The sequence below is a fragment of the Bufo bufo genome, chromosome 1 (assembly GCF_905171765.1).
Source record: "Bufo bufo chromosome 1, aBufBuf1.1, whole genome shotgun sequence".
NCBI lineage: Eukaryota > Metazoa > Chordata > Amphibia > Anura > Bufonidae > Bufo > Bufo bufo.
Window position 1 is genome coordinate 652205781 of NC_053389.1, and position 133992 is coordinate 652339772.

Here is a 133992-nt window from a genome sequence, read left to right on the forward strand (position 1 = left end):
TCTAGAGTGTCCTCATTAGTAACACTGCCCCAACCGTGATAATGCTCCTCAACAATGCCCTCATTATTAGAAGAGCCCTCCCATATTAATAATACCCTCACAGAGTCCCCAGTAGAAATAAGTCCCCCTATTGTTCCCCCAGTGGTAATAAAGCTCCCTACAGACCCCTCAGTAGTAATAAGGCCCCCATAGTGCGCTTAGTAGAAATAAGGCGGATCTATAAGACCCTTCTATAGAGCCCCCAGTAGTAATAAGACCACCTATAATGTCCCCTGGATCTGTAGGGCCCCCTGCAGTTATAATCCTCCCTCCACCATACAGTCCCATGTAAATAACATCACCTCCTCCCCAGCCGCCTCCAACGCACAATCCCATGTAAACATCACCCCCTAAGGCTACTTTCACACTTGCGTTCGTGCGGATCTGTCCTGTACTTGTACAGGACGGATCCGCACCGATAATACAAACTAATGCATCCGTTCAGGACCGATTCGTTTGTATTAGATTTGAATTTCTAAGTCCCAATACGGATCCGTCCTGACTTACAATTAAAGTCAATGGGGGACGGATCCGTTTACAATTGCACCATTTTGTGTCAATGCAAAGGGATCCGTCCCCATTTACTTACATTGTAAGTCAGGACGGATCCGTTTGGCTCCGCAAGGCCATGCGGACACAAAAACGCTGCTTGCAGCATTTTGGGGTCCGCCTCCAAAACGGAACGGGGGGCTGTACGGAGCCGAACGAATGCATTCAGAATGGATCCGCATCCATTCAGAATGCATTGGGGTTAAACTGATGCATTTGGGGCTGCTTGTGAGAGCCTTGAAACGTATCTCACAACCGGATCCCAAAAAAGTGTGAACGTAGTCTAAACATTAAGTCCCATGTACATAAACATCATTCCCCCCCACCATCCACTTTCAACATACAGTCCCATGTAAATAACATCACTCCCTCCCCCAGCCACCTCAAGCACACAGTTCCATGTCAATAACATCCCTCCCTTCAGCCCATACACATACATAACATACATCCTAGTTAAATAACTACAACTCCCAGCATTGCTCTGCCTCTCCCTTTACTTAGCTCTCCAGACATCAGCATTAGGCTCCTTCTCCTCTTCACTCCGGTCCAATCCTGCAGTGGTCACATGATGGTGACATCATCCAGGTCATCCTATCACAGCCTGTTTTGCTGATCACATGACCTGTGATGTCACCACAGGTCCTTCACCTCTTCCCAGTCAGATTCAATTGTATTGCCGTTCTGTGTACGGCAATACAGTTGTATCTGGCAGGCAGGCAGGACATTCGGGGCCTGGGACAAAAGATCAGGGGCCCAGGCCCCGAATGTTTTAACCTAGCGTCGCCCCTGGACTAGTGAATTGGAGTCGGGAAACTGAGCTCCCTTGGGCCCCCAGGAGCAACTGGGCCCGGGGCAGCTGCCCCTTTTGCCCTGCGGCAAAGACGGCCCTGAGAACAGGCGCAGGCAGTCGGCGATACTGCGGCTGCGCAAGATTTCTGGGGAAAGAAAGGAGGACGCAAGGATCGTGGGGTGAATAAATTACATGACGTAGCTGAGGGGGCTGCGCCGTTCGGGAGTAAATTAATTTATGAGGAGGCGTACTGGGCTTGTAATAAAGGCTGGCTGAGCGCTGCAGGGGGGCGTTACTGGGCACTAGAGGAGAGGAATAACGCCCCTCTGGGCACCTTGAAGCTTAATTAGCATATTGGAAAAATCGCTTTTTGATCAAAATGAAAACTTGAATAAAAGAAAGAAGACACTTGCTGGAATGAAGGTACTTTATTGAACATTGCTATGTTAACAGTTTAATATGCTCAAACTAGGTGACAGATGCCCTTTAACCCCTTAAGGACTCAGCCCTATTTCACCTTAAGGACTTGGCCATTTTTTGCAAATCTGACCAGTGTCACTTTAAGTGCTGATAACTTTAAAACGCTTTGACTTATCCAGGCCGTTCTGAGTTTTTTCGTCACATATTGTACTTCATGACACTGCTAAAATTGGGTCAAAAAAGTTAATTTTTTTACATAAAAAAAATACCATATTTACCAAAAATTTTGAAAAATTAGCAAATTCCAAAGTTTCAGTTTCTCTACTTCTGTAATACATCATAATACCCCCAAAAATTGTGATGACTTTACATTCCCCATATGTCTACTTCATGTTTGTAGCATTTTGGGAATGATATTTTATTTTTTGGGGATGTTACAAGGCTTAGAAGTTTAGAAGCAAATCTTTAAATTTTTCAGAAATTTACAAAAACCAAATCTTTAGGGACCACTACAGGTCTGAAGTCACTTTGCGAGGCTTACATAATAGAAACCGGCCAAAAATGACCCCATTCTATAAACTACACCCCTCAAGGTATTCAAAACTGATTTTACAAACTTCGTTAACCCTTTAGGTGTTGCACAAGAGTTATTGGCAAATGGGGATGAAATTTGAGAATTTCATTTTTTTGCCTAATTTTCCATTTTAACCCATTTTTTCCACTAACAAAGCAAGGGTTAACAGCCAAACAAGACTGTATCTTTATTGCCCTGACCCTGCCGTTTACAGAAACACCACATATGTGGCCGTAAACTACTGTACGGGCACACAGTAGGGCGCAGGAGGAAAGGAATGCCATACGGTTTTTGGAAGGCAGATTTTGCTGGACTGTTTTTTTTGACACCATGTCCCATTTGAAGCCCCCCTGATGCACCCCTAGAGTAGAAACTCCAGAAAAGTGACCCCATTTTAGAAACTACGGGATAGGGTGGCAGTTTTGTTGGTACTAGTTTAGGGTACATATGATTTTTGGTTGCTCTATATTACACTTTTTTGTGCGGCAAGGTAACAAGAAATAGATTTTTTGGCACGTTTTTTTTTTTTCTTATTTACAACATTCATCTGACAGGTTAGATCATGTGGTAATTTTATAGAGCAGGTTGTCACGGATGCGGCGATATCTAATATGTATACAGTTTTTTTTATTTATGTAAGTTTTACACAATGATTTCATTTTTAAAACAAAAAAATGTTTTAGTGTCTCCATAGTCTAAGAGCCATAGTTTTTTCAGTTTTTGGGCGATTATCTTAAGTAGGGTCTCATTTTTTGCGGGATGAGATGACGGCTTGATTGGCACTATTTTGGGGTGCATATGACTTTTTGATCGCTTGCTATTACACTTTTTGTGACGTAAGATGACAAAAAATTGCTTTTTTTACACCATTTTTATTTTTATTTTTTTACGGTGTTCACCTGAGGGGTTAGGTCATGTGATATTTTTATAGAGCCGGTTGATACGGACGCGGCAATACCTAATATGTATACTTTTTTTTATTTATTTAAGTTTTACACAATGATTTCATTTTTGAAACAAAAAAAATCATGTTTTAGTGTTTCCATAGTCTAAGAGCCATAGTTTTTTCAGTTTTTGGGCGATTATCTTGGGTAGGGTATGATTTTTGCGGGATGAGATGACGGTTTGATTGGTACTATTTTGGCGTACATGCGACTTTTTTGATCACTTTTATTACCTTTTTTGAGAAGTAAGGTGGGCAAAATTTATATTTCCTAATAGTTTTTATTTTTTTATTTTTATGGCGTTCACCGTGCGGGGAAAGTAACATGACCGTTTTATAGATCAGATTGTTACGGACGCGGCAATACCAAACATGTGTAGGGAATTTAATTTTTTTCATTTTTAATCAGTGATAAATGTGTTTCTTGATTTTTACTTTTTTTTCACTTTTTTCACTTTTTTTTTGACCCAGACCCACTTGGTTCTTGAAGATCCAGTGGGTCTGATGTCTGTATAATACAGTACAGTACAATATATAGTGTACTGTACTGTATTTTACTTACACTTTGTCTGAACAGATCTATGCCTTTAGCACAGATCTGTTCAGCACCATGGACAGCAGGATGCCTGAGACGGCGTCCTGTTGCCATGGGAACCTTCCCCGTCTGCTCAGTAGTGGTCAGAACTTCGCAGACGGGGAAGGGTAAGGACGGGGCTCTCTGGGGGCTCTCTCCCTCTCCATCGGGGGGCTGCAAAGGCACAGCAGCCCCCCGATGGGAGAGGGAGGGAGCTCCCTCTTACTGTTAACTTTTTCCATACCGCGGTCCGTACGGACCGCGGTATGGAAAGGGTTGAACGGCTGACATCTGCACAGATGTCAGCCGTTTATACCAGGGTGTCAGCAATGTGCTGACACCCTGGTATACCCACTGTACACCAACAAATTTTCAAGAGGAGGCGGGTGGGGGATCGCGATCCCGCCTGCCACACCGCCCGCCTCCCGCACCGCCCCCACCGCCCACAACTCCCCCCCCCCCTGCACCACCCACCGGCAAAAAAACATGCAGGGGTGCAGGGGGGGGTGAAAAATCTTTATTTTAGGGACACTAAAGTTTCTGATCCCTGCGATCGGATCAGAAACTACAGAAAGCGCAGCAAACCGCAGGTCTGAATTGACCTGCGGTTTGCGGCGATCGCCGATACGGGGGGGGTCACATGACCCCCCTGGCGTTGTGACAGGATGCCGGCTGAATGATTTCAGCCGTCATCCCGTTCCGATTAGCCCCCGCGGCGCTGGAATAACAATTTAAAGTTAGGACGTACCGGTACGCCCTGTGTCCTTAAGGGGTTAATGTAGTTACATAAGACGGTTGATAACAGACCTCCCAAGTGTCCCTCTTTTGGACCCAAGTCCCTCGGTGCACCTTAAATGTCCCTCTTTTCGATCTGAGGAATATTTTAGTATAGTTACATTTATAATATTCATCCAGAAAGTGTTTGTCTGGTTCCTCTCTGTATATTAGACCCCACCATGTACAGTACAGACCAAAAGTTTGGACACACCTTCTCATTCAAAGAGTTTTCTTTATTTTCATGACTATGAAAATTTGTAGATTCACACTGAAGGCATCAAAACTATGAATTAACACATGTGGAATTATATACATAACAAACAAGTGTGATACAACAGAAAATATGTCATATTCTAGGTTCTTCAAAGTAGCCACCTTTTGCTTTGATTACTACTTTGCACACTCTTGGCATTCTCTTCATGAGCTTCAAGAGGTAGTCCCCTGAAATGGTTTTCACTTCACAGGTGTGCCCTGTCAGGTTTAATAAGTGGGATTTCTTGCCTTATAAATGGGGTTGGGACCATCAGTTGCGTTGAGGAGAAGTCAGGTGGATACACAGCTGATAGTCCTACTGAATAGACTGTTAGAATTGGTATTATGGCAAGAAAAAAGCAGCTAAGTAAAGAAAAACGAGTGGCCATCATTACTTTAAGAAATGAAGGTCAGTCAGTCAGCCGAAAAATTGGGAAAACTTTGAAAGTAAGGGCTATTTGACCATGAAGGAGAGTGATGGGTGCTGCGCCAGATGACCTGGCCTCCACAGTCACCAGACCTGAACCCAATCGAGATGGTTTGGGGTGAGCTGGACCGCAGAGTGAAGGCAAAAGGGCCAACAAGTGCTAAGCATCTCTGGGAACTCCTTCAAGACTGTTGGAAGACCATTTCAGGAGACTACCTATTGAAGCTCATCAAGAGAATGCCAAGAGTGTGCAAAGCAGTAATCAAAGCAAAAGGTGGCTACTTTGAAGAACCTAGAATATGACATATTTTCAGTTGTTTCACACTTGTTTGTTATGTATATAATTCCACATGTGTTAATTCATAGTTTTGATGCCTTCATAGTCATGAAAATAAAGAAAACTCTTTGAATGAGAAGGTGTGTCCAAACTTTTGGTCTGTACTGTATATTAATTTATTATTTGGTGCAATTTTGATTTTGGAAATTTCTATATTCAGATATGTTTTGCGATATTGTGCGCCAAGAAAACTATTAAGGTGTATAAATATGCAGGAAAAATTTACTTTTACACAATGAACCACAAGTGTCCCTCTTTGACCGTCCTAAAATTTGGGAGGTATGTGATAAGATTTATGGTAAGTGTCACGGTCCCTCCTGTGAGAGAGGTGAGAAGATCGGATAGACTTGCTGCACGTGAGGCTATCTGACAGGTCTCTGTTTTCCTCTATGTATTGTGGGGGATTAGCTCTCTTTCAGGGTCATTCTCACAATTAGATTTGCCACAGCCGGATTGCAGGTCCAAAACGTGAGATTTATTTTACAGCAACAACAAAACAGTACAAAATAAAAGCCTGCACGTCTGGGCTCTACCTAAACATAACATAACCCTACCTCACTTATAGCACCGTTTACACACGGTACTAACATGCGGCTTTCTTAGCCAATACTCCAGACCTTCCAGGCTTTAACAAAGTCAAGTACCTTTGGGGGATTGTGGCCCAGAAGTCCGCCCGACTCTGGCCTAGCGACCGTCGATTCCCAGACCTCACGGAGTCCCCGAAAGCTCAGGCTAACACCTAGCCCCGTGGCCCCTGAGCCAGCCCGGCTGCGACCACCCTTCCAGAGCCTCCAGCAGGCCTCTGTTGCACCAAGACTCTCTCTCCTTGACTGACAGACTGGGCTGGGATCTTATCCCAGACTGATTGTGTCATCTGGTGCTGCCTCAGACCTGATGACTGATGGGGAAGACACAGAAACTCCTGCCATGAATTTCCCCTAGCAGCTATGAGGCCTGTCACTGCATCACACACCCCCCCCCCCCCCCTTTGTTCAAGCCCGTAGGGGTGAACACTACATCAAATCCAGATGCTCGTGAACGGGCATCGACCTGTCCTATAGTCTTCCCCTTTGGCCCCTTTCACACGGGCGAGAATTCCATGCCGATGCAATGCGTGAGGTGAACGCATTGCACCCACACTGAATCCGGACTAATTCACTTCAATGGGGCTGTTCAGATGAGCGGTGATTTTCACGCATCACTTGTGCGTTGCGTGAAAATCGCAGCATGTTCCATATTCTGCGTTTTCCACGCAACGCAGGCCCCATAGAAATGAATGGGTTTGCGTAAAAATCGCTAGCATCCGCAAGCAAGTGTGGATGCGGTGCGATTTTCACGCATGGTTGCTAAGGAGATGATGTAAGTAAATTGATAAAAGTCAATTTACTGTATTATTTTCCCTTATAGCATGGTTATAAGGGAAAATAGTAGCATTCTTAATACAGAATGCTTACTAAGATGTGGCCTTAGGGCTTAAAAATTAACTTACCTCATCCTGTTGTTCGCGCAGCCGGTTTCATCTTCTTTCAGGACCTGAAAAAAGACCTTTGACCTTTCTATCTTCATTCAGCAGGACCTGTGCTGATGTCACCGCGCTCACCACGTGGTGAGCGCGATTACGTCAAAGGTCCTTTTGGCAGGTCCTAAAAGAAGAAGAAAGAAGAAGATGCCTGCTGCGCAAACAACAGGATGAGGCGAGTTAATTTTTATTTTATTTTTTTAACCCCTAAAGCAACATTTTAGTAAGCATTCTGTATTAAGAATGCTATTATTTTCCCTTATAACCATATAACCTTATAAGGGAAAATAATAAAATATACAGAACACCTAACTAAAACCCGAACTTCAGTAAAAAAGTTTGGGTCTGGGTACCACAGTCAGTTTTTCATCACGCGCGTGCAAAACGCATTGCACCCGCGCGATAAAAACTGAAAATTTTAACGCAATCGCAGTCAAAACTGACTGCAATTGCGGACCTACTCGCGCGATTTTCCCTGATCGCAGACGCAACGCATCTGGACCTAATCCGGACAGGCTCGTCTGCAAGGGGCCTTATTCTGCCAGACCCAGGACAACAGCGCTTGGTTTGTCACTCTCATGAGTTTATTACAGAGCCGATAAGACCTATGGGATTTTCTTGCCCACCTCATGAGCAGGTACTCTCTTTCCCGAGCAAGGGTGATGCGCTTTTGCACCCGTGGTCTCTCACTTTTCTTTTTTCTGTTCCTCTCCACATTTGGCATTCGGTTTCTGGAACTTCTCTCACAAGATATTTTTATACGACCGGCAGGCTCTCTTTTTCAATTTTCTGGCTTTTGCACACGTTCCTCATGTCCTTTCTTGGACTGCTGCTGTTCCCAATCATGGTCGTGTCCCGACCCTTTCTCCTTTGCCTTGAGGGGCTCCTTCAGCAGAGCAGGCTTATCCCCGCTCGTTTCTTTTACGTGCCTCCGGTTCACTTCTTCCTTCGTTCCAGCAGTGGTCCCTCCCACTTTGGCAGCAGTTTCAGAGAACTCTGCTTCTTTAGTGGGTATATCCGCTTCGGTAGACGCTCCTTCGGTCATTGCGGCACTTGAGGACTTTTATGTCCTTCAACACCTCAGCCTTAACGTCTTCAGCCTTGTTTTTTTTGGACCCGGCATCATATACTTGCCCTCTTAAATCCTTTTCCTCTTTCTCATAGAGGTAGGAGGTACCGGGGACAACAGGGACTACACCAGACTTGTAGACTTCTGGCATTTTCTCCAAAGGCTCACTTAGGACACGGTTCTCCTTTCGGGAAGAATTCAGGAGAGCCAACCTACAGTAGTAGACAGGATCCGTATACTGGTCGTCCAACTCCTCGTATTCCTTCCCCAGCAGGCTGCTAGCTACTTGGACGCCTTTGCAGGCGGAGGGGACGTCTTTCGGGACCAGGTCCTGGCTACCCACTGCCGTAAGTCTCAGCCCCATCCATGGGTCCAGCAGAAAGATCTTCCGTCTTCTTTGCCTCGGTCGTCACCGCAGCGCCACCATCTCCAGATCCCTTCTTAACAGGCTCTGGCTTAGACTTCTCCAACTCATAGACGTTCTTCCCGACGTCATCCTTTGAGCTCATAAGATTCTCCATCTCCGCTCTGAGTTGCTTGTTCAGCCTTTTAAACTCATTTCGCTCCTCTTGCGCTTCTTCAAGGGCTCTAGCCAAGGAGAGGGCCTTGGTCTCTTTTTCCCGAGCACCCGCCTTCGCTTGGTCATGTTTTTCGACATATCGGCCAACATGTATTTCTCTTCAGCCCGGGGGCGTTCAAACTTTTTCTGTTTTTTCTGTTTGTCGCACCAGTTTGTTGGAAGCGCCGTGCTCTTGGGCCTTCTGGTCCAACTGCTTCTCGCTGGGTTCTGCGGCAGCAGATATAGGAGTATCACAATTCTTTTTTGGAGACCCTGTGGGGGTTCTACCCAGAGTCCTTTCAAGCACTTTATCGGTGTCTACCACAGTTTTCTGTATTTCTTTGGTGCTCTTCACCTGGATATCAGGCTGTAGACCCTTCAGCTCATTCATTTCTTTCGGGGTCTCCTCCCTTGACCCCTCCTCAGCCTTCTTCGGTGACTCTGTGAAGACAGCTAGTCTTTTCTTTATCAGATCTAGGGACTGTATAGAGAGGAAGGAATCATCTTCCTGCTTGCAGCTGTACCAACATGTCAGGTCATTTACCATGGCCTGGTTATGGGTCTCAGACATTAGACTGAAGTCTCCCCACTTAACTCTCGTCATGTCAGATACAACTGTCATCTGGTCGCTACTAGTAACCACCTCAACTTCGCAAGACTTCAACCTGGTAGCTTCCCTCTCTGAGTTGCTAATGGTCACAGCGCATACGTCACCTATGTCGCTCGTGTCATTGTTAACGCTGACCTCTAGGGGCACTGACAAGTTAATCCCTACCTAGGACATTACTTTATTGATCATAGAACACTGTGGAGACTGCATATCCACCTCTGGTACGTGTGGTACACCCTCTAGGACTTTGCCACACAGTGAGGGCGCTGTGTGGCTGCTGGATCCCATTGCCTGCTGGAGCGGTGTGGAGGCGCGATGGTCGCCGCACAGTGCCGCGCCAAAGTTAGAGTAGGTCCCCACTTAAAAGAGGCAACCTTGTCGCGGTAAGTGGGCCTATGCTCTTTGATCAAACTGAATACTAATGCCTCCTAATAGTGCACAGCAAATGATTGATAATAGTGCTGTATAGCCATGTTTTATCATGCTGAAATTTGAAAACAGTTGTCACATCAGAAGTATAGGAATGAGGATGTGCGATCTGGATTTTCTCTAATACATGAACACCCTCTAGGACTGCCACCCTTTCTTGCACGTTCACCAGAGTAGGATTGGTCCACTCTGTGCTCCCTATTTATCAACCCTTCTGCCTTTTTAAAAAAATTTCCTCCAGGGGGCGCCATTTTCCCCGACCACATCCTGCAAGGGAAAAGGCATGTCATCATCATCACCTATTTCACAAGACGTCACATTTTCATTTTGCATTTTATCAGCACCATTGTTTCTAATAGTCACTTATTTGAAGGGCCAGCAACCACTTCTGCAGGAGTTTTACCACTAGCTGCAGGAGTGTTTTCCCATAGTCCCCATACCAAAAGGAAACCACGGCCCAACTTCACCTCATGTACGAGCACCCTGACATCAAGTTCACATCTTTTGCAAAAATCCACATTGTCATTATGCCGTTCAAGTAACTTGACACTTTCACTTTGCATATTATCTGCACCCTTGTTCTCAATGTGCAGCTCCTTCACATTATCATTTAAAGGGACAGGTACAGGTTCTGCAGGAGTTTTGTCATTCTGTGCAGAAGTTTCTCCATTACTCAAAACCTCCAAGCATAAGGGAAAATTACGGCCCACCATTCCCTCATGTATGAGCGTATTTGTAACATCAGGTTCACAAGTCCCAGTTCTCACTGGATACTCCCCCTCAGTGAGAACCACCTGATAGTCCGTATTATCCACATAATTGTCCCGAACATTTAATATTCTATCAGTCTCTCGGGCGGCTATCACGCTACCTCTTACCCGGGTTAGCATGGGATCTCTGACTTTCACCACCCCAAATCTAGCTTTGATCGCAGGCTCTTTGGGCGACCCAGAAACCTTCTCCCCTGCAGGTTCCTGCGGGGGAGTAACCGCAACAGGCTTACCCGCCTGTTTAGACACTGCGTTTTTCCCAATGTCATACACTTCTGAGACGGTTTCTAGCCTCAGTGATTTTTTTAGTCACTGACTCAGCCGGTTTCCACTTCGGCCGGCTCACGGTCACTGGAACTGCCACAAAACTATTAACAGGAACAGTCTTACCGCCTGACGTCATGGATTCGGGAGACGACGATATTCCCAGGACATCTCTACCAAGATCACCAGCCTTCTCTTGGTTCCTGGTATCCCGAACACCGGCAGACTCCTTACTGCAACCGTTGCCCCTGGAAACAGCATGGCCCGGAGTCCTGACTTTCTCTGGACGGTCACTCCAGCCGCACCCTTTTGTGCACAGTCGCAGGTAATATAGGAACTCCGGAAAACTGCACTGTTCTCCATCTTGTCTTCCTGACGGTTGCTCTTGGCAACGACATACATCTGTCTCTGGAACGCCAACCTCAGAACTTAAAGCATTCTCTCCGCTCCATAGCTGCCAAAATAACGGAAAGTCTTTGCCCAGTATGAATTCCTCCCTCAGGGTCTCGCATATCAAGAGCTCCCATTGTACAGAACCACAGTCCGTTACAAAGGCCAGGGCCACCTTGGTATCTGTTTTTGGCCCCCTCTCCAGAAATTCCAAAACTTCGGGCCTGACCCGAGACACTTGTTGGTGGGAGTCTAGCGTAATCCACGCAGGGAGTCCCCCAATCACCATCTCGCAGGATCTCTCCCATGAGCTCCCCCAATCCGCAGCCATTTCCACCGGTCAGTCTCTCTCACTGGCTTCTGGCACTTTAAATCCTGCACAATTTGCACCACAGAAAAAAAAAGTCCAGATTAAAGCCTCATCCACACGTCTGTGTCCGGGAACAGGTGGTCAGTGATGCATCCATGAAGCTGTCCATGTTGGGTCTGCGTGTCAGTTTTTTGCTGTCCGTGTTGCATCCGTGTTTCACTGACACTGAACAGCTGAAAAATACTTTTCAAAGCATCTCTTCCTAATGATGCGTGAAACAATGTATGCAACACGGATGGCTTTCACGGACCCATAGACTATAATGGACGTGATGGATCCGTGAACACGGACAAACTAGAGCATGCATCCGTGCTAAAAACACTGGCCCACGGACCGTGCTAAAACACTGATGTCTGAATACACACATTAAAATGAAGGGGAACGTGTGCTGTCCGTGGAAAACACGTACAGCACATGTCCGTGAAACACTGACGTGTGAATGAGGCTTAAGGGTCCATTCACACGTCCGCAAAATGGGTCCGCATCCGTTCCCGCAATTTTGCGGAACGGGTGCAGACCCATTCACTTTCAATGGGGACGGAATGTGCTGTCCGGATCCGCACTTCCGCATCCATGCTTCTGTTTCCCCAAAAAAATAGAACATGTCCTATTCTTGTACACAATTGCGGACAAGATTAGGCATTTTCTATTATAGGGTCAGTGTCCGTGTTTTGCGGATCCACAGAACACTTACGGACCTGTGAATGGACCCTAACGCGAGCAGCACCTGCTTCAAGAACAAACAGGCTTCTGAGTTGTCGTTGCCCCTAGCAACCGCTTTGCTTTTTACTTTTCAGCACGGACACCTGCCTGCATCCGACACCAATTGTGGGGGATTAGCTCTCTTTCGGGGGTCATTCTCACAATTAGCTTCGCCACAGCCGGATTGCAGGTCTAAACGTGATATTTATTTTACAGCAACAACAAAACAGTACAAAATAAAAGCCTGCCCGTCTGGGCTCTACCTAAACATAACATAACCCTACCTCACTTATAGCACCGTTCACACACGGTACCAACATGCGGCTTTCTTAGCCAATACTCCAGCACTTCCAGGCTGTACCTTTGGGGGATTGTGGCCCAGAAGTCCGCCTGACTCTGGCCTAGCGACCGTCGATTCCCAGACCTCGCGGAGTCCCCCAAAGCTCAGGCTAACACCTAGCCCCGTGGCCCCTGAGCCAGCCCGGCTGAGACCACCCTTCCAGAGCCTCCAGCAGGCCTCTGTTGCACCAAGACTCTCTCTCCTTGACTGACAGTCTGGGCTGGGCTCTTATCCCAGACTGATTGAGTCACCTGGTGCTGCCTCAGACCTGATGACTGATGTGGAAGACACAGAAACTCCTGCCATGAATCTCCCCTAGCAGCTATGAGGCCTGTCACTGCCTCACAGTATGTTGTTGTTTGGCAGGATCTCACCTCTCCTCGTTATCAGTGATAAAGCTCTATTTAAATCCGCCTCACACTGCTGACCATGCGTTTGATAGTTTCTGCTTGGAGTTGCTAGTGCTGGTTTGTCTTGAATCTATTGCTTCTCCATACATCTCTAAGCGAAGTACTTGTTGCCTTCACTGTTTCTTTATCTGGTGTGTGTTGTTTCTAGGCCTCAGGGAGACGCAGGTTCCTTCATTCTGAAAGGAACCAGCTGTCTCATCCCCTGCTACCTATCCTAGTGCTCGTCAGTTTTAGCAGGGCTTTAGGTATCTGGTGTATGAGTATTTCCACCATCAGGATCTGCTCATACTGGCAGCAGTTAGGGAAAGGCCTAAGGATTACTAGGAGGTCACCATCCCTCTTCCTTAGCTTTTGAGACCTAGATTGTTGTCTATTCATTGTGGTGCATATTTTGTGTTTTCCCTTCCCCTTAACCTGTGATGTTATCAACCGCCTAAACCGTTATGCTTTGTTTTATCAGTGCAGCTATGGATACTGTTTCTGTACTGGTCGATCGTATGCAGGGGCTGTCTTTGGAGGTGGCTGACCTCCGCAAGGCCATTGCACAGTTTCAGAGACCACAGGGGGTGGGTTCTGGCAGCGGGAACCAGGCCTGCCCTGAACCGAAGGTTGCTCTCCTGGATAGGTTTCCGGGGGAAGTGACAACTTTGTTCGGTTTAGGGAAGCGTGCAAATTATATTTCAGACTGCTTCCTAGCTCTTCTGGGGACAAGAGTCAGAGAGTGGGAATTATTATTTTGTTGCTGAAAGGTGACGCTCAGTCTTGGGCTTTCTGTTTGCCGACTGGTTCACAATCCCTCCGGTCGGTAGATTAATTTTTCAGAGCTCTGGGACTTATCTACGATGACCCAGATCAGGTTTCCCTGGCCGAATCTAAGTTGCATTGCTTGCGGCAGGGAGAGCGTTCAGCTGAGTCCTATGGCTCTGAATTTAGGAGGTGGGCAACTGATACGGAGTGGAATGACCCAGCCCTCTGTAGTCAATTTTGTCAAGGACTGTCTGAGAACCTGAAGGACGCCTTGGCATTTCACGCAAATCCAGAGTCATTGGAGGCAGCCGTGTCTCCATGTCTCTTGCTTGCATATTAAAAGACGCCTGAGGGAGAGATCTAAAGTTCCTCTCGCTCGGGACATATTATCATACAGGGAAGCAGTCTCTTCTGACACTCTGGGTAAAGAGACACTCGAGCTCATGTCTGGTGATGAGCCAATGCAATTGGGTCAGGTCACACCTGGATCAGGTGATAAAAACTTTAGGGTTCGTTCACACGAACGTTTTTTGCGTTCCGTATACGGGCCGTTTATTGCGTTCCGTATACGGGCCGTATATGGAACTATTCATTTCAATGGGTCGGTCCGCAAAAAAAACGGAATGTACTCCGTGAGCATTCCGTTTCCGTATGTCCGCAATTCTGTTCCGCTAGATTTTGAGTCTTGTGCTATTCTTGTTCGCAAATCACGGTCCGTGACTCCTTTCAAGTCAATGGGTCCGCAAAAAAACGGAACACATACGGAAATGCATCCGTATGTCTTCCGTATTTTGCGGAACCATCTATTGAAAATGTTATGCCCAGCCCAATTTTTTCTATGTAATTACTGTATACTGTATAGGCCATATGGAAAAACGGAACCGAAACGGAAACACAATGGAAACAAAAAAACTGAAAAACGGATCCGGAAAAAATGGCCCGCAAAACACTGAAAAAGCCATACGGTCGTGTGAAAGAGGCCTTAAGAAAAGACTTAGCTTTTTCTGTGGTCAAGGAGGACATTTTTGTTAACGTATGTCCTTATGTTAAAGGGAGTCTGTCACCTCAATATGGCCATATACAGTGCTCACATTGCCCTATAGCACACCTATACATGAATGTAATGGTACCTTTTGTCTTTTTCATTACACTTGCAGAAGCTGGAAAAACTAGCTTTGATTCCTATGCAAATGAGAACTCGCAAGTGCCCAGGGGCGGCGTTCACCGTGTAGGAGCCCAGGCTGCTCTGCCTTTTTTTCATTGTTTCCCCGCCCCAGCCTCTGCATATGCCCGCCCTCCTATTCCCTTGCATCATCCTTTGGTCCGGCTGAGATCCCGCGCCTGCGCACTGCCTCGCCGGGCCGGGGCATGCACACTGTGATGCCCATTGCCCATTGTTGGCACGGCTTTAACTACTGCTCATGCGCCAGCAAACGGCACGAAACCAGCGTCAATGTGGCGATTGCCGGCCCGGCGAGGCAGTGCACAGGTGCGGGATCTCGGCCGGACCGAAGGATGACGCAATGGAATAGGAGGGCGGGCATATGCAGAGGCTGGGGCGGGGAAACAATAAAAAAAAGGCAGAGCAGCCTGGGCTCCTACACAGTGAACGCCGCTTCTGGGCACTTGTATAGGTCTGCTATAGGACAATGTAAGCACTGTATATGTCCATATGGTGGCGACAGACTCCCTTTAAACATCAAGGTGAAAAGGGAAAAAAAAGTCCTAATGTGTCTAGTCCTCTTCTCACTCTTGGTAGTGTGGATGGGAAAGTTGAGAATGTACTTTTGTCTTTTACCGGTAGTACCCGATTTCTCCTGCCTGCTAAGGTGGCGCTAGATTCCAAAGCTGTGGAATATTTATTGACAGTGGGGCAGGGGTTAACTTAGTGGATGGCCAGTTTGTCCGTATGCATGGTTTGACAATAAGCGCATTAGACAAAAATATTTCTGTGTGCGATTATTCCGTCCCTCTCTCTCAATAGTGTCTGTCTCAAATGGTGCAGGACATTCGCCTAAAGGTGGAATATTCTCATATTGAATCCATTTCATGTTTTATGCTGGAGGGGTTGCCTGCTCCTCTGTTGTTAGGTTTGCCATGTTTAACCAAACATTACCCTACTATTGATTGGCAAGCGAGACAGATTCTCGATTGGAGTGATTTCTGCCTTGACAACTGTCTTAGCATGTCGCTTTCTGTTGTAACTGCTAAAATGTTACCTCCTTTCCTTTCAGATTTTTCTGATGTATTCTCTAAGGGTGGAGACCAAGAGTTGCCTCCTCATCGGGAGTATGATTGCCCCATCAACCTTATTCCTGGAGCTAGATTGCCAAAGTCTCGGTTGTATAATCTTTCTGAACCCGAAAGAGTATATCACCAAGAGTTCCGTGAGCTTAATCGCATCACTATCCGTGATCCCTATCCCCTTCCTTTAATCCCAGATTTATTCAATCAGATTGTCGGCGCCAAGGTGTTCTCTAAATTGGATTTGTGGGGGCATATAATCTGATAAGAGTCAAGGAAGGGGACGAATGGAAAACAGCCTTTAATACTCCTCAGGGTCATTTTGAGAATCTAGTCATGCCTTTTGGTTTGTCCAATGCTGCTGCAGTTTTTCAACACTTCATCATTGACATCTTTCATCATCTGTTGGGCAGGTTTGTGGTGGTTTATCTGGATGATATTTTAATTTATTTCCCTGATATGAAGACGCATAAGGATCACGTGAGACAGGTCTTACAGATCCTAAGAGAGAATAAATTGTATGCCAAAATGGAGAAGTGTTTATTTGTGGTCCCTGAAGTGCAATTCCTGGGGTACCCACTCTCATCTTCGGGTTTTCGTATGGATCCGGAAAAAGTCCTTGCTGTGTTGGACTGGGATCGACCCAAAGCGATTTTTGGGGTTCACCAACTACTACCGTAAATTTATCTTAAAGGGTTTCTGTCACCCCAATTTTCGCTATTAAACAGGCTGACATTATACATGTGAAAATGTCACCTGAATTTAATTCTGCATTTCATTCATTTAAGTATGCCCCCGTTTTCATGTAATTTTAACTTTTATTATATGCAAATGAGCCTCTAGGAGTTGCACCTGCTCCTAGAGGCTTTGTTCGCCCACATCATTTCCACGCCCTTCTTTCTTGATTGACAGGGTCAGGCCAGTGTTGGTTCTCCTGCTGGCCCCGTCTGCCGCGTATATCTCGCGCCTGCGCCGTCCCATTCAGTATTCGGCGCAGTGAGAAAGCCGCATTTTCGAATATATCTGTGCCATTTTAATCTTTTTCCCTAAGTGAAGAAAGCAGTAATCAAAAAATGAGTGTTGTTGAATCATCATATATGTTTTATTAAGTGTAGCTTCGTATGCGTGTTTTAAGCGTGTATACATAAATTGATCTAAGAACGAGATGTTTGTGAAGTCCTCTAAGACTTTAAAACGGTCTACGACAAACAAATGTGCCACTCTAGTGATTCCCCTATGACTGTCATGGTGGAGAGTGGGGGAAAACCCCCGCGGTGCAATGTTAGAAGATGTTTGGTCGCTGCTTGACCAGGACGACAGAATTAGGGAGCAGGTCACCTCCTATCGCGTCCCTAATCTGACCCTGACTCCTAGCTGTATGAGCCGACCCTGATAGTAGGAGGGCTCATACTCCGGAACCTTGGGGTCCCTATTAGCCCTCAGGGTGGCCCTGAACTAGGAGCAGGGTAAGGCGACCTGTTCCTCCTACCCTGTTTCCCCGAAAATAAGACAGTGTCTTATATTAATTTTTGCTCCAAAAGATGCGCTAGGTCTTATTTTCAGGAGATGTCTTATTTTTCCATGAAGAAAAATACGGTACACATTTATTGTTGAACAAAAAAAAAGGGAATCAGGGTGGGGAGGGGGATCACTTTAAAATGGCACAGGGTGATCAGAGAAGGGAATCAAAATGACACAGGGGTATCAGGGTAGGGAGGGGGATCACTTAAAATGACACAGGGAGATCAGAAGGGGGAATCAAAATGGTACAGGAGAATCAAAGGGGGGGGGGGGATTACTATAGAATTTTAGCACCCCCTTCTGATCCTCCTGTGTCATTTTGATTCCCCCCTCTGATCGCCCCTGTGTCATTTTAAATGATCCCCCCTCCCCACCCTGATCACCCTGTGTCATTTTCATTCCCCCCTATGATCACCCTGTGTCATTTTAATTACCGTTTTTAGTCTCCCCCCCCCTCATCTTCACCAGACATCCCCCACCTTCCATCAGATATTCCCCCCCCTACCTGTCACCCCGTCCCCTGTGTGTCCGTGCCAGCCAAGTTGTGAGACTCCATCAGGGCAGAGCGAGCAGCGGGCGGAAGAAGGCAGCAGCTTGTCCTGGCGGCGGCTGCGGCCAATCAGTGAGCTCCTTACATTCTGGAGTGGCTTGCTTTATAATCGGGGAGGCATTATGTTCGGCGGATGCTTTATAATCGGGGAGTCATTATGTTCGGCGGATGCTTTATAATCGGGGAGGCATTACGGTATGTTCGGCTGATGCTTTATAATCGGGGAGGCCTTATTTTCAGGGGATGCTTTATTATCGGGGAGGCATTACGGTATGTTCGGCCGATGCTTTATAATCGGGGAGGCCTTATTTTCAGGGGATGCTTTATTATCGGGGAGGCATTACGGTATTTTCGGCCGATGCTTTATAATCGGGGAGGCCTTATTTTCGGGGGGATGCCTTATATTACAGCGATAGGCAAAACTAGAGGTAGGTCTTATTTTCGGGGGATGTCTTATTTTCGGGGAAACGCGGTAGATACGGGGGAACAGGAGTCTCACAGGCCGAGCTGCAAGGAATGGGGAACAGATACAGCATATAGATATGGCAGGTGAGTGAAACTACTTCCACACCTACCTGCCACAGACACACTGACTGGATCCCGTGCACACAAGCTGATGTCCAGACCAAACATAAATGGACACAGCACACACACCTAAACACACAGGAACCCAGATCCATAGCTGCAGAAAGAATAACACAAACATAAATCATAACATCACCACAACATTCTTTATGACCACAAGGGTGGCCCTCACTGGAGAGATGGCATAAGGCTACCAGGAGGATGACTCCAGCAACATGCCTGGAGTAACCCTCAGACCTCTGGCTTCCAGCAGGAACTAAATAGGCCAAGCAGCCACACTCACCCACACACACACACCCTAGGAAAGGAGTTAACCCTTCCATCACCAAACAGAGTAGTGAAGCCACTTAAAGGGGAAGTGCAGACACACATAAACCCTGTCCACACCTAACAGGAAAAGTGCACACATATAAACACAAATTGCCATAGGCAACCGCATGCATAGACAGTGAGCAGCCCAGCAACAAGCTCAGGCTGCTACACTGCCAAAAACACCATGTTGCCAGCGGCAACCGCACGTGAGGCAAAACACTCACAGCTGCGGTGAACAACCAAACGACCGCTGACAACTGCATGCGGACTCTAAGAGTCACGACCACAGCATAGTCGTGACAACGACTCCAGTAAGTGTGATCAGTTATTTTCAGAAATTCTGGTAAAATTCGGATACAAAACCAGATGTAGTATAGTCATTTTAACCAATGCCAGTCGATCGGATTGCGATATTAACAATTTTTGCCAGGCTCTGATTTTCCCCTTTACTTTATCCATTACCGGGGAAAGATTTAACTCGTGGAATCTACCTATAGGGAGACCTATCTTTATCCCCAGATAGTCCAGAGAGTCGTCAACAGACAACATCCGGACCCGGGAACCCCTTTCGGGGGCATCTCGATTCAGCGGGAGGAGTGAGGACTTAGCCCAGTTGATCAGATAACCAGAGAGCAGACTAAACTCCTCTATTACCTGCATAACATAGGGGACGGCTTTCCAGCCTTGATCCAAAAAGAGGATAACGTCGTTTGCATAAAGCCTAATTTTATCACTCTCTCCCGCTACCCCGAAGCCCCGAATCTGATCATTCAAACGAATCCTACAAGCCAACGGCTCCATAAATAGCGCAAATAAAAGGGGGGCAAATAAAAGGGGCGAGAGCGGGCAACCCTGTCTCATGCCACGTTGGAGCTCAATAATAGAGGAATTAACCCCATCAATGTTAACTCGGGCTATTGATTGAGTATATAACAGTTGAGCCATTGCAATAAATGTAGTCCCTAATCGAAAATGGGCCATAGTTCGCAACAGGAAGGACCACTCCACCCTGTCGAACGCTTTAGCAGCATCCAAGGACAGGATGGAGTGGTCTGGACCCCCCCCACCGACAGGTTCAAATATACCCCATAAAGGTTCGCCTGAATCTGTCTCCCGGGAATAAATCCTGTTTGATTGGAATGGGCTGCAATTACTCGTTTAAGACGATTTGCTAAGGTTTTTGCAAAGATCTTATAGTCTGTATTGAGGAGTGATATGGGCCTATAAGACCCAACCTCACTACCATCCTTATCTTTTTTTTTTATTAAAGTAATAATTGCCTCCCTGAAAGATGGAGGGAGAGATACATATCTGTATGATTCATTTAAAAACTGCAGCAAAATAGGGAGAAGTACCTTAGCGTGATACCTATAAAGTTCAAATGGCAAACCGTCCGCCCCAGGAGAGAAGTTATACTTAACCGAGTAAAGGGCATCCTCCAGCTCTACCTGTCGTAAAGGATAATCGAGCATTCTAGTTTCCTGAGGCGAAAGAGCGGGCATTTCTAATTGATCCAAGTAATCATCAATTTCTGAGGGACTACATAACATTTCAGATCTATATAGATCAGAATAGTAGTCGGCAAATTCCTGTCTGATCTGCTCTGGATCCTTGATTATCTGACCCCGGGTATTTTTAATGTACCTAATTCTAGTCCCACCCCTTTGATTTGCAACCAGTGCAGCTAACAATTTCCCTCTTTTCCCCTCTTCACTAAAGCGTCTCTGTCCCTGAAAAAAGAGTTTAGCTGGGCCTTGTTTACCATAAAAGTCCTATATTGTTGGTTGGCATCTTTCAATTCTGTACGTAGTGAGTCCGTACTATGTTTCATCAAGGCCCCTTGCAACTTCCTAACTGTCTCCCTCAATATATTTTCCTGCCTATGAAACTCCGCTCGTTGTCTTTTTATTTTTCCATAGTAAAGGCCTCTAACATAGGCCTTCAAAGCGTCCCATACAAAATGAATATGAGTGGATCCCTCATTCCCATGCCAAAATTCAAGAATCTCTGCATTAATTAAATCCCGCTCACCAATGACCTCCAACCAATAGGGGTACAGTCTAAAAGTTCTATAGATTCTATTGGGGCCCGTATTTCTCCCCACTCCCCCGAGCAGACGCAATACCGGAGAGTGGTCTGAAATTCCATGCAGTTCATATTTCATCTTCACCACTTGATCAGACATAGCCTCATTTGCGAACGCTAAGTCAATTCTTGACATTGACCCATACGTCCGGCCAAAGCATGAGTACGCTATTTTTTCTCCATATAAATGACACCAGACATCAACCCATGCAAGCTCCTGGTTAATACTACACAGGAGAGACCGAGTATGCCTCTGCTCAGGGGAGAGAGACATCCTATCCAATCTCGGATCCAATACCGAGTTAAAGTCACCTACCAGCAGCAGCGGGCACGAGGGCTGGCTGCTAATAAATGTAACCAGCAAAGATAGGGCAGTAGAGGCAAAAGGGGGAGGTATATAACCAAAGGCTAGAATAGTCTCCTGTCCACTCCATTGACCATAAAGAAACACAAATCGACCCTCCCTATCCACCTTAACATCCAACGGCTGAAAATCGACCCTATGATGAATATACACACTCACACCCCTCGAATATGATGACAGGTATGAGTTGTATTCCAATTTCGCCCAACGCCTCTTTAGTTGGTGGAGCTTATCAGCCGTTGCATGCGTCTCCAATTGCCGTAAGGTGACGCGCCATGACATCTTTCTTTCTTTCTTTCAAATCTTTATTTATTAAGGCAAGGCTATACAGGGTCAACGTTCAAGTTGGTGTACATTGCAGCACATCTGTATACATTATGCGGTAGGTGTGGTGCCAGCGAGAATTTGGATAGAGGGTAATCTCTAGTTGGTAGGTTCAGGAGTACTATCTTGGGGGTTAAGGGAGCGCCTATAGAGCAGATAGATAGTATGTCCTTTGACACTGTTCCCCAGAACTCTGTGATTTCTGAGCAAGTCCACCACACGTGGTAATTCGTGCCCAAATCTCTGTGGCATCTCCAGCAACATGGGGAGGCGGTGGGGTCCATTTTATGCAAGATAGTGGGAGCCCGGTCCCATTGGGTTACTAGTTTATAAGAGTTCTCCTGAATTCGGACACATCTAGAATAGCTGTGGGAATGTCGGAGAATCTCCTCCATGTCTGTTGCCACAAGGGGAACTCCCATATCCTTTTCCCATTGTGAAATAAAAGAGGGTGTGTTCTCGGAGTTAGCCTCAAGGGTTTAGTTGTATATTAAGGAAAGTACTTTCTTCGCTGGGGAGCCAGATGTCAAAAGGACATCATACCAGGAGGGGAGGTAGTTAAGGTATGTCAGGTCCAAATATTGTCTGCCATATCATCTAATTGTTTTTTAACCTCTTTCAGGATAGGGGTATAGTTGAGGTCACAAAGTTGCGAAGGTTTTGAGGAGATATTTATTCCCAAGTATCGAATATGCGTTGTAGCCCATTGAAACGGGTAGTTAGCGGCTAAGTTTGAAACAGTAGTTTGGGGGATATTAATGGCCAGTGCATTACATTTTGCGAAGTTTATTTTAAAATTGGACATGTCCCCGAATGTCTCTAGCAGGTTAAGTAGTGCTGGGAAAGTTCGGTAGGTTTCGACAGTAGCAGGAGCATGTCATCTGCAAATGCTGCCACTTTATGCGGCACCGGGCCTACTTGTAGGCCTGCCACTGTCTCTTCCTCTCGTATTGCCTGGATCAGTGTCTCCAGGCATAGGATGAAAAGCGAGGGGGACAGTGGACAGCCCTGTCGAGTCCCATTAGTTATAGGGAACGAGGGGGATAGTAGCCCATTTACACGTACTCTTGCATGGGGGGAGGAGTACAGGGAGAGCACAGCAGAAATGAAGGTCTGGGGAAAGCCGTACCTATTCAGGGCGGCCTGCATAAAACCCCAATCCACTCTGTCAAATGCTTTTTCAGCATCCGTACTGAGCAGAGCAAGAGGGGTTCCAAATTTTAGAGCAAAGTCGATGGCCTGCAAAACACGGAATGTACTGTCCCTGCACTCCCTACCCCCCACAAAGCCTGTTTGCTCCGGCGACACCAATCCAGGCAACAGCGAGGCCACCCTATGAGCTAGGATTTTTGTCCATAACTTCAGATCTGCGTTGAGCAGCGAAATCGGTCTATAGCTTGCTGGAGATTCAGGGTTCTTATCAGGTTTAGGTATGACGACTATATAAGCTTCCAAATTTTGTTTCGCTGGGAGGGCTCCTGAAAGCAGTGAGTTAAAATATTTAACTAGGTAGGGGCCTATGGTTGGGAAGAATTTCTTATAGTAATTCACAGGTAACCCGTCAGGGCCCGGGCTTTTGCCTTTGGGGACAGTGGATAAAACTTTGCTAACTTCTTCCAAGGTGAATGGTGCAACTAGAGAGGCTTTGGCTTCCTCAGGTATAACCGGTAAATCGAGGCCATCCAGAAAGGTTTTAATTGATTGGGATCTGAGAGTAAACTCCACTTCTCGGTCTCCCGATCTAATGTTATAGAGCAGGGGTGCACAACCTTTTTTGGTCTCGGGGCCGCATTGTCACATTGCTCTATTTCAAGGGGCCACAAAAAAAAAAGTTAATCAGCACTTGTTTGCATCAGCCTATTACACAGGCTGATGCAAAGTAAATGGGGAGGAATAATCACTACCACAGTCACTGCTCCCTCATTCAGTTCTGTTGATTATTGGCAGCAAATTCCTGATTACACGGTGAGATATGCTGACAATAATTGTACGTCTTTCATCCTGATAAAACATGCAAATCAGCCGACAAACGAGCTGATCAGTGGCAGTGGCGTGCCTCGAAGACGCAGGCTGGTGTGTGTACGCAGGCGCGATCTAACGGCACGGCGGGGCGCAGGCGCAGAAGATTGGGCATGAACGATGCCCGGAGGATTGAATTGCGCAGGCGCAGGATCGGGACTGGGGAGAGTTCTAGCCGCCGCCCAGCGAAGTGAATAATGATGAGCTGGGCGGGGCTTAAGAACGGCAGTTGGGAAGGCTGGCTGGGCGCATTTTCACATGAAACGCCGCCCCTTGGGCAGATTGCTGACCAGAGAAGCAGGTTATAAAACTTTATATTTCGCTCTTTATAAGGTGGACAGGGGGTATACTTATATGCTTTTAAAAGACTGTATAAGACCTGTAATGTGATATATCTAACTATATATGCTGTTTTGGCCTGTCAGTGTCCCTTTAAGAAAATCATAACCCCTCACAGGAGTATTGCCCTCATTGTTTTGTACAGATGTTATGCAAACATTGTGCCCCTCTCACAGTAGTTATGCCCTCTCTGTCCCCCTTTCACAGTAGTAATACCCTATCTGTGCCTCATTCACAGTAATAATGCCCCTTAATAGTAGTAATGCCCATTGTCCCCTTTCACAGTAATAATGCCCAAAGTGCCCCCTTTACGGTAATGATGCCCTCTGTGTCCCCTCCATAGTAGAAATACCCATTGTGCCCCCTTAATAGTAGTAATGCCCTCTGTGTTAGTAATGCCCATTGTGCCCCTTCACAGTAATAATGCCCTCTGTGCCCCCTTCATAGTAGTAATGCCCTCTGTGCACTGTGCCCCCTCCATAGTAGAAATGCCCATTTTGCCCCTCCATAGTAGAAATGCCCATTGTGCCACCTTCACATTAGCAATGACCATTGTGCCCCCTCCAGAGAAGAAATGCCCATTGTGCCCCCTCCAGAGAAGAAATGCCCATTGTGTCCCCTTCACATTAGCAATGCCCTCTGTTCCCCCTCCAGAGTAGAAATGCCCATCGTGCCCCTCCATAATATAAATGCCCATTGTGCCCCCTTCACATTAGCAATGCCCATTGTGCCCCCTCCAGAGTAGAAATGATCATTGTGCCCCCTTCACATTAGCAAAGCCCATTGTGCCCCTCCATACAATAAATGTCCATTGTGCCCCCTCCAGAGTGGAAATGCCCATTGTGCCCCCTCCAGAGTAGAAATGCCCATTGTGCCCCCTTCATATTAGCAATGACCATTGTGCCCCCTTCACATTAGCAATGCCCATTGTCCACCCTCCAGAGTAGAAATGCCCATTGTGCCGCCTTCACATTAGCAATGACCATTGTGCCCCCTTCACATTAGCAATGACCATTGTGCCCCCTATACAAAAAAAGAACAAAAAAAAAAAAAACACAGTACCTACTCACCTTGTCCCGTTCCGGAAGCTCACATACCTCTCTACTCTGCCGGCACAGATCGCCCTGCAGCACTGTGTGGGTGGAGCTTATGCAGATTCCCGGGCTGCAGGCTCCGCTCACACATGCTGGCAGCGCGATCCGTGTCTGCAGGCTGAATGATGGAGCGGGGAGAAGTCTTCCTACTCTACCATTCAGAGCGCCGCTGGAATGAAGGAGGGGAGGAGCGCGGGGAGCTGAGTGACAGAACAGCAGCTCCCTGCGCTCCAACAATGAGCGCTTCCATCTGTATTGATGGAAGCGCTCATTGCTTCTGGCACCCACCTGAGAGCGGCACCCGGGGTGGACTGCCCTCTCCCTTAGTACGCCACTGCTGCAGAGCGCTCCTTGAGAAGAAGGCAGGAGCGCTGATAAACTGCGCCTGCCTTCTCCTCGGCTCCCCCACTCTCACCAATAGCCAGGTACCCGTCCTGCTCCAGACTCCTGCTATAGTACAGGGGCAGGAGCTGTCATCCTTCCCTGTGTGGTGCTCCAGGAAGAAACACAGCAGATCGCATGATCAGCTGTTTTTCTGTCCAGCAGGACGGGGGCCGCAAACCTTGGCTCCGGGGGCCGCATGCGGCCCGCGGGCCGCAGGTTGTGCACCCCTGTTATAGAGGGACTGGTAATATCTAGCAAAGATACTTGCAATGCCTGAGCCTGAGGTATGTTTTTTGCCCTCTGCATCTACCATCTGACTGATGAAGGAGCGTTGGATCTGTTTTTTTACCAGAACTGACATGAGCTTGTTGCCCTTATCGCCATGGGCGTATTGTCTGTGCCTGAGGCGCAAATAGGCTTGAGCTGCTTTCACGTTCAAGACAGATTTAAACTCCTTCCTCAGTGCAGACAGCTTGTTGAGTATTTCAGAGGTCAAAGAACTTTTGTGGGTTACTTCTAATTCAGAAATTTTAGTAAGTAGTGAGGTGACTTGCTCCTGTCGCTTCTTTTTAAAGGTATGAGCCTAGGGAGATCATTTCGCCTCGCATTACAGATTTATGAACCTCCCAAACTGAAGCTGGGGAGACGTCGGGTGTTTCGTTTGTCCGAAAGTAATTTGACAATTTCTCGCTTAAAGGGTTTCTATCACTTCGTATGCCATAATTAGCTCTCAGACACTAGCGATCCGCTAGTGTCTGCTCTGGCCAACCATCCTAATATAAGAGCTTTTTGGGCAGCCGTTTTGCTAAAAAAATAACTTTTATAAATATGCTAATGAGCCTCTAGGTGCTATGTGGGCGTCATTAGCACCTAGAGGCTCCGTCTACCTTCATACACAGCGTCCCTCCAGCCCGCCCATCTCCTGATGAATGCGATCCTCCGTGTGACGCAACGGACGAATTCCCGCGCATGCGCCGTGCGCGGCTGTATTCGGCGCATGCGCAGAGAATGTCTGACCGCTTCCCTGCTCAGACATCTCCACTGCGCCTGTTCCTTGGAGCACTATGACGTCATCGGCGCAGGCGCAGTGGAGATGTCTGAGCAGGGAAGCGGTCAGACATTCTCTGCGCATGCGCCGAATACAGCCGCGCATGGCGCATGCGCGAGAATTCGTCCGTTGCGTTACACGGAGGATCGCATTCATCAGGAGATGGGCGGGCTGGAGGGACGCGCTGGGCGGTGGCTGTGTATGAAGGTAGACGGAGCCTCTAGGTGCTAATGACGCCCACATAGCACCTAGAGGCTCATTAGCATATTTATAAAAGTTATTTTTTTAGCGAAACGGCTGCCCAAAAAGCTCTTATATTAGGATGGTTGGCCAGAGCAGACACTAGCGGATCGCTAGTGTCTGAGAGCTAATTATGGCATACGAAGTGATAGAAACCCTTTAAAGCTGTGACATGTGAAGTGGATTCTAAAATCGTGGGGTTCAACCGCCAGGTCCATTCACACCCCTCCATTTCTGGAATGGCGACTACACAAACTACAGGGGCATGGTCAGAAACCGTGATCCCAAGTATGTCCGTCCTACGTACATTGATAAGTGATCTGTCAGGTATAAATATGTAGTCCAATCTATGATAGGACTTGTGAGGGACCGAATAGAAAGTGTAGTCTTTAGTCTCACCATGAGTAGATCTCCACACACCACACATCCCCATATCAAGTAATTGCTTACTTAATTTTCTCAGCGACGAAGATGAGATAGCTGATCTTCCCGCCGAGGAATCTAGTGCTGGGTTCAGGGTGAGATTAATGTCACCTCCCATTAGTAAAAGACCTGATGAAAACTGCGAAATGGTGGTGAGCATTTTGCACAACCACTGCACTGTACCATTATTTGGTGCATACAAATTGCAGACTGTAATCTCTCTGGAGCCCAATTTACCCCTTAATAAAATATATCTCCCCTCCGGATCCGATATAATAGATGTCATAACAAATGTTAGGTTTTTATGTATACCTATGCTGACTCCTCTGGAGGCTTTGTCAAAACAGGCATGATACCAAGTGGAGTAGCCTGATTTGTTCATATTGGGGGTGCGCCCTTTCTTGTAATGAGTCTCCTGTAGTAGTAGGATGTCTGCCGACTTCCTCCTCAGCAACTGCATAATTCGGCTCCTTTTGACAGGGTGATTGCAGCCCTTAACATTAAGAGAGGCTTTTGTTAAATTCACTGGGGGCATATTGGTCTCCCAGGAGGGAGTCCGCTTGCCAGTGATATGCTCACCCTACTAGCTGACTAGACATGGAAAAGTAGTGAGATGCTAAAGGTTAAGTAACTCATATTTTCTTGTTCTATATGGGCCGTGTCGCGGCTGATTAAGATAAATAGTCAAACAGTATGTAATAACAGCAAGCATAAGAAGTGACCGATGATGGACAGTATTTCAAATACTTCCGTCTATGATATCTTATACGGTGAGGCTGGGAACATTATGGCTAACAGTACCACCACAATTAGTTGTCGCATACATACAGTTAGAAAATAAGAGTCCAACCAGGTAGAACAGACCCCTGGATCTCCTCGATCTTCAGAGAGGAAGATGGATGTAGGACACCTCCGTCCACCTCTCAGTCATTGGAGTCTGGTTGGGAAGAGCGCTGGGTTTTGTGGGGCCTTTGTCTCCGGACCGTGGACCAGCAGGTCGGAATCTTGATAGTAGGTGAGTCGGTTACAAGGGAGACCGGTAGCCACGAAGGGAGCTTCATCGGAGTTAGTCCCAGGGGTTCCCATAGTTGTTCTAGATCGCTTGGGGTTCGGATGGTGTATCTCTTATTCCTTGTGGTGATCAGGAGGCCGAATGGGAACAACCAGCGGTAGTTGATCCCAGCTTCTCTTAGTGCCATCGTCAAGGGTTTCATCATCCTTCTCTTTTGTAGCGTGGCGGGCGAGATGTCTTGAAACACTTGGACTTCTACGCTTCCAATAAAGATGTCAGGTAGGTCCCGCGCTTTTTTCAATAAGACCTCCGTGTCTCTATAACTTAATAGTCCACATATGATATCTCTCGGGTTTTCCGAGGGTAAAGGCTTGGGCCTGAGGGCTCGGTGGATGCGTTCCACTACTATGGAAGTGGCCCGATCAGCTCCCACCAAGAAAGTAAAGAGTTCTTTCATAGTTCTGACCAAGTTTTCTTTATCAGGAGCCTCCGGGTAGCCGCTTATCCGTAAGTTTTTTCTGCAGCTCCTATTTTCTTGGTCCTCTATCATTGTGATGGAGTCGTTAAGGGCCGTCTGATATGAGGTCAGGGATTGTCTGACCGCAGCGTTGAAGGCTTGTTGGTCCTCACAGTGCTGTTCCAGGGTTTCTACCCTGTCGCCAATATGGCGGATGTCAGCTTTTATGTGGGAAAGATCCGCAGCCAACGGGGCTAAGGCCTTGCTCAGGGCTCTGTCTAGGTAAGCTGTGGTTAGGGGGGATTCAACACTTACCCCTAAAGAGACGATAGTAGAGTCATCCTCTACATCTGAGCGATCTAATCGGCCTCCCGCCTCCGTATCTTGTGGCTTCGCGCCGGCCTGCGCCATCTTAGGTTTTCCTATGTCTGTGCGAGGTCTCGGTTTATTCAGGAATTTCTCCATGGATTTGTCCTGTTTAGCGTTTTTGCTCACGCTGGACATCGTCACTGCTAGTTCTTTTGGCTGTATCTTCACCATAGTAGGCAGAACGTGCTGATCACAGGCTTATGGAGAGCTTGGTGGCGGGAGCTCTACTCAGATGCAGCCGCCATGAAGTGAGGTCAGGCTCCGCCCCCCACGCGCCATGACATCAAAGACCACTGTCCTTTTAACTCTATCCCCCAACCCTCACGCATTCCAACACAAAACCCTGCAAGTCATACTAAACTATCCGAAGCCAAAGCGCCCTGCAGACCGGCAGGAGGGGGAAAAGGTGCCCCCAAGGCCCAGCGACAGCAGCCAACCTCCCCATCCGCCCCCCACCCATAACCACTACCCCATCCCACCGTTTGACTCACAGAGAAAATTATCCCCATCAGCCTCTTCCACTTCGCCAACCCCACTCCCGATCAAGCCCCACTCCACACTCCGCACCGCCATATAACCAACATATAAAAATATAAACACAGTCAAAAGATGAAAGATCCCAACGGAGGGCTAGAAACCGGCCGTGTCAAGCCACCGTGCAGCCTCCATAGGTGTGGGGAAAAATTGCACAATGTCATTATGAACCACCCTGAGTTTAGCCGGATACAACATGACATATTTTATGTGGGCAGAAATTAATCTTTTTTTTTAACATCAGAAAAGGACCGCCTTTTGTTTTGTGTCTCACGGCAAAAATCAGGGTATATTTGAATGTCATTCCCATCAAACCCAATTTTGTCGAGTTCTCTTTTACGTCTGAGTACCCAGTCCCGATCCTTGGAGCAAACCAATCCGGCTATAAGAGCTCTGGGAGTTGCACCTGGGGGGGCTTCCTCGGAGGGATTCTATGAGCTCGCTCTACACAAAACGTAGAGAGGTCATAATCCGCTCCCAATGTTTATACCAGCCACTTTTGCACAAAGTCCGCTGGGTTCTCTTGTGCCATCCCCTCAGGGAACCCTACAAATCTTATATGGTTCCTCCCAGATCTATCCTCCAAATCTATCAATTTGTTTTTCAACCCAAGACATTCCTGCTCCACGCCCTCCAGGCGTTTTGTTGTTAAACCCAACTCCTTTTTCACAGCCCCCATCTCCAACTCTTTTACTTTTACTCTTAGCTTTGTAATTTCATCCCTAATTATGGTAATGTCCCCCTGTAACGCTGCCATTGTGGTTGTTAATTGAGATACAGAGCTATTGGTCAAATTCACTGCCCCAAAAATTTCAGCTAACTTATTATTAACACTATCCAGACCTTCCCTGTCCACCTCCCCAGCCTCCGTGGAGACCAACATTGCAGCGGTAGGCTTATTTCATCCCGTTTCCGGGTGAACTGTGGATTTTTGGGATCCACCCCTAGTTTTAGGCGATGGGGACCTCAAAAATTGATCTAAGCGTGCTTGGGGGCTACTTCTGGGGCCTCCTTTCACGGGACTTCCCCCCCCTCCCCCCCCCCCCCCCCCCCCCCCCCCCCCCGATTTCTGAAACTTGGGGCCATTGTACCTGTAGTACCTCAAAAGACAAGGCAAAAAAAATAATATATATAAAAAACACAAAAAAGCCTGTCTCCAAACCTGGGGAAAAAAGAAGTGGAGTTCAACTCATACAAGATGGATCAACCACAAACGACTATTGCCATAATTTCAAGTCATAATAACACACCACCTGTTACAGACATCATGGAGAATGGACTGGATTAGGGATTTAGATGTTATTGTGACAAATATAACCACACCAGTCAGTCTAGGTAAATTGAGGTTAATCTTTGTTAAATAGATATAATGTGTTCAAGGTTAGAGAGCAAAGACAGTGGGGGTCATACATCCGACACTGGAGCAGGGAGACCCCTGCAGATCTCACCAGTCTTCAGCCCTTCTCCGGTTTTCCGCACGGGGACAGCGTAGAAACTGCCAAGCAGGCCTCAAAGAATTCGAACAGTACATTCAATAGAGTTCAGTACAGTTCAGGGAAACACAATCAGGGGCGAATATGCGTGCGGCTCTCTCCCTCTCACAGGGATCTAATTCTTCAACCCCATCTGGGGTGATACCGAGCGCAAGTTGGTATGTTAATTGCCGAGCCAATCCAGTGTCGGGTAGATGCAGAATCGATATATGGCTGAGGTACTCTCACTATGACCAGTACACGCTTCAGCCCTTCAGCCCAGCACACCAGCCACTGTCAGGGCCAATAAAAGCCCTTACACCTGCACCGCACACCGTCGATGATAGCGACAGGTCGAATTGGCCCAATATCTGCGCCCTTAGATCACTGAGAGTTATTGCCACTCGAGAGAGAGAGAGGTGGAACCAAATCCATCTATGTGCCCGCGCCTGTATCCGGCACTCCACAGACACTATTCAGGCACTTCAGAGTTCACCGGTGTTACAACCTCCTAAAGCTGCTTACTAAAACGGAGGGTAAAAGAGCAGGAGAAAACAGGGAAGAGTGTCGGACAATGGGACCTCGCATCTTCAGACCAAGCTTCCCCCATTCATCAGCCGATCATCTCTGAGAGGGGACTCATGAGCGGCAGGGCTTTGTATAGCAGATAGCGGAAAATCAGCTAGGCGCCGACAAGTTGCGACGGCACTCAGGACAATCGAGGCGGTCGAACAAACCTGCCTAGAGGGGCGGGGAACGGAGCAGCGGCCTCTTCATTTTGTGTCCGGCATCCAGCGTGCGACGTTTCTCAGCAGAGATGCGATGGTGGAGCGGAGGTGCGGGGACGGGGCGCAGCACATCCTACGTCATGCCGCTACGCTCATCCTACTATTATCAGGTTTACCTAATGCCAAAACTCTCGCTCAAGTGTTTGTCAATAACATCATGAAACTACACGGCATTCCCTCTGATGTGGTGTCTGATAGAGGGACTCAATTTGTTTCCAGATTCTGGAAGGCGTTCTGTACTCATCTGGGGGTCCAATTGTCCTTCTCTTCGGCCTTTCATCCTCAGTCGAACGGGCAGACTGAGCGCACTAACCAGAATATGGAGACTTATTTGAGATGTTTCGTGTCTGAGAATCAAGAGGAGTGGTGTTCATTTTTGTCGTTGGTCGAGTTTGCCATAAATAACCGTAGACAGGAGTCCACTGATAAGTCGCCGTGTTTTGAACCTGCTGAACCGTCCTCCCTGCCACCACCTCCTGTCATGGTGGATGGTAATCTTTAGTTTCGGATTGCCAGGATAGTGAACTCGCATATTCTTCGTGGATTTCTTCAGTACCTCGTGCACTGGAAGGGTTACGGTCCACAGGAAAGAATGTGGTTTCCTGAGATAGACGCGAATGCCAGTCGACTTGTGAGGGCCTTTCACAGGGAGCATCCTGAAAAAGTCAGTCCTAGGTGTCTGGAAGCCACCAGTACAAGGGGAGGGGGGTACTGTCACGGTCGCTCCTGTGAGAGGAGTGAGAAGATTGGATAGACTTGCTGCACGTGAGACTATCTCACAGGTCTGTTTTCCTCTATGTGTGTTGTTGTTTGGCAGGATCTCACCTCTCCTCAGGTGCCGCTCATTATCAGTGATTAGGCTCTATTTAGATCCGCCTCACACTGCTGACCATGCGGTTGATAGTTTCTGCTTGGAGTTGCTAGTGCTGGTTTGTCTTGGATTTCCTGCTTCTCCATACATCTCTAAGCTAAGTACTTGTTGCCTTTGCTGTTTCTTTATCTGGTGTGTGTGTTGTTTCTAGGCCTCAGGGAGAAGCAGGTTCCTTCATTCTGTCTCACCCCCTGCTACCTATCCTAGGGCTCTTCAGTTTTAGCAGGGCTCAGCTACACAGGGGGGTGCTGCCATGCCATGCCTGCCTGCCAGCACTCCAGGCAGCGAACTGTGAGAGCTGTGATTCTCTTAGGAGAAAGGACCTTAGATGACATCATCACCATGTGACCAGTAACCTAGCAATATTACTGGTCACATGGCTATGAGGTAATCAAAGGTCCTTTCTTTCTATCAGGAGTGTTGCTGCAGGAGAATTTTGCCTTAACTGTGGAGCTTTTTTTGTGAAGATTACATCAGGAAAAGGTGACAGGAGCTGTTATGCTAATATACTGTAAGCTACTGTATACTGTGGGGTGCTATACTGCTCTGTTGTATACTGTGGGGTACTATATACTGTGGGGTGCTATACTGCTCTACTGTATACTGTGGAGTGCTGTATTCTGTGAGGTGCTGTATTCTGTGGGGTGCTGTATACTGTGGGGTGCTATATTGCTCTACTGTATAGTGTGGGGTGCTGTATAGTGTGGTATGCTCTACTATATACTGCGGGGTACTGTATACTGTGAGGTGCTTTATACTGTGAGGTGCTGTATATTGTGGGGTGCTATACTGCTCTACTGTAAGGTGCTGTATACTGTGAGGTGCTGTATACTGCGGGGTGCTATACTGCTTTACTGTATACTGTGGGGTGCTATACTGCTCTACTATATACTGTGGGTGCTGTATAGTGTGTGGTGCTGTACTATATACTGCATGCTGTGGGTTTCTTTATACTACAGGGTGCTATACTGCATACTGTGGGGTGCTGTATACTATAGGGTGCTATACTGCATACTGTGGGGTGCTGTATACTATAGGGTGCTATACTGTATACTATAGGGTGCTATACTGCATACTGTGGGGTACTGTATACTATAGGGTGCTATACTGCATACTGTGGGGTGCTGGGGTGCACTGTAACACTAGGGTGAGACGAGCCCCGGTCTTCTTCCTGCAGAGCGGTGCCCATTTCCAGCCTGAGCCCAGCTGCCCAGAGCACTGATACTAGGGTGGCCAGACCGTCCGGTTTTCAGGCTCCCTGTCCTCTGTCCGGCGCAGTGCCTGGACGGACACAGGGATGTCCTCCTTTTCAGTAGCTCACGCTCAGACAGCAGCATTGTGCTGTCTGAGCGTAAGCTGCAGCAACTGACCGAGGCTTCTCTCACCCCCAGTCAGTCACTAGAGCCGCAGATATGGCTCCCTGTGGCTGACTGAGGGGAAGAGAAGCACCCCGGTTGCCCCCGCTCACCTTCCATTATTCCCTCTCCCCCCCCCGTGTGTGTGGATTTTTTTTGTGTGTGTTGTGGTGGAGGGTGTGATTGCATGCTAGGGTGTGGGAAGGCGGGATCCAGGGGGCCCAAGTAAATTTTTGCCCAGGGTCCAATCAATATTAAAGACGGCCCTGATCCGGTGTATGAGTATTTCCCCCATCAGGATCTGCTCATACTGGCAGGAGTTAGGGAAAGGCCTAGGGATTACTAGGAGGTCACCATCCCTCTTCCTTAGCTTTTGAGGCCTAGATTGTTGTCTATTTGTTGTGGTGTGTATTTGGTGTTTTCCCTTCCCCTTAACCTGTGACAGTAAGTCCATGAAGTTAAACCAAAGTATGCCTTATCATGTTCCACTGGTCTTGTAATATGTCAGGCTGCAGTGCAGCTACTTACCTTCATGTCGAGGCATGCCTGCAGTTGATCCTAACATGTCTTTCTCCCTCAGTAAACAATCAGACTTTGTTCACCCTCTGCTTGGGGCATGTTTAGCATACACCCTGCAGCCATATGTCCCAGACATCCTGTCCGTTCACCGTCGGCTCCACAAGCCAAGCAGAGCTGAAGGAGTACAGGGTTTGGCTGTGCCAGTCTACCCTTTGTTTAAGAGACTAGTGGGGATCTCAACACCCAGATGCCATCAATCAAAACTACTAACATCTCAGTATGACTTGTCAGAAGTCATATGAGACCATAGGTGCACTACAAACAGGTTTACAGGAAATCATTACGTGATCCAATAAGGGAGAACTGTATAAATCTCCAAAGTCAGGGTCTTCCCCTCCATCCTATACTACTTTTAGTAACAACTGAAGGCTGGGTTTCCACAAGGTGCCATGATGCCATAGCCGCAGAACCTGTTCACCCATATTTGTAAGTTAACAGAGGTATTATTATATGTGCAGAACATGGCAGCTGCATTATGGCTACCTTGTGGAAACCCAGCCTTAAAAGGGATGTCCAGGATTTTTTTTAAAGAGAACCTTTCATCTGGCTGTGAACTAAATATCATGATACAGTGGGATGCGAAAGTTTGGGCAACCTTGTTAATCGTCATGATTTTCCTGTATAAATCGTTGGTTGTTACGATAAAAAATTTCAGGTAAATATATCATATAGGAGACACACACAGTGATATTTGAGAAGTGAGATGAAGTTTATTGGATTTACAGAAAGTGTGCTATAATTGTTTAAACAAAATTAGGCAGGTGCATAAATTTGGGCACCACAAAAAAGAAATGAAATCAATATTTATTAGATCCTCCTTCTGCAGAAATTACAGCCTCTAAACGCTTCCTGTAGGCTCCAATGAGAGTCTGGATTCTGGTTGAAGGTATTTTGGACCATTCCTCTTTACAAAACATCTTTAGTTCATTCAGGTTTGATGGCTTCCGAGCATGGACAGCTCTCTTTAAGTCACACCACAGATTTTCAATTATATTCAGGTCTGGGGACTGAGATGGCCATTCCAGAACGTTGTACTTGTTCCTCTGCATAAATTCCTTAGTGGATTTTGAGCAGTGTTTAGGGTCGTTGTCTTGTTGAAAGATCCAGCCCCGGCGCAGCTTCAGCTTTGTCACTGATTCCTGGACATTGGTCTCCAGAATCTGCTGATACTGAGTGGAATCCATGCGTCCCTCAACTTTGACAAGATTCCCAGTAGAGATGGCCCGAACTATCCGACGGCGAACAGTTCCCGGCGAACATAGCTTGTTCGCGTTCGCCTCTGCCGGGCGAACACATGCGATGTTCGGTCCGCCCCCTATACATCATCATTGAGCAAACTTTGACCCTGTACCTCACAGTCAGCAGACACATTCCAGCCAATCAGCAGCATACCCTCCCTCCCAGACCCTCCCACCTCCTGCACAGCATCCATTTTAGATTCATTCTGAAGCTGCAGTCTTAGTGAGAGGAGGGAGACTGTAACTGCTGCTGATTTAATTGGGAAATCGATAGCTAGGCTAGTGAATTCAGTGTCCACTCCAGTCCTGAAAGACTCATCTGATCTCTGCTGTAAGGACAGCGTCCTGACAGCACCCCAAAAAGCCCTTTTTAGGGCTGCAACATTAGTCTGCTTTTTTTTTTCCCTTTATATACATATTGCAGTTGCCTGGCCTGCCTGTGTGTGAGGAGCTGCAGGCCCACAGACTGTAGTGTGCCCACTGCCAGTGCTCACCCCTGTCATTCCGTGTGGCACAGGACTTTGCTTAAAAAAAGGCACTTAATTTTTACACTTTAATCTAAGGTTAGTTGCCTGCCAGTGTGTGTCAGGCTGACTTCCACTGACTGTAGTGTGCCCACTGCCAGTGCCCACCACTCATACCGGCTGGCACAGGACTTTGCATAAAAAAGGCATTTAATTTTTACACTTTAGTGTAATTTCAGCTGCTTGCCTGCTGCTAGTGTGTGTCAGGCCGACTTCAACTGACTGTAGTGTGCCCACTGCCAGTGCCCACCCCTGTCATCCCGTGTGGCACAGGACTTTGCTTAAAAAAAAGGCACTTCATTTTTACACTTTAATCTAAGGTTAGTTGCCTGCCAGTGTGTGTCAGGCCGACTTCAACTGACTGTAGTGTGCCCACTGCCAGTGCCCACCCCTGTCATCCCGAGTGGCACAGGACTTTGCTTAAAAAATAGGCACTTAATTTTTACACTTTAATCTAAGGTTAGTTGCCTGCCAGTGTGTGTCAGGCTGACTTCCACTGACTGTAGTGTGCCCACTGCCAGTGCCCACCACTCATACCGGCTGGCACAGGACTTTGCTTAAAAAAAAGGCACTTCATTTTTACACTTTAATCTAAGGTTAGTTGCCTGCCAGTGTGTGTCAGGCCGACTTCAACTGACTGTAGTGTGCCCACTGCCAGTGCCCACCCCTGTCATCCCGAGTGGCACAGGACTTTGCTTAAAAAATAGGCACTTAATTTTTACACTTTAATCTAAGGTTAGTTGCCTGCCAGTGTGTGTCAGGCTGACTTCCACTGACTGTAGTGTGCCCACTGCCAGTGCCCACCACTCATACCGGCTGGCACAGGACTTTGCATAAAAAAGGCATTTAATTTTTACACTTTAGTGTAATTTCAGCTGCTTGCCTGCTGCTAGTGTGTGTCAGGCCGACTTCAACTGACTGTAGTGTGCCCACTGCCAGTGCCCACCCCTGTCATCCCGTGTGGCACAGGACTTTGCTTAAAAAAAAGGCACTTCATTTTTACACTTTAATCTAAGGTTAGTTGCCTGCCAGTGTGTGTCAGGCCGACTTCAACTGACTGTAGTGTGCCCACTGCCAGTGCCCACCCCTGTCATCCCGAGTGGCACAGGACTTTGCTTAAAAAATAGGCACTTAATTTTTACACTTTAATCTAAGGTTAGTTGCCTGCCAGTGTGTGTCAGGCTGACTTCCACTGACTGTAGTGTGCCCACTGCCAGTGCCCACCACTCATACCGGCTGGCACAGGACTTTGCTTAAAAAAAAGGCACTTCATTTTTACACTTTAATCTAAGGTTAGTTGCCTGCCAGTGTGTGTCAGGCCGACTTCAACTGACTGTAGTGTGCCCACTGCCAGTGCCCACCCCTGTCATCCCGAGTGGCACAGGACTTTGCTTAAAAAATAGGCACTTAATTTTTACACTTTAATCTAAGGTTAGTTGCCTGCCAGTGTGTGTCAGGCTGACTTCCACTGACTGTAGTGTGCCCACTGCCAGTGCCCACCACTCATACCGGCTGGCACAGGACTTTGCATAAAAAAGGCATTTAATTTTTACACTTTAGTGTAATTTCAGCTGCTTGCCTGCTGCTAGTGTGTGTCAGGCCGACTTCAACTGACTGTAGTGTGCCCACTGCCAGTGCCCACCCCTGTCATCCCGTGTGGCACAGGACTTTGCTTAAAAAAAAGGCACTTCATTTTTACACTTTAATCTAAGGTTAGTTGCCTGCCAGTGTGTGTCAGGCCGACTTCAACTGACTGTAGTGTGCCCACTGCCAGTGCCCACCCCTGTCATCCCGAGTGGCACAGGACTTTGCTTAAAAAATAGGCACTTAATTTTTACACTTTAATCTAAGGTTAGTTGCCTGCCAGTGTGTGTCAGGCTGACTTCCACTGACTGTAGTGTGCCCACTGCCAGTGCCCACCACTCATACCGGCTGGCACAGGACTTTGCTTAAAAAAAAGGCACTTCATTTTTACACTTTAATCTAAGGTTAGTTGCCTGCCAGTGTGTGTCAGGCCGACTTCAACTGACTGTAGTGTGCCCACTGCCAGTGCCCACCCCTGTCATCCCGAGTGGCACAGGACTTTGCTTAAAAAATAGGCACTTAATTTTTACACTTTAATCTAAGGTTAGTTGCCTGCCAGTGTGTGTCAGGCTGACTTCCACTGACTGTAGTGTGCCCACTGCCAGTGCCCACCACTCATACCGGCTGGCACAGGACTTTGCTTAAAAAAGGCATTTAATTTTTACACTTTAATGTAATTTCAGCTGCTTGCCTGCTGCTAGTGTGTGTCAGGCCGACTTCAACTGACTGTAGTGTGCCCACTGCCAGTGCCCACCCCTGTCATACCGAGTGGCACAGGACTTTGCTTAAAAAATAGGCACTTAATTTTTACACTTTAATCTAAGGTTAGTTGCCTGCCAGTGTGTGTCAGGCTGACTTCCACTGACTGTAGTGTGCCCACTGCCAGTGCCCACCACTCATACCGGCTGGCACAGGACTTTGCTTAAAAAAGGCATTTAATTTTTACACTTTAATGTAATTTCAGCTGCTTGCCTGCTGCTAGTGTGTGTCAGGCCGACTTCAACTGACTGTAGTGTGCCCACTGCCAGTGCCCACCCCTGTCATACCGAGTGGCACAGGACTTTGCTTAAAAAATAGGCACTTAATTTTTACACTTTAATCTAAGGTTAGTTGCCTGCCAGTGTGTGTCAGGCTGACTTCCACTGACTGTAGTGTGCCCACTGCCAGTGCCCACCACTCATACCGGCTGGCACAGGACTTTGCTTAAAAAAGGCATTTAATTTTTACACTTTAATGTAATTTCAGCTGCTTGCCTGCTGCTAGTGTGTGTCAGGCCGACTTCAACTGACTGTAGTGTGCCCACTGCCAGTGCCCACCCCTGTCATACCGAGTGGCACAGGACTTTGCTTAAAAAATAGGCACTTAATTTTTACACTTTAATCTAAGGTTAGTTGCCTGCCAGTGTGTGTCAGGCTGACTTCCACTGACTGTAGTGTGCCCACTGCCAGTGCCCACCCCTGTCATACCGAGTGGCACAGGACTTTGCTTAAAAAATAGGCACTTAATTTTTACACTTTAATCTAAGGTTAGTTGCCTGCCAGTGTGTGTCAGGCTGACTTCCACTGACTGTAGTGTGCCCACTGCCAGTGCCCACCACTCATACCGGCTGGCACAGGACTTTGCTTAAAAAAGGCATTTAATTTTTACACTTTAATGTAATTTCAGCTGCTTGCCTGCTGCTAGTGTGTGTCAGGCCGACTTCAACTGACTGTAGTGTGCCCACTGCCAGTGCCCACCCCTGTCATACCGAGTGGCACAGGACTTTGCTTAAAAAATAGGCACTTAATTTTTACACTTTAATCTAAGGTTAGTTGCCTGCCAGTGTGTGTCAGGCTGACTTCCACTGACTGTAGTGTGCCCACTGCCAGTGCCCACCACTCATACCGGCTGGCACAGGACTTTGCATAAAAAAGGCATTTAATTTTTACACTTTAGTGTAATTTCAGCTGCTTGCCTGCTGCTAGTGTGTGTCAGGCCGACTTCAACTGACTGTAGTGTGCCCACTGCCAGTGCCAACCACTGATACCGGGTGGCACAGTAGCTTGCCGATAAATAAGGCATTTAATTTTTAGACAGTAGTCTAAATTCAGTTGCTTGCCTGCTGCCAGTGTGTGTCAGGCCCGCTTCCACTGACTGTAGTGTGCCCACTGCCAGTGCCAACCACTGATACCGGGTGGCACAGTAGCTTGCCGATAAATAAGGCATTTAATTTTTAGACAGTAGTCTAAATTCAGTTGCTTGCCTGCTGCCAGTGTGTGTCAGGCCCTCTTCCACTGACTGTAGTGTGCCCACTGCCAGTGCCAACCACTCATACCGGGTGGCACAGTAGCTTGCCGATAAATAAGGCATTTAATTTTTACACTTTAGTGTAATTTCAGTTGCTTGCCTGCTGCCAGTGTGTGTCAGGCCCGCTTCTACTGACTGTAGTGTGCCCACTGCCAGTGCCAACCACTGATACCATCTCCCCGTTCGAAAAATCTATTCAATAAATGGCACCCAGATTGGGGACGTTAGAGGGATTAAACTGATGAGAATAGTACTACAGAAAATACCACTCATATCGGGTGTGACAGTAAATTGCACGGCGCAGACGCAGTCACCGTGGATAAAAACAAAGGGGAGGGAGCCAGCGTTTTTTTAACCATCTCCCCGTTCGAAAAATCAATTCAATTGACCTTTCGGGGACCCTTGGTGTTGTACGTGGCTGGGTGGAGGAAGAAACCTTCAATGACATCACCGGGACGTGGCTAGCTTGGTATCCAACCTTGTGCAAATGGGGAGTTTGCGGTTGTGCAAATGAACTGTTTGCGGTGCATTAAAAGGGGAGTTTGGTCTGTCAATGTCTGTGATGCGGGCGTAACCCTTACACTACCTGATCGATACAACATCATACCTGATCGTATACACACACTGGATGTTTTAAAGCACGTTATTCCAAACAATTTAGGAATGTTAGTTGATTTATGCCCTTTATGGATTAAAACCCGACTCTGCGTCCACTACGTAATTTTCCATGGGAGTTTTGCCATAGATCCCCCTCCGGCATGCCACAGTCCAGGTGTTAGACCCCTTGAAACAACTTTCTCATCACTATTGTGGCCAGAAAGAGTCCCTGTGGGTTTTAAAATTCGCCTGTCTATTGAAGTCTATGGCGGTTCGCCAGTTCGCGAACATTTGCGGAAGTTCTCGTTCGCTGTTCGCGAACTGAAAATTTTATGTTCGCGACATCACTAATTCCCAGTCCCTGCACTGGCCACACAGCCCCACAGCATGATGGAACCACCACATTTTACTGTAGGTAGCAGGTGTTTTTCTTGGAATGCTGTGTTCTTTTTCCTCCATGCATAACGCCCCTTGTTATGGCCAAATAACTAAGTTTTAGGTTCATCAGTCCACAGCACCTTATTCCAAAATGAAGCTGGCTTGTCCAAATGGGCTTTAGCCCACCTCAAGCAGAGAAAAGGCTTCCTCTGCATCACTCTCGCATACAGCATCTCCTTGTGTAAAGTGCGCCGAATGGTTGAACGATGCACAGTGACTCCATGTGCAGCAAGATGATGTTGTTGTAGGTCTTTGGTGCTGGTCTGTGAGTTGACTCTGACTGTTCTCACCATTCGTCGCTTCTGTCTATCCGAGATTTTTCTTGGTCTGCCACTTCGAGCCTTAACTTGAACTGAGCCTGTGGTCTTCCATTTCCTCAATATGTTCCTAACTGTGGAAGCAGACAGCTGAAATCTCTGAGACAGCTTTCTGTATCCTTCCCCTAAACCATGATGGTGAACAATCTTTATCTTCAGGTCATTTGAGAGTTGTTTTGAGACCCCCATGTTGCTACTCTTCAGAGAAAATTAAAAGAGGAGGGAAACTTACAATTGACCCCCTAAAATACTCTTTCTCATAATTGGATTCACCTGTGTATGTAGGTCAGGGGTCACTGAGCTTACCAAGCCAATTTGAGTTCCAATAATTAGTTCTAAAGGTTTTGGAATCAATAAAATGACAACAGTGCCCAAATTTATGCACCTGCCTAATTTAGTTTAAACAATTATAGCACACTTTCTGTAAATCCAATAAACTTCATTTCACTTCTCAAATATCACTGTGTGTGTCTCCTATATGATATATTTAACTGACATTTTTTATCGTAACAACCAACGATTTATACAGGAAAATCATGATGATTAAAAAGGTTGCCCAAACTTTCGCATCCCACTGTATATACAGCGGCGCCCAGGGCTCTCACTGCACTTACTATTATCCCTGGGCGCCGCTCCGTTCTCTTGCTATGCCCTCCGGTATGTTCGGTCACTTGGTTATAGTAGGAGGAGACTGCCCTTGTTCTCCTGCGCGTCTCCTTCTCCTTGGCTGTAGGACTGGCCAATTGCAGCGCAGAGCTCACAGCCTGGGAGAAAAAAAAAGGAGAAGGAGACGCGCAGGAGAACAAGGGCAGTCTTCTCCTATTATAACCAAGTCCCCTAAGTCTCCTCCTACTATAACCCAGTGACCGAACATACCGGAGGACATAGCAGGAGAGCGGAGCGGCGCCCTGGGATAATAGTAAGTGCAATGAGATCCCTGGGTGCCGCTGTACAGATCATGACACTTAGTTTAGAATTTGTTGCCAGATGAAAGGTCCTCTTTAAATGCTGTCCTCCCTCCAAGAAGAGAGGTATATTTACCTGCTCCTGCTGCTCTATTCGGACGCTGGTGCTCTCAGGCTGTTTTCAACAGATTTCTGGTCCTCGCATGTAACTTTTGAGTCACGTCACCACTGAGACCGATCATTGGCTGCAGCAGCGCATGTGACCCCGTTCATGTGTAATAGGGCCGCATCAGCCATGAGGAAAGATGAGAATCTCACCTCAGGCGACAGCTGACCTGCCTCTGAGTGAGGCGTCAGTTTACGGCTGTGCACGGGAGCCTGTGAGGCAGTAGAAAGGAACAGGAGGTCACGATGCCATCACCATGACCTCCTGCACTATGTCATGGGTGGCGAGGTCATGTGGTCAGGAATGCCTACATCCTACAAGAGGGAGGCATTATACCATAGGAATACTATGGGAGTATTATACTACAGAGGGCATTATACTAAAGGGGGAACTACAGGAGGGCATTATACTGCACAGGGACCACAGAGGACTGCGAGGAGGAGACTATTATACATACTAGCACTACAGTAGGGCATTACAGGGGGACTACAGGGGGATGAGAGTATTATACATGCTAGCACTACAGGGGGCACTACAAGATGGGAGAGAATTATACATACTAGCACTACAGGGGGGAACATTATACACACTAGCACTAGAAGGGAGAAGGCAGGGCATTATAATACAGGCCACGGCACTGCAGGGGGCATTATAATACAGAGAGCACTACAGGGGGCATTATAACTATAGGGGGCATGCTGGGGCCACTATAGGGGTGTCTTATAGATTACTACTGGGGGATCTAAAGGGGTGCCTTATGGAGGGGCCTTATTACTGCTGGGGGCACTATAGGTAGGCCTTATTTCCACTAGGGTCCTTATGGGGGCATTCTTAAGACTGGGGTTATTGTGGGGGTATTACTATTATTGGGCACAATAAGGAGGGCACTGCTACTAAGAAACATCACTGTATGTAAGAGGTATGTAGTGACGTATTCTTCTGTATGTTTAGTAGTGCTGTATGTAATGTCCATCTAGTTGTCTTTAGCAGTAGGCTGGAAGGGGTGGGTGGATTGAGAATTTTGCATGGGGGGGGGGGGGGGAGGTCCATTTCTGTTTTCACCTCAGGCAGTAGAAAGGTTGATAGATGGGGACCGGAAGTCCAGTGAAGACATCCCAGGAGTGCTGGAGCCCAAACCGCGGGGTGATGAGCAGGTAAGCAGCTTCCGTTTGGGGAAGGGGCCCTAAAAATACCCTGGATAATCCTTTTAAGAATTGAACAAGGAAGAGGTCAAATATAAGGAAGTATTTAATCAGCAATGAAGATAGCAGAAGGTTTGATAAAGTATTTCTCACTAAATTAGGTGCATTAATTTCTGTAATATTAAAAAGCAGAGGCAATGAGGGCTGGAATATTAAATTAGCTCACACATGTGAGTCATGCAGCTTTACCTGAAAGCAAAATAGCATAATTATTGTTTCATATGGCCACAAGTATGGCTGAGGAGTCCAAAGGCTGGATCACTCAAGCTTCCGCTAGATCCTGTTCGTGCAGTTACAAGATGACTAACAGAGGGCTCTTGAATGAATTTACCAGCGTGAGAGAGAAACATAATCTTAATGCCTCGTCCTGAAGACATCATTATCAGGTCTACTGAGAGGTGAAAGAACAGTAATGACCAAGGATGGACCGCTGAGAGGGCAGCTCTACCCATGAGGAAAGGTGAGCACATCCATGGAGGCAGATGGGCTAGAACTTGGCACATGGGATGCTTAATTTTGTACTAAGGGTCTTTTTAGACGGAGCGATTGCAGCCAAGAATGAGCGACCATCATTGATATAACAAGTTTATTAGAGCTTGTTTGAAGGAGTTTAGATGGGCGGATTTAAAATGGAAAGGGGGACAAACAATTGTCAGTATGATTGCTCATCCCCATTCAGTATGGCTAGTGTCTGTAGCACATCCCATGTTTACACAGGGAGATTTGCTGCCTACCAGCAACCATTTTTCCTGGCAATATGCCACCAATGTTTGAGCTGAGACAACCACTTTAAGGTACCCCTTCACTTTCAAATGTACGACAACTATTTTTCCTGACTTCCCTATACACATGCACTCCCGGCATGTGTTGTCAATGGAGAGAAGGGGGTAAGCCACTACCAAACTCTTTGCATTATAGGGGGTATCCAGGAATTGATAATGATGACCTATCCACCTGATTGGTCATTATTATCACATTGGCGGAGGTCTCATCAGCTGTTCCAGGGAGCTTCCACGCTCACCGGAGATCTGGTGAGCGCAGCCAGACGCCAGCTTTCCAAGCACAGCTCTATACATCGTATAGGGGCAGCCCATCTCTATTGACTTGAATGAGGCTGAGCTGCAACTTGGCCATGTGACCAAAGTACGGTGACGTCACTAGCCTAGGAAGAGGCCGTGGTGTTCATGGTGCGCCAGCCCCTTCTAACAGCAGTCCCGGGAGCCAGACCCCCACCGATCTGATATTGATGAGCTGAGGATAGGTCATCAACATGAATTCCTGGATAACCCCTTTAACTCTCTGTTGTAGCTAATCCATCAAACAATCCCTGTAAATTCTTTTGTGTAAAAAAAAATTACAAAAAAGTTACAAGAATGATGCATTTTTTGACCAGAAGAAATGTATTTGCACAGTTTCTGTTAATAGCAACAGCACCATCAGCCTGGTTTGCAAGTTACTGCACAATTTTTGAGCTATATATATGGAGACACAGTACATAGGATGAGCCATAGTTAAAGGGTATTCCCATCACAGACAATGGGGGCATAGCACTAGGATATGCCCCTATTGTCTGATAGGTGCGAGTCCCACCTCTGGGACCCGCACCTATGCATAGAACAGAGCGGGGAGAGTGCTGGCTGGAAGACCCTGGGTTTCCCGGGGTTTGGCCCCCACCAAGCACTCTCCCCATACAAGTGAATGGGAGTGCACCACGCTTGCGTGGTCACCACTCCCATTCATTTCTATGGGGCCGATGGAGATAGCCGAGAAATGGCCCCATAGAAATGAATGGAGAGCGGCTGCGCACTGCGCCCTCCGTTCTCGGTGTAGGTGCGGGCATCTTTCAGACGATGGGGGCATATCCTAGCCATTGTCTGTGATGGGAATACCCATTTAAATAGTTTAAATAAAGACACAGACCATCAGGTTCAACCATTCTCAGATCAATTACCTACTTGAGATTTTTCAAAGCAAGGTAATACGTAGTTAATAGCACATACTGTACATTTGATTCACAATACATTACTTTTCCTGGAGCAGAATGAAACAGCTGTGCTGTGCTTTACTGTAAGGCTAGCACGATAAGGAGCATGGTACCCTGAGGATTATCGTGTGGCTTGCATAATGCACAACACCGTATTTTAGTTCTGCGTCTGATCCGCATTTTTTGCAGATCACACACAGACCCATTCATTTCTATGGGGCCTGCCAAAAATATGGACAATGTGACACAGATGTTATCCGTGTGCTGTCCGCATCGTTTCCATTTTGTGGACAAGAATAGGCATTTCTACAAACACATACAATCGTGTGCATGTAGCCTTAACATTCATAGTGATGCTTTGCTTTTACTATATTAATTATATGTTATTAGTGCATTCATAATTCTTCCACTTATTTTGGCCACAAGCATCCTCTTAAATTCCTCTGTAATTGCACCTTTCCTGTGAACCAACTGGCTAAACTGATAATTACCTCGATACATACGTCATTATAAATAGCGGAGCGCACACCTTGACACACTACCCACATTCTTCTACGATGTCAGAGATAGGTAACATGCCTGGTACCCTGTTCATATCTTACCTCACTGACATCTGTAGACGCTGCTGGTGCAGTATCTGTAGAGAATGAAACCCTAATCCTGACTCTTATTTTTTAGCAGTACTGCAGCATTGCTGAGTGGAATATAATACTTCCATTGTTTTTCTCTTGAGCTACACACTGGTCCTAAAGCTGGAAACTGTCAGAGGTTTCTAGGCTTCTTTAATGGCAATCCCATAGCTTTATCTTGCATGCTGCATATAGAGCTGAGGACAGGGGTTGTTAGATGGCTGCTAGCAGATCTGCAATACCCAGTCCCCATAGCTCTGTGTGCTTTTATTGTGTAAAGAAACCGATTTGATACATATGTAAATTAACCTGAGATGAGTCCTGTTCCTGACTCATCTCACGTACAGGACTCATCTCAGGTTAATTTGCATATGTATCAAATAGGTTTTTTTACACAATAAAAGCACACAGAGCTATGGGGACTGGGTATTGCGGATCTGCTAGCAGCCATCTAACAACCCCTGTCCTCAGCTCTATACCCAAAATACCGGTGACAGGTTCCCTTTAAACAGCATTTCAACAACAAAAAATTACTGTTGAGTGTGAATCCATGAGTTACCTTCTTCTGTTGAGTCGGAAAGCTGGATATAAAAAACATAGCCCCTTCCGTATATATATATATATATATATATAAAAAATAAGAGCTGAATTAGGCCCCATTCACACGTCCGCAATTTGCGGAACGGAATTGCGGACCCATTCATTTCTATGGGGCCCAGCTCCGGAAATACGGACCCACACTTCCGGATCCGCATTTCCGTTCCCGAAAAAAATAGAAAATGTCCTATTCTTGTCCGCAATTGCGGACAAGAATAGGCATATTATATTAGTGCCGGCGATGTGCGGTCCGCAAAATGCACATTGCCGGTGTCCGTGTTTTGTGGATCCACAGATCCGTGGATCTGCAAAACACAGTACGGACGTGTGAATGGAGCCTAATGGGGATCTACAGGATTAGAAAAACATGACTCCTTTCCTCCAAAAAAGACCAAACCTGTCCACCAGTTGTGCAAAGATATATAGATAGACAGGTGTGTGACACTGTTGTAGTTCTTGTAGCTCTGTTGTTGGTCACTTCTGGTTATCACTTTGCCTCTATTTCTGATTTATGCTGTGCGCCGCTGTTCCCCTGCTTGCTGCCGCGCACCGTGTTCAGCGGTGATCTGGGCTCTGTGTGTGTGGGTGCTGTTGTTCTGGGATCCGCTCCACAGTTTGCTCTCAGCCCTAGCCACAGCATGCTTGCTGCTTATTTCCTGCAGCACTTCCTTAAGGGCCGCCACGCATCACTTCCTGGGCTTTATGGGTTAGGTCATGTGACCTCTCTGACCTATCTTAGCCCTCCTGCGCATATATAAGTAGCTCAGCCACCTTCCCAGATGCCTCAGTGTCAAGGTCCTTGTGTCCTGCTAAGGGTCCTGGTGTCCGCTAGTGTTCCCGGCTTGTACCTGTATTCCTGGACTCTGCTACCTGTTAGATCCCTAACTGCTTGCCTTGACTCTCCTGTTGCCGACCCAGATTGCCTGCCCTGTACCTGTGCTGCCTGCCCTGATTTTTGCCTATCTGACTACGCCTCTGCCTCATCCTTTGGTCCTGCACCTCTGGTACCTTTCTCAGGTACCTCCTGGACTAGCTGCCTCGTATCCCTATCCTCAAGAGGTAGCGACCTGGTGTTCCCCTTGGGAAAGTCTATCCCCACCATGTGAAGGTCCAGGGGTTCACTTAGATAACGCCCTTAGAGGAGGTAGGACACGTGGCACAGTGGGTTCACACCCGCTGGTTCGTGACAGTGTTCACCCCCAGGTTATGATGCATGGTTATCTCTTTGACTCCTTGACTTTGTTTACGGACTGACTACCATCTGATCCTCAGGTGCTTTTCATAATTCTTCTCTGGGCTTCTTCCCGAATATGACTTTCACATGTTCCAATTCCTACTTCCAATCCAGCTTCTACAGCAGGGATCAGCAACCTTCGGCACTCCAGCTGCTGCGAAACTACAACTCCCAGCATTCACACTTACTTGACTGTTCTTTTAACTCCTATAGAAGTGAAAGGAGGATTCTGGGAGTTGTAGTTTTAGAACAGCTGGAGTGCCGGAGGTTGCTGACACCTGTTCTACAGAGTTGTCACTAATCAAAGACATCTTAAAGGAACCTGGAGACCTCTCTGCAGCAAGGTCCAAACTTCCTTGTGAGGTCCATTTCCTATGGCCACTCCAACTCCACGATCTATTTCTCCACCCATCTACTCAGTACATGTGCCTCCACCTCTTTGGTTGAGAGAAGACCCCCAAAGCATGTGGATATATCAATTCTAAAATTCAATTTCAGCAATACCCTGATTGTCAAAGTTGCCTATATATAATCCCTCCTGTCTGGTAAAGTTTTAAACGTGGCCTCTCTGCTGTGGGAGTGGAGGGATACTATCAAATCGGATATTTGGGCTTTTTTGGAACCCTTCAAGAAAGTCTTTGGCAAATTTAGAGAAGTCTCATCTGTCATCTCTTTCCTTCTGTGTCTGAAGCAGGGATCTATCACAGATGGTCAGTATGCCATGCACTTCTGAACCTAGAGGCCCACACATATTCTTCAGAATGAGGGGCTCCTGAATCTCCCCCGACAGAAGATTTTAAGGGAGAAAAGGATTGGACAAAAACATTTTCACATGATCCTTTTGTTCTGCGACGAGATAAGCTTCCACCAGAAGTGTCCAGCAGTTGCTTTCTCCTCCCTCCCCACCCCCACCATTAAATACACATACACGTTTGGTTTGGCTAGTATCATGTCACAAGTGATAATATACTCCCTCCACCTTACATGATTAGTAGTGGTGGCGCTGGATATTGCAGCTTCATCCCATTCACTTTATGTACAGTGTGCAAGGTAAACAAAGGAGCGACTGTAGCACTCACACAAGCGCTGTAGTCCTTTCATATGGCTGATCAGCATGGGTGATGAGATTTAGATCCTCTACAAATCTGATTCTGATGGCCAGTCCTAAATATAGCCTAAAATATGCTGATCCTGGAAAACATATTTAAGGGTACTTTCACACTTGCCGGAACTGCCTGCCGTAGGACAAATGCATTGAAATGCCGGATCCGTGTCTCCGATGTCATCCGGAGAAACGGATGCGGCATTTATTTTTTTCACATTTTTTGCGGTCTGAGCATGAGCAGACCACAAAAACGGATCAGTTTTGCCAGAACACTCGGGGCCGGATCTGGCATTAATGCATTTCAATGGGAAAAAATGCCGGATCCAGCAAGTGTTCCGGAATTTTGGACGGAGATAATACTGCGGTATTATCTCTGTCCTGAAAAGTCAAAAAGACTGAACTGAAGACATCCTGATGCATCCTGAACGGATTTCTCTCCATTCAGAAAGCATTAGGATAAAACTGATCAGTTCTTTTCCGGTATTGAGCCCCTAGGACGGAACTCAGTGCCGGAAAAGAAAAACGCAAGTGTGAAAGTACCCTTAGGCCTCTTTCACACGGGTGAGTTTTCCGCGCGGGTGCAATGTATGAGGTGAACGCATTGCACCCGCACTGAATCCGGACCCATTCATTTCTATGGGGCTGTGCACATGAGCGGTGATTTTCACGCATCACTTGTGTTTTGCGTGAAAATCGCAGCATGCTCTATTTTGTGCATTTTTGATGCAACGCAGGCCCCATAGAAGTGAATGGGGCTGCGATTTTCACGCACAGTTGCTAGGAGACGATCGGGATGGGGACCCGATCATTATTATTTTCCCTTATAACTTGGTTATAAGGGAAAATAATAGCATTCTTAATACAGAATGCATAGTACAATAGGGCTGGAGGGGTTAAAAAAAAATAATAATAATTTAACTCACCTTAATCCACTTGTTCGCGCATCCCGACTTCTCTTCTGTCTTCATCTGTGAGGAAAAGGACCTGTGGTGACTTCACTGCGCTCATCACATGATCTAGCACCATGGTGATGGATCATGTGATGAGCGCAGTGATGTCACCACAGGTCCTTTACCCAGCTCCTGAAGAAATAAGACAGAAGAGAAACCGGGCTGAGCGAACAAGTGGATTAAGGTGAGTTAAATTATTTTTTATTTTTTTAACCCCTCCAGCTCTATTGTACTATGCATTCTGTATTAAGAATTCTATTATTTTCGCTTATAACCATGTTATAAGGGAAAATAATACAATCTACAGAACACCGATCCCAAACCTGATTTTCTGTGAAGAAGTTCGGGTCTGTGTACCATTTTTCTTACGCATTAAAATGTTTTGCACTCGCGCTGAAAAATTGCGCATTTTCCCGTGATGCACCCGCATCTTATCCGGCCCAAAAACATGAAACCCGTGTGAAAGAGGCCTTAGTGGAACCTATTTAAAGAGGATTGGTCATTAAAATGCAAAGTTTTAGATTAGATGCCCCATTAGAACTAAGCAGACAGATTCAAAAATATATAGCTGGACCAGCGGAGAAAACAGTCATGGAGAAACAGAGTACATTAGGTGCACATGGTGTGTGGAAGTTGATGAGAAGTCCATCAGCGAAGTGCGGGGGTGAATACAGACAGATACCAGTGGAACAGATGCCAAGCTCTGACAAGTCTGGTAGGGAAGCATCATATAGAAGTGCAGCATATCTCATGGGGCTCACTCCACAACTAAAAGCTGATGATACCCTCCCATTCCACAGAACCAACATACGAGCTTCTACTACAACTGCCTCAAACTCAGGCCTCATGCACACAACCATGCTTCCAGTCTTCATCCGATCGCCATTTTTTCTGGATCAGATGCGGACCCGTTTATTTCAATGGGGCCGCAAAAGATGCGGACAGCACCTCATGGGCTGTCTGCATCTGTATGTATGTTCTACACCCCGGGAAAAAAAATGGAACATGTCCTATTCCTGTCCGTTTCAGAGACAAGAATAGGCATTTGTAATAAATTGCGGGTCCTGCGGAAGGGGAAAATGCGGGATGCACGCGGCCAGTATCCTTGTTTTGTGGATCCACAATTTGTGGACCGCAAAAACAGATATGGCTGTGTGCATGAGGCCTAAAGCCTCAGTCACGCGTCAGTGTTTCACGGACGTGTGCTGTACGTGTTCTCCGCGGACAGCACACGTCCCCATTCATTTGAATGTGTGTATTGACACATCAGTGTTTTAGCACGGTCCGTGTTTTTAGCACGGATGCATGTCCTATCTTGGTCCGTGTTCTTGAATCCCTCATGCCCATTATAGTCAATGAGTCCGTGAAAACCACGGATGCCATCCGTGTTGCATCCGTGTTTCATCCGTGAAATTATTTTTCAGCTGTTCAGTGTCAGTGAAACACAGATGCAACACGGACAGCAAAAAACTGACCCACGGACCCAACACGGATCACCTGGTCACGGACGTGTGAATGAGGCCTAAGGCTGCATTCACACAGTCAGTATTTGATCAGTGATGAGCCAAAACCAGAGGCGGATCAAAAACACAGAACAGGTAGAAATCTTTCCATTATACCTTATCGTCTGGTTTTGGTTCACAATCTCTGATGAAAACCACTGATCAAACACTGACTATGTGAAAGCGGCCCAATAGGTAAAAACTATTTGACACCATCCTGCCATGAGCTGTCTTATTGGTCCACTGGATTTGGGATATTTTCACATGCTGATGATCTATCCTCCCTAGTGTAGGACCCGCGCTGTTCACATGCTGATGATCTATCCTCCCTAGTGTAGGACCCCCGCTATTCACATGCTGATGATCTATCCTCCCTGGTGTAGGACCCCCGTTGTTCACATGCTGATGATCTATCCTCCCTGGTGTAGGACCCCCGTTGTTCACATGCTGATGATCTATCCTCCCTAGTGTAGGACCCCCGCTGTTCACATGCTGATGATCTATCCTCCCTAGTGTAGGACCCCCGCTGTTCACATGCTGATGATCTATCCTCCCTAGTGTAGGACCCCCGCTGTTTACATGCTGATGATCTATCCACCCTAGTGTAGGACCCCCGCTGTTCACATGCTGATGATCTATCCTCCCTAGTGTAGGACCCCCGCTGTTCACATGCTGATGATCTATCCTCCCTAGTGTAGGACCCCTGCTGTTCACATGCTGATGATCTATCCTCCCTAGTGTAGGACCCCCGCTGTTTACATGCTGATGATCTATCCACCCTAGTGTAGGACCCCCGCTGTTTACATGCTGATGATCTATCCTCCCTAGTGTAGGACCCCCGCTGTTTACATGCTGATGATCTATCCACCCTAGTGTAGGACCCCCGCTGTTTACATGCTGATGATCTATCCTCCCTAGTGTAGGACCCCCGCTGTATAGATGCTGATGATCTACCCTCCCTAGTGTAGGACCCCCGCTGTTTACATGCTGATGATCTATCCTCCCTAGTGTAGGACCCCCGCTGTTTACATGCTGATGATCTATCCAGAACTCCATGATTTGTTAAAAACACATTTTGAGAACGGTTGTGAATGTCTTTGATAATTTCCACACACATTCCCCAAAAAGGAATATTGCCAAAAATTCAGGGACCACTGGCAGAAATGTGTAACCTGTTCATCCAGGGCTGCAGAGTAACCAGGAGGCTGCTATCTGCACCTCGCCGTTTCTGGGGTGCCCTATAATGTGCAGCATGTGCATACTGTATATTAGCATAGGAATAACTAACAGCTGACTGACAGAAGCCATCCGGCCACAACTGAGGGACGCATGCGCAAGCCTTCACTTAGCTCGCCCCCTAACTTGTGTCCCTATAAATTCCTCGAAGCGATAGCCCCCTCAGTCTGCACCCTACGTGTCCGCACAATGTATGGCTTATACATGGCCCGGGCGCCGACGTGCCCGCCCTGAAGACCGGAGACTTTACAGCGGAGGGTTCTCACGGTCTGGTTACCACGGCAACGCGGGTCCTGGCCGAGCCTCAAGTGCCAGAGGAAGTGACGACAGGGGATTGGCTGTTGTTGGGACACGTGACCCGTCGGGCCGCAGTATAGACAGTGTTGTGACAGTCGAGAGACAGTGAGGAGGGTGGCGGGGTCAGTCGGGTGACAGCGGGCGCTGAGGTGGCGGTGTGCACCGGGCAGGACGGACGCTCAGTCAGTGACTTGCCTTTCCGCTGAGAAGTTGATGAGTGCAGGCTCCCGAGTCCTCCCTAACTTCCCATGTCCCAGCTGGGCTCTCATGGTCCGGGCAGTTGCCCCTCGCATTGAGGCCAGGGGGAGAGGAGGACAGGAGGGCGCCCCACAGTACCACACAGGGGAGATGGTGCAGCGGATCGAGCCTTGGGAAGGCATCTGGCAGAGCCTGGGTTACATGTAGCGGTGACGATGCTGTAAAAGCTGCCGGGGGAGGGAGGATGGCCGTGGGATTAGCTCGGGTGGGGGACGCAGGGCCAGGTCACTAGTGGGCAGCGAGACTACACCATTGTGAGCGGGGGTCACCTGACCGATCAGTCGCACCTTGCAGCCGATCGCTTATTGATTAACTGGAGTGACAATGTGTCAGCTGTGACCTGGGGGAGGGGGCAGCAATCAGCTGTGTGCATGGCAGGGTCCGCCTTGTAGGCACTCGCCAGACGTGACCCTGTCAGGTGAGTCACCCGCGGATCACACAGCCCGCGGGCTCCTCTCGTCTGATGCTGGGGAGAGCGGTTTATAAATAGGCCGGGTGAGCAGTGTGGGCACTGGGCAGCGGGTGCCAGCTGAGAGGGGGGCTTCGGGCCTGATGTGCGCCCAGGACACTGGTTCTCCTCGGCTTCTTCTACCAGACGGTGCCCCCTGAGGGAGGAGGACTCCAGCATGAGAGCTGCCTGTGACACCGCCGAGAGGATGAAGCCGGACCGAGGTAACCACGGCCTGTGTGGCCCAGCATCAGCCCCCTGTGTGCCCCTGTCAGGTCCTTGTCTGCTGCTGTGTCGTACAGTACATTGGAGAAGTAGTTACTGGCATCTGCCACTAGGGCATGGGCATATGTCCTGTGTATAGGGCCCCTGGGCATGGGATCCAACCTTCCCTTTGTTTCTGAAGTTCTTGCTTTATGACACTACTGTACCGGCGGCTGCCTCTTCTCACCTCCCTATACGTTGTACCTGTACAGGCGGCTGCCTCTTCTCACCTCCCTATACGTTGTACCTGTACCGGCGGCTGCCTCTTCTCACCTCCTTGTGTTGTACCTGTACCGGCGGCTGCCTCTTCTCTCCTCCTTATACGTTGTACCTGTACAGGCGGCTGCCTCTTCTCACCTCCCTATACGTTGTACCTGTACCGGCGGCTGCCTCTTCTCACCTCCTTGTGTTGTACCTGTACCGGCGGCTGCCTCTTCTCTCCTCCTTATACGTTGTACCTGTACAGGCGGCTGCCTCTTCTCTCCTCCTTATACGTTGTACCTGTACAGGCGGCTGCCTCTTCTCTCCTCCTTATACGTTGTACCTGTACAGGCGGCTGCCTCTTCTCTCCTCCTTATACGTTGTACCTGTACAGGCGGCTGCCTCTTCTCTCCTCCTTATACGTTGTACCTGTACAGGCGGCTGCCTCTTCTCTCCTCCCTATACGGTGCACAGAGGTATATGGATATGTCACCTGCTATGATGAAACAGTGGGATGTATTACCGCCACATACAGTCAGTTCTGTCTGTAGCATTCCTCGGGGGCCCTCTTTGTCATCACATGTATTGTTATGGGGGTGACGCTGTAGTGTGTGGGTCTTTGTCTCGTTGGATTGTATGTATCTGTCTCTATCCAGTAAATGTGATTAGCACACCAGTGTGGCGGTATTGTTGCGGTGTGTTATTTTGGCTTTGATTTTCTCCACAATGCCCGCAGACAATGGCGCCCCTCCTCATCCTGGGCACACATTGGAGTGATTAGTGGTGTCCCCGACAGGCTCCCCAGAGCAGTCAGGCTTTTCTTCACAGGGTGTCGAGTTACTTGTGATTGGCCGGCCAGTGAGGGGTTAAGCCGATGAATAGCTGAGCTGGCAGGTTGTGGAGTATTCTGAGGAGCAGCTGATCTGTACAAAAGCGAGCTTGTCTGGAGTCCATGGAGATCACGTTACACCGGTGAAAACTTGTGTATCTCCCCAATCTCCCACTCCATAAATAACCTGCTGGGGTCCTCGCCGCAGCCTCCCGCGGGACGGCCACATGAAGTGGACTTTTATTAAGCGTCACACAATGGCGGTGCGCTGCCTTCACTCAGGGATTTCCACACTCGGCCCCTTTGTCTCCCTGTGCATGCCATGACATTGTTGTTGGAGGACTATTACGTAATAGGTGCGTAAAGAGGGTATTATTAAGAAATGTTCCAGCCGGTGTTCACACATCTTATTGTCTGCACAGATGTGTCTCCAACAATAAGGAGTCCTTTTCAGCTTTCTGGAGGTGCGGCGGCATATTGAGAGCAGCTTATAAATAGTGCAGGGCTATAAATATTCGGGGTAATGTGACCGGTATCAGGCAGTGGTTGGCGAGTGTTCACATCACCTTGTCAGTAGCCCGTTCCCCCATACATGCGCACACTCGGCCGAGCATGCCTGTGTTCTCCATAGGGGGTAAGCACACTATACAAATAAAATGCTTGACCAGTTACATTTTTTTTTTTTTTATTTGCCCCTCAGATGGCTGTACCCGTGGAGAAGTCTATACTCGCCTGCTCTCTACCGCACTGATTTGCGGCAGCTAATGACTGGCTTCAGCAGCGACGTGTCCCCAAGTGCCGTATGACCCAGCAGTTTCAGTGGTCAGACCCCCAGCGACCAGTCAGTTATCCCCCTATCCTATGGTTAGGGGGTAACTTCTAAACCAAGCACAACTCCTTTAAGGGTATGTCCACACGTGGTTGAAAATACAGCTGAAAAGTCTGTACAATGCTGTGGATTTGCAACACGAAAATCCACGACGGCATATCCACAGCTTTTCATGAATGTGTGAATATAGACTTATATAGTGGTAGACCCCACAGCTGTGTCCCCCCCCAGCTCCACTATGAACATGTTCTTCAGTGAGGAGGGGGAGTAAACGCCTCCAGGCACTTTTGGCGGTTTCTATGAACGCTCGTTAGCGATTAACTTTAGGACTCTCAGCCTGCGTAACGGGCCCTTTTGAATTTCACAGGAGATGGACCACTTCTGGAGGTGTCTGATAGAAGCTTTCTGTGTCCTCCCTTTTTGTAAGCGCGGACACTTGTGGCCAAACACACACTTTTAGGCCCCTTGCAGACGAGCGTGTCCGGATGGGTTGCGAATGCGTTCAGTGAAAAATGCTCGATTTCGCAAGCAAAGTCATTCAGTTTTGCCTGCTATCGCATCCAGTTTTTATTGCGCGGGTGCAATGCGTTTTGCACACGCGTGATTAAAAAAAGTGAATGTATACAAACATCTCTTAGCAACCATCCGTGAAAAACGCATCGCATCCGCACTTGCTTGCGGATGCGATTTTCATGCAATGCACAAGTGATGCGTGGAAACCAACGCTCCCGTACACAGACCCATTGAAATGAATGGGTCCGGATTCAGTGCGGGCGCAATACGTTCGCGTCATGCATTGCACCCGCGCGGAAAACTCGCTCACCTGCAAGGGGCCTTAGGCTACTTTCACACTAACGCTAGACATCTCTGGTAGGGAGCAGCCTGCCAGGGATGTCTGGATCCGGTATTACCAGTAGCTGCCTGAAGGCGCGTCGGACCCATTAACAATCAGGGGAACCGGCGGAGATCCGGCCGCAACCTGGCAAATATGCCAAAAATCGGCCAGACTAAAACCGTTTGCCGGGTTGCAGCCAGATCTCCGCCGGCCCCCATTATAGCGAATGGGGCCAGAGGGTGTTAGATGGTGTCTAGCCTTAGTTGCCCATAGCAACCAGATTCCACCTTTCATTTTTCAGAGCTGCTTTAGAAAAAAAAAGGTGGCAACTAAGCCAGTTCTACTTTACACCAGTTCTGATAACTCTCCGCCATAGTTCATGCCTCTTTTAAACCCACAGGGGAAGAGTTATCATCCCCTTACACCACTTTTCCGGTGTCAAATAGTCAGTCTCTGGGTTCGGGACTCTTTAAGGCCTCATGCACACGACCGTTGTTGTGTTCCGTTCCACAAAATGGGGTTCCGTGATCCGTTTCCGTTTTTGTTTCCGTGTGTCTTCCTTTATTTTTGGAGGACCACCAGACATGAAGGAAAGTAAAAAAAAGTCTAAGTCAAGTTTTCCATGCAAATGATAGGAAAAAAGCGGACGCGGATGACAATCTTGTGTGCCTCCGTGTTTTTTCACGGTCCCATTGACTTGAATGGCTCCGTAAACTATTTTCCGTGAAAAAAATAGGACAGGTTATATATATTTTTTTTTGACGGACTAGAACCACGGATCAAGGACGCGGATGACAAACGGTGCATTAGCCGAGTTTTCAACGGACCCATTGAAAGTTAATGGGTCCGCAGAAAAACGGAACAACGGACACGGAATAAAACAACGGTAGTGTGCATGAGGCCTAAATGCCATTGTTCCTAAATCTAGGTGCATGCTGTGTTTCTACACCGTCCTAGTCACTTTTCAAAAAGGGGCCTGGGCCATCGCTCCTGGCACATTTATCGTCATGTATGCCAGTTTTCTGGGCACAAGACTGCCAGAGGATGTGTTTAATGTATGACTAAATGTGCAGCGATTTTGATAAATGCCCCCATATATTTCCTGGCACCTCTGTAGCGTAGTCACTCATTGGCAGTTATTTCCTATGCGAGCTCATGCCCAGGTGTCATGGCCAGTACAGGCTTCAACTGCGGCCTAGTTGAGGATGGAAGGTAATCTGAAACCAACCTATTAGGGGGGTACATTTGTTAAAAAGGGGTTTCCTGAAGTGGGCAGACCTTTTAGACCTGCCGCCTGTGGTCCCTGGATGCCCAAGCTCTCAGTTTTAGGGCCCTTTTACACAGACTGATAGTCATATGAGATTCCTGATCATTTACCTGTGTTCGTCTGCTGCTGATCAGCCGACAATGGGCAAACGGGGATGTGCTGCGGACAGCACTGCTACATATAGCGGGCAATAATCGGGAATGAATGTTCCATTGCTGATCATTGCCCACTTTATCCGTTGGCCCATCTCGTACATTAGGAGCATATCGCTAGGCTATGCCCCCAATGTCTGATAGGTGCGGGTCCCACACCTATCTCTAAAAGGGAGTCTGCAAAGTAAAGGAGAGCGGCGCGCTCTGCTATTTTCGGAAGTCCCTTAGAAATGAATGGGAAGTGCACCGCACCAGCACAGCCACTGCTCCATTGGGCTGGCAGAAATGGCTGAGCCAGCTCTCGGCTATTTTCAGCAGTCCCATACAAATGAATGGAGGGTGGGTGCGTATGTGCGGTCTGCTGTCCTGCACTTTGTGGGCGCCGCCCGTACCGATCAGACATTGGTGGCATATCCTAGCAATATTCCCCTATTGTATGAGATGGTCCAACCCCTTTCTTTAACATGGGCCAGAGACGGTCCCAAGTGCAGATCCACATTATAGAAATTGATTGGCGCTTGTTTAAAGGGACTTTCACATAATTAGATTCAAAGTGAACGGGGGATAAACATTATTACGATTGTTCATCACCCATACACTTTACACGGGGCAATGTGCCCCCAATAAATGATTTTAGGTGACGCTGGAAAGATACAATCATCCAACAAAACGGTGTTTGTTCGGTTGTTCTGTGACGCCCTTGGGCTACCTGCACGCCTTGCAGATCACATGCTGTTTTTCTGCACAAAAAGTGTATAATATTAGGCAAATCTCGTGTACGCTTTGCTTTTTTGAATTTAGAAATCCCGAGCATGTCAGCTGTGTTTGCGATTTTTGGTACGGATTTCACCCTTTTTTTTTTTTTTAATGCAAGCATGAGATCTGCGCAAATCTGCATTAAATCCTCAAGCGTCACATGTGGTTTTGTGTGTGGAAATGTCCAGAAATCTGCATGGAAATTCACAGCCTCACACGGGCCAGTGATCGCGAGCAAGTATTCGCATGAACGTTTCTTCCCAGTATTGGCCTGATTTAAGCCGGTGTAAGGGGCTTAGGCCACGTTCACATCTCCGGCGAACGTTCAGCACATCCTACAGATCACCGCCAGAGGGATCTGGCCACGTACTGGTATAATTGCTGGGTTTCAGCTGGATGAAAACCATTTGCATGCAACGGTTTATGGTCCCGCCGGCAGCCGCCATTTGTGCTTGATCAGCTTTCCGCAGATGAAAACGTGGCCTTACTCCAGGAGCCAGCATTTTACTGATCACTGCATTTATAAACGGGACACTCTTTGGAGAACCCAGGCACATCTTTAGGGCCTAAGGCTACATGCACACGACCGTTGTGTGTTTTGCGGTCCGCAAAACATGGATGACGTCCGTGTGCGTTCCGCAATTTGCAGAACGGCACGGACAGCCATCAATATAACTGCCTATTCTTGTCCGCAAAGCGCGGACAAGAATAGGACAGGTTATATTTATTTCATTTATTAATTTTTGCATCTTTTGCGGCCCCATTAAAGTGAACGGGTCCGCATCCGAGCCGCCAAAACGGCGGCTCAGACGCGGACCAAAACAACGGCCGTGTGCATGAGGCCTAAGGGTCCTGTGCCACGGACAGCAAATTGCGGTCCCACGGGCACTGGCCGTTTGCGGATGCAAACCCATAGACTTCAGTGGGTTCGCAATCCGCAACATACAACTGCGGAGACCTGGATGGGAAGCCCATGTAAGTGCTTCCATTGTCTTCCTATCCGTGCCTCCGCTCCGCTAAACATAGGTGAAGTCCTATCTTTGGTCTTATGCTGCGGATTGCGAACCCATTTAAGGCTGGTTTTACTCGGGCGTTGCGGATTAGGTCCGGATGCGTTCAGGGTGCGTTCAGTGAAACTCGCACTATTTTGCAAGCAAGTTCAGTCAGTTTTGTCTGCGGTTGCGTTTAGTTCAGTTTTTTCCACGCGGGTGAAATGCGTTTTTCACGCGTGTGATACAAAACTGAATGTTTACAAACAACATCTCTTAGCAACCATCAGTGAAAAGCGCATCACACCTGCACTTGCTTGCGGATGCAATGCGTTTTTCACGCAGCCCCATTCACTTATATGGGGCCAGGGCTGCGTGAAAAATGCAGAATATAGAACATGCTGCGATTTTCATGCAACGCAGAACTGATGCGTGAAAAACATCGCTCATGTACACAGACATTTCAATGGGTCAGGATTCAGTGCGGGTGCTATGCGTTCACGTCACGCATTGCACCCGCGCGGAAAACTCGCTCGTGTGAAAGGGACCCAAGTCAACAGGTTTATGGTCCGCAGTACAGGCATGAGCCCCCTCGTAAAGGATCTTTATTTTGCTTTCTTCCTCTGCGCTGGGTCCCCATAGCTGATCCCACCTCCTCCCCCTACTCGCAGAGAAGTCTGAGCTGTGTTTTCTTTCTATCCGCCTGCATATTTAACATAGATACGCCGAAAATAGCACAGGCCTTGTGCTCTGATCTTCAAGGATTCTCGCTAAGACGTGTGTAGGTTTTCAGGTTTAGTCGGTGTCGGTAGATGCTGTCCGTTGGTAACCAGACCCACGCTGCACGGACTGCTGTTTACATGAAACAGATGACTGTTGCGTAAGGCAGAAAGTTTCCTGACGGCTTCTGGTCTCCATTGTTCTGCGCCTGACTCCTGACCATCCTGGAGGTCACCGCTTCTGACCGATGGTACAATTTCATTCTGTGCTTGGAAGGATCTGTACAGAGATAAAACGGCCTAGACTCTGTCCTAGTGTACAAAAGGTACAGACAAGGCCAGAATAGGGAAGCTTCTGGTATTGTGCTTCCCCCAATATGTTTACCGGCTATGGACAAATCCAGGGAGACTATTAGGGTCCTTTGCACTGGCCTTTTTTGGGGGGGAGATTTATCAAACAGGTGTAAAGGAAAACTGGCTTAGTTGCCCATAGCAACCAATCAGATTTAAGAATTCTGTTATGGATTCCGCTACCACGGACCATAACTTCTAGTCTATTGTAGCGGAATCCATAACAGAATTCTTAGATAACCTGAACCTTGTACGCTGAACTCGAAAACAGAAGTTCGCTCATCCCTACGGCTACTTTCGCACTAGCGGTTTTTTGCGGTTCCGTCATGGATCTGCAAAAAACGCTTCCGTTACAATAATACAACCACATGAAGCCGTCATGAACGGATCCGGTTGTATTATGTCTTCTACAGCCATGACGGATCCGTCTTGAACACCATTGAAAGTCAATGGAGGACGGATCCATTTTCTATTGTTTCAGTGAAAACGGATCCATCCCCATTGACTTACATTCTATATCAGGATGGATCCATCGTGCTCCGCACCACATCGCAGACAGAAAAATGCTGCTTGCAGTGTTATTCTGTCCGCGATGGGGACGCAACCAAACGGAACGGAATACATTTTGGTGCATTCCGTTTCATTCAGTTCAGTTTTGTCCCCATTGACGATGAATAGAGACCAAACTGAAGCGTTTTCTTCCACTATTGAGATCCTATGACGGATCTCAATAGCGGAATTGAAAACGCTAATGTGAAAGTAGCCCTACACTAGTGTTTTCTACATTACATTTTTATCCTATAGAGAAGGTGATGGGGGGGAAACAGCTGAAAAATAGACAAAAATCACAGTAGCAAAAAAAAAAAGCGGCCATACACATTCAATATCAAGTGTTCCTTCACGACAATCTGCTGATCGCTAGCGGAGGAGACTGGTGCATTTACATGTTGTGATCGCTAATGCCATCGCTCTTCCCCACACGATCTGCTGCCGGTAAAAAAATCGCCATTCGCTCGTTCATCAGGTAACACCTGACCATCGCTAACTAGTGTTACTATGAACGGCCCTTGTAAAGGGCCCTTAAGGCCCCTTTCACACGGGCGTGAATTCCGTGCGAGTGCAGTGCGGGAGGTGAACGCATTGCACCCGCATTGAATCTGGACCCATTCTCTTCAATGGGGCTGTGCACATGAGCGGCGATTTTCATGCATCACTGGTGCGTTGCGTGAAAATCGCAGCAAGCTCTGCACTCGCATGGAAAAATCGCGCATTTTCCCGCAACGTACCTGCATCTTTTCCCACAACGCCCGTGTGAAAGGGGCCTAAGTGTATTCAATGGTGAAAGCCACTGCCAGACACTTCTGGGAGAAGCTTATTTCCTGAAAGAACAAAAGGATCAGGCAGAGATTAACTTTACCCTGTCCTCCCCTCCCCCGACATCACCTGTCGGGGAGAGTCAGGAGCTCCCCACTCACATTAGACCGCCAGTTGCCGTTCCCGGTGGGATTGGCCGACGTTAACGTGTATTGGAGCCTGTAGCTGCACAAGAGATCTTCAGTGACTCTCGGTTGAATACAGGTGAAACTCGAAAAATGAAAATATCGCGCAGAGTTCATTTATTTCAGTAATGCAACGTAAAAGGTGAAACTAACATATGAGACTCATTACATGCAGAGCGAGATATTTCAGGCCTTTATTTGGTATAATTTGGATGATTATGGCTTACAGCTTATGAAACCCCAAAGTCACAATCTCCGGTCCCCTTTGCTCGGGGGGTATGGGTTAATTAGCTGACTAGAGTGTGACACTTTGAGCCTAGAATATTGAACCTTTTCACAAAATTCTAATTTTAAGCTGCATTACTGAAATAAATGACTTTTTTGAGTTTCACCTGTATGTACGCCTTCCCAGAAAAGGTGACTGTTCAAGGCTGAACCCGAGCTGTGGCCTTCACTTCTTAGAATTTGCAGCAGTTTATAGCGTAGGCCTTGTGATAATACTATTATCATGAACGTTAATGAATAATAAAGTGCTGAAAAAATAATAGACGTGAAAAGGCGGTAAGGCTACCTGCACACGGTGCCGACCCGTATGCAGAACGGCATCGAAAGCGCGATCAAATCCACATCATTCATCACGGTTTTTGTTGTGGAATTTGTTTATTATAAAACCCCACTGAATTGTATGGAGAAAATCACAATACATAAGGTGTGCAGATAGCTTTAGGGCTTTCCCCCCCCCCCCCAAGTCCTACAGAGAAGTCTAGAGAAAAATCCCATAGCGGGGCATGCAGCACTAAAAAAAAAAAACGAACAAGCCACTGACCCACTAAATGCTGTGTATGTAGCCTTTTCAGTGTTTTTGTAGTACTCGGTAATATTTTAGTTTGATTTGGCCCCGGTGTTTTTGAGCTAAAACACTGAAAAACCCCAATGAAAATGTGTCATTTCTGCACTAGGTATTCCACTTGTGCTGCAGGAGGATGCTCTTAATATATCATAAATTAGGGTTCACACTAGCGTTATTCTTTTCCGGCATTGAGTTCCGTCCTAGGGGCTCAATACCGGAAAAGAACTGATCAGTTTTATCCTAATGCATTCTGAATGGAGAGAAATCTGTTCAATATGCATCAGGATGTCTTCAGTTCAGTCTTTTTGACTGATCAGGAGGGAGATAATACCGCAGCATGCTGCGGTTTTATCTGCGTCCAAAATTCCGTAAAACTTGCCGGAATTCCGGCATTTTTTCCCATTGACATGCATTAATGCCGTATCCGGCCCCGAGTGTTCTGGCAAAACAGATCCGGCATTGCGGTCTGCGCATGCTCGGACCACAAAAAATAAATGCCGGATCCGTTTTTCCAGATGACACCAGAGAGACTGATCCGGCATTTCAATTTATTTGTCATACGGATCAGGATCCTGATCCTTCTGACAAATGCCATCAGTTTGCATACGTTTTGACGTATCCGGCAGGCAGTTCCGGCGACTGAACTGCCTGCCGGAATCCTCTGCCGCCAGTGTGAAAGTACCCTAAGGCGTATCCTCCTTCAGTCTGTGTGCCTAAACCGAAATTTACTCCGGCTTATAGCTGACAGTAAGGCCCCTTTTCACACGAGCAAGAATACCACACGGGTGCAATGCGTGATGCGAACACATTGCGCTCGCGCAGAATCCGGACCCATTCATTTAAATGGGTCTGTGTACATGAGCGGTGGTTTTCACGCATCACTTTTGCATTGCGTGAAAATCGCAGCATGTTCTATATTCTGCGATTTCCACGCAACACTGGCCCCATAGAAGTGAATGGGGCTGCGTGAAATGTGCATCCGCAAGCAAGTGCGGATGCGATGCGATTTTCACGGATGGTTGCTAAGAGATGTTGTTTGTAAACATCCAGTTTTTCTATCACGCGCGTGCAAAACGCATTGCACCCGCGCAATAAAAACTGAACAACTGAACGCGATGGCACACAAAACTGCATGGCTTTGTTTGCGAAATCGCGCCGTTTTCACTGAACGCATCCAGACATAATCCGGACACGCTCGTCTGCAAGGGGCCTAAATGTTCCACGGCTGATGGCTCCACCTACAGCACGGCGCCATTTGAAAAGTCGCGAGGGTGGCCTCCTTTCTTTCTGATGGTATTATGCCATTAAAAATGATAGAAATTGTCCAAGATCAAAACATTTTTGGTGTTGGCCGGGTATGGGCTGAAATGATGAAAGTAATACACCTCGCCTTGTCCGAACTGCCAGTCCAGAAGTGTGATGTGCCATCTGCATGCACCTTACCGCTGCTGAGCCTCAGCATAGCCTACTGTAGATCAGACGTGTATGGCATGTCCTGTAGGTGAGATGGGAATATCCCTTTATCTTTTGTGGCAACACACAGAATATATAGTTTGGAGGCGCTCCGAGTACCGCCATATAGTACTCCATGCAGTACTGGTTTGATCTGGCATGTCAGTTTATTTATTTTTTGCTGGGTTCATGATGAATTCCACTGAAACGGGCATCCGAGGGCCTGTGCGGATAATACACCCCTAAAGGGGGCTGTAGTCCTGCTGTTGTAGAAAGCCATATTGTGGCTCTGTACACACCAGTGCTTCACACACAAATCTTAAAGGAGTTGTCCCATCTGGACATTTACCTCCGGTTCTGAAACCACAACTCCCAGAATCCTCCTTTCACTTCTGTGGGAGTTACAAGAACAGCCAAGTAAGTGTGTGCATGCTGGGAGTTGTAGTTTCACAGCCGCTGGAGTGCTGAAGGCTGCTGATCTCTGGCATAGTATATGGGTATGGACCCTCTAGGACCCACTCCTATCTCATGGACATGGAGAGGTGGCTGCACATAATGTGCTATGGAACTTCCAAAAAACCGTGACCGAAGAAAGCCGCCCGTGTGAGCCCAGTTCTCCAGCTAGGTGCAGGTCCCATGTCTGGCACATACCCTATGCCATAAGTGTCCTGATGAGAGGACCTCCTTATTCCTGCAGGCAGAAGGCCTGGCGTGAGCCGAGGGTGCGCTCAGGCCGTCAGCAAGGCTCATGGCTTTATCTTTTTATGACTTTGGTGGATGCTCCATATCCTGAACTGGAGCAAATACAGCTGAGTTCACGGGAGGAGAAGCACAAACACACAGCGGCTGCCAAAGAAGCAGGAAGCCCTCGCCGACCAATCACAAGCCTCCGTCTGTTGCTAGGTGCCTGCTTTGTGAAAGGCAAATGTCTTGGAGGAGAAGTTGCAGAGCGTGCTCCCGGAGCTGCGGCTGTAGTGTACTATGGTGACGCTGGACGCCTGTATACCGTATGGGAAGTGCCTCTGGTTTACATTAACGTGTGTCCTACTCGCTGCATAATCCACATACAATGGAAATGGCAAATCTGCTACCAGGGCTGCATTCACACTTTGCGGTTTCTACAATTTCTAAAACCGCTTTTCGCACAGCTGGAGAACCGCAGCGGCTAAAAATTGCGATAACGATATGCGATGCAATATTTTAAGGGAATTGTGCTAGAGGTCTATTTGCTTGGATTTTCAAGGCAAAAGCACACAGAAATGACTGATAATGCTGAAATGTAGTTAAGCTTAAAGGGAACCTGTCACCTGGATTTTGGGTATAGAGCTGAGGACATGGGCTGCTAGATGGCCGCTAGCAGATCCACAATATCCAGTCCCCATAGCTCTGTGTGCTTTTATTGTGTAAAGAAACCAATTTGATACATATGGGAATTAACCCGAGATGAGTCCTGTCCATGAGATGAGTCAGGGACAGGACTCATCTCAGGTTAATTTGCATATGTATCAAATTGTTTTTTTACACAATAAAAGCACACAGAGCTATGGGGACTGGATATTGCGGATGTGCTAGCGGCCATCTAGCAACCCATGTCCTCAGCTCTATACACAAAATCCCGGTGACAGGTTCCCTTTAACTCCAGAACTGAAATGCACAGTGTTTTTTAAAAATAAAACCCCCTTTTACTAAATTAAATAACATATTTGCATTACTGCAAAAGTACAAAATACAAAACTTGCCATTTTCTTATTGCACTGCACAGAACAGATAAACAGAATAAATAACGACTTGCCTCCAGCCCCTCTTCCCTCCCCGCACTGTAACTCCTGTATCGCCGGCCGCGCTGTGACGCATAGCGGCCGGCGATACATCCGTGTCAGCCACGTAAAAAGTCAACCATCGCTTTATAGGACGCACTGCCATTTTCCCCCCACTTTTGGGGGAAAAAAAGTTTGTCTTATAAAGCGAAAAATATGGTAATACAATTGCAGCATTTTTGGATCGGCCAATTGGCGATTGCGATATGGCGATTTATTGCGATTGCTTTGGCGATATATTGTGCAGGCCTAGTCTAAATGTGACGTAACTGAGCTTAGTTTGGCATTGGAAACTGCCTGTTTTAAAATCCCAGCGTGTCCCATTTTCATCCATTTTGTCTTTCTTAGTCTGGCATTCTGTCCTGGTTCTGTCCCTTGTCTCTTTTCTGCATTTCCCATTAACAGCAAGTCCTCATGCACACGACCATATTTTCTTTCCGTGTCCGTTCGTTTTTTTTTTTGCGGACTGTATGCAGAACCATTCATTTCAATGGTTCTGCAAAAAAAAAAAAAAAAAAGTTACTCCGTGTGCATTCCTTTTTCCGTATGTCTGTTCCGCAAAAAAATAGAACATGTCCTATTGTGGTCTGCATTACAGACAAGGATATGACTTGTCTTTTAGGCCTCATGCACACGACCGTATGTATTTTGCAGTCCGCAAAAAATAGTTCCACAAAAAATACAGATGGCGTCCATGTGCATTCCGTATTTTACAGAACAGCTGGCCCCTAATAGAACAGTCCTATCCTTGTCCGTAATGCGGACAATAATAGGACATGTATTTTTTTGCGGAACAGAGATATGGAAAAGGAATGCAAACGTAAAGTAACTTTTTTTTTTTTTTTTTTTTTTTTTTTTTTTTGCGGACCCATTGAAAGTAATAGTTCTGCATACGGTCCGCAAAAAAACCTGAATGGACACAGAAAGAAAATACGTTTGTGTACATGAGCCCTTAGCCTGGCATTCTGCCCTGGTTCTGTCCCTTTTCTGTATTTCCCTTTAACAGTAGAGCTGTGACACCGTTCTTCCTGCCAAGGAGGATTGTGCAGCGCTGGAAAGTTGTGGTGTCCCTTCCCAGAGGAGAGGAGGGCGCTCCTGACAGTGATCTCATCCTGTAGTAGTGTATGGACTACTGGAGACACCCTCTTAGTGCCACATGTAGAACCAGAAGTCACTGGGGACATTTCCCCAAACCTGCCCCTGATTCTGTCATGTGACAAGTCATTCAGTTCCTATTCGACCATATACTTCCATATCCGTTATCTGAGCGATCACCAAAATAGTTGCCATTACATCCCCCTTAGGAGTTGTCGCCCTGCTTTCCCAGACCTCTGAATGGCAGATCTGTATAGTTCTAGTTGTTCAAACTATGGGCACCTTTGGGGATACAAGTTTTTTATTTATTTTCTTTTTACTTATTTTGGGCAAAAAAACAAACCTATATTTTCTTCCAATAGGTCTTTAAAATAAAAAAAGTTAACTGTTTTCTGAAGCTAGCAGCTTTTCAGATATAGTACAGGTGCTCGGTCTCCTGAAATCTTTCAGGGGCGCTCATTCCTTAGCCATGGTCGATGTGAGCTCTCAGGAGTGCACACACTCAAATTGCTAAGGATTTAACATAAATGAGTGTTTATAGGCTGTCAGGAGTGCGGACGTAAGGCCTCCTGCACATGACTATGTCCGTTTTTCAGGTCCGCAAACCCTGGATCCACAAAATACCGATGCAGTCCGTGTGCTGTCCACATTTATTCATTTTGTTTTGTTTCTTTTTACAGACCCGTTGACCACAATGGGGCCATGGTCCCAATTTTGTGGACATATTCTACCTTTTTGCGGAACTAACTTACCGTACATAAAAATGTGGAAATCGCATGGATGCTTTTCCGCATCTGTATGTCTGTTCTGTCAAAAGATAGAACATGTTCTATACCTGGCTTCAAAATACGGACCTGTTGAAGTCAATGGGTCCACATAAAATGTGGATGCAACACGGACAGTATCTGTATTTTGTGGATCCATGGCTTTTGGACCGCGCAATACATACAGTTGTGTACATGAGGTCTTAGGGCTACAGGTCGAGCCATCAGACAGGTCCGCCAACGGATTTCGTTGTGAAGGGACAGAGCAGCCTGCACAATACGTAAAGCCCACAGGCTGCAGAGGGCAAAACGGTTAAACGTTTTTATAAAGTCCTATTAGAAAATATTTTTAGCCCAAAATAAGTGCAGTGCAATAAGAAGATAAAGCGGACCCTACAGGTGTCCATAGCTGTTAAGTCTTGTGATGACGGCTCCATGATGATCCCGGTGAAGACGTCACCGCTCCTCAGAAGCCAGCTAGAGCTGGACTGTAATTGCTGCTGTGTGCTGACTGCTTAGCTGGATTACAGGCGAACAGAAAGCGTCATACGTAACACTGCTAACGCCTTTCATCCGGAAGTTTGTCCTATAAAGTAGTAGTCCTGAATCCTGTCCATATCCTAAAATAATCCCCAAATCGTATTGGTGTATTAGCAGGTTGTGGCTCTGATATTTAGAAGGGAACAAAGAAGTTGTTTCATGCAGGTCATGTGGGGCCGCTGCCCTCGGCTCAGCCAGGAGGGGCTCTCACAGCTGCTTGGTCCTGCTCATCCTGCCTAAATGGGTGATCTGGCACAAATCAGGGGACGGCAGCTCGCTGAGGGCAAGGGCAGCCAATTCTGCTTCCTCCACCCAGGGGCTGACTGTAAAACAACATCCATCGGTAACCTGTCTCAGCGCGTGGGAGTATTACTTCTCCTTTACCATGAGCAGATCTTCTTCTTATAATGTGATGGATATAGGTTTATGTTCCTTGTGTTTATACCTATAGGGCTAGCCGCCTGCACTGTAAGGCCTATTGCACACGACCGTATGGCTTTTTCAGTGTTTTGCGATCCGTTTTTCACGGATCCGTTGTTCCGTTTTTTGTTTCCGTTTGTGTTTCCGTTTCTGTTCCGTTTTTCCGTTCCGTTTTTCCGTATGGCATATACAGTAATTACATAGATAAAATTGGGCTGGGCATAACATTTTCAATAGATGGTTCAGCAAAAAACGGAACGGAAACTGAAGACATACTTGAATGGAGCCACGGACTGTGATTTGCGGGCAATAATAGGACATGTTCTATGTTAGAACGGAAAAACTGAAATACGGAAACGGAATGCATACGGAACACATTCCGTTTTTTTGGCGGAACCATTGAAATGAATGGTTCCGTATACGGACCGCAAAAAACGGCCCGCAAAACGGAAAAAAAAAACGGCTGTGTGAAAGAGGCCTAAGGCAGAGGATGGTGTCATTGCACCGCCGCCACAATCTAGACTCCGTGCAGGTAAACTTTAAAGGGATTCTGTCACAATTTTGGACCATTATCTACAGTAATACATGAGTAGTACTGCAGGTAAGGAGCGCAGATCATTTTTTTTTATTTTCCGACTTGCCTCCCGTTCCACCACGGTCAGCGATCCGGGCTGCCTTGAAATACCTTGTCAGGACTGCCATACATGCACACACGAGTGCTCTCCATTATGTTAGAACAGCCGTCCAGACTGTGCATTTCAGTGCAGCTTTGAGCGCTGACAGCAGGGATATAGGGGGCAGTAAAAAAGTTTAGAAAAGTAGTGACCTGGACTCCTTTTATGTGAAGTTTTACTGCAACTAATAGTCCAGAATTGGGGTGACAGATTCCTTTTAAAGAGGGTGAAGTGGCCCCATGAGTGCCATGGCTTCTACAGCCAGCTGAATGCCAGGAGTGCGAGGTATCGACTGATATTGATTCGTCTCATGAGCTAGAGTACTGCACCTTTCCCTGAAGCTGAGAACGCTCCCCCTGTCGATTTGATTGACCAGGCCGGACATCTCAGCCAGCCTTGACAATCTGGCGCCTGCGCAGTCGCGGAAGCAGAGCCTCTGCACTGGTCCGCAAGACCTCCAATGAGACCAATCGATTCATCTCCTGAGAATAGGTCATCAATAGCCTGACCCTGCATAACCACCTTCTAAGGGGACATCTATGTAAACTGATGGTTGGGTCATGCCTAGTGCAGGGCCTGAAGGTCACAGCACGACCCAGTGAGCACCAGAATGCATACCAGTCATGTACTCCCCCCTCAGGCCTATGCTATACCAAGGGGCGATCGCCATACTAATGCACCAATCCTATATGTGTCCTCTTCCTTCTATCAGACTCTGTGTCAAATGAACAAAATTGGGGTTACAAAGGATGAATTGCGTAGAGGGTAAGAAGGTGGCGTAGCTGGTGGCATCCATTCACATGACATTGTGGCACTGGTTGGGACACCGGAGCCGTGTCCTTATATTTATTACATGGCTCCTCCATAACTTTCCAGCACAATGCTCAGTTGATATAATAATGTGTGCCGTTCCTGGCTGAAGATGGATGATCCCGGGCTCTGCATTACTCGCAATACTCTGAACCGGCAAGAAGCTCCTCCGAATATCTGCCGGTAGCTTGCCCTTGTATTCCCACTAGTAGCGTACCAGTACAATAAAGTAACAATGTAAAAACCATGTCTCAATCCCACACCTTTCTGAAGAATGCTACTTGTCAGTGAATGGAAACCTTATTTAAATTTTGAAGTTAAAACTCCATCCTGACCCAGAGCGCTGGCTGATGGTGGTGGTGTGCATGGAGGATTGAGAATGCCTGGGTAAGGATATGCTCACATTAACCCCTTAATGACCAGCGATGGCAATAGTTATCCCTCGTCCTACTGTGGAGGAGATCTCGGCATGTAAATGCAGAGCTTCGCCTCCAGTTAACGAGCAGCCGACTGTTGAAGGAGTGTTTCCTGCCTGACCATCTGCTGCTGCCTGGAGATGGGCCTTTAGAAGACCCTAAGATGGGACGTATTCATATCATTTTGGCTCGGTTTTCTGTCCTGATGATGCTCCGAGGTCCTCTGCATCTTGTGGTTCCTCTATACACGGTTTTCCAGTCTCTTTTCCGTAAGGTCCCCACACATTAGACTATTATCGATGGAACCCAGATTAGTGGAGAAAAACCTCGGGACGCGTCATTTTTTTGGCATCTAGGATTTGTAGGCCTTTCCACCTCACACCTTTTTTAATTCCGGATCCCCTTTGCTGCTAACAGTGTGTTTTACTGTCTAAATACCTCGGGGAATAAAATGATTGGATGAGCGGATTAATTACTTCACTCCCCATCCATCTCTAGGATCCACAATTATTCCTCTTGCTCCCTGTAATCTCCCCTGGGGAATTAGTGCGGCTCCTGAGGTTAATACCTCTGTGCCCTGTTTAACTCTGCAGCTGGCACACCATGCCCTGTACGTGGATGTACCAGGGGACCCTACACAACCGCTCCCTTCACAGATCTCCTCATACTGTATTTGCCAGGAAAAGTGCAGTAATTGTGTCCCATCAATAAGTGTCAGCTTTGTCATTTCTGAGTGGTGCCACCTCCAGCTACACGTGGACAAGCTGTAGTCCGTGGGCCTCTATGGAAACATCAATGGCTGTGCTGCCGCAGAATTGGGTATTATGACGACTAAGAACGGGATAGTTTGAAACGCGTCAGTGTGGGGGTGTGAGATGGTGTCCTCATGATGTGATTTGTTACCGAAAATAAAGGCAAAGCAACAGAATCTTCAATAGTGCTGGAAATTTTCTGTTTAGAATGAGGTATTGTCTCATGACATGCCTATTTAAGTAGCTAACTCTATGTTGTGCCTTTCCTTTATTATTCCTTCTAGAAGTTATGAATGAATTGCTGGTAGTTTCCAATGAAGGTCCATCTGGGTGTTACCAGTTCGGGGGGTGTCCCTGTACAGTCTGCCATTATCCAATCGGTGCTGACCCTAACCATGCCAACTGGTAACACCCAGCTGGACCATCATTTCAGACTGCGAAGAATCGCTCATAGCTTCTAGAGGGAATAATAAAGGAACGGCACAACTTAGAGTTATATACATTTGTGCTTTAGAATTATTACAAGGGGGTATTTATTATACTAACCCACTTGTCAGGAGAGGTGACGGGTCCTCATGTCCCCATGGAGCATATAACTAGAAGGGTCTGTGTGTGCACCTTACAACTCCCTGATAGCGGACTACATTACTGATTTTGCAGTCTGGGGGCCTCTTATCACCCTCTAAACCAGGGGTGCACAACCTGCGGCCCGCGGGCCGCATGCGGCCCCCGGAGCCAAGGTTTGCGGCCCCCGTCCTGCTGGACAGAAAAACAGCTGATCATGCGATCTGCTGTGTTTCTTCCTGGAGCACCACACAGGGAAGGATGACAGCTCCTGCCCCTGTACTATAGCAGGAGTCTGGAGCAGGACGGGTACCTGGCTATTGGTGAGAGTGGGGGAGCCGAGGAGAAGGCAGGCGCAGTTTATCAGCGCTCCTGCCTTCTTCTCAAGGAGCGCTCTGCAGCAGTGGCGTACTAAGGGAGAGGGCAGTCCGCCCCTGGTGCCGGCTCTCAGGTGGGTGCCAGAAGCAATGAGCGCTTCCATCAATACAGATGGAAGCGCTCATTGTTGGAGCGCAGGGAGCTGCTGTTCTGTCACTCAGCTCCCCGCGCTCCTCCCCTCCTTCATTCCAGCGGCGCTCTGAATGGTAGAGTAGGAAGACTTCTCCCCGCTCCACCATTCAGCCTGCAGACACGGATCGCGCTGCCAGCATGTGTGAGCGGAGCCTGCAGCCCGGGAATCTGCATAAGCTTCACCCACACAGTGCTGCAGGGCGATCTGTGCCGGCAGAGTAGAGAGGTATGTGAGCTTCCGGAACGGGACAAGGTGAGTAGGTACTGTGTTTTTTTTGTTTTTGTTTTTGTTCTTTTTTTGTATAGGGGGCACAATGGTCATTGCTAATGTGAAGGGGGCACAATGGTCATTGCTAATATGAAGGGGGCACAATGGGCATTTCTACTCTGGAGGGGGAACAGAGGGCATTGCTAATGTAAAGGGGACACAATGGGCATTTCTTCTCTGGAGGGGGCACAATGGGCATTGCTAATGTGAAGGTGGCACAATGGGCATTTCTACTATGGAGGGGCAAAATGGGCATTTCTACTCTGGAGGAGGCACAGAGGGCATTGCTAATGTGAAGGGGACACAATGGGCATTTCTACTATGGAGGGGGCACAGTGCACAGAGGGCATTACTACTATGAAGGGGGCACAGAGGGCATTATTACTGTGAAGGGGCACAATGGGCATTACTAACACAGAGGGCATTACTACTATTAAGGGGGCACAATGGGGATTTCTACTATGGAGGGGACACAGAGGGCATTATTACCGTAAAGGGGGCACTTTGGGCATTATTACTGTGAAAGGGGACAATGGGCATTACTACTATTAAGGGGCATTATTACTGTGAATGAGGCACAGATAGGGTATTACTACTGTGAAGGGGCACAGATAGGGTATTACTACTGTGAAAGGGGGACAGAGAGGGCATAACTACTGTGAGAGGGGCACAATGTTTGCATAACATCTGTACAAAACAATGAGGGCAATACTCCTGTGAGGGGTTATGATTTTCTTAAAGGGACACTGACAGGCCAAAACAGCATATATAGTTAGATATATCACATTACAGGTCTTATACAGTCTTTTAAAAGCATATAACTATCCCCCCTGTCCACCTTATAAAGAGCGAAATATAAAGTTTTATAACCTGCTTCTCTGGTCAGCAATCTGCCCAAGGGGCGGCGTTTCATGTGAAAATGCGCCCAGCCAGCCTTCCCAACTGCCGTTCTTAAGCCCCGCCCAGCTCATCATTATTCACTTCGCTGGGCGGCGGCTAGAACTCTCCCCAGTCCCGATCCTGCGCAATTCAATCCTCCGGGCATCGTTCATGCCCAATCTTCTGCGCTTGCGCCCTGCCGTGCCGTTAGATCGCGCCTGCGTACACACACCAGCCTGCGTCTTCGAGGCACGCCACTGCCACTGATCAGCTCGTTTGTCGGCTGATTTGCATGTTTTATCAGGATGAAAGACGTACAATTATTGTCAGCATATCTCACCGTGTAATCAGGAATTTTCTGCCAATAATCAACAGAACTGAATGAGGGAGCAGTGACTGTGGTAGTGATTATTCCTCCCCATTTACTTTGCATCAGCCTGTGTAATAGGCTGATGCAAACAAGTGCTGATTAACTTTTTTTTTTGCGGCCCCTTGAAATAGAGCAATGTGACAATGCGGCCCCGAGACCAAAAAAGGTTGTGCACCCCTGCTCTAAACTATGCTCTGGGTTATCACTTATTGCTGTAAGGAGGAGACCAGAGCCCCCATAGAGCGGTAATAAATCCCCCCCCCCCCCCCATTGCGTGTAAGTGCACTTGTGTACTCTCATACAACCAGAGGCACAGCTTCAGGCTTTTGGGCGATGTATGTGACGCTGCACTCTTACATGTCATATGATGGTGGCCTCTGATTCTTTCTCTGCACCCCTATATCTACACCACCGATGGCTTGTCACTCTGTGGGACGGAGTCCAGCATAGATAGTGGTCACCGGTGTGCGTAATGGCTTCGCTCCATAGTCAATACTGAATGGACTTTGTCTATGGCGTGTGTTTGCGCTTCTAATAGGGCTTGTACTTTAGGCCCAGTCATGCACTTCAATGAGACGGCTTGTGCCAGTTTACAGGACCCTTTCTCCTACTTACCTCTGTCTGACAGACAAGTGGCCTTGTAAAATCCTATAAAGAATCATCTGTTCTGAATGTGCCTCCGTGAAAAGGTGAACCAGCTGTTACTTGCAGCAGCACTGAAAGAGTTAACCCGCTGGCACCTCTGCAAATGTATAAGAGCCCCCTGGGGTAACAGATGGGTCAAACAAGGGCTTACAGGATTTGACAGGAGGTTTGTGTGCTTGAGTCGCCCATACTGTGCAATGTCTGGATGAGCCGTCGTATGGAAGAGCATCTCCCATAAAGCTCACGCCGCCGGTCCACTTAGGGAACCTGTTGGCGATCACTTGTCGTTTTTTCATGCGGGAAAAACAGCATAAGGCCCCACGCACACGACCGTATCTGTTTTGTGGTCCGCAAATCACGGTTCCACAAAATACGGACGCGGTCCATGTGCCGTCCTAATTTTTATTTTATTTATTTTCTTTGCAGACCCATTGAGTTCAATAGGCCGTGGTCTGCATTTTGCTCATTCATACAGATGCAGAAAGTACACCGATTTTAACCATGTGCTTTCCGCATCGATATGTCTGTTCCACGCAAAAGAACGTATACTTGGCTGCAAAATGCTGACCACGGACCCAATGCAGTCAAAAATGTCCGTCAGCGCGTCAACAGGATTTATCAAGAGGCACAGGCCTTTTACGGTTCAATCATTATTTTATTAAATCGTATAATTGAATAATGTATAAATACATCCAATGAGTATACAAAACAGTAAAGTACAAGGTCAAAAACTGAACATACCAATAAGTCTGAGGTAGTATTACATTCAATAATTAGTCTTATGGAACAAAATTTCAAGTATTAGTGCCGTTGGGGCTTCCATAAATGAATCTAAGAGCATACACGGCATTTATTCTCTAACTTCCAAACTAATAACCACATAAGACCGGGAAGACATCACAAGACATGACAGACCAAAACCAAGACATATACATAAGGGAAGGGGAGGGGGAGAGGTGTATAGGACAGGATAGGAGATTCTACTTAGTTTAGTATTTTAGGAGCTATTACCGGGTACAATACCTGTTGTCAGCCAATCATGGAAAGATGTGGAGGTACGAAATTGATTCCATGGGTCCCAAGTCCCCCTAAAGGCTGTAGCAGATCCTAAATCTCTAGCGCTTAATTCTTCCATATGAACTAGTGAGTCCAGGGCGTTAGACCAGGTCACTCTCAAAAGACTCTCTGTAGACCTCCATTGACGGGGAATTATCTGTCTCATAGCTAGGATAAATAATCGGAGGGCTCCCTTCTTAATCTGTGAGATCCGCCCTGAGAACATGGATAGAAGAGCTAACGCAGGTGAGGGTGTAATAGTAGCTTTGTATAAGAAATTATATAAGTCAAAGATCTCCTGCCACAGTGGGGCTACACCCGGGCAGTCCCACCAAATATGAGTCATGGATCCCCTTGCATTAAGACATCTCCAACATGCATCAGATACCTGAGGATAAAATTGGTGTAATCGCACTGGGGTCCTATACCATCTGCTAAGGATTTTATAGTTGAGTTCCTGTAAATTACAAGACACCGTTAATTTGTGAGTGAAGAGGAGAGATCTGGACCATTGGTCTACAGAGAAGGTGGCTCCCAGTTCCGATTCCCAATCAGACATGAATTTGAGTTTAGTTCCCTGGGTATCTGTGGAAGAGTCCTCTTTCTCCTCAGAGTTCAACATGGCATATAAATGAGAAATAGCATGATCAGGAGCTGACCTCGCTGTGCACATCTTTTCAAATTCAGTTAAGGGGGGACATGACCGCGATCCAGGTATCAGGGATTTAAGGAAGCTTCGCAACTGAAAGTAGAGGAGCCAACGCCCAGGGCTTGCAGGAATAATGTGGGAAAGATCCTCCAAAGGGAGTAAACCATTCTGTTTATATATGTCTATTAATTTGATTGGTTGTCTATTATGGTCTCCTAAAGCTGGGAGTTGACTCAAGCCTGTGGGGAGATCTGTATGACCCGTGAGTGTCGTGAGAGGACCAGGAGAATGTATAAGGCCAAGCTTACCCGCAAATTTAGCCCAGGACCTAGCCAAGGAATATAGAAGCATCGGGGATTGCGAATTAGATAATGAATTCAAGGAGGTAGGGGACAACCAAAAGATTCCAGTGGCTAAATGTGGAGCCATTTCATGCTCAATTTCTACCCATAGTTTAGTAGTGCGGTTGTGACATAGATCAAGCACACAATTCATGATTGTCGCTTTATAGTATGAGCTAAAATTTGGTAGTCCCGTACCCCCCCGGGCTTTAGAACGAGATATTAAGCTATAACTTAGTCTAGCTCTGGGTGCTTTCCATACAAAAACCGATACCATTCTCCTGATCTTAGCAAAATAGGTTAAAGGGATTTTGCATGGGATCGTCTGAAACAAGTATAGAAGACGCGGTAAAATGTCCATTTTCACCACATTAATCCTCCCAAACCAAGAAATCTGGAGTGAAGTCCATTTATGGAAACTGGATTCAATAGCTCTAAGCAAAGGTAGATAGTTAAGTTTAAAAACATGTGTCAAGTTGGCTGGGATATGTACTCCTAGATATTTAATATGTTGGGAGGTCCACTTAAAGGAGAAAGAGTCCCTTAAGGAATCTGCTTCCCGTTGGGGCATGTTTATGTTCAAAATCTCTGATTTCTGCACATTGACTTTGAAGTTACTAAGGCGCCCAAAAAGATCAAATTCGCGAAGAATCGAGGGCAGGCTAATCCTGGGAGAGGTTAAGTAAATAAGCAGGTCATCTGCGAACAGGGACAGTTTGTGCTCTTTATTGCCCAGCTTGAGACCCGCGATGGAGGGATTTGCCCGAAGAGCATTAGCCAGGGATTCCATCACAAGGGTGTATAAAAAGGGGGACAAGGGGCACCCTTGACGTGTTCCATTCCGGATCTCAAAAGGGGCAGAAAGAAGTCCATTAACACGAACATAGGCTGAAGGGGAGGAATAAAGAGCTAATATCCTATAGATCATTTTGTCTCCTAGGCCAACGTGGCGTAGGGTCTCCTCTAAGAACCGCCAGCTCACCCTATCAAACGCCTTCTCAGCGTCTACAGCGAGAAGGCATAGTGGAATTTTGGTTTGTTGTGCTCTCGCTATTAACCCTAGCGTTTTAAGTGTATTATCTCGGGCTTCTCGTCTAGGTACAAATCCTACTTGCTCTTTGTGTATGCAACCTGGAATGTGGGGATGGAGCCTCAGAGCCAAAAGCTTGGCATACATTTTGAGATCCACATTGAGCAAGGAGATAGGCCTGTAATTAGAGCATGACGCTGGGTCCCTGCCTGGTTTGGGGATGACTGCGATATGTGCCTGGAGTGCCTGTCGTGTAAATGGACAATCTGGTGCGATGGAATTAAAGGTTTCAACCAATAGGGGTGTAAGGTCTTCTCGGAGAATATTATAGAACCGTGAGGTCAATCCATCAGGGCCTGGGGATTTCCCATTCTTCAGGTTCTTGATCACTGACTCTAGCTCAGGGAGGGTGAAATCATCTTCCAACGTGGCTGTATCCTCATCAGATATAGGTGTAGGGCCAAATTGGGTTATGTATTCACGAGTTTCATCACTAAGGGGTTCTCGTGAGAGAGCGGATGCTGGTAAATTATATAAGGATGCATAATAGGATTGAAATTCCGCTGTGATATCTACTGGGTTGTGTACAGAGCTTCCAGTACCTGTATTAATTGATGGCACGTGAGTCAGAGCAGTTCGGGGATGTAAGGCCCTAGCTAGCCAGCTTCCGCATTTATTACCATACTCAAAGAACCCGTGTCTAATTTTATCTCTAAAACATAATGATTTTTGGTCTAGGATCTGCAATATTTGGTGTTGAACTAGAGAAATGTCTGATTTTAGGTTGTCAGTAGGGGAATTTTTGTTTAGGTTTTCTTTTACGGCAAGGTCAGATATAAGAGATTTCAATTTGTGGGACCGTTCCTTCTTCAGTCTGGATCCATGTGAAATGAACACCCCTCTAAGCACGCATTTGAGGGCCTCCCATTTAATAGGGGGGGCGGTCAAATCCGTTAGATGATCATTAGTAAAGTTGGTAATAGCTTTCCTAATGTCTGCTAGGCAGGCTACATCTGATAACAGGTTATCATTCAGTCTCCATGAGAAGGGCCGGGTGTAAGAAGGTTGGGAGGAAATAATGCCACACACCGGTGCATGATCAGACCACAGGCGAGTGTCAATAGAGCATTTAGGCCCAGAGTCCAGCAGCTGTTGAGATATAAATATGTGATCGAGTCTACCATAGCTATTATGGATTGGAGAGTGGAAGCTATAATCCCTGACACCTGGATGCAAAATGCGCCATAGGTCCACCAGGCGAAGTGCCATGAGCTCGGATTTAAAACTGCGCAGAGAACTCGGGGAGATCGAGGACTTACCAGATGAGGAATCCAGCAGTGGGTCCATCACCAGGTTGAAATCGCCTCCAAGTATGATTGGGGATCCATCTGCAAATTTGGATAGTTTTTTCAGGATCTTGGATCCAAAAGTTGTTTGTCCCTGGTTAGGAAAATAGACATTAGCTATAGTTATGACAGACTGATCCACAGAGAGCTTAATGAAAACAAACCTGCCCTTTAGGTCTATCTCAGAGGATAAAACTGTATAGCTGAATGATTTGTGGAGTCCTATAGAGACTCCCCCTGATCTGCTAGTGGGATTAGGACCATGAAACCAATTCTGATAATAACGGTTGGCATATTTGGGAACGGCGCCTGCTTTAAAGTGAGTCTCCTGTATCATAGCAATCATAACTCTCTTCTTATGGAGGTTGTATAGGATCTGACTCCGTTTCTCGGGTTTATTGAAACCCCTGACATTAAAAGTGCAAAACGATATGGGTGCCATTTTGAGGAATATTAGTGAGAGGGAAGCATAATCTCCCATATTCTGCCAGTACTATCTGAGATGTAGTAGGAGTATGGGGAAGGACACATGAGGGAAGGAAGACAACAAGGGGAACAATTAAACACAGAGCAGTGCACATATAAAGCAAATAAATCTTATTTGGAAGAACCAACATCGTCGGTTCCAAGGGTGCTAGGTGACAACTGAGGTCTTTCGCAGCGGTGTGTGCTGCGGTCCCTAAGTGGGGTGGGGAGAAAGCAAGGACCAACCGTCTCCTTACTGGACTCCAACTTATAATAACGCAGAAATAACATTTGTTGAATATATAACAGGACAGGTGTGTGTATAGGTCTAGGAGACCTATACATAAGAAAATGATATGCACATAATTTCTATAACAGTATAGAACAATAAAGGCAACAGGAGGGTGTAGATCCCCTCAGGTGGGTGAGCGAGAATGTCCCAACAGTCAGTCGTTAGGGTTAGGCTCACGTCTAGAGGTCTTCTTCTGCTTAGGTGAGGTCGTCTGCCATCTTTCTCTCTGTGGGATGGGAATGGGTTGCTTCGGACTAGGCCAATCCGGTAACTCCAGCAGCGGGATATCAAACGCTGCACAGAGGTTGGCGAGGTCATCAAGGGATCTGAATACAGCTGACCTCCCTTCTTTAGTAGCGGACAATTGAAATGGATATCCCCATCTGTAAGGAATGTCCTTGGCTTTGAGTGCTGTCAGTAACGGTTTCAGTGCTTTGCGTAGCTGCAGGGTACGCCTGGCTAGATCCTGTAGAATGATGACTTCTTTGTCAGCATGCATGATTTTGCTTGCAGATCTGGCAGCTTTCAGGATGGCCTCTTTATCTTTAAAGAAATGTATACGGCATATGACATCTCTAGGGCGATTAGGATCGCTTAGTTTAGGACCAAGGGCTCTGTGGATACGATCTATTTCAAGAGATTGTCCTGGTTCTCTGGACATCAATGTATTGAAGAAGGAAGTGGCCCATTTCTCAAGATCTTGTGGTAAAATATCTTCAGGAAGGCCCCTAATGCGTAGGTTATTCCTCCTATTTCTATTTTCAATATCGTCTAAATGTGTGATGATATCTTGGATCTGCGCAGAGTGTGTCTGGATGACTTGTTGGTGTGACTCCAGGACCCCCAGCACTTGTTCCTGCATGGATTCTGCCTCCTCTACCCTCTGACCCACCTGCTTTAAGTCATGCTGCAAGGCCTCCATATCTCTTTTATGAGAAGTTTCCAGCCTGGAAAATAAGGCATCTATTTCATGCCTGGTGGGGAGGGATTTGAGGTGAACCTTCCAGTCCCAGTCCTCATCCTCTCTCTGTGGGGTTATGGATGCCCCTGACTCCAAGATCGAGGTCTGGGAGCAGCGGCCTCTAGAAGAATGTCCCTGAGGTGCTGCTGAGAACGACCCTGTGTATGGCGGGGATGAAGCCGCCGACGAGCCGGAGCTTGCTGCCGCAGCATAGGATACCGGCGAACCGGTAGGTGTACCCCTCAGCTGTTGTGGTGACTCTGGGGCTTGTGGGCCTGCATCTTCATGGTGCGTGGGGGACGCCGCTCTGACCTGTCTCGCCGCCATCTTGGGAGAGTTGTCTTCCCCTCGGTCAGCGTCTGTCTGGCTGGAGGGGACGAAGAAGCGGGAAATCGCTCCCGTTTTGCGGCGTGTCGGAGCGGGCGTCGATGAGGGTCTTCTCCTGCGACCTGTCATGTGGTCAGCGAGGCGGATGGTGTCCTGTCAGGCTTTAAAGTTGGAGTCGGTCGGGAGCCGAGGTAAAGCACGTCTTACCCGGCCATTGGTTAGCTCCGCCCCCATCGGCACAGGCCTTTTAAAGGGGCTTTCCGGTTTTGTGATATTGAAGACCTATCCTCAGGACAGGTCATCAGTATCGGATCGGCGGGGGTCTGACTCTCGGCACCCCCGCCGATCAGCTGTTTGAAGGGACTGTGGCGCTAGTGCGTCCATTCTATGAATATGTGTATTGGTGTAAATGATAGCACAAGGGGCGTGGCCTCTCACAGCCCAGCAGATTTACTAAGCCCCACCCAAGTGCGCCATAGTTAGCAATTTCTTTACAGAACAATAGTGGCGTAAATATTTGATGTCCCTCATTGTGTACAATTTTGAGCATGGACATAGCGGAACTAGAGCAGGCGCAGAGGAGGGCTACCAAGGTAATAAAAATGATTGGGGTTACCGTATTCAGTTTGGAAAAAACGGCAATGTGCAAATGTGTGGACAGTACAGAGATCTTTAGAGTGATCATTCTTTACCTAGGCCTGTAAATATGACAGGATGAAAAATCTACATCTAGAGGAAAGACCTGGACAGGATTCTTTACTGTAAGAGCAGTGAGACTACGGACGTGTCTGCCTGAGGAGGTGGGATGGATGATTCAAGAAGATCTTGAATGGAACATTATGACTGGTTATGGGCACCAGATGTCTGGGGGGTGGGACATTAATCCAGAAATGTATTCTGATTGCCCGATTTTCAAGTTGGGAAGGATTGTTTTTCCTCTCATATGTGGAGGTTTTGCCTTCCTCTGGATCAGTACAGGAGGATTCCAGGTTGGACTTGTGTCTTTTTCCAACCTTATAAAGTATGTACAGAAAATCTGATGCCAGGTGTCCTGTTTTGTGAAATCCTTGCCTCTGTGCCGCCACCACATGCTGAATACCGTGCCAACATTTCCAGAGGCAGGCTAGATTGCTATGGCTACATGGGTCATCCACGTGAGCGGTTTTATGGTTCTTTTTCTTTCTGTGATTTTCCACAGTAAAAGTAAGACAATTATGATTTGCTTTGTAGATGTCGCTTGGGTCATTTTACATCTCTTGATTCTGTTCTCATCTGCATTACAGAAAATGCCTTCAGTTATAAATCGTTAGATCCTAATTTCCTGTATATATTTAAGAAAATAAACTAAACTTTCCTCCCATTTTAAGGCAGCCATACATGTTATATAGAAATGTCAGATGAACGATCGTGACACGACCGGTTTCTCCATACTCGCGTTAGGGTACTTTCACACCAGCGTTATTCTTTTCCGGTACAGAGTTCCGTCCTAGGGGCTCTATACCGGAAAATAACTGATCAGTTTTATCCTAATGCATTCTGAATGGAGAGTAATCCGTTCAGGATGTCTTCAGTTCAGTCATTTTGACTGATCAGGCAAAAGATAAAACTGCAGCATGCTACGGTTTTATCTCCGGCCAAAAAACGGAAGACTTGCCCGAATGCTGGATCCGGCATTTTTCCCCCATAGGAATGTATTAGTGCCGGATCAGTCCTTCCAGCCTGTGCATGCGCAGACTGGTGAAAATGTGAAAAAAGGTACAAGACGGATCCGTCTGTTCGCATGACAAGCGGAGAGACGGATCCGTTCTTGCAATGCATTTGTGAGACAGATCCGCATCTGGATCCGTCTCACAAATGCTTTCAGTCACAGCCAGATCGGCGGATCCGGCAGGCAGTTCCGACGACGGAACTGCCCGCCGGATCACATTGCCGCAAGTGTGAAAGTAGCCTTAGTCCTTAGGGTCCATTCACACGTCCGTTGTTTCTTTCCTGATCTGTTCCGTTTTTTGCGGAACAGATCTGGACCAGTTCTGTACCCATTCATTTTCAATGGGTCCTGAAAAAAAAAAATAAATCTGACATTGAGCTGTCCGATTTTTTTCAGGACCCATTGAAAATGAATGGGTACAGAACTGGTCCAGATCTGTTCCGCAAAAAACGGAACAGATCAGGAAAGAAACAACGGACGTGTGAATGGACCCTTACTTTTGGTCGTTCTGGTAGTCCATATGCACACATTTATAGTGGGCGAGTAACAAGCTATGGTCTTGGGTAAGACTTAGACGCTGGTCGTTGGCTCTAATTCTATCACCCACCAGTGGCCATGTTTTCAGATGACGATGATTGTCCGGTGGTCGTTTAAGAGAATGGAAATTGTTCACTAATTTGTATGGGGCTCTTTAGATTGGTTAGTATCTGTGGACGTGATGGGTCCCCTGCTCCCCTTCCCTTTCCAATTACATATAGGACTTCCTTAAAGATAGACTGGTGTTGGACTGTTTTTTCAGAGCTGCTAACCCCCCATCTCACAGCATGGTTTCCATTAAGGCCCCCTGCACACGACCTTATCCGTTTAGCAGTCCGCAAACCTTAAATCTGCAAAATTTCGATGTGGCCCGGTGTTGGTCCACATGGATGCAGAAAGCGCCTGATGATCCATCCATGTGTCTGCTCTGCAAAAAGAACATCTTCTACTTGGCCGCAAAATGCGGACCACTGACCCATTGTACTCAATGCTGATATCTGTATTTTGCGGACCGCATGTCCATGAGACCTAATGAGGCTAGTAAGTGTACGTTACACACGTCATCCCTGTAAGCCTGCATGAATACCGCAGGGTTGACGTGATGTAATGGCCAGTCACAGCTTATGTGACCTGATCATGGCTCACCCTTGTTAATATCGTTTAGTTTTCTCCCCCTTAATATAATATGAATGTGCAATGTACAGGGTCATGCACCCATCTGTATATATTTTGTGGTCCGTTTAACATCAATCCCCCCCAGATCCATTGTAACAATGCCTGTCCTTGTCTGCCAAATAGATGTGCGGACATACGGCCCCATTGACACAGGCAAAAAAAAAGAATTTTGTGTGCATGAGCCCTTAGGCCTATTTAACACGACCGTATGGCTTTTTCAGTATTGCGGTCCGCAAAAAAAACTGATCTGCAAAAAATACGGATGACGTCCGTGTGCATTCCGTTTTTTGCGGAACAGAACAGCTGGCCCCTGATGGAACAGTACTATCCTTGTCCGTTATACGGACAATAATATGACATGTTCTATCTTTGAACGGAATGCATACGGAGTACATTCAGGTTTTTTTGCGAACCCATTGAAATTAATGGTTCCGTATACGGAACGTAGACGGAAAAAGAAAACACGTTAGTGTGCAAGAGGCCTAAGGCCTCATGCACACGACCGTCATTTTATTCCGTGTCCGTTTTTTCGTGATTTTCTGCGGACCCATTGACTTCTCGGCTAATGCACAGTTTGTCATCTGCATCCGTGGTTCCAGTCCATAAAAAAAATATAACCTGTCCTATTTTTTTTTTGCGGAAAACGGTTCGGGGACCCATTCAAGTCAATAGGACCGCAAAAAAACAGAGGCACACAAGATGAGCATCCGCGTCCATTTTGTTTTCCTATCATTTGCATGGCAAACCTACCTTTAGATTTTTTTTTTTTACTTCATGTCTGGTGATCCTCCAAAAATAAAGGAAGACACACTGAAACAAAAAACGGAAGCTGATCACGGAACAACGGAAGCACATTTTGCGGAACGGAACACAACAACGGTCGTGTGCATGAGGCCTTAGTGTGTGACAACCTTAATCCAATCTAATCTTGTAATTATAGGGATGACATGCAGGTTCTCTTCACTAATGGCTCTGGCTCCTACAATTACTCTTTACACTCGGCAGAAATTGTCTGGACTGTGGTGCCAAAGAGGATTTATCGACCTTCCCCCCCCCCCCCTCTGAGTAACATTTGTACAGCAGCACACTTAATAGTGCCTATAGGTAGGTATAGGGGACCAGTAGCCCCTCTTTAGGTTGCCGTATAATGCTTCCATGAGTCACCGTATTCTTGGAGGCATAGAGAGGTTGCAGTCAGCACCATATGTTGATCCATGAGGCACAGATCTTCAGAGGAGCAAGATACAGGAAAAGAATCCTGTCCTTAAAGGGGCTCCCTGCTTTCTGCAATCCCTACTTGTTTCCGTGGCAATGAATTTATCAGTGTGTCTGGTGTAATCTGTGACAGGAAGTGTTCAGTTTCCCTGCAGCGCCACCACAGGGGAAATTAATAATTACACAGTGCCTGAGTTGTCCATGTAATTCAGGACAGGACAGGTCCTCCAGAGCGAGAGACACTGACAGAGCTCTCTACTCTGGCCAAGAGGTGCGGATTCTGAATAGTGGACCCTGCTATGGACATCACGTGCTATACGTATTATTTACTGGATGTCTCCATATAGAATACCACTCCATACAGCAAAAAAAGGTATACCTTCATATACAGCCCAATGGAGACCAAAAGGGGGGCTGTTTTGACCTTCGTCAAGTGAATGGGAGCTTATGGATACATTTGATGTATACGCCAGGAGTTTTCATAAGGCAAGCGGACATTGCAGCGTGAAAGTACCCTAAGAAATCTGCCCCATGTGAACATACCCTAATTTAAGCCAGTTTCACACTGGTATTAAGCTTTTTCCGGCACGCTGTTCCGGAAAAGCTTAACGCCAGTGTGAAACTGGTCTTGGAATCTAACGTCCCTTACAAAGTGTGTTCTAAAAATATATAAAAATAGGTATTTCTAATAAGTGTAATAGATATGACGAGGAACAGCTTACTGTACTTACAGTATATTACATACAGATGGTCGAAAAACTGTACAATTTTATTTATTTATTTTTTCTTCCTAAGCGGAGGAGTACGTGAAATTTTGATTTGGCTTCCACTTGGATATAAAGCCCTTGTGAAGTTGTGGTTTACACGACCACCGCCATACGGTGACTCCTAACTACATCACGCTGTATACAGAAAGCTGCCCCCCCCCCCAGTTACACCAGTAAATGGGAGCCGTGTCCCGTGTAGGTTGCAAGATGTCATCCTGTGTCCGTTTTATGACTCGCTCCTCCTCTGTCACTGCGCCATTGTTGATCCCATCGTCTTTGCTCTAATTGGGCGTTTGAAAAGAATGAAACCTTTCTGGAAATGCTGTCATAAGTCATGAGTTGTATTGTGTTAGGCGGTAGGAATAGGAGCCCTGTCCTGGCGGCTTCGTCTGCTGGTGAATGTTACCCTACCAGCTCCCGCACAATGAGCTCTCTGTACTTTCCGTATGAATTCTTCTTCTTCTTCATGAAGTGTTTCAGTATGCATAACATTTACAGGCGTAGAAGAAACGTTTTTAACCATTCCTTGTGACTTTCTCCTCTTTCCTTTTGTGCGATTGTCCGCCATAGCCTTGTTTGCCATCAGGAGGTTAATGGTGCATGCACGCGGCCGTGTAGTTTATGTGCGTTTCCGCACCGAAACCTGCCTGCGTTACTTGTGGTTTGCCCCAGATCTCACACTTTGCAATGCAAAGGATGAAATCTGCATTTAAAACCAGTCTACATGCTGCGGGTTATAAAATCCGCACCTTGTGCATGAGCTATTGGACATCTGCAGGTTTTCCACACAAAAAAACCCAGGTGTAAGGTTCGCATAATACACACCGTATGCATGTAATGTGCTGATCAGCAAATCCACAGCATAATACGGTAGCGTTAAAGTCCTTGACATTTCGAAAATGTCAGGTACACATTACGGGCTTAAATTGACCGGCAGTGCGGATTTGAAGAAAACAAAACGTGGCATGTCCGATTACGTCACACAGAAATTCTCCATTTGACTTTGAGGCTATTCCTAAATAAAAGGCACATTTTTAAAAAATATAAACCCATTCTGCTTACCTCCCATGATGCTTATGTGGCTTCCTTGTCTGGTCCCATGTGAGCAATGCCGCATTGACCTGGGATGAGACCTCATCACAGGAGGCCTAGTTGTACAGAGATTGCTGTGAGACCAGTCAAGGGGGCCACATAAGCACCAGGAGAGGTAAGTAAGGCCGCTTTCACGCAGTCGGGCCTCTGTTTCCATTTTAACTGATGTGTGCTATCCGCATTTTCCACAGACAGCACACATACCCGTTGACTTTCAAGTTTTGAAGAAGAAAAAAACCTGTGTCCTCCATAACCCTTCCGTGTAATCTTATCATATAGTCATGTAGCTCTATATTCTATACAATCCTCTGGCAGTAGTGTATTTCCAGAAGATCAGGCACTGAATGTCAGCATGTCCAACCCTTCCCTCCCCTGACATCTTCTGTCAGGAGCCCCCCATAAACACTGGATTGTAGGCCTTCCACTGACGATACACGTGTACATGCCTGGTGGTGTGCAATGAGCTACACATATAATCTGCTATTTAGGGCTGTTATGGAGGCCCTCGTCACAGGTATTCATGACATCTTCTAAACTGATGTACAAGATAGCACATTTATGTATTTTCTGAAGGTGGCTAATAGTCATCCCTGCTAGCTATAGGTGAAGTAATACCAGATGTCTCCAGCATTCCCTTGTAGTAGCAATGCCAGGAACATGAGGGTGTTCCTGGCAGTTCAGTGTATGTCTTCATGATGGTAAAATGTGAATGGAAAAGTCCTGCTTTGTCCTTTCAGTAGCTCTTGATCCTGACTGAATGGTATATACTCTGCTTTTTCTTTTTTAGACTCTTTGGATGAGTTCTTTGAGTATGAGGCTGAGGATTTCCTGGTGTACCTGGCTCTGCTGATTACAGAAGGTCGCACTCCTGAGCATTCGGTGAAAGGCAGGGCAGAAGGACTCCATTGTCCTCCAGCACAATCTAGCCAGCCGAGGGTCAGTAAGCATGAATGCAGCGATAAGGTGGTGCAGGTAAGTTCTCTTCATGGGAGGCTCAATGTAGTCAACCGTTCAGCCATCTTGTGTCTTTCTCTAGTAGGCTTCATTCACATTTCGGTATTGGAGCAAAATGTATTTATTTTTTCCTTAAAGGAGTAGTCCAAGACAAGGAGTTTTCCGATACTTTTTAACTGATGAGCTGTCCTCTGGAAAAGGTCATCAGTATCTGATTGGTGGGGGTCCGACATCAAGCAACAGATCACTAAGACCTCTTGCACACGAACGTTGTGCATCTTTTCCGTGCATTGGGGACTGCAATTTGCGGTCCCCAATGCACAGGCGGCGGCCGGGACGGATCGAGACCAACTAAAGTTCTATTTTTTTTCTTGCTGTGCGGAGGCACGGACAGAAACACCACGGAAGCACTCCGTAGTGCTTCCGTGGGGTTCCGATCCGTGCTTCCGTTCCGCATCTCCGTGATTGCGAACCCATTCAAGTGAATGGGTCCGCATCCGTGATGCGAAGTGCACACGGGCCTGTGCCCGTGTATTGCGGGGCCGCAAATACGGCCATGGGCGCACAACGGCCATGTGCAAGAGGCCTGAGTGAAAGGTATCACTACCTTCAGCTGAGCTAAGCCTGCAAGGCATGGGGACACATTTATTAAGACCGGCTTTTTACGCCGTTCTTAGTTTCCCCCTCTGCTCTGCTGTTAGTTTTGTCTAATTTGCACACCTCGTCTTAAATTAGGAGCATCTGTGGTAGTCCTCGCGCCTGGCTTGCATAGTTTTTTTTTTTGCCTGTTTTCATACACAAATGTAAATTTGTCAGAGCTGGTTTGTGCCTGGTTTAACTATGTGGCAAGGCAAGTTAACAATGGAGCTTTACTTTAAAGTGGTTATCCCATTACAACAACTTATCCCCTAACATGTAGATAGCGGATAAGTGTCTGATCGGCAGGGGTCTGACCACTGGGGCCCCTGTTGGTCATGAAAATAGGGGCTGCGATCTCCCATTTTAATGGAGTGGCAGACATACATGTGTCCATCACCTCATTACAACGGGGGACCACTGACCACTTCATTATATGATTGGAAAAATATGTAGTATTATTTTAAGCTGAATTAGATTTTTGGGGCGAGGATCTGACCCTCTGGAGTGCAGTGTCTCTCTCTCTGGTACGTTACCCGTATTCTGTTACAGCGCATGAATTTGTGAGCCAAGGGCTAAAAGTTGAAATATGAAATTACATGGAAGCAATGTAGGGCATTTAGACAGAACCTGTCTCCACATCCTCCCGATGAGCCTTCTACTGTATGGCAATAGAGGGTGCTACAGTGCCAGGAACGCATGCTACAGTCCCACTCCCGTTTGGGTTTCTCTTCTTAATTTTAAAAATTTCCCAAGGTGGGATGATCTTTCCCATACATCTAATTGGTACCTCCATTCAATTGACCGCATTTCCGGGCAGAAGTTTAAAGTGACAGACGGGAGACTTGACAGGCAGAGCAGTTCGTCTAGTTGCCTAAGCAGCCATATTTTATTTTACTCTCTTATATAGCTCTGACATATTCCACGGCGTCTTTACAGACATTATCATATGACTTTGAAAGCCTCACCTGCCCCTCCTGTAACTTGTCACATGTCTGGCGGTCTACTGTATAACTGGAGGTATTTTTTTGAGAAAAAGAGGCGTTTGACCTTCCTGTCCCACACCACTGAACCCCTTAAGCCATTTGGAAATCTACAGGGTCCCCTCAAATCCATGATTGATGCTCAGTGTGTTAATTATGGGGGAGATTTATCAAAGTGGTGCAAAGTAGAACAGGTTTAGTTGCCCATAGCTACCAATCAGATTCCACCTTTAATTTTCCAAAGTAGCTGTCAATGGAAGCTGGAATCTGATTGGTTGCTGTGGGCAACTAAGCAAGTTCTACTTTACACCAGTTGGATAAATCTCTCCCCTGTGTGTTTTCTTTTCACCTAGGGAGATAATGTGATGCACCCTCTGCCCATCTACACAGTTGCATTATTTAATTTTAAGTGAAAAATATAATCTGAAAATTACATTCCAGTTTCCACATTGTCCTCAACGTGGTGGTGTACTCCCTGCCACAAAAAGCCCAAGCTCTGCTGCACTGTCTGTCCAGACAGTACAGGAAGGAAATATTGCCCTCATAAACCAATCACAGTGATCCTTTCATTTTCCAAAGGAGCTCTGAAAAATAAAAGGTGGAATCTGATTGGTTGCTTTGGGCAACTAAGCCAGTTCTACTTTGCACCAGTCTTGATAAATCTCCCCCATAGACTTCTGTTGAGCCTGTCTCCTGCGGTTAGGAGAGAAGAGCGTGCCATGTGATCGCTTCTCTCTCCTCGTTCTAGTGATCGGTGGGATCTCGGCACTCAGTTCAGTGACATATTTTAAAGGGGTTCTCCTGGAACTAATAAAATGAAAATACTTAAATATTACTTTATTATAAATATATTTCCAAATACCTTTCATTAGTTATAATGGCTTGCTTTTGTTTAGTGAGCAATCATTAGGAGAAATAAAATGGCCACCGTCTTACTAGTAGACACAAAACCTGTCCTAATCACACACCAGGACAAGTTACTTCACAACACTGAGCTAAAGAGCTGCCTCATCCTCCTCTCTGCTCTGCTTGCCAGGGATTATGATTAGGGATGAGCGAATCGACTTCGGATGAAACATCCAAAGTCAATGTGCATAAAACTTAATTTGAATACTGTACCGAGCGAGCGCTCCGTACAGTATTAAAATGTATTGGCTCAGATGAACCAAAGTTATTACTTCACGAAGTCTCGCGAGACTTCGGGTAATAACTTTTAAAAATTAATTTCTACTGTTTAAAAACCTTTTCCAGAACTCTGTTTTCAGTTCCAAGATACCACTTGGAACCGAACCCGAGTTCTGGAAAAGGTTTTTAACAGTAGAAATTAATTTTTAAGTTATTACCCAAAGTCTCGCGAGACTTGGCGAAGCAATAACTTCGGCCCATCGGAGCCAATACATTTTAATACTGTATGGAGCTCCTGCTCTGTACAGTATTGGAACAAAGTTTTAATGCGAATCGACTTTGGATGTTTCATCCGAAGTCGATTCGCTTATCCCTAATTATGATCCTGAATATAGCTGATAAGATACTCAGCCGAATCTCTTTAGGAATGGAGTTCATCAGGAGACATGAGGACGGACAGGACAGACTTTGATGATGTGGGGCTGTGGTAATGGAGACTACATACAAGTGCTGCTGCTCATCAGGCACATATCCCCCCACCTCCTCTCTGTACTTCATGTTTCCTCAGGAGATCCATTCCTACAGAGATTTAGCTGAAGATCTTTTCTGTATTCAGGATCATAATCCCTGACAAGTAGGAGAGGAGGATGAGGCAGCTGTTTACCTCACTGCTCTGAAGTAACTTGTCCTTCTGTGTAATTAGGACAGGTCTTATGTGCACTAATAGGATGGTGGCCATTTTATTTCTCCTAATGATTGCTCTGTAGACAAAACAAGCCATTATAACTAATGAAAGGTATTTGGGAATATATTTATAATAAAGTAATATTTAAGTATTTTCATTTTCTCAATTCCCGGAGAACCCCTTTAAATAAGAGTACAGTGATCCCTCAGGATACAATATTTTCAACATACAATGGTCTTTTCTGACCCATCGTAGGTTGAAACTAGACTCAACATACAATGTCTCAGACTCAGATCCAACCAGTCAAGGTCACCTCTCTGGTAAAATAGCTGCATTAGTTGCTAGTTAGCAGCTAGTCCTGGCTGGTATATGTAAGGACATGTCTTATCTGTCTTAGGTATCTGCTTATTTTTCTTAATCTTCATTTTTTTTTAGTGCCGACAAGCCAGGAAAACCAGGTCTGAAGTCGCCCTGCTGTGGAGGAATAATATTCCCATCATGGTTGAGGTGATGCTGCTCCCGGACTGTTGCTATAGTGATGAAGCATCTGGCGCGGAGGGGAATGAATTAAATGATCCTGCAATGAAACAAGACGCCCTCTTGCTGGAGAGGTGGACTCTGGAGCCGGTTCCCAGACAGTACGTTTCCTTTTCCTGAGCAGTCTTTCCTGGTTTACATTGTTCTCGTAGGTTTGTCAGCTGGCGTCCATGGACTCCTTTGTTTCTTCATATTGGTATTGTTTATTAGCGTCGCGTACCAATGGAGGTATAAATGTAATTCCTCAATAAGAATACAATGTGATCCCACTGTGTCTATTACTTTTATGTCTGTGAACAGTTTGCCCAGCTTTGAAAAGCCATATAACTGGAGGTATCCTTTAACAACAGAGTCTTGACCTCAAAGTAGCGTAAAATGTTGGACTTAAGGGTGTATTGGACACCCCGATCAGGCAGACGATTGTCGGGAGGGAAGCGTACCTTCCCGGCCGTCGTATACTCGCTAGGAGAGGAGACCGCTGCTATTACATGCAGTGATCACTATGCCATTGCTCGTCCCCATGCCGTACAGTGGTTTGCCAGCGGCAGATCATAATTGGACACGACAGTCTGCTGCTGGCAAATCCTGAGCATGCTGAAAGATGTGGATTGCACGATGAACGAGGATTTGCTCGTTCATTGGGCAATCGGCAGCAGTATTACACTGCAAGATGATCATCGGGCAGAAAATCCCATGTAATACACCCTTTACAGTGCATGTGGTTGATCTTGGCTTTAATCGTATAACCTGGTCACTTATTGGTTGAATATTCCATAAAGGGTTTATTCTAGGAAACTACTTTTTATACTTCTTCCTATTAGTTTAAAGGGGCTATTTTAGGAAAATAATCCCCTTTGTAAGTGGAAGTCAGTCATCTGATCATCCCTGGTCATAAGTGTAACATAAACTGTATAAATTTGGTCTTGTAGTTAGAATACCCCAAAATGGTACCATTATAAATATATCTTGTTCTGTAAAAAACAAGTCACCAAATGGCGAGGATGAAAAGCTGTAAAAAAGGTCATGTCCTGAAGACACAAATAAGGTTTGAAAAATGTACTGAAATTTTTCAGTTTTTCAAACTATTCGCTGAGTTCACAACACCCTGACACTTCCTGTCCTGTAGAGTTGACTTCTCAGTAGTAATCTCATTATCATCACAAGCAGGATTACAAGGAGTAACTGTATTATAAAGCCAGCGGCAGATAATATAGATTCACAGAACACACTCCCGGCAGATAATATAGATTCACAGAACACACTCCCATAGAAGAGTCCTCCTTAGACTACACGTTCTATGAGCCAGGTGCTGCTGTAAAGCATATCTCTGACCTGCTGTTAACAGAGCATTTCAAGCAAGATGGCTGACCCCCATAATCTCGTACAGAAATTAAGATTTAAAAAAAATCTACAATCTAAACATAATGTTCTTGCTTTCACTCATGCTTTTTTTTTTTTTTTTTTTAATCTGCAGGAGTGGAGACCGTTTCATCGAAGAGAAGACGCTCCTGTTGGCTGTCCGTTCATTTGTCTTCTTTTCTCAGCTAAGCGCCTGGTTAAGTGTTTCTCATGGAGCTGTGCCGCGTAACATTATCTACCGGTGAGCTGGTATCTCTCTTCAAAGTAAAGCTAGCCAATTCTGGAAATCACATTAAGAAGACTATATCCCATCCGTGTCATCTGTATAAGGCAGATTTGTTTAGAGGAAGATTACTGGTAGATTTGCAGAGGCTTTCTGGTCTGAAGATTCCACCCATTGCAATGTAAAGGGTGAGATCTGGAGCAGATCTATCAAAATCTGCAAGTAAGGGTACTTTCACACTAGCGTTTTTGTTTTCCGATATTTAGTTCCGTCACAAGAGCTCAATACTGGAAAAAAACTGATCAGTTTTATCCTAATGCATTCTGAATGGAGAGCATTCCGTTCAGGATGCATCAGTTCAGTCCCTCTTACGTTTTTTGGATGGAGAAAATATTGCAGCATGCTGCAGTTTTCTCTCTGGCCAAAAATACTGATCACTTGCCGGATCCAGCATTAATTTACATTGAAGTGTATTAGTACCGGATCCAGCATTAATTGTTCTGGCAAAACTGATTCGGCTTTCCCGTCTGCGCATGCACTGACCTTTAAAAATGCAAAAAAAATTTTTAACCGGATCCGTTTTTCTGGATTACACCGGAGAGACGGATCCGGTATTTCAATGTATTTGTCAGACTGATCCGGATCTGTCTGACAAATGCCATCAGTTTGCGTCCGTATTGACGGATCGGGCAGGCAGTTCCGGCGACGGAATTGCCTGCCGGAAATCCTTTGCCGCAAGTGTGAAAGTACTCTAAGGTTGCATCACATCTCCATCAGAGACTATCAGGCAGCCTGATCCGACATAAGTGCAAGTTGTTGGCCGGACAAAAAAAAAGTATGTCCAGATCACCGCCTGGATCTCTAGTAATTGGGAATCTGGCGTTGACCTAGTGAATCCGGAAAATCTGGAACAGCCTGCCATAAAACGTTCACCAGTGATGTGAACGCAGCCTTATGCGTGTGGATTTCGGGCAAAAAAATGCACTAAATCCATGTCCACTACACTGCCATGTACAAATGCACTTATGGACAGTTTCCTAACATGTTGTGTGACTGTAAACTAGTTCTTCATAAGTTTTGATTTAATTTCACAGTAACTTTCAGTTCACACTTGAGTTAAGATTTTTATCAAACCGTATGGCAAAAGACCTGTTAGCAGGAAGTAGTGGTTTTCTCCGTTTTGCATTTCTCAACAGCTGAAGCGCCGTCTCCTTATCTTTGACTTGCACATGACAACTTTAAATGTCACATTGGGGATAAATTGCTTACACAATCCACAATAAAGATATCTACACTCATGTCTGATTTGTTGACCCTTAAGAACCTCTGCCATACATGTAGGGGTTTTTACCCAGTAGACATCTAACCCTCAGATGCTGTGGTCAGTTGTGACCACGGGATCTGAGCAGTCTTTCCCAAGGAGTGGGGAGCTTCAGAGGGCCCACATGGCTCCCTTGGGCCTCCTGCACGAACGTGTGCTGCCTGTTGCTGTATTGCGGATCCGCAATACACGGGCGCCGTTCCGTGTGCATTCCGCATCACTGATGCGGACCCATTCACTTCAATGGGTCCGCAAATCCGGAGAGGCGGAACGGAAACCCACTGAAGCACTCCGGAGTGCTTCCGTGGGGTTTTGTCCCGTACTTCCGTTCCACAAAAAGATAGGACATGTTCTATCTTTTTGCGGAACGGGCGGATCGCGGACACATTAAAGTGAATGGGTCCGCAATCCACTGCGGCTGCCCCACGGTCGGTGTTCGTGCATTGCAGCGCGCAATTTGTGGGCCGCAGCACGGCCACAGGGCGCACACGTTCGTGTGTAGGAGTCCTTGCACTGAGATCCAGGGAGCAGATCAGTTGCTGCTGCAGCCCCAGACATTCTGAATGGCCTGTCATAGCAACGTTCCCTTGTCCCCAGTTTTATGGGAGAAGCGATCAGACAATCGCATGTTAAAGTTCCCTAGGGGGATTTAAAAAAAGTGTAAAAAAAAAAAAAAAAAGAAGTTTAATATAATAATGAAAATCCCCTACATTCCCCATAATAAAAATAAACAATAAAAAAATAAACCTCATAGGTATCGATACACCTGTACTATTAAAATATAAACGTATTTATTTTTTACGGCATAATGGGGGGGGGGGAATGACAGATTCAGTTTTTTCGTTGCTTCACCTCCCCCAAACCCTCCCCCAAAAAATTTAATAAAAAGTGATCAAAAAGTTATACACACTCTAAAATAGTATATAAAAACTACAGATCACCCTGCAAAAAGCCCTCACACCCAAAGTGGAACTGGCTTAGTTGTCCATAGCAACCAATCAGATTCCACCTTTCATTTTCCAAAGGAGCTGTGAAAAAAAGTTGGAATGTGATTGGTTGCTATGGGTAACTAAGCCAGTTCTACTTTACACCAGTTTGATAAATGACCCCATTTATTTTAAAAATATTAAAACACAAGAAAAAGTATAAGAATCGTAATGACCCAGAGAATGAAGGTAGCAGGTTAGTTTTACCGCATAGGCTCCAAATCCATTCCATTGGGAGTCGCCCCCCCCCCCCCCCCCCAGCTTCCTACTACATTATATGCAATATTAAATGGTGCCATTACAAAGTTCAACTTGCCCCACAGAAAACAAGGATTGAACTCTGCTTCGTGAGATGTTGCTTTACACTTCTGAACAACTTTATCTCTGACCTGTCTGGTGTGTTCCTTAGTTTTCATGATGTTGTTTGATCACTAATGTTCTCCTAACAAACCTCTGAGACCTTCACAGAACAGTTGTAGATATGCTGACAATAAAATACACACAGGCGGACTCTATTTACTAATTAGGTGACCTCTGAAGGCAATTTGTCACATTGAACTTTTTTTTTAGGTGTATCAGAGTACAGGGGGCTGAAAACAAATGCACACCAGATTTTTATTTATTAACAATTTTGAAAACCTGTATCAATTTCTTTTCACTTCACACATACTTGCTATTGGGCTGGTCTATCACACACAATCCCAATAAAATACATTACGTTTGTGGGTGTAACAAAATGTGGAAAAGTTTAAAGGGGTCTGAATACTTTATCAAGGCACTGTATTTCCAATAACTTTGCAATTTTGCCTTGAATAGCTAAACTTTGACACCTAGGCTTTACTATCAATCGACAATTATGCAATAGGGGAACGTGTAAATATCCCAGTAACAGCCCCGATCACTGCAGTACTTCTCCTTTTCCATGCTCCTGTCTCTTCTGCCTTAAGAAGGAAGTTGAATTGTGAGAAGTATTGCTCCACAGAACTGGAAGGTGCCAGTCTCAGAGTTTGAGAAGCTCTGGACTATAAAATGCAATCTACTGAGTAACCATGGGGAATTTGAGAACCTCTACACCAGGGGTGCTTAACCCACGGGCTGCACGCGGCCCCCAGAGCCAAGGTTTGCGGCCCTGTCCACAGCTGATCCTGCGTTTTCCTTTAATATACGTTTTGTCAAAATTTGCCCTGTGCTAAGCTGAGTGCCCATTTTCAGTCTCTTCTGTTTTCTTTCTTTTCTACAGAGTGAGTGCAGCAGACGGTGACCTACAGTGGAATTTTACTCATTCACCAACTGAACATGTGTTTCCCGTTCCCAACGTCTCTCACAATGTGGCCTTGAAAGTCAGCGTCCAGTCTTTGCCTAGACAATCCAGTTATCCAGTGTTGAATTGTAGCATCCACAGTAATCTTGGCTTCTATGAAAAGCGGTTTTCTTCCCATGAGCAGATTGGTCCTCCATCTCGAGATCATCAAGAGAGCGGCCAGCAAAGTGTGCCCAGTTGTCAGCATACGTGTAGCAAGCAGACATGGACTGTTGGATCTGATGGACTACCGCAGGCTAGAACAAGTCTTAGCATGAATCTTACTCTTCCTGGTAGGAATGCAAAGTTAATTTCTGGATGTGGCAATAGCTGTGATCTTGGTACATCACCATCGAAGATTCAATGTTTCAGTATAAGTGATCCTAAAACATCCCTGCAAGAGTCACCTGTCAGAAACTTCAAATCATTATCTTTGGTTGACATGCCCAACATCTCCCCCCTACACCAGCCAACAGAGACCAATCCATTAATAGGCTCCCTAATTCAGGAACGGCAGGAGGTCATAGCAAGAATTGCACAGCATTTGCTGCAGTGTGATCAGACAGTGTCACACATAACCGGTCGCTCCTTTAAAATGCATGACCCCAACGCCTTAAGCTGCAAAATATTCCGAAACCCATGTGAAGATGAAAACTTCAATAAGATTGAAACACCTGTCCGATGTTCTGCTTCAGATTTGACTCTGACCCCTGAAACCGGTGACCGAAAACTAAAAGCTGCTACAGAAACGCCCATAACTTCCTCCCGACCTAGTCCTGATGATAGAACTTCACCAAAACCACAAGCTAGACGGAAACTTTTTTTAGTTCAAGCCCATGAACCCATTTCGAACACATTTCAACCTGCAGTAAACAAACACACCCCACCAGCTTTCTCATTGTCCAGCAAGGAAAATATATTCATGTCTCCTGAGAGAGAAGACTTGAAATACAGCGAACAGACTGAAAAGTACATTAGTAAAGGAACGTTGCATCATCTGTCGAATCATAGCACCCCGAACATTCATACTGCCAACAACAAACAAACCAGCTCCACGGAAAATAGAAGTAGTGACGGTGTCCATCATGATAACCGCAAAAACTGTGCACGACATGTTGTGGCGTATAGAACCTGCGGGGTTTCTCAAACGCTAGAGTCTAAATGTACAGAGAGTAACACAAGGAAAGCACAAGGGTCTGATCATAGCAACCAACTTCACAGCATTGAAAACTATGTTTCAAAGGACAGAGACAGTCAGAAAGCCAAAGAGACCCAGGACAAGCAGAAAACAACTCGCGACGAGAATGAGGATCCAGCAAAATGTGACTGTGGTGCACAAGAACAGGGGAGAAGTATCGGAAGTTGTCTCCGATGTGAGAGGTTAAAGAATACAGATCAAGCAGTACGTATAAAAAAAACACAAAAAAAAACAAAACTCTCGTTTAGATTGGTTATCCAGCAAATGCTTACCATGTATTTAAGGAGTTGTCCAAGATTTTCATATTGATGGCCTAGCCTCAGGAAAGGCCATTGATATGTGAACTTGTGGGTCTGACTCTCTGCAGCCCTGCTGTTTGAAGAGGCCATGGCACTCAGTGGAGTGCCACGGCGTCTTCCTAGGCCAGTGATGTCACATTCATTAATACTATGGCCTAGGCGCAGCCAAGTCCCATTCAGCTATAATACTAAGCACAGCTGCTGTCCAGTGAACGATGCCGTGATGAGGCTGCAGCGCTCATCGGTGTGCAGCAGCCTTCTCAAACAGCTGATCAGAGGGGCTGCAGGGACCTTCACCGATCTGATATTAACCTACCGTCATGATAGGTTATTATCAGTATTAAACACCTGGACAATACTTTTGATGTAAAGTTACAGATACAAGAAACTTTAGATATATTAAAGGGTAGTTCCACCATCGCTGTTACTTAGGTGCTTAACACATGCAATGTTTTGTGTCTACATCTATACAGACATGTGTTCCCATGGTAACAGACTACTAACAGCTTTTGTGTAGTCTGGTTTTTGAAATCGTATTGTCCTTAACTTCTTGCTAACCTACCCAGTGTCAGGGTCCATTCACACGTCCGCATCCGTTCTGCAATATCGGGAACGGGTGCGAACACATTCATTCTTTATGGGGCTGGTAGAGATGCGGAGAGCACACTATGTGCTCTCCGCATCCTCATTTCCGGAGCACGGCCCCGAACTTCCGGGCTTCGGCCCCGCAAAAAAAATAGAACATGTCCTATTCTTGTCCGCAATTGTCGACAAGAATAGGCAGTTCTATGGGGGGTGCCGGCCTGGTGTATTGCGGATCTGCAAAACACTACGGACGTATAAATGGACCCTCAGTTGGTAAGAATTAGGTTGAAGGCAGTTTAACTGCAACATCAGACTACAAAGGATTGTTTGTAGCCTGTCACCATGGAGACACATATGTCTGCATAAGAGCTGTAGGTGTCACCAGCGAGCTTCTATCCATCTATTTGCATAGACTCAGCTGTGGATCTCCTGATTCAAACGCTGTTTTTCTTTTGTTGATCTGAGGCTCCGTTCCTCAAGTCTGATACTTTTTCCTAATATGCCAATTACACGTTATGTGCAAAAGGGCATCGGTCTCTCTGGTTGCACCCCTGTCGTTCCTCTCCTGCTGCTGGCCCTGTCAATCAAAGCGCTGAAGGAGGGGCTGGCCATAGGAAAAAGCGGAACTTTGGAGCAATGGGGGCAAGTGTGACTCCCTTGTTGTCCTACCTAATTAGTATATTAGGAAATATCATAACTCTGGAGCGGAGCCTTGGAGCAACAAAAAAAAGGTGAACTACAGCTATGTAAATGGTTTGATAAGGAGGTCGCTGGTGAGAGCCTAGCTTTGCTCAAAATTAGAGATGAGCGAATTTCAGGTTATGAACGTTTACTGGTAAAAGCTGAATTGCGTTATGGATTCCGTTACCACAGACCATAATGCAATTCGATGACGGAATGCATAATGGAATAACTGTCCCATTTCCGTTATGCAGGAGAGCGATGTGCATAACGGAAACAGGACGGATCCGTTTTGCAGCCCATAGACTTCTATTATGACAGAATAAATAACGGAATGCCTCTAAAGCCATTTCGTTATGCATTCCGTCAGAGAATTGCGTTATGGTCCGTGGTAACTGAATCCATAATGCAATTCAGCTTATACCAGTAAACAAAGCGTGAACGAATTTCTAAATATGAAATTCTCTCATCTGTACTCAAAATGGTCTAAGTTCACATCCGTGTTGTCTTCATCATTTGTTTGGCCAGAAAAACAGAAAACAAAACTGATTAGCATGGGGAGGTCGGGAGGAATAGATGTCGGCTAAAGAAGCGTTTGGCCGGCCAGAACAAATGAACACTCATACAAGAGGAGATGTAAAACACAGATATAGCTCTGTATATAGATTACCTTTTATTCTGTATCCCATCCCACTGCTAGAATCTAGGTTTACTAATCTGAAGCCATTGTCATTGTGTAATGCATGCTGTATGACAGGCTGTCTTGTATGTTCCTAGAAGTCTGTGCATCTGCGACCCTCAAATTGGAAGAAAAAGGGTTTTCACTCTCTTGATGGGATCTCTACCAAGGCCTTTCACCCCTGCACAGGTTTACCTTTACTTTCCAGTCCGGTAAGTGTTTTTGTATTTTAGATTTTCCCTACAACCTGCACAGCTTTATCAGAGATTGTGCCTCATTTGGTAGTCCTCACGGAGGAATATTGTATCATTTTTGCAAATGGTATAAGGTCCAGGGGCAGTTTGGCCATAGACCCTACAAGAAAATTTCCTGGTGGGCTGATGCCCTAGGGGGCCACCCAAGCCCTCCTCTCTGCTGATGACCAGGTACATAATGAGCTCTCAACAGTAATTAACGTTGTGAGAATCCGAAACTTATGTACCCAGCCAGTGACCCACATGCCCTCTTAATTCGCCTCCTAAGCCCCCTGCTCCATAGACAACTGGAAGAGGACAGAAGGTGGTAGCCATTGATGGCCACCACAGAGGCCAGCTTTTGCGGTAGTATATTGTGCTACACTGTGTTATTTGGTTCTGCTGGGACGGTATATTGCACTATGGTTTTGACCCCGCCTACTTGTGTTGCTCCGCCTTCTGTGAATTTGGACCTGCTACAAAATGGGGCCAATTTATTTATTTTTTTTTCTTTTTCCAGGACCACTTTACGAGGACCTTTCACTACAATAAAAAATCTAAACTAAGCGTACAGACATGGAGAGCGGCGCCCAGGGATCTCCCTGCACTTACTATTATCCCTGGGCGCCGCTCCGGTATCTTCATATGTTCGGCTCAACTGGGTGGAGCCTGCCGGCGTCTCCTTCTCGCAGGCTGGAGCGCTGGCCATTCGCAGCGCTCAGCTTTTTTTTTTCTCCCAGAGAAAGGAGAAGGAGAAGCCGGCAGGCTCCACCCAGTTGAACCGAACATATGAAGATACCGGAGCCTATACCGGGAGAACAGAGCGGCGCCCAGGGATAATAGTAAGTGCAGGGAGATCCCTGGGCGCCGCTCTCCATGTCTGTATGCTTAGTTTTTAGATTTTTTTTTATTGTAGTGAAAGGTCCTCTTTAAGTTCCCAGTCCACACGACAGTTTGCGTGCCAAAAAAATGATCCTTGAGAGACTGGTGGCTGGTTCAATATGTGTTGTTTTTTTTTTATCTATTGAAAGACTATTCTCATCTAGAAATACGGACCAGAATAGGACCTGCAGTGAACATGGATCCAAGAAAAAAAACTGATCAGATGTATCCATGGCCCCATTGACTTGTATGGGTCTGTGTGCTGTCTGTTCTAATAGCACAATGAAGACATTATACAGTCGTGTGCACAAGGACTTAATCTTGGAACTTGACTTTTCCTTACTGTGGAAAACCTTATGGTCCACAGCCTCACTAGCAATACGGTTCTTCATACATTGTGACCGTATCATACTGTCTAAGCAGTCAGAAATTCACTCAGGAATTGCAAATCCTGAAGGTATCTCCATTGTAGTGATGTCTAGTACCACTGGTTTAGTCACTTGGGTCCAGCTCTGATACTTGGATGAATGCTGGACCAGCGATGGTGACAGACTGTCGGTTGCTTGGCCAGCATACATTTATACTATAAAAGAAATGTGTAGTGCCCAAACATCTCACTGTTCTATGAACTGGGCACGGTAGGGGTGGCTTATTCTCCAGTGTTCATACTGGGCACTTGACATCAAACATTGTATGAGGTTCTAACATCTAGAGCCACCATTACGGAGATTGTTAAAATATAAGGTTCAGGAGAGAGGACATGTCCGCCCTTCAGTGTGCACTACCTAACGAACAACTGTATTTCTTTACCTAGGTACCACAGAGAAAAACACAGTCGGGGTGTTTTGATCTGGACACTTCCTTACTGCAATTAAAAGGTTTATCCTCAAAGAGGTATTTATTATCTTTGGTGTGTTCACCTTCCGTCTTTAGCTAGTACATGTTATGTGGATTTTGTTGGCAGAGTAACTGCAGCTGTTTCCATATACAGGTGAAACTCGAAAAATTAGAATATCCTGCAGAGTTCATTTATTTCAGTAATGCAACTTAAAAGGTGAAACTAACATATGAGACTCATTACATGCAAAGCGAGATATTTCAGGCCTTTATTTGGATGATTATGGCTTATAGCTTATAAAACCCCAAAGTCACAATTTTAAGGTACCCTTTGCTCAGGGGGTATGGATTATTAGCTTCCTAGAGTGTGACACTTTGAGCCTAGAATATTGAACCTTTTCACAATAGTCTAATTTTAAGTTGCATTACTGAAATAAATGGACTTTTCCACGATATTCAAATTTTTCGAGTTTCACCTGTATAATGTACAAAGGCTTCGTTCCCTCCCTGTCACTGGTCTGGGATCCATTTTAGCTTTAGGGCAGAATAAGATGACCGTCACCAAAAGTGGCTTCTGAGGTTCTGCTCACAGCAGTAGTCTTGGCCTGCCCCAAATTTCCCTTGTAGAGCCTGTTGCAGGGGGGCTATACTATTATATGGCAGCCGTTCAGATGGATGGTCATCCTTTTAAAGACCATGACACCTTGAGTCTGCAGGAGACCTTTGTTCAGAGCTGCTCTAGGTCTGGCTCATAGAATGAGGTTCTGAGCAGAGCATCTCCTTTATGATCGCATATGTCCTAAAAGTGGTTAAGACTGGGTTGTCTTCATGAAACGCATGACTCCAACGAAAAACCATTTAAACTGTTGTAAAATGGTGTGATTAATTACATTATTCACTATTTTATATGCAGCATCACATTTTTTCTACTTGGAGGCCTTTTGGGTGGAGTAGGTGGGTGATAAGTTACGGCCATATGGTCGGGTTTCCTTATGTGGTTTTGGAAGCCAAAACCAGGAGTGAAAAAATGAAAAGTTGTATTTGTCTTTCATACTTTCTCTTGTATGATCCACTCCTGATTTTGGCTTCCAGAACTGCAACCAAAAACCTGTCCATGGAGACGCCACATTGAGCTTGTACCTTGTATTATTGGTCTCCCTCATGTTCTGTAGCAGCTCTTATTAGTCACCTTTTAAGATAGAAAATATGAATAAGGGTTAGCACTTGCTGTATACATTCTAACATAACATTCATATGGAGTGAGGTGTACAAACGGGGGGCTTTGTGCGTGTACTGTGTTTGCAGCTATACAAAGTCAATTAAAGGTTAAAATAAAAAAAAATTGAGTCCTAACTCATTCTGCAGGTTTTACCTCTGATCAGGGAGGCCATAAAGGCTGGCAATCCTAGTGTGCCGCTGTTATGAACCTGACTCTGTAAAGTGCTCATATCTTTCTAGAGCCTGGCATCTTCTCATGTCAGATCCCTGACCAATGTGTCTGTAAGATGATTATATGGCACTTACAAATATAGTCTTTGTTGAAATTCTGCACCATTTTCTATATTTCATAAGGTGTGCCCCCATGTTGGCCAAGTCTTGCTCTGTCCACATGGAGGTCCTGTCCATAAGATGGCTGCTGAAGGAGGGTCATGTGACCAGGCAAATCTCCTCCATGTGAAGTCTCCTCCATTCAGATACACTGGACCTGCCGTCTGCACTTGTTCTGTTGTGATTTTAGAGTAGGTGTAGTGTGTCTAAATGAAGGAGACATCACATGGAGGTCCTGTCCATAAGATGGCCGCTGATGGAGGGTCATTTGACCAGGAAAACACTTAGCCTTCTCCATTCAAACCCCACCATATGCGCTTGCACTGTTGGGACTGTATTTGAATGGAGGAGACTGAGTGATGTCCGGTCACATGACCCTCCAGCGGCCATCTTATGGACAGGACCTCTATGCAAACCGTACAGAGGATTTACCCAACAAGAGGACATGGCTTATAAAATGCAGCAAATGGCAGAAAATATCAACAAGGGTTATATTAATAAGTGCCATATTGTCATCTTACATATACATTGGTCACAAGTAGGCAGAAAGTGGCCAACCCCTTTAAATAATTGTTTAGAATCTGTTGATTTTCTGTACTTGAGGCTGAGCGGTCCATTTCCTTTTAACAGACAAAGTCACTGTGAGAGAACAGAAGAAGGTGCGGAGGACACGGACAGACAGCTGAGTTGCAGTGCCCCGCCGACTCCTTGTCTGAGCCTTCTTGGAAACTTTGAGGTATGTAGTTTAATCATAGATCTTCATCAACACTGTATAACTTTTTTGATAGCCTCAGACGCTGTTCACATCTGCTGTGCAGGCTTTGTTGCAGATTCCATCACATATGACCACAAAAAGTTGCATGACATGCGGTGCTATTTTTGAGTAAAATGACAGACACCATGATGGAACCCGATGGTTGGTGTGTGACAGATCTTACTGCTTGAATTCTGTGTTTCTGTACAGAAGATGGATCTCCTAACGCAGAGACCAGTACAGACAACTGTCTGACACATGCAAAGCTGAATAAGCCCTTTTATCTATGAAATAGTAGAGGTTTTCTACTTGTATGTCACTTTATAACCATTTTTTAGTTGCTTTTCTTACACTCACATTTTCTTTACCTGTCGTATGACTTTTCAGGAGTCGGTCTTGAATTATCGGTTAGAACCTCTTGGCACAGTTAAAGGTTTTACAGCAGATGTTGGAGCAAGTGGAATATTCTGTCCAACTCACATGACCTTGCCGGTCAGAGTTTCTTTCTTCAGTGTTTCAGAGGACAATGCTCCTTCCCCTTACATGGTAAGACAGAAAATAAATTTGGTGATTTTTGCCGTGTGTGTAGGTTATTTTGTCTAAGGCTTGTTTCACACCACCGGTACAGGCCTCTGGAATCGGGGGACAAAAACCGATACGTGCAACGGTATTTGTCCAGCCGATTCTCAGCATATTTGCCGGGTTTCGGCCACATCTTTGCCGGACCCCATTATAGTTAATGGGGCTGAACAACATTCCGTCAGCCTGCTGGATCTGTCAAAGCAATTGTGAAACAAGCCTTAAAGGGGTTATCCTATGAATAATGTCAAAAATGAAAATCAGACATCCTATAGTACATGTCCCCCTCTTTCTAACAAAGCTAGAACCAGCCCTGTACCTCACATGGATCCAGAGATCTGCCCATTCATTATTCTGCTGGATTTATATCTAGCTGACAGCTCAAGGGGAGTGTCTATTCTACTGCAACTAAGAGGGCGTGTCTATGCTCTACCTATCACAGCTGAGGAGGCAGTTGAAGGATGAAACTGAGCATGTGTGGCCATCTCAGTGAGTAGGACTAAGAAATAAAACTAACAGCAGGTGGCGCTATACAGATATATTTTATTGAATAACTCAGTAGCTATACAAAATTTTTAATTACATGCAATTTCAAAAGTATTCAGATCCAGGTGCTGGTTTGAAAACTGGAATATTTTTCATGGGACAATCCCTTTAAATGACAATTTTTCATCTTGAACCGATAACTTTTGCAGGATGTTGCATATAAACTGCATGCAAATGTATAGAGCCTGATGTGTCATGAGCTGCTCTTCTTCTTTTATTTTATTTTTTTTTCTCTAACACAAACAGGGTGTATGTCACTTTTTTTTAGAAGCAAAAAGCTTTAAAAACTGCACATTTTTTTCACTCATTTATTTACTAGCATTTAAGTCGAAAACCGTCATAAATTTTATTTTAACTGTACACCAGCTCTGGGATGGTGTAGATTTCAGAGTCTGGTGCAGTTCGGACATGCACCAAGATTAAGAGGCACGCGCCCCTTGGCATACTAGATGACAGCCTTGGTAAATCATGGCCATAGATCTATCTATAGTGAATTTTCTTTAGCTGTTTATTAGAATTGTATGGAAAATTATTTCAGTTTAAAATGTTATATACATATTTTCTTTTGAACTACAAATAAAAAGGGGGGAAGTTTTACAAATTGCAAGTTAAGATAATAAACGTATGATTGTGTTACAGGACATCCTCCATTGCAGTTGTGGCTGAAATTCATATGATTATCAGGAATCACCGTAGTTTTCACTCCATAGGGAAATATTCAGGTCTTGCAACAATTTTTTATATATTTTTTTTAATTACCATGTGTGGCTAAAAGTAGACATGAAAGGGGGGGGGGGGGGGGGGGGTGGCTAGCTAGGCATGTGAGCTGCCGTGTGTCTGTTGAGCTCCTGCACGACTTCGGCAGTTTATTCTGAGAAACCTGAATAATCCCGCTATAAAGGCACTCTCCGTGCTCCTGCTATCACAAGGACTACTCTGGTGTCTGGCAATATCGTCGTCTCTCTGCCATGACCTAGAGGAGCGGACAGAGATAACCAAGATGGCGCCGGATCAGCTACTCCTGGACGCCCAGACCGCGCAGTGGAAATCCAGCGCGATGCTGCGGCCAGGCTTAGAAAATACGCCCACTCAGCCACAACAACCCACACAAAAGGGACCTGTGAAAAACGGTTGCACCCACTAGATGATAATGGCCTGGAATCGGAAGGTGAAGGAGCAGGGGCCGGAGCAAATAGCATATGCAGCCCCAATAGATATCAGGCACTTACAACCATGTGATGCAGAAATGGAGCCTGAGGCCCGAGAGTCTGACTCGGAAGAGCCAACTTTCAAAGATGTTATGAAGGCTATAGCCAAATGTGGCAAGTCGCTGAATGGACTCACGGTGCAAGTGGGTGCTATAAAGGAAGACTTCACGATAGTTAGACAGGACCTGAAAAGGCTGGCTGAGCGTACAACTGCCCTGGAAGACCGCATGGGAGATGTGGAGGACGCCATACCACCTCTTAAGAGATGTTCTAGAACATGCAAGAAGATTGGACTCAATAGTGGCCAAGCAAGATGATCTTGAAAATCGGCTACGCCGGAACAATGTCGGCCTGGTGCGGGTGCCTGAGAAAGTGGAGGGGGCAAATCCCACAGAATTTTTTGAGGCTTGGGTGAAAGAACAGATAGGCGTGGAGACCTTAACCCCATTATTTGCGATTGAGCGTGCCCACAGGGTCCCTACTCGCCCGCTACCACCGGGTACACCACCAAGACCCGTGCTCCTGAAAATACTTCATTATAGGGATCTGGATATTATTCTCAGAAAAGCTAGAGCGCTACCTGAACTTTCCATCAATGGCCACAAGGTGTCACTCTTCCCTGATTATTCCCTGGAGGTGCAGAAAAGAAGAGCAAGATTCCTTGATATAAAGTGACGCCAGCAAAATTGAGAGTGGTCGCCCTAGGAAATACCTTTTTTTTTTTTTTTTTTTTTTTGCGGATTCAAGAAAAGCATTGAGATGGCTGGATCGACGTGAGGAAAGATATCAAGAAGAATGAGATATAGTTACTATACTCAACCACAAGCAACATGGACATACCAGATAAATGAGAAGGTCTGCGAGTGTGCCTGTGCAGGAATTTAATAATGCGTAGAATGTCTGTCATAATAGTCTGATTATACTCAGGATGTCAGAATACTAAGAGATTACAGCGGGGATATTATGTCATAAAATAGTACTGTGTAAATCCCAACCGGGGGAGGTGTGGGAAGCTAGGACACAACTGGCCTTGGTATTAGAGAATATATAGTTACTGTTCAGTGTTAATACGGTGTTCTAGTTATCCGTTCTGGTAGATGAGCTAACCAGATATCGCTGGTCTCGTCAGCAGGTGTTATTTAATCCCGTGGTCCTAGGCATAGGTGTTTTTGCGGGGGCCTGTTGGGGAAGCCAGCACTCGTTTGCTGCCTTAGTAGAGGCACTGTTGTGGGAAAGTTTAGGGTTGATACCTCGGGATCTGCAGCTATGGGAAAAGGGGTCTTGTCTTGTGGAGCCACACTGTGATTCCCAGAGTAATCCATACATGTGCTACGGACCACTAGAAGGGATATGGATGCATCAATAATACTACGGGAATGATATGACTAGCTGGGTGAGATTTTTGAGTTTAAATGTTAGAGGGGTTAAAGATACCAATAAAAGAAGAGCTATTATAGATAGTATGAAACACTACCAGCCCTTGATCTAATGCCGGATCAGACCCATTTACTCAATCCCCAGTGGTTGGGGCAATGTTTCCATGCCACATATTCCACATATGCGAGAGGAGTGAGCATTCTTATTCATAGAAATATAGCATTTGAATGTGTATCGAAGGGCTATACGTTTTATACGGTAGACTCTTTACAACCCCCTGTACTATAATTGGGGTCTACATCCCTCCACCTTATTCACCGCTGGTAATCGGGAAAGTGATCTTTTATCACTGACCTACCGGACGTACCCACAATAATGCTTGGTGATTTCAATAATGTGATATGCCCAGCCATGGATAAGATGGGTAGGTCCATACAAGTTACAGCTGGAGAGGTCACCCCATTTGGGAGGCTACTGAACAAAGCCTCCTTGTTAGATTGTTAGATTTGTGGAGATGGAGGAATCCACAGGAGAAACACTACTCCTGTTACTCCAGTACCTATGGATCGTTATCTAGAATAGCTCTAATACTAGGTAATTCTGCGATGGGCCACCTAATTCAAGAGCTAAAATATCTTCCCCGGAAAATATCTGATTATTCCCCAGTACTGGCTACAGCTAATATATTGCCCCCACTGTTGAGAGGAGATAAGACCTGGAAGTTCAACCCATATTGGCTAAATGTGCTTAATGTGGATGGTATAGGGCAGGCATCCTCAAACTGCGGCCCTCCAGCTGTTGTAAAACTACAACTCCCACAGTGCCCTGCTGTAGGCTGATACCTGTAGGCTGTTCGAGCATGCTGGGAGTTGTAGTTTTGTAACAGCTGGAGGGCTGCAGTTTGCGGATGCCTGGTATAGGGGAACAGTTGAAGGAGTTCTTTGAATATAATTTACCCACGGCCTCCCGATTGGTAGTATGGGACGCCATGAAGGCTTTTTTTTAGGGGGATACTAATAGCAGAAGTTAAAGGGAGTCTGTCACCACATTTTGACATCATAGACCGCTTACATAGCGCTGTAGCATAACTGTAGATGATTCAAATGGTACCTTTTTGTTCTTGTGAAGTTCACCCGAGGCAAAAACTGACTTTTATTCGTATGTAAAAGAGGTCTCGCAAGTGCCCAGGGGCGGCGTTCACTTCATTGAACCCAGGCTGCTCTGCCTCTTATCCCTGCCTCTGCCCCTGCCCGCCCTTCTCTTACCGTGCGTCCTCTTTCTCTCCCAGCGAGATCCCATCCTCTGGGCTCCCTACAAAGTGAACGCCGCCCCTGGGCACTTGCGAGCCCTCCATTATATACAAATAAAAGTCAGTTTTTGCCTCGGGTGAACTTCACAAGAACACAACAAAGCTACTATTTGAATCATCTACAGTTGGAAACTAGAGCCAAAGTATGAAAGATGCTATTAGAGGTAGAGGTGGGAGAGGCCAGGTATGTGACAAAACCATCTGTAGAACATGAAGACCAATGGAAGGAAGCGCAGCAGATGCTGAATGAGCGATTGCTACTGAATGCGAAAAGCAATCATATTATGAGGAAGGGGAGAAAGTAGGTAGCCTACTAGCATTAGTAACGAAGGCCCAACAGCAATCATCGTATATAGCTTCTTTATGCAACTCTGAGGAGGAACTCTAACACGCCAGAACAGATATTAAAAAGATTATGCATTCATTTTACTCATCTTTGTATGAATCTAAAACATGTGCTTCTGAGGTAGAGATTAAAGAGTTTATTAACCCGTTAAAACGTCCTACTTTCACTATAGAACAGAGAGCTCTATTAGATGCCCCCATCACTGTAAAGGACATGGAAACGGCAGTGGGAGATATGTCTAATAATAAAGCTCCGGGGAAAGATGGACTGCCAGTGGAAATTTTATACAACCTATGCCTCAATATTATTGCCCAAAACCAAGGCAGACTGCCCGCTTCCATGAATGAAGCGATCATCGTAGTAATTCCAAAACTGGGCAAGGATGTCCTGGAGGCAGAATCCTGCAGGCCTATTTCTTTGCTACAGGTGGACGTGAATATCTTGGTGAAAGTAATGGCAGACCGTTTGAACTCAGTGATTACATCACTAGTCCATACTGACCAGGCTGGGTTTATGCCTAACCTGTCAACAGCGGTTAATATCAGGAGATTATACTTGAATATTCAGGCTGGCCAGGTCCACGCCTTGAATGCGGCGGTCACGTCTCTTGACGCGGCCAAAGCATTTGACAGCGTGGAATGGCGATACCTGGTGATGGTGCTCAAGACGATGGGGTTTGAGCCCGAGTTCATTAAGTGGATACAGTTACTGTATGCTTGTCCCACAGCCAGAATTCGACTTTCAGATTAATTTATGTTACACAGAGGGACTAGACAAGGATGTCCCCCTGTCACCCTTGTTGTTTGCTATGGCAGTAAAGCCCCTGGCAGAGGCCCTCAGAAAGGCGGTTGCAGTACGAGGTTTTCAATATGGGTCTTTATCTGAAAAGGTTGCTTTATATGCAGATGACTTGTTGCTACTCCTAGACGAGTGGAATTCCTCTCTTCCAGAGGCCATGTCAATTTATAAATAGCTTCGGTGGGTTATCTGGCTTGGTCATTAATTTGGACGAAGTCGGTGTTGATGCCACTGTCTAAAAATGTAAGGATTGATGCTAATCTTACAGCAGGCCTACAAGTAGTTACATCCTTTAAATATTTGCGCATCCAGGTATCCGCCAACAACCAGGAGTTTGAAAATTAGAATTTAGTACCGCTGCTAGATAAATTTAGACCGAAAGTCCAGGCCTGGACCCATCTACCCCTCCCTATAATTGGATGCACTAACTTACTTAAGATGATTCTCATGCCCCAGCTTCTATACGTATTACATAACGCCCCAAATTGGATACCACTAGAATTTTTCTACACAGTTAATGCGATCTTTAGAGATCTCATCTGGAAGAGGGGAGTACCACGTATAAGCTTACTACACTGGGCAGACCAAAAACCCAAGGTGGACTTAATGTCCCAGACCCATGGATAGATTACTTGGCGGCCCAACTGCAGCATGTTGGGGGCTGGGCAGATGAGGATAGGACTAACACAGCTGGGAGGATTGTACAGCACCTCCTTAATAAAAAAAATGACTAATGGCATCCCTGGAAGACGGAACCTTCTATAGGAAAGGGGATCAATACTGACTGTTACGCACAAAACATGAAGTATGGTGGAAAGCTAGAAAACTAGCTGGCATTTCTGGGTATACAAAGTTTACTCCGATATGGCCCAGTCACATGTATGGGGAATTAGATAAAGTGTAAAGTGCTCAAATCTGGGAAAGAAATTGACTCTGCCGTGTCTGTCAACTATTAGGATATGCCCAGTTACAACAAGAATTTGAACTGCCCAAGTCCCTTTTCTATGTTTACCTACAGATAAGACACGCCATAAAGACACAGGAGCAGCAAGGGGTGATGGCACCTGCTGCAAAACATCTTATTATAGATCTTACTACTTCACATGGGGATACTAATGGAGTAATTTCACTTCACTATTGGAGTCTTATGGCGGCTCAATACAAAAATAAAAAATATTGCAATTACATGACAAGTGGCAACGAGATGTTGCTGACCGAACAGTGGGACAAAGTGTTAGAGGACTTCCCTGTAGTGGCAGTAAGTGAGACTCCATAGAGTATACAGAACTCCTATAGTAATGAAGAAAATGGGTTAATCGGGAGGATGATGGTTGCCCGAGATGTGGAACACCTAATGCTGATTTAATCCACCTTATGTGGAACTGTCCATGACTGAGAAGATACTGGGCAGATGTTCTTGACCTTACAAGCAAAGTGTTTTGCATAAAAATAGATATGTCAGCCTTGATATGTGTATTGGGATATGTTGGAACATTGCCTGTAAATTCAGAGAGAATAGCTATTTTACGTACCGTATACTGTATCAAGCAAGGAAATTAATAGCATATTATTGGATTGCTCCAAAAGTAAAGGAATTAGTAGAGAACGTTCATACCTTAACACAATTGGAGAGATTTGTATATCAAAGAGGTACTGTATTTTTCGCCCTATAAGACGCACCCCCCCCCCCCCCCCCAAAAAAAAGTGGGAGGAAAATGGCAGTGCTTCTTATGGGGCGAAAGCTGCTGTTTACACTGATACACCGCCGACCGCATGCTGCACAGCGCGGCCGGCGTGTTTATCAGCGAGGAGGGGCTGGGGGCCGGCATCTAGTTTTGTAATGGCAGCGGGGCCCGATGCAGTCACTGTATTCTATTGCATCGGGCCCCTCTCACTGTACTAATTGTATCTACGGTAACTGCAGGCAATGTTTAACTATAGAATATGTTCGATCCAGCAGCCTGTACTTACGACCGCAGGAGGCTGGGCGGGCGGGCACTGGCAGCGTAACTTCCTACGTCACGTGCCTGCTCCGCCCACTTTATGAATGAAGCAGGCGGCGCGGGCACGTGACGTAGTGAGTTACGCTGCCAGTGCCCACCCGCCCAGCCTCCTGCCTGCTATGGTCGTAAGTACAGGCTGCTGGATCGAACATATTCTATAGTACACATTGCCTGCAATTAGATACGATTAGTACAGTGAGCGGTACAGTGCAATAGAATACAATGACTGCACTGGGCACCCGCTGCCATTAAAAAACTAGTGTAGATGCCAGCCCCCACCCCCTGTATTGGGGGTCATTCACAGTGGCTGACACTGTTATGGGGGGATCTGTGGATGACAAAAAGCATAAGATGCTATTTATCTGTCATCCACAGATCCCCCCCCCCCATAGCAGTGTCATGTCAGCCACAGACACCCCCATAATAGTGCGTCAGCCACAGACACCCCCATAATAGTGCGTCAGCCACAGACACCCCCATAATAGTGCGTCAGCCACAGACACCCCCATAATAGTGCGTCAGCCACAGACACCCCCATAATAGTGCGTCAGCCACAGACACCCCCATAATAGTGCGTCAGCCACAGACACCCCCATAATAGTGCGTCAGCCACAGGCTACCATTAGTTCAAAGCCCACCAAAAGCGCACCTTTTTGGTTCAAAATATTTTCCTCCTTAAAAACCTAGGTGCGTCTTATGGGCCAGTGCGTCTTATAGGGCGAAAAATGCGGTAATATCAAGAAATATGAGAAAATATGGTCCTCATGGTTGCAGCATTACAATGTCATAATCTAGTCATGTTTGGTGTAGCATAGAGCAGAGGACTCTAGGGTGACTAGTAGTATAGATCGGGTATTGCTCATGTAATGGGGGTAGGAATGTCTGTGGTACAGATGAAATACTGAAGAACTAGCAGATGAATCGCACAGTCCAGTGATAATCTACAAACTCCAAACTTTATTGGGAATACATCCCCAGTGACTCTATTGTGGACCTTCTTTTGGCTGCAATCCTACGGGGGGGAGGGGGGTTTGTTTTTATTTAGTATTTCACCAATTTTCATAAAATATCAATAAATACTATCTGATTAAAAAAAAAGAAAGTAGATTTAGGAGCTCCTCTCATTTCCAAACCTGGCTAGGTACAGGTGAATACACCTGGACTTCTTGATATGTTTTCTAGTCATCCTTCCCCTTCCCTCCTTCCTTTCCCCCCTTTTTTCCCCTTCCCTAGTCTTTTGTATGTCTATGTCGTACCCCTGTTTGTTTCCCTATTTATGTCAGTTGTTGTTTTGTTATTTTCTACCATGAGTCATATATTAATAGCCCTATGCTTGCCTTACTATTAGTATGCAATTTAGGAATCCGACCTGAGTGCTTGTTACATTCCCCTCACACATACTTGGCTCTAAAATTTGCACTTTGTTTCTTTGACTGCTAAGCCACTTGGAGTGTCCGCGCTAAGTGTCCGCGCTAAGCGATTCCCGATCACTTTATCCCTCATAGTTTCTGATCTAGAGGGTTATGCTGTAATTTATGTCAGTCTAATCATTGATACTTCTTCTTTTTGGGACATGGAATTAGGGGACATTTACTGTTTATATTGTCTTTGACGCTATGTTCAATTGCTTTGTCTTTCTTTACAATAAAAAGAGATAAAAAAAAAAGAAAGTAGACCTGAAGCCCTCGCTATCTAGTGCCATATTGTCAACGGTGTGAAATATAAGAAAGTCTAACTGTAAGGACATTATACTGTATGTCAGTTTTTACATATATATTTTTAATGTCTTAGGGTAACATTACACTGGAATCTCTTGGCAAAAGGGGATATCGCATACCTCCTTCTGGAACGATTCAAGTGGTAGGTGCAGTTTCGTCATCTGAACTGATTTAAGCTTTGTTCACATCTGGTGCAGTGCAGGATCACTCGCATGACCCACACCAAGGAGTCGGGCAGATCCCATTGTTTACTAATGGGGTGTGTTAGGTTTGTTCTGGTGTAGTGCTGCATGCTGTTTAAAGAGGCTCTGTCACCAGGATCAACCCTATTAAATCAGACATACTGGCTGGTAGGGCTCATCATGCTGATTTTAAAAGTATACCTTTCTTTTGTCTGTATGTTAAACGGTTGCAGAGAAATGTGTGTTTTTATTCATATGCAAATGAGCAATTCGAGCACTCAGAGGTGGGACTGAATCATCTGAGCACTGCTATGTAGCACCCCCTGGACTCTGCACACGCCCCCTTCTCTTGACTGACATGGCTAGACATCAGGCTGAGGGCAGAGCTGTGTCCTGGCTTATACATACAGTACAGACCAAAAGTTTGGACACACCTTCTCCTTCAAAGAGTTTTCTTTATTTTCCTGACTATGAAGGCATCAAAACTATGAATTAACACATGTGGAATTATATACATAACAAACAAGTGTGAAACAACTGAAAATATGTCATATTCTAGGTTCTTTAAAGTAGCCACCTTTTGCTTTGATTACTGCTTTGCACACTCTTGGCATTCTCTTGATGAGCTTCAAGAGGTAGTCCCCTGAAATGGTCTTCCAACAGTCTTGAAGGAGTTCCCAGAGATGCTTAGCACTTGTTGGCCCTTTTGCCTTCACTCTGCGGTCCAGCTCACCCCAAACCATCTCGATTGGGTTCAGGTCCAGTGACTGTGGAGGCCAGGTCATCTGGCGCAGCACCCCATCACTCTCCTTCATGGTAAAATAGCCCTTACTTTCAAAGTGTTCCCAATTTTTCGGCTGACTGACCTTCATTTCTCAAAGTAATGATGGCCACTCGTTTTTCTTTACTTAGCTGCTTTTTTCTTGCCATAATACAAATTCTAACAGTCTATTCAGTAGGACTATCAGCTGTGTATCCACCTGACTTCTCAACGCAACTGATGGTCCCAACCCCATTTATAAGGCAAGAAATCCCACTTATTAAACCTGACAGGGCGCACCTGTGAAGTGAAAACCATTTCAGGGGACTACCTCTTGAAGCTCATCAAGAGAATGCCAAGAGTGTGCAAAGCAGTAATCAAAGCAAAAGGTGGCTACTTTGAAGAACCTAGAATATGACATATTTTCTGTTTCACACTTGTTTGTTATGTATATAATTCCACATGTGTTAATTCATAGTTTTGATGCCTTCATAGTCATGAAAATAAAGAAAACTCTTTGAATGAGGTGTGTCCAAACTTTTGGTCTGTACTGTATGTATTGTATTCATGTGTATTATACACACTATGTACTATAGCTTCACCACACTGAGATCTGCTCAGAACGCCGATATACATATCACTGCTGTATTCACAGGCAGAATGCATCATTATGAAGACACCTCTGCTGTGAGTTTATAAACATAGAAAACCATGCATCTCTATGTGGTAATGCTATAGCTTAGTGGTATAGCGATCTGCCTAGAATAGAGACATCCCTGGTTCAAGTCCCAGGAGGGATATATGTTTTTTTTGTTTTCTATTATTTTTTTTCTTATTTAAAGCTATATTAAAAGGCTATACTATGATAAATAATATGTACCGTAATCATATAATAATAATAATAATAATAAGGCCTTACTATATTGAATAGTTTTGGTGTAAAACAATTAGGTCTGTCGCTTGGTCTTCCTTTATTTCTATTAAAATCATGTATTAAGCCTCATTCTCTTTGCATTTCAGACCTTATTTAATCCAAACAAGACTGTGGTGAAGATGTTTGTGGTGAAATATGACTTGCAAGAAATGCCACCCAATCGGCAGACATTCCTGCGGCAGAGAACGTTTTCTGTTCCTGTAAAACGAGATAAGAAGGCGGCCGTCCCTGAGAATATCACGAGGACAGAAGAGCGGACGCTGCGCTACCTCATCCACCTGAGGTAATGCCACATGCACTTACTCTGTAAACTTATCCCACTCCAGTATATTTATTTTCAAAATGTAATTGGGATTTATACTCTATCTTCCTGATTTACACAACATTTTCTAAAATGCATGTATCAGAAATTCTGCTCCTGTACTTTCTTATGCTGGTGCAGTAGACCCATGTCTCTGGGAAATGATATAGCCTCAGATTAGTCAATAGTAATGAATGGTCTAACCATTGCTTCATTCATGTGACCCATGGTATTCAGTAAAAGGCATTTTTACTTGTGAGGCTGGATTTCTAATAAGCAAATTACTCAGTCTCTGCTACGCACACCATTAATACTGCGGTATGCAACACAGACTGAACACACACTACACAGGTTGAGCAGTACTTTTAATCCATATACAAATGAGCTGGCAAGTGTAAGCCACTCTGTGCTTCCTCTGCCAGTCCCTCCCTCTTCTTGATCTACAGGGCCAGGAGAGGGGTTCTATCAATTGAGGAGAGAGAGTGGTTGGCAGATGAAGCAGGAGGCGCACGGGTGCACACAGTGGCTTAAGCCTGCCCTTGGTGCACTTAACTGCTCATTTGTGTATGGACTAACTCCTAGAAGATGTATATGTATGGCGTTCTGAGCAGGCACAGGAGCTGTGCCCAATCAATCGTTACTGACAGCCAGGCTCTTGCTGTATCTGCTGGCATCACTGAAATCTCAGATGCTGGTGGATTAACCCCTTAGATGCTGCTGTCAATGCTGACCAAGGCATATAAGATGTTTACAGAGCAAGGGGGCACCCTTTCTAACTCCATTGGCTTCCTGCAGTACAATCCCACAGTGCCAATGTGGCACCTGGAAGCCTTACAAAGGCCACACGGTCTGGTATCTATGGAAGCCTAAGAGGCCTAGCCCCCAGTCTGGGTCTTGTAGGCAACTGACAGTTTTTTGATGCAGTACAATACTGCATGCGGAGAGCGTCACAGCCAGGGAGAAAAGACAGCTCGCCGTCTCCCTGGCTGTGACGCTCTCCTCTGCGATTCGACCACGCTACAGCCAGGGAGAAGGAGACACTCCGCCGTCTCCTCCCTGTACCGATACTCTAAGTTAACATAGTGGGCCCAAAAAACTGTGGGGGACACAGCGCCGGAACAGAGGGGTATTTTAGAAAAAAAACGAAGTGCTGTAGGGGCTGCCCTATCTGTAAGCATACCAGTTTGCAAAGTATAAACCCATGAAAGGTCCTCTTTAAAAGCAGAGAAATTCAAATTTAGGTACATTTTGGAATATTTTATTTTTTATAAGTAAAGGTAAAACATATGGACCCAAATTTACCACAAACATAAAGTACGATGTATCGGGAGAAACTGCTTGGGGGAGATTTATCAAAACTTGTGTAAAGTAGAACGGGCTTCGTGGCCCATAGCAACCAATCAGATTCCACTTTTCATTTTTCATAGCTGCTTTGGAAAATTAAAAGATGGAATCTGGAATCTGATTGGTTGCTATGGGCAATTAAGCCTCTTTTTTACTTTAGGCTACTTTCACACTTGCGGCAGGACGGGTCCGACAAGCTGTTTGCCCTGTCTGATCCGTCCTTCCGCTATTTCGCCGTGCCGCCGCTCCGTCCCCATTGACTATAATGGGGACGGGGCGAAGCTCCGGCAGTGCACGGCGAAAGGCCGCCGGACTTTCGCCGTGTTCGACTTTTTTGGTCCGGCGGCACGGCGAAATAGCGGAAGGACTGATCCGACAGGGTGAACAGCCTGTCTGATCCGTCCTGCCGCAAGTGGGAAAGTAGCCTTACACTGGTCTTGATAAATTTCCCTCTTTGTGTCCAGAAGGGGTTTTTGCCTCCAGAATGAAGCAACAGATTGCCAAGTGAAAAGTCTCGCTGCATTCAGCTGAACCAGCCCTACAAGTCACTGTGAATTTCCTGGAGATAAGTTCCCTTTCAGAAACACTTCAGTGAGATAAATATGCTAAAGACACAAGATGGAAGGAAAAAATGTTTTGCTCAGCTCTATAATTTTTGTTTTACATATGTGGTACTTGATTCTTCCAATTTGTTAATTTTTTTTATTTATTTTTTCAGGTTCCAAAGTTCAAAGTCTGGAAAGATCTACCTCCACAAAGATGTTAGACTTCTTTTCTCTCGGAAGTCCATGGAAGTTGACAGTGGGGCAGCATACGAACTGAAATCTTACACAGAAACTCCAAGAAACCCTCAGTTTTCATCCAGATGCTGAGCTAACGGCAGCAAAGAAAATCTTTGGCAAAGCAAGCAAAAATAAAAAATAAATTAGATTAACACCAGTGACTGGTCTAAAAAAAAAAAAAAGGACCAGCTCCAGAGATTTTCCTCAGTGCATTCTGTGTATTTCATGTAGACTGGAAAAGAATAGTCCTAATGCATTTTTCTACTATGTATACCACTCAGCTAGGTGTGTGCTGCATTAGTGATGCTCCCTGTTAGTTTAGTGTTTACACCTTTTTATTTTATTTTCTTTATTTAATATTTAATGTTTCATTTACTACACAGTGATTTGTTTTGTCTGTGTTCTAATGTAGCACAAGGCCTATGGAAATCATACAATGTATTTTTGACAGTAATATTGAATTCTAAAATATATATAAATCTATAGTTTGGTGTGACTTTGTTATACAGATAGATTTCGCAGTGTCCTCCATACACATCACATTTATGAGCTATGCCAGAAGAATATATTTAGATGCAGGGCCGATTCTAGCTTTTTTTGCTGCCTGACCTAAAAAAAAAAAAAATATGAAATGAAATGATGCCCCCTTCCCTCCTCCCTCAGTGCTTTGTGGCCGGGGGAGCACCTACCCTTTCTACTGTAAGGTAAAAATTTAAATGTCACCCACATGCCAAATTCTCAACCTAACCCATTCCCTCCAGATCGGCAAGGGTCCGACACCCGGCACCACCGCCAATCAACTGTTTGAAGAGAGGGCACCACTCATATGCAGCAGCATTTGCAGTGATGAGCTGGTAAACAGAGCATAGAAGGCAGCGCTTGTATGAAAAAATAAAAGCGGACAACCCCTTTAAAGTCCTACTTGGAAAACATTACATTACAGCGCTATAGAACATACAGTGCTACATATGTACCTCTTACATCTAGTGATGTCTTCTCTGATGTAGATATTCGCTTTCCTCATCTTCTCCTTTCATACCAGACCGCCATGATGATTTCTTTTAGCCATCTCTCTGCATAGTTTGACAAACAGACCTCTTACTTTCCTACTTTTCTATCATCCTCCCACCTCTAATACTGTGCTCCCCAATACTATACTGAAGAGAAAGTTCCCCTGAAAATACTGGTACTGCACAGATAGTGCGCCAGTACAAAAAATACCCCCTTACCTTTCAGATCAAACCCCCATATCAGACTTTATTTAGACCTCTATGTCAGTCCCCCATTAGACCTCCATCGGAACCCCCCCCCCCTATGTATCAGACATCCATTAGACCTCTCAGGCCCCCCCATATCAGACCAGACCTCTAGACCCCTATTATACCCCCAGACCCGCATATCAGAACCCCATATGACCTCAATATCAACATATAAGGCCCCCATTGGACCTAGAGACCCCCAGATCAGACTGTAAAATAAATAAATTAACTTACCTCCTGCTCTGCCGTTCTCCTGGTTCGCCGGTCTCCCCGTTTTCTTCTATTCTTAGGGCCCGCACTGCAGTCACCTGACTTCCTGCTGGCAGTTTAGGGGGATGTGCACTCTTAGGCCTCTTTCAAGCGAGCATGACTGATTAGGTCCGGATGCATTCAAGGTATGTTTAGTGAAACTTGCACCATTTTGCAAGCAAGTTCATTCAGTTTTGTCTGCGATTGCGTTCAATTGTTCAGTTTTTTTCCACACGAGTGCAATGTGTTTTGATGCGTTTTTCACTCACGTGATAAAAAACTGAAGGTTTGCAAACAACATCTCCTAGCAACCATTAGAGAAAAACGCTGTGCATCCGCACTTGCTTCCGGATTCAATGCGTTTTCCACTGAAGCCCCATTCACTTCTATGGGGCCAGGGCTGCGTAAAAAATGCAGAATATAGAACATGTTTTTTTCATGCAATGCAGAACTGATGCATGAAAAAAAAAAACGCTAATGTACACAGACTAGTGTTGAGCGAGCATGCTCAGCCGAACTGCTGTTCGGCTCGAGCATCGCTAAGCTTGGCACATCGCAGTGTTCGGTTGAATACTGCGTGTGCTCGAGTACAATTTAATACAATGAAGGAGACCCAAGCGTCAAACCAGGCACCCCTGCTCTGAAGAAAAGAGGGTGTCTGGTTCACAAAAAAAGGTTAGAAATTGATGGAAACACCACCAAAATGGTTTGGAAACCGCATTAGGAGGATGGCTGGATGCATCTTGGACTCCTAATACCTATGACATACAATAGACAACCACACAAAGTCTATATGCCAAAAGCCAGGTATGTACAAGCCAACAATCCATGAGACAGATAACAGTCAGCATACCTTACAATGGCAGCCTTGTGCACTGAGACATTCCAAACCAGCTCTCATCTGACTGAGAGCCAGTAAACATCAAAGTTGTTTCATATCTGTTGGGTGGACTTGCGCACCTATATCAATATCATTAGGGTGACAAAAAAATATATTATTGTGCTAACAATATTCAATAACCTTTCTATGCAGTTTTGTCATGTAAACTCATTTGCATAAACGTGGCCATATGGGAAAGACATGCAAATGAGCAGAATCTGCAAATTACAATATTCGCGATCTACACTACTCATGAACAGCGCCATCTATTGGATTCATAGTCTTATGACACGACTATTAGTCATTGGTTTTATAGTCTTATGACAAGACTATGAAACCAATAGATGGCGCTGTTCATAGTAACATAGTACATAAGGCAGAAAAAAGACATCTGTCCATCCAGTTCGGCCTGTTATCCTGCAAGTTGATCCAGAGGAAGGCAAAAAAAAAAAAACTGTGAGGTAGAAGCCAATTTTCCCCACTTGGCTTCTACCTGAGTAGTGTAGATCACGAATATTGTAATCGCAAATTTTTATCGTGAATTCCATGCAAATGGTTTTTCAGCTGAAAAACAAGGCAGATTCTGCTCATTTGCATATCTTTCCCATATGCCCATGTTTATGCAAATGCATCTACATGACAATAGAAAGGTTATTGAATATTATGTTAGGACAATCAGAAAACTTTTTGTCACCCTAATGATATTGATCTAGGTGCGCAGGTCCACCCGAGCCATCAAACAGATATGAAGCAACTTTGAGGCTTACTTGCTCTCAGTCAGATAAGAGCTGGTTTGGAATATCTCATAGTGACCAAGGCTGCAATTGTAAGGAATGCTGACTGTATCTGTCTCGTGTATAGATTGTTGGTTTGCACATACCCGGCTTTTGGCATGTAGCCTTTGTATGGTTGTCTATTGTAGGTTATGGGAGTCCAAGATATATCCAGATATCCTCCCAATGCTGTTTCCAAACTATTTTGGTGGGGTTTCCATCAATTTTGAACTTTTTTATGTAAACCAGACACCCTCTTCTCTTCCAAGCAGGGGGTGCCTGGGGTTCTCCCATTGACTTCCATTGTGCTCGGTAGAGCACACGAGCATACTGATGTGTTCGGCCAGAGAACACAAGCACTTTGGTGCTTGATCAACATTAACACAGACCCATTGAAATGAATGGGTCAGGATTCCGTGCGGGTGCTATGCGTTCACGTCACGCATTGCACCTGCACGGAAAACTCGCTCGTGTGAAAGGGACCTTAGGGAAAGTGTCCTTTCTACTGCAGCTGGTGGCAGTTGAAGGATGGAACTGAGCATGTGCTTCCATCTCAGTGAGCAGGACAGAGAAATTAGAAAAAGAGCAAACAGGTGGCACTATACAGATAGATTTCAGTGAATAGCTCACTGGCTAAATTACATGCACTTACGAAAGTATTCAGATCCAGTTGCTGGTTTGAAAAATCTAGAATATTTTTCTTGGGACAATCCTTTTAAAAAGGACCTGTCGTGTCAAAGAAGTGCAGCTGTATACATGCATAAATAGCTCCCCTGGCTCTGAATCCCACACTTCTATTTTTCTTGATGGCTCTCTTCATTGCTTAGAAATCAGAACCATTATTTTCAGTGCCCAATATGCAAATCTGCCTTGACTGTCGGGAAGTTTGGTAACAAAGCTCCATTCATAAAAGGGAATCGACCTAATAGCTGTGACACTGCGTGATCTCATGACACATACAAGGCCATACTGCCTCCTGCAGCAGAGCTAGAGAGTGTGGCCAAGCACAGACGCCCCAGCCTTGCATATACAGTCATGTCCATAAATATTGGGACATTGACGCAATTCTAAAATTTCTGGCTCTATACACCACCACAATACTGTAGATTTGAAATGAAACAAACAAGATGTGCTTTAGCTGCAGACTGTCCGCTTTAATTTGAGGGTATTTACATCCAAATCAGGTGAATGTTGTAGGAATTACAACAGTTTGCATATGTGCCTCCCACTTGTTAAAGGGTTTCTATCATTTGGTATCACATATTTAGGTGTCAGACACTAGCGATCCGCTAGTGTCTGCTCTGCCAAACCATCCTAATATGATAGGTTTTGGGGCAGCCGTTTTGCTAAAATAACAACTTATATCTATATGCTAATGAGCCTCTAGGTGCTATGGGGGCGTCATTAGCACCTGGAGGCTCCGTCTACCTTCCTAAACTGCCGCCGCCCAGCGCGTCCCTCCAGCCCGCCCATCTCCTGCTGAATGCGATCCTCTCCGTGCGCGTCTCTGTTCTGCGCATGCGCAGTGAATGTCTGACCGCTTCCCTGCTCAGATATCTCCACTGCGCCTGCGCCGATGACATCATAGTGCTCCGAGGAACAGGCGCAGTGGAGATGTCTGAGCAGGGAAGCGGTCAGACATTCACTGCGCATGCGCAGAACAGAGACGCGCACGGAGAGGATCGCATTCAGCAGGAGATGGGCGGGCTGGAGGGACGCGCTGGGCGGCGGCAGTTTAGGAAGGTAGACGGAGCCTCTAGGTGCTAATGACGCCCCCATAGCACCTAGAGGCTCATTAGCATATAGATATAAGTTGTTATTTTAGCAAAACGGCTGCCCCAAAACCTATCATATTAGGATGGTTTGTTAGAGCAGACACTAGCGGATCGCTAGTGTCTGACACCTAAATATGTGATACCAAGTGATAGAAACCCTTTAAGGGACCAAAAGTAATGGGACAATTGGCTTCTCAGCTGTTCCATGGCCAGGTGTGTGTTATTCCCTCATTATCCCAATTACAATGAGCAGGTAAAAGGTCCAGAGTTCATTTTAAGTGTGCTATTTGCATTTGGAATCTGTTGCTGTCAACTCTCAAGATGAGATCTAAAGAGCTGTCACTATTAGTGAAGCAAGCCATCATTAGGCTGAAAAAAGAAAACAAACCCATCAGAGAGATAGCAAAAACATTAGGCGTGGCCAAAACAACAGTTTGGAACATTCTTAAAAAGAAGGAACGCATCGGTGAGCTTAGCAACACCAAAAGACTCAGAAGACCACGGAAAACAACTGTGGTGGACGGCCGAAGAATTCTTTCCCTGGTGAAGAAAACACCCTTCACAACAGTTGGCCAGATCAAAAACACTCTCCAGGAGGTAGGTGTATGTGTGTCAAAGTCAACAATCAAGAGAAGACTTCACCAGAGTGAATACAGAGGGTTTACCACAAGATGTAAACCATTGGTGAGCCTCAAAAACAGGAAGGCCAGATTAGAGTTTGCCAAACGACATCTAAAAAAGCCTTCACAGTTCTGGAACAACATCCTATGGACAGATGAGACCAAGATCAAGTGATGGGAAGAGAAGAGTATGGAGAAGGAAAGGAACTGCTCATGATCCTAAGCATACCACCTCATCAGTGAAGCATGGTGGTGGTAGTGTCATGGCGTGGGCATGTATGGCTGCCAATGGAACGGGTTCTTTTGTATTTATTGATGATGTGACTGCTGACAAAAGCAGCAGGATGAATTCTGATATGTTTGGGGCAATATTATCTGCTCATATTCAGCCAAATGCTTTAGAACTCATTGGACAGCGCTTCACAGTGCAGATGGACAATGACCCAAAGCATACTGCAAAAGCAACCAAAGAGTTTTTTTAAGGGAAAGAAGTGGAATGTTATGCAATGGCCAAGTCAATCACCTGACCTGAATCCGATTGAGCATGCATTTCACTTGCTGAAGACAAAACTGAAGGGAAAATGCCAGTTGCAGTAGAGGCCTGGCAGAGCATCACCAGGGATGAAATCCAGTGTCTGGTGATGTCTATGCGTTCCAGACTTCAGGCTGTAATTGACTGCAAAGGATTTGCAACCAAGTATTAAAAAGTGAAAGTTTGATTTATGATGATTATTCTGTCCCATTACTTTTGGTCCCTTAACAAGTGGGAGGCACATATACAAACTGTTGTAATTCCTACACCGTTCACCTGATTTGGATGTAAATACCCTCAAATTAAAGGTGACAGTCTGCAGTTAAAGCACATCTTGTTTGTTTCATTTAAAATCCATTGTGGTGGTGTATAGAGCCAAAAAATTTAGAATTGTGTCCGTGTCCCAGTATTTATGGACCTGACAGTAGGTGGCATTTTACTGCTTTTATTCTTAAGCCCAGGGAAAGGATCTTTACCCTCCTCTGGGGTGCTGTCCTGGAGACTGAATAGAAGTCTGACTTCCTGTAGGACGTCCTGTGGAATCCCAAGATCTCTACTTTCACGTTGAAAATGCTTATGCCAATTAAAAATGTTGAAAGTAGAGGTTGGTACAAATGACAGACCTTTGGTAAAGGACCGCCATTTCAGCTGTTTGCAAAATTTTACTAGAGAGATTGAAGATCTGCAGGCGGATCGGAGAACATCTGTCGGACATACGACACAGGAGGGATATACGCCATTGGCCAAACATGTTGAAAGGGAGCATGGGGGAGACCCCGAGGGCATCAGATTTCTAGGTCTTGAACTGATACCCACTTCAATTAGGGGTGGAGACTGGGATAAGAAGATATTGCAGAGGGAGTCATGGTAGATTTTTGAGTTAAAGACTGTCCACCCGAGGGGACTTAATGAACATCTATTGTATGGTTTCTATATCTAGGTGATTACTACACCCGTCATACATACATTGATATTTTTTGTAGGCTTGCTATATTGGGGTACCACCTCACTGGTCAAATATACAAGGGCCCAGTTTAAATTTGGTATTTCATTGGATACCTTGTTATTCTAGCTCTATGGCAGTTGCCTCAACAACAAGGGATGCCCCTTGTTTAAATTTCCGCTCTGTCCTTCTCTTTCCCCCCCCCCTCCTTTCCCTGCATATCCGTAAGTGTTTGGCTATATGTTTGATATGTCATCCATCTGATTTGACTAGATATGGATGCACATAGCTAAGGATGCACACAGTTCACTGCTGTATCTATAGTAGGCTGATGTAGTGGCGTCGCTAGAGGGGGGGCAATCACCCCCCCTATGTTGTTCTTTGCCCCCCCGGTTGCCCCCCCTGCTGATTCCCCCAGGTGAATACTATCTAATGAGCGCTTCCATTATGGACCAGGAAGTGGTGAATGCTCTGTACTCACCACTTCCTGGTACTCGGCTGTGCAGGGCTGCGCACAGTGTGAGGACGCTCTGTGACCTCACACTGTGCGCGCCAGTTTAGAGCACAGTCGACTGAGGAGGGAGAAAATTGCAGGCGGCGTCCGTCCAGGAGCAGGAGAGGTAAGTGTTTTTTTTTTTTTTATAAAAAATGTGGCTGCTGGGGGCATAATGGGGGCTAATTGGAGGCATATGGGGGCTAATTGGAGGCATATGGGGGCTAAAAGGAGGCATATGGGGGCTAATTGGAGGCATATTGGGGCTAATTGGAGGCATATGGGGGCTAATTGGAGGCATAATGGTGGCTAATTATGCATAATGGGGGCTAATTAGACACACAATAGGGGCTAATTAGAGGCATATGGGGGCTAATGAGGCATATGGGGGCTAATGAGGCATATGGGCGCTAATTAGGCATATAGGGACTAATAAGAGTCATAATGTGGGCTAATAAGAGGCATAATGGCTTATAATGGGGGCTAATGAGTCATAATGGGGGCTAATAAGAGGAATAATGGGGTCTAATGAGGCATAAGGGCTTATAATGGGGGCTAATGAGGCATAAGGGCTGATATGGGGGTGATAAGAGGCATAATGGGGGCTAATAAGAGGAATAATGGGGTCTAATGAGGCATAAGGGCTTATAATGGGGGCTAATGAGGCATAAGGGCTGATATGGGGGTGATAAGAGGCATAATGGGGGCTAATAAGAGGAATAATGGGGGCTAATGAGGCATAAGGGCTTATAATGGGGGCTAATGAGGCATAAGGGCTGATATGAGAGGCATAATGAGAGGCATAATGGGTCAACAGATGCCCCCATAACAGTGTGTCTTCCACAGATCCACCATAACAGTACGCCTGCGGAAGCGAGCAGAGGACGGCTCAGCAGACGACTGAATTGCTTCTTTTGTAAGTAAATAGTTTTATTATAAATGTATCCCTGCATACCGCAATTCTCTCGTATTTTGTAATATTATTTATATATACTTATTTTGTTTTTGCCCCCCCATTTTTGACTGTGGTATCTTTGTGCCCCCCCCCCCCCCCCCTATATATTGTTCCTAGGGTCGCCACTGGGCTGATGTCATTATATGGGCATTAGGATACTTGCTTCCTTTTCCATTCATTCATTCATTCATCTTCCATACACACACATTCTTCTCACCAAGTATGCTATTGAAAGTTCTTGTGATAATATTGTGTCTAGGTAACGTTAATTAAGCCCCATGAACACTGACCTTGCGCACTTGCCAGATCAGTGTTCGATATTAGACTGTGTGGTATTGGCGCAGCAAGATGGGTTAAGCTGGGAGAGGGGCAGGATTGAGCCTGCACTCCCCTTGTGACGCTTCCCTCCTCTCCTCCTACCGTCCAGGATCCAGAGTAGGCCCTCTGAGGTCACGGAACGATTCATGTGACCGGTCACGTGCGCGCATCATGTGACCGTCTCGCACGCGCGCCGGGGGGAGGAGTCTGAGTCCTCATAAACCTATGTGGGACACTAGTAAAATTAGAATGCCATAAGCACCTCTAACTTGTGCCAGTGACACCAGGTGAACCTGTGTCTGGTGCTGGCCTCCAAGTTTTGCACTACATGTCTGTTGTCTTTTCACTACAACTTCAGTAGACTCAGCCTGGATGATCTGGCGACGACCAGTGAAACGCGTAGAGATGAACAGGTCCGACATTGGGGTCTCCTTCCACCTCTACTGACGAAGCTGGGCAGTCATTAGGCTGCGTAGGGAAATTGGTAGGGATACCCAGGTAGGTGAGTTCTTTTTGTCCACTGGGGTCACCCTCAATAGGGTGATTGTGGTGCTCCTTTGATAGGTATAAGTCCAGTCCACTTGGATCCTGGAGACCCTAATGGTGTCACCACTTTGTGACCCTGTGGTAAGACTGTTCCTTTTTTTACTGAGCACTGGTAATCAAGGCACATTCGAGCAGCACATTTCTGTATATTATTGTAGTTACGGGCTATTATTTTATATTTATTGTTGATTTAAAGCTACGCTTTAACAAGGTCACCCATTTCTGTTGTTATATATTCTAGCCTGTCCTAACCAGCAGTGTGAGATTTTGCAATTATATACTTGGATGACCCTTCTTTATGTCACTAGACATCTTAGAGTCTGTGAAGAGCAGTGTATGAACAATCAGGCAGTATTCACAAATGCAGTTTTGGAGACCTTTTTGACCTTTATAATACTAATACAGAAAAAACAAAACAAAATTACATTCATGCCTCAATAAACAGACACATGCACGTATATAGAATGGGGTACTAAAGACACCCAAACCAATATTTGGTGCTGTTCTTGATGGGGTTTTTTCTGATCAAACACAGGAGTGGATCTGAGAGAAGTACTTTCCCTCACCTTGACTGTAATACCCAAGAAGAAAAATCCCCATTTCTATTTGGATATACATATACACAGAGATGATTTATGCAACATAATACCCCCTAAAATACCTAAAAAAAAATGGTTATATAGGACACTTCTTTGAACCCACTGTGGCCTTGATTCGTGTGGCTGATTCTAGAATTTACCAAATCACATGGATCGGCAGGTCGGGATTTGTAAAGACCAGCATCAAACTGGGGTTCCTTGGTCCACCCTCCATCTTTACCGAACCTGGGCAGGTCCACATAGGACAGAACATATGCCAGGGCCCCAACATGACTCCAGGCCTTTCATGGCTATAAGCTTATTAAGGAGTGCTGAGGTTTTACACTGACAAATACTAAGCATACCAAAGCATTATTGAAGCAACCAAATGAGTGCATTATTAAGTCCCCTAATGGAACTAAAAAAATGATGGAAATAACTGGTGGCAGGTTTCAGCCGTTACAAGCAGATGATCCTGTTTGGTCACCTTACCTTGAAAAAAAAATGAAATGAAGAGCTATTTGAAAGCTGATGTACCCCAGAATAGTATCAATGAAAACTACAGCACATCCCACTAAAAATAAGACTGTAGATTTTATTTATAGTGGATTTTGGAAAGAGGCTAAAAAAACTGTTACTTTTGAAAGCCGCCCATTCCAATGTTTTGTCTCCCGTCTCTGCTGTTTCCAGTCCCCATCAGATTGGATGTAATAAATGACTGCTGCAGCCAATCACTGATCTCGTCAGTGATATGTGGATGAGTGGCACTTGAGACCACGTCACCATTCTAGCCACTGATTGGCTGTAGAAGTCATGTGACTATACAGCACACACCTGCAGACCAGCAGGGACCACCAAAGCGTTGGTGCAGGTGATTGAGTGGATGAGTAAAGATTATGGGGGACATTTAAGACCAGTGTTTTCCACACCGGACGTAATGAAAGTACCCTGAACAATATGGAGGGGTACACATGGCCATACTGGCATTGCCTGATACCTGCTTTTGTCCCTGGGCTAAGATAATTTTCTGCCCAGTGACAAGATGTGTATTTTTAGATGCTGGATGTTGTAGGGAAAAGGTTTCCCGCTCTTTGTGGGATCACTGGGCGGAAGTTTAATTTTGCCCATAATTGGTCCAGGCAGGTAACCTATGGTATCCCAGGATCTCGGGTAGGGTAACCTGAGCCCTGGTAACAAGGGCTGATTGGTGAATGGGGGAGGAAACGGGCTATAAGTATCCGAGCTCTGTGGGCTAGTCTTGCCTTTGATCTGCACCTGCCCGTGGAGCCGGATCCTTCGTGCCCGCAGCACCTGTGAGGATTCTCTGCCGCTACCTGTGATGGATGTCCTGATGGATAAACTCTCCTTCCGAGCCTCTGAAGTGGGTGCCCTGGCTTGGATCCAGGAATGCCTGCTTCAGCTTCGTGGTCCGCCCTTTCATCCGGCTGAAGATCCGTCTGTCGTGTCAGCCGGGTCATCGCATGTGCTTGGGGAGTCTGTTGGCGGTGTTCCAGTGGGAGCGGTGTCGGGAGCAGCAGCATGAGCTTCATAATGAAGGGGTGACGCCGGGATCATGCGAGAAAAGCCGCAGGCCGAGGAACCAGAAGAGGAGGTTCTCCCCATCACCTTCCGAGCATCCCCCCCCCCCCCCCCCCCTCAGGTTTCTGCTTCTGAGCCTGTTCTAAATAATGTTGCTTCTTCTTGGCTCGCAATGCTTACTAGTTTGAACTGTTTTAAGGAAGTCTTACCTTGTTCTGTGTCCCCGTTAGGTTTTCACTGTCTACAGCTGTTAAAGAAAAATGAATATGTTGATATTTTATCTCTCCTCCCGGCCTCTAAGGAATTTGTGTCTAAGTTGGAGCACAGGGATGAGAGATTGGAGGAGGATAGGCACCGTCCGATTCCTCGCTCTTTTAATAACTGGTTACAGGCATTCTGTATTTTTGCGGGTGTTTTGGGCGAAAGATGCTGTAACGGTCACGTCCACACACACACACAGGGGGAAGGGTAGTGACCACTGCGCTCCACCCTCACCCCTGGCCCTGCCTACTTGCCTCACGAGTCCTGATGACAGGGGACAACTGGACGGCAGTCCCTAACTTAGGATATGTGCAGGGAAGACAGACAAGACAAAATACGGAACATGAACGGACCGGGTCAGAACCAAGAGAGCTACGCAGTACAACGGATTAAGCAAAGAATGGTCAGGAGAAGCTGGGGTCAAATACCAGGAGAGTAGCGAAGTACATGAGGAGTCCTAAGAGAGTAGTCAGGTGGGAGCCGAGGTCACAATACCAGGATGGATGCGCAGTACAGGAGGAGCAGGCAGAGGATCGTCGGGGAACAGGATCAGGTAAGTATTCAGTAGTCCAACAAATAGCCAGGAACCTAGAAATTAACAGGCAACCTGTGGCCAGCAGGCTGCCTGTATTTATAGTTGGGAGTGAGGGTCATGTGACGTGGCCAGCGTCACATGACCGACAGGCCAACCAGTCAAGCACCGAGTGATCAGCTCGGCGCTCAAGGCAGACTAGGAGCAGGGAGCCACCCAGCCAGCAAAGCCGCCCTGGGAATGAGGTCAAGCACAAATCCTCATTCCCAAAGCTAAGCAACAGGTCTGCGGGCATTGGGGGACCGAGTGCACCTTCGGAACCCCGTGACAGTACCCCCCCTTTTACGAGTGGCCACCGGACCCAAGACTTCAGGCAAAGGCTTTTCAGGGTGTTCTAAATGAAATTTACGAACAAGTCTAGGAGCATGAACCTCCCTAGCAGGTACCCAAGATCTCTCTTCAGGTCCATACCCCTTCCAGTGAATCAGGTACTGCAAGGCATTACGCACCTTCCTGACATCCACTATTTTAGACACCACATACTCGACAGCATCATTAACAAGAACCGGCGCAGGCGAGGCGAGGCTTTTGATGGTACTACCGGTTCAAAATATTTTTTAAGCAGAGATTTATGGAACACATTATGAATGTGGAATGACTCGGGCAGCTCCAACCTAAAAGATACCGGGTTAATCACCTCCGTGATCTTATATGGTCCAATAAAACGAGGAGCAAATTTTTTAGAAGTTACCTTGAGAGATAGATTCTTGGAGGACAACCATACTTTATCCCCAACCTGAAAGTTCACCCTCCTTGAACGTCTCCTATCAGCCTTGAGTTTTTGAGAACTTTGAGCCTTTTCTAGGTTCGATTGAACCCGGGCCCAAACTGTGCACAGTTCGGAGGAGAGTTTATCCGCTTCAGGGTTAGAGGAGGAGACGGACGAGCCAGAATGAAAACGGGGATGAAAACCATGGTTACAAAAGAAAGGGGAGACCCCAGCAGAAGAATTGACATGGTTATTCAAAGCAAATTCAGCCAACGGAAGGAATTTGACCCATAATTGCTGGTCATCAGCAACATACAACCTCAAGAATTGTTCCACAGACTGATTAAGGCGTTCAGTCTGCTCATTACTCTCAGGATGGTAGGCGGAAGAAAAAGACAATGAAATTTTACATCTTTGACAGAAGGCCCTCCAGAATTTGGACACAAACTGCACACCCCTGTCAGAAACAATCTTTTCCGGGATGCCATGTAAACGAACAATCTCTCTCACAAAAATAGACGCCAGGGTTTTAGCATTCGGAAGTTTAGACAGGGGAATGAAATGAACCATCTTGCTAAACCTATTTGTAACGGACCGTTTCCGCAGACAAGGGGTTAAAATCCGTTTAGGCGATAAGCCCCTTTCTGAGAGACAGGCACAGCTACTGCAGGAT

General features: G+C 46.0%; 1 protein-coding gene across 3 annotated transcripts; it reads left to right on the forward strand.

Moving 5' to 3' along the window:
* The first annotated feature begins 53561 nt into the window (after nucleotides 1-53561).
* On the forward strand, nucleotides 53562-120782 carry FAM214A (family with sequence similarity 214 member A). Of its 3 annotated transcripts, XM_040413940.1 has the most exons (12): nucleotides 53564-54551; nucleotides 89093-89277; nucleotides 93124-93326; nucleotides 94700-94825; nucleotides 98355-99816; nucleotides 101955-102068; nucleotides 103786-103865; nucleotides 105987-106092; nucleotides 106498-106656; nucleotides 116068-116136; nucleotides 117957-118153; nucleotides 120234-120782. In XM_040413940.1, exons 1-12 carry the CDS (start codon nucleotides 54506-54508, stop codon nucleotides 120385-120387), a joined length of 2901 nt encoding a protein of 966 aa, XP_040269874.1. In that variant the 5' UTR covers nucleotides 53564-54505; the 3' UTR covers nucleotides 120388-120782. The 3 variants fall into 3 exon arrangements, with proteins under 3 accessions (XP_040269875.1, XP_040269876.1, XP_040269874.1); XM_040413941.1 differs by lacking the exon at nucleotides 116068-116136 and having other exon boundaries at nucleotides 53562-54551; XM_040413942.1 differs by lacking the exon at nucleotides 89093-89277 and having other exon boundaries at nucleotides 53562-54551.
* Nucleotides 120783-133992: the final 13210 nt, after the last annotated feature.

Bases quoted from the DNA above. Each gene is read 5' to 3' on its own strand.
- FAM214A (XM_040413940.1), top strand. From the start codon at position 54,506: ATGAGAGCTGCCTGTGACACCGCCGAGAGGATGAAGCCGGACCGAG. The intron at 93,327-94,699 runs GTACGTTTCCTT...TTTAATCTGCAG, and splicing joins CTGGAGCCGGTTCCCAGACA to GAGTGGAGACCGTTTCATCG. The intron at 116,137-117,956 runs GTAGGTGCAGTT...TTTGCATTTCAG, and splicing joins CTTCTGGAACGATTCAAGTG to ACCTTATTTAATCCAAACAA.